The sequence below is a fragment of the Oncorhynchus gorbuscha genome, linkage group LG23, assembly GCF_021184085.1.
Source record: "Oncorhynchus gorbuscha isolate QuinsamMale2020 ecotype Even-year linkage group LG23, OgorEven_v1.0, whole genome shotgun sequence".
Taxonomy (NCBI): Eukaryota; Metazoa; Chordata; class Actinopteri; order Salmoniformes; family Salmonidae; genus Oncorhynchus; species Oncorhynchus gorbuscha.
Window position 1 is genome coordinate 32378931 of NC_060195.1, and position 144179 is coordinate 32523109.

At 43.4% G+C, this 144179-nt stretch overlaps 6 protein-coding genes, 1 long non-coding RNA gene, 1 other non-coding gene and 1 pseudogene across 13 annotated transcripts; 6 read left to right on the top strand and 3 right to left on the bottom strand.

Moving 5' to 3' along the window:
• The first annotated feature begins 3541 nt into the window (after positions 1 to 3541).
• LOC124011232 (mid1-interacting protein 1-like) lies at positions 3542 to 6078 on the top strand. 2 transcript variants are annotated; one of them, XM_046324381.1, is made up of 2 exons: positions 3542 to 3700; positions 4704 to 6078. In XM_046324381.1, exon 2 carries the CDS (start codon positions 4797 to 4799, stop codon positions 5289 to 5291), a length of 495 nt encoding a protein of 164 aa, XP_046180337.1. In that variant the 5' UTR covers positions 3542 to 3700; positions 4704 to 4796; the 3' UTR covers positions 5292 to 6078. The 2 variants fall into 2 exon arrangements, with proteins under 2 accessions (XP_046180337.1, XP_046180338.1); XM_046324382.1 differs by lacking the exon at positions 3542 to 3700 and adding an exon at positions 3795 to 4568.
• Positions 6079 to 30993: 24915 nt separating this feature from the next.
• On the bottom strand, positions 30994 to 47800 carry LOC124011245 (BCL-6 corepressor-like protein 1). The gene is given in 13 exon segments (XM_046324406.1): positions 30994 to 33089; positions 33300 to 33462; positions 33713 to 33790; positions 33913 to 34058; positions 34271 to 34437; positions 35698 to 35739; positions 35741 to 35968; positions 36238 to 36446; positions 36851 to 37333; positions 37438 to 37573; positions 37935 to 40487; positions 40615 to 40702; positions 47655 to 47800. Coding segments are annotated over 12 exon segments (4521 nt in total). The 5' UTR covers positions 40621 to 40702; positions 47655 to 47800; the 3' UTR covers positions 30994 to 32779.
• A 6872-nt stretch (positions 47801 to 54672) lies between these two features.
• trnav-uac lies at positions 54673 to 54745 on the top strand. Its single transcript has one exon. It is a non-coding gene; the product is annotated as a tRNA-Val (tRNA).
• A 3974-nt stretch (positions 54746 to 58719) lies between these two features.
• LOC124010542 lies at positions 58720 to 69967 on the top strand (annotated as a pseudogene). Its single transcript, XR_006834465.1, has 14 exons — positions 58720 to 58816; positions 60219 to 60296; positions 60810 to 60979; positions 61142 to 61278; positions 61469 to 61588; positions 61798 to 61920; positions 62130 to 62229; positions 62966 to 63025; positions 66066 to 66165; positions 67878 to 68374; positions 68580 to 68704; positions 68784 to 68858; positions 69169 to 69316; positions 69658 to 69967. The product of XR_006834465.1 is annotated as a cleavage stimulation factor subunit 2-like (transcript).
• Positions 69968 to 69972: 5 nt separating this feature from the next.
• Positions 69973 to 80422, bottom strand: LOC124010543 (cytochrome b-245 heavy chain-like). The gene is made up of 13 exons (XM_046323078.1): positions 80167 to 80422; positions 79754 to 79849; positions 79389 to 79499; positions 79035 to 79119; positions 77345 to 77490; positions 75006 to 75187; positions 74789 to 74915; positions 74582 to 74674; positions 74233 to 74474; positions 73848 to 74010; positions 73425 to 73571; positions 73192 to 73316; positions 69973 to 73019 (listed from the first exon to the last, which is right to left on the bottom strand). Exons 1-13 carry the CDS (start codon positions 80209 to 80211, stop codon positions 72893 to 72895), a joined length of 1689 nt encoding a protein of 562 aa, XP_046179034.1. The 5' UTR covers positions 80212 to 80422; the 3' UTR covers positions 69973 to 72892.
• Positions 80423 to 83005: 2583 nt separating this feature from the next.
• Positions 83006 to 92440, bottom strand: LOC124011065 (membrane transport protein XK-like). Its single transcript, XM_046324038.1, has 3 exons — positions 91333 to 92440; positions 84740 to 84999; positions 83006 to 84654 (listed from the first exon to the last, which is right to left on the bottom strand). Exons 1-3 carry the CDS (start codon positions 91680 to 91682, stop codon positions 83816 to 83818), a joined length of 1449 nt encoding a protein of 482 aa, XP_046179994.1. The 5' UTR covers positions 91683 to 92440; the 3' UTR covers positions 83006 to 83815.
• Positions 92441 to 109975: 17535 nt separating this feature from the next.
• LOC124011066 lies at positions 109976 to 111791 on the top strand. The gene is made up of 2 exons (XR_006834542.1): positions 109976 to 110996; positions 111184 to 111791. It is a non-coding gene; the product is annotated as an uncharacterized LOC124011066 (long non-coding RNA).
• Positions 111792 to 114285: 2494 nt separating this feature from the next.
• On the top strand, positions 114286 to 117090 carry LOC124011278 (novel acetylcholine receptor chaperone). The gene is made up of 2 exons (XM_046324487.1): positions 114286 to 114500; positions 115640 to 117090. The coding sequence occupies exons 1-2, from the start codon at positions 114381 to 114383 to the stop codon at positions 116000 to 116002; spliced, it is 483 nt and encodes a 160-aa protein (XP_046180443.1). The 5' UTR covers positions 114286 to 114380; the 3' UTR covers positions 116003 to 117090.
• Positions 117091 to 119535: 2445 nt separating this feature from the next.
• On the top strand, positions 119536 to 138190 carry LOC124011371 (centromere protein I-like). 4 transcript variants are annotated; one of them, XM_046324683.1, is made up of 20 exons: positions 119536 to 119829; positions 120116 to 120253; positions 120409 to 120527; positions 120684 to 120791; positions 120874 to 120922; positions 121025 to 121071; positions 121394 to 121483; positions 121682 to 121813; positions 122629 to 122766; positions 123980 to 124100; positions 124676 to 124770; positions 124991 to 125108; positions 125342 to 125406; positions 125698 to 125807; positions 126331 to 126466; positions 126719 to 126843; positions 134110 to 134158; positions 136414 to 136632; positions 137098 to 137139; positions 137323 to 138190. In XM_046324683.1, exons 1-20 carry the CDS (start codon positions 119661 to 119663, stop codon positions 137470 to 137472), a joined length of 2220 nt encoding a protein of 739 aa, XP_046180639.1. In that variant the 5' UTR covers positions 119536 to 119660; the 3' UTR covers positions 137473 to 138190. The 4 variants fall into 4 exon arrangements, with proteins under 4 accessions (XP_046180639.1, XP_046180640.1, XP_046180641.1 ...); XM_046324684.1 differs by having other exon boundaries at positions 136417 to 136632; XM_046324685.1 differs by having other exon boundaries at positions 120116 to 120247.
• Positions 138191 to 144179: the final 5989 nt, after the last annotated feature.

Below are 144179 nucleotides of genomic sequence, written 5' to 3' on the forward strand. Positions count from 1 at the left end.
TAAATGCTAGTAGAACTAAGTGCATGCTCTTCAACCGATTGCTGCCCGCACCTGCCCGCCCGACTAGCATCACTACTCTGGACGGTTCTGACCTAGAATATGTGGACAACTACAAATACCTAGGTGTCTGGTTAGACTGTAAACTCTCCTTCCAGGCTCACATTAAGCATCTCCAATCCAAAATTAAATCTAGAATCGGCTTCCTATTTTGCAACAAAGCCTCCTTCACTCATGCTGCCGAACATACCCTCGTAAAACTGATTATCCTATCCTCGACTTTGGCGATGTAATTGACAAAATAGCGGCAAGACTACCACGCTCGAGCGGGAGTTGCAAGATGGAAAATTGATTGCATCTTCTACTCAACAAACTGGATGTAGTCTATCACAGTGCCATCTGTTTTGTCACCAAAGCCCCATATACAACCCACCAATGTGACCTTTATGCTCTCGTTGGCGGGCCCTCACTACATATCCGTCGCCAAACCCACTGGCTCCAGGTCATCTATAAGTCTTTGCTAGGTAAAGCCCTGCCTTATCTCAGCTCACTGGTCACCATAGCAACACCCACCAGTAGCACGCGCTCCAGCAGGTATATTGCACTGGTCATCCCCAAAGCCAACACTTCCTTTGGCCACCTTTCCTTCCAGTTCTCTGCTGCCAATGACTGGAATGAATAGCAAAAATCACTGAAGCTGGAGTCTTATATCTCCCTCTCTAACGTTAAGCATCAGCTGCTTACCAAACAATGTACACAGCCAATCTGTAAATAGCACATCCAACTACCTCATCCCCATATTATTACTTACCCTCTCGATCTTTTGCACCCCAGTATCTCTAATTGCACATCATCTTCTGCACATATCTATCACTCCAGTATTAATGTTAAATTGTAATTATTTCGCCTCTATGGCCTATTTATTGCCTGTGTTGTTGTTTTTGTCGCACTGCTTTGCTTAATATTGCCAGGTCGCAGTTGTAAATGAGAACTTGTTCTCAACTGGCCTACCTGGTAAAATCAAGGTGAAACAAAAATAAATAATAAATAAACGTAAGCTGCAATGAATGAGTATAGCAAAGTATTAGTGACTTGTCTTTTTTAATTTCAAGGAATATTTCACTTTCTCTGGTCATAGGAGTAACATCATGAATTGGTGCATGAAACAGAAATAATGCAGTGCAACTTGAGTTTCGCCATCAATTGGAAGACTGTGTCCCCTTTTTTATTAGGGCAGGGATGGAGGATGAAGGGACACTGAGGCGGGTGAGAGGCAGCCTCACCACTGCTACCTCCCTCCCCTCAGACTGTCCATCAGATGCAGGCCATCAGTCCTGTAAAAAGAAAAGACGCAAATGATTATGCTCACTTAGCTGTGTCTCACAAGTAATACAACAAATGATATATTACCGTGTGATCATATAACTACTAAATATAATTTCAAAATGTTCTGAGTCATTTAAAAAAAAATCTGAGCGGTAGATTTAGTCTTGCATTTTGACTCAGAATGTGATCTTGACTCAAAAGGTTGGTGACCACTGTATTATACCATTTCTGATATACTGCCTCTACTGCCATTCATTCCAATTAGACTGGTTTGGATTCCTCCCTGACCAATATGGCTGCCATTTTGACCCCATTTCAAAATGTTAAGTGTTCATGCCATATCCCCTATAATAATTTTATAGAAAAATAATAATTAATTGAAAAAGCAATGGATCTAACATATTTGTATAGGATGTCTGGTATTTTTTTATATTTTTAAATTGTATATATATTTTTTATTATTGGAGAAAAATCAGTATACGTAAGAAGTATACAAACAGACAATGATAACATATGCTAGGGGGTACAACAAATGACAGATTATACAAAGACCTTAAAAGATGCACACATATTGATTGTTTTAACAGCTTTCTTATTAGAAGAATGTATAATGGTCTTAATGCACTGATCGAATTCCTTATCGAAAACACAGAAGCGTGGTTTTTTATTAGTCAGTTTACATATATGAAATTTTGCCATTAGCACAACTAGATTTACAAGGTAAAATTGTTTTTCTTTTTTTCTTTATCTTTATTATGGTTAAGGAAACCGAGCAGCACATTCGACCAATAAAAAACAAAAGTCATCAAAAATATCAACAATTATAAAACTGTGAATATCTCTCCATAATTATTTTACATGTAGACAATGCCAAAATAAATGTGAAACTGTTTATGGATGCTCAACACAAAAAGTACAATCAATGTTAATGTATTTTTCTAGTTTCTTCAGGTAATGATTCACAGGGTAATACTTATGGATCATTTTGAAAGAGACTTCTTTGACCTTCTTAACAAGCAACTATTTGTGTGGTAATAACCAGACTTTTTCCCAACAGATATTAGTGACCAATGTATTCCAGTAATTTGTGACTTAAGGAATGGATACAATATCCCTTTGAAATAAAGCGCATATAGACCTGTTGTTCTGAGGGAGCAAGAAGAAACACAGTTTCCCTATTGGAGAGTCAACTGGATTAAGTGAGGGTAGGTCAAGAAGGTGAGGTCTGGCTACACCTCTAAATAACATGAGAGTTCAGATGGAATAGCATCAGACTATGGCGAACTCTCTAGGTGTGACAGGGATATTGTAAAGATAAAAATTCCTCATAATTGAGTAACAATCCTTCTGCATTAAAAGTTTGACTCACCAGTAGGATATGATTATTGAACCAGTAATTTAAAAATAAAGACTTGTTTCTATATAAAATGTCCTTATTGTTCCAAATGAAATACATATGCGGGGGAAAGTTATGTTTATATATTAACGACCACGCTAAGAATACTTGTCTGTGTAAAGCAGATCATTTTCCAGGAATCTTATCAATGTTATAGTTACAAAGTAACATAAAATTGAGGCCACCAAAACGGGAGAAGATATAACGAGGGATGAAATTCCAAATTGAAGTAGGATTCTTTAAAAATATTTAGCCCAATTTATCTTAAAAGTATTATTCAAAGTAGGAAAAATCGAAAAAAAAACGTTTTTTAAATGGAGTCCACCATATTCATATGAGTTCATAACGACAGATTTCCTAATATAAAGTGTACGATTTTTCCAGATGAAGTTGAAAAGCACCTGGTCAACCACTTTACCTATTTTGTTGTCAAGATATAGGGACTGGGCTGCATAAGTAAGTCTGGAGATGCCTTCAGCTTTAGAAAGCAATACTCGACCTTTCAAGGATAAATCCCTCTGCAACCAATGGTTCAACTTCTGTTTTTTTTCAATAATAGGTATAAAAATTTAAAGAGCATCTTTCCTGTTGATCCTTAGATAAAGTAATCCCAAACTAGGATGTCTATGGTAACAACATTACTGGGCGCCTGTTGCTGACGACAGTTGCAGTTTACTTTACGCCTGCTACGTCAGGTTAGTTGCAAACATGCTCAGGAAATAATATGTGGTGTCTGATTGGTTTTCTTCACAGCCAATCACCTAAAGTTAACGCCCCGTTTCCTCAATACTATCCTATTGCACCATTGATGTGAAGGGGAAAATATCGTGTTTTTTTCTAGCCGGCGCCCCACACTATAAAGGCCCTAGTCTGTCAGCGCTACAACCGAGGAAGTTTATACCTTTCTTCCAGGCTGGTGGAGCCTGAGCAAGTACTGGAATTGTCATTTTCCAACGTACCATCAAGAAAACATTTGCTCAGGTCCGTATTTTGGTTTTAGACAGACTGTTTATTTCACTTTTTTGCAAAATGGATGCTAGACAAGCGTTTACAGGAAGTGCTATATGATGCTTTGCTGGTTAGTTACATTGCAGGAACAAAGTGCTTTCGATAGCGTAGGCCACCTTGCTTCGTTTTTAGTGCTGACTAGAGCCATCTCTAAATATATATCTAGTGCAGACGTTATATTCTGTATCTTTAGCAGCCTACGCCATAGCCTACTCTGGGATGCGGTAGTCAGGTTAAAGCTATTTATGAAGTGTCTCTTCATTCTGTTCTTTCCGCCGTTAACCCATGTCTTCTAGTTATCTCCTGTTCGACCAGCTGAAATGATCCTGCGCCGTGCATTTAAGTGCGTTCTCGGTAGGCGGATGCCTGCCTGTTTAATCGTGTTTTCTGACCGAAGGCCTTTTTGTTTTAGCTCTAGGACGCAATTTGCCAAGACACTGATACATCTGGATTAATGCCGCAAATGTTTTTGGAAAATCCTCTCGGAACCTCTACGAGCCAGAATGTCGAATAAAATGTATTATAACTCTTTACCGGTTGGTCCTTTTGCATGGAGTAATGTGAGACTGTATCCACAGGAAAGTAAAATTGGGCTACATCAACTTTACAAAGCGCTGGTAGTGCGTTCAGACTTATCACCTAAAGCCTGTGCAGTACTGAAGCACAAGCTCTGCAAGTATGCATTCTTCTCGTGCATATATTCCATCTTGTGCGTAGTCTTCGGGTGACAAATCTGTACGCACTACGTTTAACGGTGCTTTGAGAAGTCGACGTAATTCTACTTTCCTGTGGCCATCGTCACATTCCTACCCTTCAAAAGGACCGACCACACGGACAACCGGTAAAGTAAAAATATTTATATTTGGCCTTCGTGAGTAAACTTTACTGATCAAACTAATTTCTGCAATTTAACGTCGGGTTTTCATGCTAGGATGCAACTTTCTTTACCTTTTTCTCATGGTTTCTATTCCCATAGTGGCATTTGGCTCCTCAGTTGGCCTTAACATCAAGAAACACTGCCTTACTCCACCTGTTAACTGCAAACCCAAGTCTACCCTAAACCTCTGCAATGATGGAAATTAGCAGTGACCCAGCCAGCAACAAGAACTCCCTCATCAATGTGATGCACCGCTTCATTGCCGCAACCAACAACATGGATGAAACTATCATGGTGCCCAGCCTGTTGAGGGATGTGCCCCTGGAGGAACAGGAGAGCCAGCAGGTTGAGGTGGTGGAGAACAACAATGAGCTGTCCTACCCTAACAAGCAGAGGGACATGTATGAGCACTACCTCCTCCTCAAGTCCATAAAGAATGACATGGAGTGGGGCCTGCTGAAGAGGGAGATGAGCGGCGGGGCCAGCTTCCTGGAAATGGCAGTCAAGCAAGAGGAGCAGCAGTCGATAACCAGGGGGCTCCCTGTCGACGAGAGCTCAGATCTGGAGGGCCAGTTCCACTACCACCTCAGGGGACTGTTTGGCGTCCTGTCAAAACTCACAGTGCAAGCAGACCACCTCACCAACCGCTACAAGAGGGAAATTGGAGGTGCTAACTTCATGAGATAGGGTCACATCTGCCTGAACCTGGTCTGCGTGACTCAAACCGTGGTGTCATGGAAGACCTCTTGCCCCTAGTGCAACAGGGTGGTGGACTGACCAGAGCAACTACCTTATGATTTCTTTGACTCCTGTCTTGAGTAGTAACAATCCACCCCCACTCTGTCACTTGCTTCCCAAACCTCCACTAATCATAAATGTATACCAATCTGACACTTGCATATGTTCCTGACTGTGTAAGGTCATATCTGATTCTGTATACAGTTGACTGTAAGTTCATCAGGTTGACATTTTATGATTATTGGCTGTTAGAATTTTCTGATATTGTATTTGGAGTCTAGTTGACACATGGATCTGGTAGATGTACAAACTTCCCATAGTCTTCATTTCAAATCCAAACATTAATTTGGATTCACATGTATGTCAGTGGAACTGGATGTCTTTAACTGTCTCGCAAGGTTTGACTAGGAGTATTTGGAATGCTGGTTGTTCTGTCCCTCCTTAAAATTTAAACTACACTTGTCTGTGCTTGTTTAAGCGCCTTTATTTAAAATATGAAAATGTTTAGTCATCGTATTGCTCATGAAATGTGGCGTGCCTTGAATTTTTATAACTCAAAGTCCTGCTCAGATGCCCCCTACTGTTTGGTACACATTGTTTGAATGGCAACCTACTTTTCTTTGTCAAACTTCTGTAACACCACTTAATTGTCATGTATTGTCCTTGGATATTTCAATTTTTATATTGGCAGAAATGCAGTAGAACTAAAAAAATAAATAAACTTCACCTGTTCAAATTTGTGTCACAATAGCTTTAAACCTTGGTGTGTTGATTAATTGCCAAGGGTCTGTGTATACCATTTTCATATCAGCCAAGGTTTATCTATATAGGTTTTAATGCGTGATCTCACTTGAACTTTCTGTTACATATTCCTGGTAGGAATGTGAGGGTGACGTGCTCCAACATAACATGAGCACTGATTTGTCAGCGCAGTACAATTGCATGATGCACTTCAAATCCACTACAGGGTCCTTGTGGGTGTAAAGTAGGATTGGGCAAGTCTTGGAATTGACTTAACAGTATGAAAGTGGTAAGAGCCCTGGCACTTGCCCTAGAAAATACCTTTGGTTAAAAAAAAAAAAACTTGACAGTTGGCATAAAGTGTCAATCTTTTAGTAATATTTAGCTGGGGAAAATGTACAATTTGAGTTTGTAGTTTAATCCCTTAGTGATTTCTGATGCAACATTTCTGCTGAAGTGGACCAGGTTAAGGACATTGAGCTTTATAATGGATTTAGTGCTTTTGTATGCCATTGAGTCAAAGGTACGACCGCTTTAATGAGTTCATGAACTTTGGTATACACTAAAATGCCGACAGTATGTGGACACCAGCTTGTTGAACATCATTCCAAAATCATGGGCATTAATATAGTTTTGCTATAACAGCTGCCACTTCTGGGAAGGCTTTCCACTAGATGTAGGAACATTTCTGCAGGGAGTTTCTTCCATTTAGCCACAAGCGCAGTAGTGAGGTTGGCACTGATGTTGTGAGATTAGACCTAGCTTGAAATCAGCATTCCAAATGTGTTCGATGGGGTTGAGGTCAGGGCTCTACATGCCAGTCAAGTTCTTTCACACTGATCTCAAACCTTTTCTGTATGGCCCTCTCTTTGTGCACAGGGCTGTGTCATGCTGAAACCGAAGGACCTTCCCCAAACTGTTGCCGCAAAGTTGGAAGCACATTGTCTAGAATGTCATTGTAGTGTTAAGATTTCCCTTCACTGGAACTAAAGTGCCTAGCCCGAACTGTTAATCCACCAAACCGTCGCTCCTAGATGTTTCCACTTCTTAGTAACAGCACTTACAGTTGACTAGGTAAGAAATTGGACGGTGCCACGTTGAAGATAACTGACCTCTTCAGTAAGGCCAGTCTACTGCCAATGTTTGTCTATGGAGATTGGATGGCTGTGTGCTTGATTTTATACACCTATCAGCAACAGGTGTGGCTGAAACAGCAGAATCCACTAATTTGACAGGGTGTTCACACACTTTAAAAAAATATAGTGTATGTTTTTGTTCCACAGTTAAATTAATAGCTGAATGTTTAACAAGTAGGCTACCTCATAAGCCACTATTCAGCAATTGTTCAACCTGCACATCACATTGTGGGCATCTAGGTTGATTGAGCAGAGAGATCTGAATAATAAGTAGCTTGCAGCTATAAAGAAATAAATTAGCATGGAATTTACCATAAATCCACGATAACCTTTTTGGCTGTTTTATCATTCAGGACACCATTCTCCAAGCTCTAAATCAATAGCAATTACTTTCAGAATTTTCTTAAGAAAATATGGGTCAGTAAAGTAATTAACACTAAGCCATTAATTGCAATTATTTATAAAATCAACAGATAAGATCTGAATCTATGCATGACATGCATATCAAACACAAATTATAGCGTCCTCAAATGGCCATCTCCCATTCCCACCAGTCATCACTCTCAACCCCTCCCCTTAGCAACAGCTCCACCAACAGCAGCCAATAGGCTAACAAAGCTTTTTTCTCTCTCTTTCAAAGGCACAGCAGGGATTAAAACATGGCAGAGTGGAGGACTGAGAGGGACAGGGGTGGGGAGAGAGCACTGTTCCAAGGGCAGCTCTGACCCAACACCAAGCACTTGGGGATGCCTACGAGAGCACAGTTGTATAAGGCTGGGTCCCTGAGTCGTCTTTGTAGATGCTCTCAATGTAAGCCAATAAATATCCAAACAACAAAATCGCTGTAGCAAAATTGGTCAATCTTTCAACCCACTCAAGTGAACTGGGTTAACCACTAATTGTGAGACAGCTGGTCAGACTCTTGATATGAGTGGAAATTGGATTTCTACACATTACGCCCCACAACTGTTGGCTATCAGAGAGGATACGTTGTCTGTGGGCGGGAGACACAGTTTAGCACCATTTATTTATATAATCAATGGACTGATCACTCATGTAGAGATTATTTTGACCTTTATCTGTGGAGCGTGACTGGATTAATCCATTGACCTTTATCTGTGGAGCGTGACTGGATTAATCCATTGACCTTTATCTGTGGCGCGTGACTGGATTAATCCATTGATCTAAACAAAATGGGGTTAGTTTCTTATTCAGTCAATTCAGGAAGAGAACTGAAATTCAATTAATTAATTGAAAAGGATTTTTAATAGCATAAATATGTGAATACATTTTCCTAAATGGAATGAGGCCCATGTAGTCACGTTGTTACGCACTGATCGTTTGGACCACCTACAATGGCTTGCGAAAGTATTCACCCCCTTGGCATTTTCCCTATTTTGTTGCCTTCAAACCTGGAATTAGAATGGATATTTGGGGGGTTTGTATCATTTGATTTACAAAACATCCTCAGCACTTTGAAGATGCAAAATATTCTTCATTGTGAAACAGACAAGAAACAAAGTCAATACTTTGTAGAGGCACCTTTTAGTATCTTGTGGTATGTCTCTATAAGCTTGGCACATCTAGCCACTGGGATTTTTGCCCATTCTTCCAGAAAAAACTGCTCCAGCTCCTTCAAGTTGGATGGGATCCGCTGGTGTACAGCAATCTTTAAGTCATACCACAGATTCTCAATTGGATTGAGGTCTGGGCTTTAACTAGGCCGTTCCAAGACATTTAAATGTTTCCCCTTAAACCACTCAAGGGTTGCTTTTGCAGTATGCTTAGGGTCATTGTCCTGCTGGAAGGTGAACCTACATCCCAGTCTCAAATCTCTGGAAGACTGGAAGAGGTTTCCCTCAAGAATTTCCCTGTATTTAACACGATCCATCATTCCTTCAATTATGACCAGTTTCCCAGTCCCTGCTGATGGTATTCTCAGGGTGATGAGTTTACCCAGACATAGCGTTTTCCTTGATTGCCAAAACGCTCAATTTTATTCTCGTCTGACCAGAGTACCTTCTTCCATATGTTTGGGGATTCTCCCACATGCCTTTTGATGAACACCAAATGTGTTTGCTGATTTTGTTCTTAAAGCAGTGGCTTTTTTTCTGGCCACTCTTCCGTAAAGCCCAGCTCTGTGGAGTGTACGGCTTAAAGTGGTCCTATGGACAGATACTCCAATCTCCGCTGTGGAGCTACGCAGCTCGTTCAGGGTTATCTTTGGTCTCTTGTTACCTCTGATTAATGCCCTCCTTGCCTGGTCTGTGAGTTTTGGTGGGAGGCCCTTTCTTGGCAGGTTTGTTGTGGTGCCATATTCTTTCCATTCTTTAATAAGGGATTTAATGGTGCTCAGTGGCATGTTCAAAGTTTCAGATATTTTTTTATAACCCAACCCTGATCTCCACAACTTTGTCCCTGACCTGTTTGGAGAGCTCATTGGTCTTCATGGTGCCGCTTGCTTAGCGGTGTTGCAGACTCTGTGGCCTTTCAGAACAGGTGTGTATATATACTGAGATCATGTGACACTTAGATTGCACACAGGTGGACTTTTATTTAACAAATGATGTGACTTTTGAAGGTAGCTGGTTGCACCAGATCTTATTTAGGGGCTTCATAGCAAAGGGGGGTGAATATATATGCACGGACCACTTTTCTTTTTTCTTCACCAATTTGGACTATTTTGTGTATGACGATTACATGAAATCCAAATAAAAATCTATTTAAATTACAGGTTGTAATGCAACAAAATAGGAAAAACAACAAAGGGGGTGAATTCTTTTGCAAGGGACTGTAAATGTCTTCAGAAACTATACAGTGAAGGGGTGCAATCACACTCATTACCTCTGAGATTTGTGTAGGCTTCCCATGGACTGGTTATGATACATTTCACCATGTTCTGTCAACAATTATGAACCGAGAGTCGAGTAAAAAAAATTAAAAAACTGCAATATTTCTATATTTGGCCAGTGAGTGTCCAACAAATGCAGTGACTGTTGAATCCAGTGACTGTCCAAATCCAACCAGGAGATTCATCATGATAGTGTCAGCTACGAGTTAGGTATTTTTAGTAACAAAGCCATCTATCTATAAGTAACCCCAAGAAAATTGGCTAGATGTCCTTGATACTCTAACCTTGATACTGGTGTCGAGGTTATGTAGATGAGTGATTCTCAAACTCTTTCTCTCTCTCTGTAAAGGAGAATGGACACAGTGACCAAGGGGGAATTGGATGGGTGTGCGACTTCGGCGGACACATGATAGTGTCAGGGTGTCTGTGTTGCAAGAACCCCTGAATCTCTATGACTGGTGAATCTGCTGCCCATGCCGTGGGCCAGCGTGCGACGGCGTGATCACTGAGATGAGACTTGGCAGGGAGCGGTTCAGTTGACTGGCCCATCTCAGCCAGCTGCCCCGGCCGTGCCTCCTTTGCCCTTCTGGCAGTCGCTGACGACGGTTGCTCAACTGTTTCAGCTGGCACGGGCTAGACATTTAAAAGCAAGATAGCACTTATTTCTCAATGCCAGAAATGCATATACAGTGCCTTTGGAAAGTGTTCAGACCTCTTGACTTTTTCCACATTTTGTTATGTTACAGCTTTTTTCCAAAAATGTATTAAATCGTTTTTCCCTCATCAATTTACACACAATACCCCATAATGACAAAGCAAGAACAGGTTTTTAGAAATGTTCGATCATTTATAAAATAAAAAATAAAAAAATGAAATATTATATTTACATAAGTATTCAGACCCTTTACTCAGTACTTTGTTGAAGCACCTTTGGCAGAGACTACATCCTCGAGTCTACTTGGGTATGACGCTACAAGCTTTGTACACCTATATTTGGGGAGTTTCTCCCATTATTTTCTGCAGATCCTCTCAAGCTCTGTCAGGTTGGATGGGGAGCGTTGCTACTACATTTACATTACATTTAAGTCATTTAGCAGATGCTCTTATCCAGAGCGACTTACAAATTGGTGCATTCACCTTATGACATCCAGTGGAACAGTCACTTTACAATAGTGCATCTAAATCTTAAAGGGGGGTGAGAGGGATTACTTATCCTATCCTAGGTATTCCTTAAAGAGGTGGGGTTTCAGGTGTCTCCGGAAGGTGGTGATTGACTCCGCTGTCCTGGCGTCGTGAGGGAGTTTGTTCCACCATTGGACGACCAATCAAACGACAGAACTATCTGAAGCGGGCCCCAAAAACGGGGCGTAACGGGCCAGAGCAGCGAACAGTTTTGACTGGGCTGAGCGGGAACTGTACTTCCTCAGTGGTAGGGAGGCGAGCAGGCCAGAGGTGGATAAACGCAGTGCCCTTGTTTGGGTGTAGGGCCTGATCAGAGCCTGGAGGTACTGAGGTGCCGTTCCCCTCACAGCTCCGTAGGCAAGCACCATGGTCTTGTAGCGGATGCGAGCTTCAACTGGAAGCCAGTGGAGAGAGCGGAGGAGCGGGGTGACATGAGAGAACTTGGGAAGGTTGAACACCAGACGGGCTGCGGCGTTCTGGATGAGTTGTAGGGGTTTAATGGCACAGGCAGGGAGCCCAGCCAACAGCGAGTTGCAGTAATCCAGACGGGAGATGACAAGTGCCTGGATTAGGACCTGTGCCGCTTCCTGTGTGAGGCAGGGTCGTACTCTGCGGATGTTGTAGAGCATGAACCTACAGGAACGGGCCACCGCCTTGATGTTAGTTGAGAACGACAGGATGTTGTCCAGGATCACGCCAAGGTTCTTAGCGCTCTGTGAGGAGGACACAATGGAGTTGTCAACCGTGATGGCGAGATCATGGAACGGGCAGTCCTTCCCCGGGAGGAAGAGCAGCTCCGTCTTGCCGAGGTTCAGCTTGAGGTGGTGATCCATCATCCACACTGATATGTCTGCCAGACATGCAGAGATGCGATTCGCCACCTGGTCATCAGAAGGGGGAAAGGAGAAGGTGAATTGTGTGTCGTCTGCATAGCAATGATAGGAGAGACCATGTGAGGTTATGACAGAGCCAAGTGACTTGGTGTATAGCGAGAATAGGAGAGGGCCTAGAACAGAGCCCTGGGGGACACCAGTGGTGAGAGCGCATGGTGAGGAGACAGATTCTCGCCACACCACCTGGTAGGAGCGACCTGTCAGGTAGGACGCAATCCAAGCGTGGGCCGCGCCGGAGATGCCCAACTCGGAGAGGGTGGAGAGGAGAATCTGATGGTTCACAGTATCGAAGGCAGCCGATAGGTCTAGAAGGATGAGAGCAGAGGAGAGAGAGTTAGCTTTAGCAGTGCGGAGCGCCTCCGTGATACAGAGGAGAGCAGTCTCAGTTGAATGACTAGTCTTGAAACCTGACTGATTTGGATCAAGAAGGTCATTCTGAGAGAGATAGCAGGAGAGCTGGCCAAGGACGGCACGTTCAAGAGTTTTGGAGAGAAAAGAAAGAAGGGATACTGGTCTGTAGTTGTTGACATCGGAGGGATCGAGTGTAGGTTTTTTCAGAAGGGGTGCAACTCTCGCTCTCTTGAAGACGGAAGGGACGTAGCCAGCGGTCAGGGATGAGTTGATGAGCGAGGTGAGGTAAGGGAGAAGGTCTCCGGAAATGGTCTGGAGAAGAGAGGAGGGGATAGGGTCAAGCGGGCAGGTTGTTGGGCGGCCGGCCGTCACAAGACGCGAGATTTCATCTGGAGAGAGAGGGGAGAAAGAGGTCAGAGCACAGGGTAGGGCAGTGTGAGCAGAACCAGCGGTGTCATTTGACTTAACAAACGAGGATCGGATGTCGTCGACCTTCTTTTCAAAATGGTTGACGAAGTCATCTGCAGAGAGGGAGGAGGGGGGGGAGGATTCAGGAGGGAGGAGAAGGTGGCAAAGAGCTTCCTAGGGTTAGAGGCAGATGCTTGGAATTTAGAGTGGTAGAAAGTGGCTTTAGCAGCAGAGACAGAGGAGGAAAATGTAGAGAGGAGGGAGTGAAAGGATGCCAGGTCCGCAGGGAGGCGAGTTTTCCTCCATTTCCGCTCGGCTGCCCGGAGCCCTGTTCTGTGAGCTCGCAATGAGTCGTCGAGCCACGGAGCGGGAGGGGAGGACCGAGCCGGCCTGGAGGATAGGGGGCATAGAGAGTCAAAGGATGCAGAGAGGGAGGAGAGGAGGGTTGAGGAGGCAGAATCAGGAGATAGGTTGGAGAAGGTTTGAGCAGAGGGAAGAGATGATAGGATGGAAGAGGAGAGAGTAGCGGGGGAGAGAGAGCGAAGGTTGGGACGGCGCGATACCATCTGAGTAGGGGCAGTGTGGGAGGTGTTGGATGAGTGCGAGAGGGAAAAGGATACAAGGTAGTGGTCGGAGACTTGGAGGGGAGTTGCAATGAGGTTAGTGGAAGAACAGCATCTCGTAAAGATGAGGTCGAGCGTATTGCCTGCCTTGTGAGTAGGGGGGGAAGGTGAGAGGGTGAGGTCAAAAGAGGAGAGGAGTGGAAAGAAGGAGGCAGAGAGGAATGAGTCAAAGGTAGACGTGGGGAGGTTAAAGTCGCCCAGAACTGTGAGAGGTGAGCCGTCCTCAGGAAAGGAGCTTATCAAGGCATCAAGCTCATTGATGAACTCTCTGAGGGAACCTGGAGGGCGATAAATGATAAGGATGTTAAGCTTGAAAGGGCTGGTAACTGTGACAGCATGGAATTCAAAGGAGGCGATAGACAGATGGGTAAGGGGAGAAAGAGAGAATGACCACTTGGGAGAGATGAGGATCCCGGTGCCACCACCCCGCTGACCAGAAGCTCTCGGGGTGTGCGAGAACACGTGGGCGGACGAAGAGAGAGCAGTAGGAGTAGCAGTGTTGTCTGTGGTGATCCATGTATCCGTCAGTGCCAAGAAGTCGAGGAACTGGAGGGAGGCATAGGCTGAGATGAACTCTGCCTTGTTGGCCGCAGATCGGCAGTTCCAGAGGCTACCGGAGACCTGGAACTCCACGTGGGTCGTGCGCGCTGGGACCACCAGATTAGGGTGGCCGCGGCCACGCGGTGTGGAGCGTTTGTATGGTCTGTGCAGAGAGGAGAGAACAGGGATAGACAGACACATAGTTGACAGGCTACAGAAGAGGCTACGCTAATGCAAAGGAGATTGGAATGACAAGTGGACTACACGTCTCGAATGTTCAGAAAGTTAAGCTTACGTAGCAAGAATCTTATTGACTAAAATGATTAAAATGATACAGTACTGCTGAAGTAGGCTAGCTGGCAGTGGCTGCGTTGTTGACTTTGTAGGCTAGCTGGCAGTGGCTGCGTTGTTGACATTACACTAATCAAGTCGTTCCGTTGAGTGTAATAGTTTCGACAGTGCTGCTATTCGGGGGCTAGCTGGCTAGCTAGCAGTGTTGATTACGTTACGTTGCGTTAAAAGAACGACAATAGCTGGCTAGCTAACCTAGAAAATCGCTCTAGACTACACAATTATCTTTGATACAAAGACGGCTATGTAGCTAGCTATGTAGCTAGCTACGATCAAGCAAATCAAACCGTTGTACTGTAATGAAATGAAATGAAAATGTGATACTACCTGTGAATGCGACCGGGTTGTTGAGTTCTATTCAGAAGACGTTGGCTAGCTGTTGGCTAGCTAGCAGAGTCTCCTACGTTAAGGACGACAAATAGCTGGCTAGCTAACCTCTGTAAATTAAGATAATCACTCTAAGTCTACACACTCTAAACTACACAATTATCTCTGGAGAGACCTACTATTTTCAGGTCTCTCCAGAGATGTTCAATTATGTTTTGTCCGGGCTCTGGCTGGGCCACTCAAGGACATTCAGAGACTTGTACCACCCCAATAGGTCCACAGACGATGCAATCACCATCACACTGCACACTGCCCTATCACACTTGGACAAGAGTAATACCTATGTCAGAATGCTGACTACAGCTCAGCATTCAACACCATAGTACCCTCCAAGCTCATCATTAAGCTTAAGGGCCTGGGTCTCAACCCCGCCCTTTGCAATTGGGTCCTGGACTTCCTGATTGGCCGCCCCCAGGTGGTGAAGGTAGGAAACAAACATCTCCACTTCACTGATCCTCAACACTGGGTCCCTACAAGGGTGCGTGCTCAACCGCCTCCTGTGCTCCCTTTTCACCCATGACTGCGTGGCCATGTACACCTCCAACTCAATCAGAAAGTTTGCAGACGACACAACAGTAGTAGGCTTGATTACCAACAATGACAAGACAGCCAATAGGGAGGAGGTGAGGGCACTCGGAGTGTGGTGTCAGGAAAACAACCTCTCACTCAACGTCAACAAAACTAAGGAGATGATTGTGGACTTCAGGAAACAGCAGAGGGAACACCCCCCTATCCACATCGATGGAACAGTAGTGGAGAGGGTAGCTAGTTTTAAGTTCCTCTGCGTACACATCACTGACAGACTGAAATGGTCCACCCACACAGACAGTGTGATGAAGAAAGGGCAAGAGTGCCTCTTCAACCTCAGGATGCTGAAGAAATTTGGCTTGCCACATAAAACCCTCACAAACTCTTACATATGCACAATTGAGAGCATCCTGTCCGGCTGCATCACCACCAGGTACGGCAACTGCCCCGCCCATAACCGCAGGGCTCTCCAGAGGGTGCTGCGGTCTGCACAACTCATCAACGGGAGCAAACTACCTGCCCTCCACGACACCTACAGCACCCAATGTCACAGGACGGCCAAAAAGATCATCAAGGACAACAACCACCCAAGCCACTGCCTGTTCACCCCACTACCATCCAGAAATCGAGGTCAGTACAGGTGCATCAAAGCTGGGACAGAGAGACTGAATCATAGCTTCCATCTCAAGGACATTTATGATTTGATTTACACAACATGCCTACCATCCCTAACAATAAAACATTCCCGACAAGATAGAACTGCCAAAGGGGGTGGAGTTGCAATCTACTGCAGAGATAGCCTGCAGAGTTTTGTCTTACTATCCAGGTCTGTACCCAAACAATTTGAGCTTCTACTTTTAAAAATCCACCTTTCCAGGTACAAGTCTCTCACCGTTGTCGCTTGCTATAGACCACCTCAGCCCCCAGCTGTGCCCTGGACACCATATTTGAATTGATTGCCCCCCATCTATCTTCAGAGCTCGTGCTGCTAGGTGACCTAAACTGGGACATGGTTAACACCCCAGCCATCCTACAATCTAAGCTTGATGCCCTCAATCTAACACAAATTATCAATGAACCTACAAGGTACAACCCCAAATCCCCAAACACGGGCAACCTCATAGATATCATCCTAACCAACTTTCCCTCCAAATACACCTCTGCTGTTTTCAACCAATATCTCAGCGATCACTGCCTCATTGCCTGCATCCGTAATGGGTCTGCAGTCAAACAACCACCCCTCATCACTGTCAAATGCTCCCTAAAACACTTCAGCGAGCAGGCCTTTCTAATCAACCTGGCCTGGGTATCCTGGAAGGACATTGACCTCATCCCGTCAGTAGAGGATGCCTGGTTATTCTTTAAAAGTGCCTTCCTCACCATCTTAAATATGGATGCCCCATTCAATTTTTTTTTAACCAGGAACAGATATTGCCCTTGGTTCACTCCAGACCTGACTGCCCTTGACCAGCACAAAAACATCCTGTGGCGTACTGCATTAGCATCGAATATCCCCCGTGATATGCAACTTTTCAGGGAAGTTAGGAACCAATATACACAGGCCGTTAGGAAAGCTAAGGCGAGCTTTTTCAAACAGAAATAGTTCTGGGACACCAAAGTCCATGGAGAATAAGAGCACCTCCTCCCAGATGCCCGCTGCACTGAGGGTAGAAAACATTGTCACCACCGATTAAATCCACTGTAATTGAGCATTTCAAAAAGCATTTTTCTACGGCTGGCCATGTTTTCCACCTGGCTACCCCTACCCCAGTCAACTGCCCTGCACCCCCCACAGCAACTCGCCCAAGCCTCCACCATTTCTCCTTCACCCGAATCCAGATAGCTGATGTTCTGAAAGAGCTGCAAAATCTGGACCCCTACATATCAGCCGGGCTAGACAATCTGGACCCTCTCTTTCTTAAATTATCTGCCGAAATTGTTGCAACCCCTATTACTAGCCTGTTCAACCTCTCTTTCGTATCGTCCAGCATCACTACTCTGGACTGTTCTGACTTAGAATATGTGGACAACTACAAATACCTAGGTGTCTGGCTTGACTGTAAACTCTCCTTCCAGACTCACATTAAGCATCTCCAATCCAAAATTAAATCTAGAACCGGCTTCCTATTTCGCAAACAAAGCATCCTTCACTCATGCTGCCAAACATACCCTTGTAAAACTGACCATCCTGCCGATCCTCGACTTCAGCGATGTCATCTACAAAATAGCCTCCAACACTCTACTCAACAAACTGGATGCAGTCAATCACAGTGCCACCCGTTTTGTCACCAAAGCCCCATATACTACCCAACACTGCGACCTGTATACTCTTGTTGGCTGGCCCTCGCTTCATACTCGTCGCCAAACTCACTGGCTCCAGGTCATCTATAAGTCTCTGCTAGGTAAAGCCCCGCCTTATCTCAGCTCGCTGGTCACCAAAGCAGCACCCACCCGTAGCACGCACTCCAGAAGGTATATCTCACTGGTCACCCCCAAAGCCAATTCCTCCTTTGGCCGCCTTTCCTTCCAGTTTTCTGCTGTCAATGACAGGAACGAACTGCAAAAATCACTGAAGCTGGAGACTCATATCTCCCTCACTAGCTTTAAGCACCAGCTGTCAGAGCAGCTCACAGATCACTGCACTGGTACATATCCCATCTGTAAATAGCCCATCCAACTACCACATCCCCATACTGTATTTATGGGCGGCAGGGTAGCCTAGTGGTTAGAGCGTTGGACTAGTAACCGAAAGGTTGCAAGTTCAAATCTGTCATTCTGCCCCTGAACAGGCAGTTAACCCACTGTTCCTAGGCCGTCATTGAAAATAAGAATTTGTTCTTAACTGACTTGCCTAGTAAAATAAAGGTAAAATAAAAAAATTAATTAAAAAATGTATCTTGCTCCTTTGCACCCCAGTATCTCTACTTGCACATTCATCTTCTGCACATCTATCACTCCAGTGCTTAATTGGTATATTGTATATACCAATTAAAGTGTATACAATACCTAGGTATTTGTAGTTGTCCACATATTCTATATTCTGTATATTGTAACGCCTTCGCCACCATGGCCTTTACCTAACTTATCTTACCTTACCTCATTTGCACACACTGTATATAGACTTTTTCTACTGTATTGTTGACTATGTTTGTTCCATGTGTAACTCTGTGTTGTTGTATGTGTCGAACTGCTTTGCTTTATCTTGGCAAGGTCGCAGTTGCAAATGAGATCTTGTTCTCAACTAGCCTACCTGGTTATATAAAGGTGGAATAAAATAAATAAACTTTGAAGATGCAAAATATTTTTATTGTGGAACAAACAAGAAAAAAGACAAGCAAACTGAACTTGAGTGTGCATAACTATTCACCCCCCCCCCAAAGTCAATACAATACAGCAATTACAGCTGCAAGACTCTTGGGGTGTGTCTCTATAAGCTTGGCACATCTAGTTACTGGGAGTTTTGCCCATTCTTCAAGGCAAATCTTCTCTAACTCATTCAAGTTGGATGGGTTCCGCTGGTGTACAGCAATCTTTAAGTCATACCACAGATTCTCAATTGGATTCAGGTCTGGGCTTTGACTAGGCCATTCCAAGACATTTAAATGTTTCCCCTTAAACCACTCAAGTGTTGCTTTTGCAGTATGCTTAAGGGTCAGTGTCCTGCTGGAAGGTGAACCTCCGTCCAAGTCTCAAATCTCTGGAAGACTGAAACAGTTTTCCCTCAAGAATTTCCCTGTATTTAGTGCCATCCATCATTCCTTCAATTATGACCAGTTTCCCAGTCCCTGCCAATGAAAAACATCCCCACAGCATGATGCTGCCACCACCATGCTTCACTGTGGGGATGTTGTTCTCGGGGTGATGAGAGTTGTTGGGTTTGCTTCAGACATAGCATTTTCCTTGATGGCCAAAAAGCTCAATTCTAGTATCATCTGACCAGAGTACTTTCTTCCATTGGGGATTTGGTGGGCGGCCCTTTCTTGGCAGGTTTGTTGTGGTGACATGTTCTTTACATTTTTTAGAAATGGATTTAATGGTGCTCTGTGGGATGTTCAAAGTTTCGGATATTTTTTTATAATCCAACCCTGATCTGTACTTCTCCACAACTTTGTCCCTGGCCTGTTTGGAGAGCTCCTTGGTTTTCATGGTGCCGCTTGCTTGGTGGTGCCCCTTGCTTAGTGGTGTTGCAGACTCTGGGGCCTGTCAGAACAGGTAAATAAATACTGAGATCATGTGACCGATCATGTGGCACTTAGATTGCACACAGGTGGACTTTATTTAACTAATTATGTGACTTCTGAAGGTAATTGGTTGCACCAGATCTTATTTCGGGGCTTCATAGCAAACGGGGTGAATACATACGCATGAATCACTTTTCCCTTTTTATTTTATTTTTGAAACAAGTCATTTTTTTGTATGTCCATTACATGAAATCCAAATAAAATCAATTTAAATTACAGGTTGTAATTCAACAAAATAGGAAAAATGCCAAGGGGGATGAATTATTTTGCAAGGCACTCTATGGGCTTAAAATAAGAAGACACCTGCACCATTCCAGATATAGAGTTGAAATGTATTCAGTTTTGAGTTTGCATCCCAATATTACACTTTATATACATCACAGAAGACTAAAAAAAACATTTGGCATACAGTAGAAACACATGATCATGTTTATTAATAATGAAATTATGAAAAATATTAACAATGTTCCAGCCATGAGGCCCCTTGTTCATTTGACTGAAGGAAAGGGCTACACACTATTATTGCACACAGAGTCCATGAAAGTTATTATGTGACTTGTTAAGCAAATGTTTACTCCTAAACTTATTTAGGCTTGCCATAACAAAGGGATTGAATACTTATTGAATGAAGACATGATTTGATTTGAAAGCTTTTCATTTTTAATTAATAAAACAAAATGTCTAAAAACATAATTCCACTTTGACATTATGGTTTATTTTGTGTAGAAGAGTGACAACAAAAATCTCAATGTAAGACATTTTAAATTCAGGCTGTAACACAACAAAATGTGGAAAAAGCTAAGGGGTGTGAATACTTTCTGAAGGCACTGTATATATCTGTTGGGGTCCATTATCTTCTTCCTGGACTTTAACCACACGGCCACACAGACAGGTCTCTCAGATAACTATCTTTACGAGGTAGAATAGATGAATGCATGGCCAAATCAAATGGATGACCTGATCTGGATTGGTTTTGAAGGTCAGATTTTACACCAAGAGGCTGTTACTGAGTTGCAAAGCAGTCATGTCTATCTTTAACTGATTGGCATGGCCACCACACCTCTGGCCTGTTTCTGGTTTTATCTGCTGCTTGCTCAGGTAGGTCCCCGCCTTGCTATGGCAACAGTGCTGCTCCAAGAGTACACACCTGCATACTGAAAGTGTTTGCTTGAAACGTACAGGCACGTCTTAATGGAACTTTGAAGTTCACAGGGAGCAAAGAAACAAATCAGGTCTTTGGAGTACATTGGTCAACCAGGAAGTAAACAGGTCATTCTACTTGTAAGTCATGTTTAGTGTTCCTGTGTACTGTAATGTACACAGGCAGACTGTCTACTCTTAGTGTTGCTGGTTATAGAGTCAGTGACACAACAGCCATGGCTTAGCCTTACAATACTCTGTCTTGTACTGCACAGTCTTATGAGAACCAGCATGCTCTATCAAGTCATTACTAACATTCCTGGCAATGGGAATATCTCGTAAAGGAAAATTCCACCCAAAAACAATATTTTGGTATTTGTTACATTAGTCCATTGTTGACATCATCCCAAATGTAAATGTCAAAATGCATAATACTGGGATGATTTCTGTATTTTGAAAGTTGCATATCTTGATTGCTGACAAGCAGAACATTTTGGGACTATGTCAACAATGGACTAATGAAACAAATACCAAAATAAAGTTTTTGAGTGGACTTTTCCTTTAAATGGTGAATAGAGGAACAAGTTAGCACAAAATAAAGCCGGGAAAATTGCAGGGCGTTTCCCTCCCTTACAAGAGTGGATAGTTTTTCAGAAAGTCCATTCTACAAGTTATTCCTCTGGATGATATCTTTATCCATAAAAAGAGCCTGTCGTTGAGCAATGCACAAGGGAGAACAATAACCATAAAATGACTTTTTCCTGTTCATGCATTTCAAGCCTTTATGCTCGAAATTGACTGGTAATTGTATTGACTATCAGCTTATGTTCATCAATTTAGCTAACTATGCATGTTGGTTGGTGATACAAAATAAATTCTGTATAATAATGTTAACTCATGAATTGCTCAGAGATCTCATCTACTGTTATGCGTTCCTCAGTGATAAATATTTTTGTGTGGCATATTTCTCTTTTAAAGCAGCCCAGCTAAGGTGTGCTTCCTGATTTGATTTATTTCATTCATGCTTGCTGTCGACAAGACTGAGTTACATTTAGACAAAACTCAAGAAACTACATTCAAATACTTCCTTCAGCAAGTCAAGCAGCAGAAAACTGTCTCCACCAGTAAAAAGGTGGAGAAAGCTGTATTTGCTCATTTGATTCAGATTGGTTCTAAATCTTTTGTTCTGGCAGCTTGGGAGGCAGCTGTGGAGTCGGGAAAACTATGTTCTCCATTTGGGCAGATGCTTTCACACTGAGCTCCTTCAGTGCCCAGACATGCCCTCAAATCCCCTCCCTACTCTCCCTCTGCCTTGATAGGAGCTGGGCTGGGCTGTTGTTTTATTTATTTTAGCAAAAAACTGTGTTGGTTAAGGGCTTGTAAGTAAGCATTTCACGGGAAGGTCTACACCTGCTGTATTTGATTTGAGTAGGTGAGTAGGAGCTTGGCCTCTCCCCTGCCTTGGACAGACTGAGCATGATCAGTATGCCTGCTGGAGTGTTGGAGATTATATAACAGATGAGTGGGCGTGGAGCCCAGCTGGCTATGCTAGCGGCCAGTGTCTGACACAGAGTGTCTCTCACAACACACTGGCAGCCCACTCAGCCCTGCTCACACTGACGGCCCACTCAGCCCTGCTCACACTGACGGCCCACTCAGCCCTGCTCACACTGACGGCCCACTCAGCCCTGCTCACACTGACGGCCCACTCAGCCCTGCTCACACTGACGGCCCACTCAGCCCTGCTCACACTGACGGCCCACTCAGCCCTGCTCACACTGACGGCCCACTCAGCCCTGCTCACACTGACGGCCCACTCAGCCCTGCTCACACTGACGGCCCACTCAGCCCTGCTCACACTGACGGCCCACTCAGCCCTGCGTACACTGACGGCTCACTCAGCCCTGCTCACACTGACGGCCCACTCAGCCCTGCTCACACTGACGGCTCACTCAGCCCTGCTCACACTGACGGCCCACTCAGCCCTGCTCACACTGACGGCCCACTCAGCCCTGCTCACACTGACGGCCCACTCAGCCCTGCACACACTGACGGCCCACTCAGCCCTGCTCACACTGACGGCCCACTCAGCCCTGCTCACACTGGCGGCCCACTCAGCCCTGCTCACACTGACGGCCCACTCAGCCCTGCACACACACTGACGGCTCACTCAGCCCTGCTCACACTGACGGCCCACTCAGCCCTGCTCACACTGACGGCCCACTCAGCCCTGTTCACACTGACGGCCCACTCAGCCCTGCTCACACTGACGGCCTACTCAACACTGACGGCCCACTCAGCCCTGCACACACACTGACGGCTCACTCAGTCCTGCTCACACTGACGGCCCACTCAGCCCTGCTCACACTGACGGCCCACTCAGCCCTGCTCACACTGACGGCTCACTCAGCCCTGCTCACACTGACGGCCCACTCAGCCCTGCTCACACTGACGGCCCACTCAGCCCTGCTCACACTGACGGCCCACTCAGCCCTGCACACACTGACGGCCCACTCAGCCCTGCTCACACTGACGGCTCACTCAGCCCTGCTCACACTGACGGCCCACTCAGCCCTGCTCACACTGACGGCTCACAGCCCTGCTCACACTGACGCCCACTCAGCCCTGCTCACACTGACGGCCCACTCAGCCCTGCACACACTGACGGCCCACTCAGCCCTGCTCACACTGACGGCCCACTCAGCCCTGCTCACACTGACGGCCCACTCAGCCCTGCTGCTCTATCAGCTTCATCTAATTAGATCATTAAAATATCCATGTTCTCACTGGTATTGTGTACCTACGTTCATCCTATGTCAATTCTGTACTGCATGTGAGGTAAATATACCAGACTACAGTAGATACACATGGAATGTATTCTGTTGTTTAAACTCAGTATTTATTGGAATTTCCCAGGGTTATCTTTGCCCATCACATATATCATTAGCACAAATGTCTTTGTTTTCTACTAGGAATGTCACGATCGCCGTAAGGAACGGACGAAAATGCAGCATGGTATGTGTTCATGATGAAGTTTTTAATTAAAGAAAGCACTGAATACAAACTATACAAAACAATAAACGAATGTGAAGCTATAATGAGACCTCTGCTGACACAAGCAACTAACATAGACAATCACCCACAAACAAACAGTAAAACCCAGGCTACCTAAGTATGATTCTCAATCAGAGACAACTAATGACACCTGCCTCTGATTGAGAACCATACTAGGCCGAAACATAGAAATCCCAAAATCATAGAAAAACAAACATAGACTGCCCACCCCAACTCACACCCTGACCATACTAAATAAGGATAAAAAACAAAGGAAATAAAGGTCAGAACGTGACAAGGAATCAGCTTACAGTACTTGTCAGGTAAGTGTTAAGGATCAGTTTCTCTGGCCTCTCAACCCCCATGTAGATGAGGCTTGTTCTCAGTGACAGAACCCGGGGATGCACAGACAGATTCATTGGCTGAGGTCTCCACAGGTCAGTGCTTGCATCCATTCCTGGCGAAGCAAATTTAATTTAATCTGTTCTGCAAAACAAGGACAACACAATAGCAATGTGTGTGCTCTGTGCAAGTCAGTGACTCCACCATGAACTCTCCAAGACCTGAATTCTCACCGCAGCCTCACATTTCCCCTTGTAAGATAATCCAAATAGGTTATCAAGGGAAGAGTTGTATTCTAGTCCTTATAGGAAACACAATCAGGTCATTTTAAAGATTTAAACCACCATGAATAGGCTAGCTATTAGAGAATAGAATGCTATAAGTAGCAGGTGAGATTTTAAACAAATGCGGGTATTTGCTCCATCAATACGTGAATTAAATACAGTTCTAAAGTTCAACAGTGTATCTGTGATCCATGACCTGCTGGTGGTGTGTTGTAAAAATGTCTAGACTGTAGACAGCCGACTGTGCACGTGGCAATTGCCTATCTGAATGCAATAGTCTGTCCAAGGCCGGTCAATTACAGTATGAAATCTGATGTGGAAATATATGTGACAGGCCGTTACTCTCCCTCCTGAGTCTCCTGATATATTTAGCCCTCCAGAACTTAGCGTATGTGTCCGTTAAGTCATAGATACTGTTGCAGCAGATTAACTAGCTAGCATTGGAGGTCAGAGTATTAATACCTGCAATGATGAGCAACAGTGTCCCCTGTGCATTGCTCAGTATAATTGTGTAGTACAGATGTAGGATCGTAATTTGATTACTCTTTTGTTGCTGAGAATTTCCCTGCAAAACAGGAAATGCAAACTTGTAGCGTATTTGAGGTTTAAAAAGGCTTCTAAAGACTTTGCCCTAACTAAACATGTACCAACCCTTACAAAAAAAGTCCATTAATTAAAATCCACATAATAATGACAAATTCCAGTTGCTCTAGGATTATTTCTCTGCTGTAGCAAACTGGCTCAAATTCAAGATCCTATATCTGTAGTGGATACTCTGTAATATTAAATATTTCTGAAACAATGAGGGTGATAGAGAAGATGCTTTTTTATGCTTCCATATGGCCTATACCTGTATGGAAGTTCAAAACAACCCCTTCATACAAACTCTTAGATGAAATGGCAAAAGATTAAAGTGATGTTACAGAGGTTTTGTATCATTTTTGCCAGGGGTTTTGAAAGTAGCCCTCACAAGCCAAAACAGGTCCCTGAAATTGTTCACAATTGTGTACAACATCATCCATTTTATATGATATGTTACATCCTGCAAAATGGTTATGTAACAAATTTGTAAGTGCTTAATGAGGTAGTTCACCGAAATTACAAAATTACACCTTGGCTTCGTGATTTCTAATGCAATTGCGTATTACTGTCTTATTCCTATGTATTACATGATGAATTATTCCAATTAAAAATATACTTAAAGAGATTGAACAGGATCTTAAATGGGTAGTTCACCTAAATTGCAAAATGGCATATGATTACCTTTTAAGGAGTCTATCTATGTGCAAGGTATGACAGCAATCCATGCTTTGGTTTTATTTCTCTGCCACTGTTTCCAAATGCTAATGTTTTATAATTTGTGGCACAAATCCCATTCAAATTATGGGACAGATATTAGCATTTCTTGCGCATCCTGTCTAAATCATCTGAAAGTATATAAAGTTGTTTGTGAAACTAAACCTAAGCATGGTTTGCTATCATATGTTGTCCATAGACTGTTTTACAAGGTAATAATATGTCATTTTGCAATTTAGGTGAACTACCCATTTAAGATCCTGTTCAATCTCTTTAAGTATATTTTTAATTGGAATAATTCATCATGTAATACATAAGAATAAGACAGCAATACGCAATTGCATTAGAAATCACGAGTCAAGGTGTCATTTTGACGATAAATATAACTTTCACTCATATTCTCGTTTGCTAGTTTTTAACTTTCACATTCATGTTCTCAATTGCAGACTGGTGGAGTAAAATGAATGTCTGAAAACCAAAGAGAACTGTACAGTATCTTAATTAAAGTGTCTGCTCTGACATATTTAAGATTCTGGGCAACATGGAGTGGTTCTCAGCAGAGTGATATGGTAAGTCGTTTTGAATAGGAAACGGGTGAAAAGGGAGTATCTAGGCTGAGTTCTGGAGACAAGCCAAGTGAACGGGACTTCCCCTTTGTGGCTTTCAAAGAAGGCTGTTGCATAACCCAATGCTTGGTGAAAAAAACGAAAGACAACCTCCTTGAACCTTGAGAAAGGAGGCTAAAGGGAGGGGTGGTTTGGGTAGAGGAACATTTGGGGGAAAAATATTTTCTTCTAGTGTGAAAAACCATGCAAATGTTTCTGAAGGAATGGACAACAGGGCGCAGTTGCAAAGACTCCTAACATTATAATATTGTTCGCAGAGGTAACTAGAGTGATTGTGTATGTTTTAAATGTAGTTAATACATAACTAATTTGTTGATCGCCACAACAATTGGAAAAAGAACATGGGACCAGAGCCCTAACTTTCCTACCAGCAATGACTTTGCTGATAACTTCTTTATTGAGGAAAAATATCCTTACTATGACTGTGATGTGTGGTTGTCTCACCTTGCTATTTTAAGATGAATGCTCCAACTGTAAGTCGCTCTGGATGAGAATGTCTGCTAAGTGACTAAACTGTCAAATGTAATGTAAAGGTGTTATTTTGATGAATTTGTGATATTGTCAACTTTTTTCTTAGTTGGAATCTCAGTTTAATTCTGAGTTTGAATAAAAGTAGAAATTAAACAATTGCATTGATGTAACAGTCCGTTGTCTGCCTCCCCCTAAAAGCTTGACTAATGTATCCCATCATCTTCTGTAGAAAAGCTATTTATTCTGCATGTCCTTTTGGGTCAACAAGGTCCGCATACAGGAACAATGCAGAAACACTGTGCCCTCTGCACTCTCAGCTCTTCCTCTTTACCATGTTACTCAGTCAGTTGGTCTTTGAGAGACTTGCCTTTTTTAAAAACCAATCAAAATCCACAGCCTTAAAACAGCTGGCCAATGAATGCAGCAGCATCCCAGGGGCTCGGTGAATGGGTGGTTCTCAAATCTGAATTCATCTAGGTGTATGTCATGAGGCTCAATTTACAGGACTATAAGCAGCCGAGCCTTCCAAGCTTGTCAAAACATTCAAATGTTATTTTTTGACATCCAAATGACATATTTTTAATAATAATTTCCACAGTATGGATTGTGTAAATATTTACAGTATGATTGTACAGAAAACCCCTTCAAAGAGGTTTTGAGCAGCTAAAACAAATATCACACATCATTGCATGTGCGCCAAGAAGCCTAGACTAGGGTTCACTCTAATATCTGGAAGGAACTTACTTTCTGGAAGGAATTGACTGATTCTGGCTCTGCCAGACTGTGAGTGCCTAAAAATGCTGAACTGTAGTAACCTTGGGGGTTGCAAAGAGTAGGTAATGTACAATGGGGCCCACAAGGGCTCACTCTTTTGGTATGTCCGTGTGTCATGTTTCAGCCATGGTTGTTGCTAAATCTGTGTTGAACATGTACATGCATGATATGTAGGCCTAGGCTTTCAATTCTGTTCCATATTATTGTGATTGGTGTGTCTTGTAATTTATTTTATATCTTGTAAATATTATTTTATGTCTTCATGAAATATGCTATCGTGGCTTAATTGTAAGTCAATATTTTCTGTATTACATACTTGGAAACCTAAAAGGGATGACATCCAGGAGGCTGTCAGGCGTCTGGAAATGCACGCTTGGAGACTGTGAGATGAACACGTGACATGACATGAAACTATTAACGGGCAGCTTTAGCCTTAACCTGCTACTAGAAAGCTTCCAAGCAAACGATGCAAACATGATATATATATTTAACTATTTACTTTCTGAAAAAATTAAGACAGATCAGGTGAAGGCACACATTCAATTTATAGAAACACTGTCTCAATTGGCTATCCTATACTTATATTTCTGAGATCCCCCATTCTGCTCCACCAGGGTTCTAACTAAATAATGTAAGAGCGCTGCGCTTACTTGTGGACTGGCTGCGCAACTGCGTCACTTTATTTATATTAATAAAAGGCTATTTTTTGCAGTGTATTCAGCAGCACCACCTTGTTAAAAAATACACCAATGACAGTTAAATTCAGCCTATGGGACAGCCCCAGTGCGATCATTCTATACTGAACAAAAATATAAATGCAACATGCAATAATTTAAACAATTTTACTGAGTTATAGTTCATATAAGGAAATCAGTCAATTGAAATAAATTCATTAGGCCTTAATCTATTGGCCTAAATGGGCAAGTGCACAGCCATGGTTGGGGCTGGGAGGGCATAGGCCCACCCACTTGGGAGTCAGGGCCAGCCAATCAAAATGAGTCTTTCCCTACAAAAGGGCTTTATTAGAGACAGAAATACTCCTGTTTCATCAGCTGTCCGGGTGACTGGCCTCAAATGATCGCGCAGGTGAATAAGCCGGATGTGGAGGTCCTTGGCTGGCGTGGATACACGTGGTCTGCGGTTGTGAGGCTGGTTGGACGTACTGCCAAATTCTCTAAAAAACTGTTGGAGGCGGTTTATGATAGAGAAATTAACATTCAATTCTCTGGCAACAGCTCTGGTGGACATTTCTGCAGACAGCATGCCAATTGCACGCTCCCTTAAAACTTGAGACATCTGTGGCATTGTGTTGTGTGACAAAACTGCACATTTTAGAGTGGCATTTTATTGTCCCCAGCACAAGGTGCACCTGTGTAAGGATCATTCTGTTTAATCAGCTTCTTGATATGCCACACCTGTCAGGTGGATGGATTATCTTGGCAAAGGAGAAATGCTAACTAACAGGGATGTACAGTGCATTCGGAAAGTATTCAGACCCCTTGACTTTTTCCACATTTTGTTACGTTACAGCCTTATTCTAAAATTGATTAAATTGTTTCCCCCCCTCATCAATCTACACACAATACCTCATAATGACAAAGTGAGAAACAGGTTTTTAGATTTTTTTGCAAATGTATAAAATGTATTAAAAAACACTGAAATATCACAATAACATAAGTATTTAGACCCTTTACTCAGTACTTTGTTGAAGCACCTTTGGAAGCAATTACAGCACAAAGTCTTGGGTATGACGCTGCAAGCTTGGCACACCTGTATTTGGGGAGTTTCTCCCATTCTTCTCTGCAGATCCTCTCAAGCTCTGTCAGGTTGGATGGGGAGCATCGCTGCACAGCTATTTTCAAGTCTCTCCAGAGATGTTTCGATTGGGTTCAAGTCCAGGCTCTGGCTGGGCCACTCAAGGACATTCAGCAACTGGTCCCAAAGCCACTCCTGCTTTGTCTTGGCTGTGTGTTTAGAGTTGTCCTGTTGAAAGGTGAACCTTCACCCCAGTCTGAGGTCCTGAGCGTTCTGGAGCAGGGTTTCATCAAGGATCTCTCTGTACTTTGCTCTGTTCATCTTTCCCTCTGACTCGTATCCCAGTCCCTGCCACTGAAAAACATCCCTACCACATGATGCTGCCACCACCATGCTTCACCATAGGAATAGTGCCAGGTTTCCTTCAGACATGATGCTTGGCATTCAGGCCAAAGAGTTCAATCTTGGTTTCATCAGAAAAATAATCTTGCTTGAGAGTCCATTAGATGCCTTTTGGCAAACTCCAAGCGGGCTGTCATGTGCCTTTTACTGAGGAGTGGCTTCCGTCTTGCCACTCTACCAAACCTGGTAAGGATCGGACACTTTTTTCAATTTTCGCCTAAAATGACATACCCAAATCTAACTGCCTGTAGCTCAAGACCTGAAGCAAGCATATGCATATTCTTGACACCATTTGAAAGGAAACACTTTCAAGTTTGTGGAAATGTGAAACTAATGTAGGACAATATACACATTAGATCTGGTGAAAGATAATACAAAGAAACATCTCAAGGATGATCAATGGAAACAGGATGAACCTAAGCTCAATTTCGAGTCTCATAGGGAATGGTCCAAATACTTATGTAATTATGTTTTTTCTGTGCTAGAGCACGATGAGCCAAGTAAAGCCCCTATGGCCAAACCCTCCTCTAACCCTGAAGATGCTGGGCCAATTGTGTGCTGCCCTATGAGACTCTGGGACTGTAGTAATGCCTCAAGCACTGCAATCCAATGCCTTAGACCACTGCACCACTCGGGTAGCAATGTTATGCAGAATTTGTGGGGAAATGTGTATTGAGCAAATATCATCATCAGCAGCAGAAAATACAATTATTTTCAATTGTGAAAAACAAATCCCAGTTAAATAAAAGTAGTGGGGCTACACCACGCGAGCAAGACGGCAGGGAATTGACGCACATAGGCTTCTACACTTTGCACCCCTCCGGCTTTACAACTTTATGGCACAAGACTGGGTCACTGGTTCCTTCTTGTGGACATCCCATCCTTATCACAGCACCATGTTTGGGTTTGACTCATGCTGTGTACCTTTGAATCTCATATGAAGATGGATATTTCCTTGAAAGTGCAAATTCTGCATGACATTTCAGATTAGGTAATCTCTGTTTAGGCTGTAAAGGTTTTATAGGTTATAGGTCATCATGGGTATTATATGACTAATGATAAGATTGGATAGACTACATACATACCTGACACTGATGATCTCTTCAAAAGGTTGATTTATCACCAGTCTGAGTATTAAGATCAGCTAACATCTGTCTGCCTTCAGCCTTACATAATAAGAAAAAGGTAACCGTTTTCTTAAAAAGAGCACAGAGCAACTGACTGTAAATACAATATGCTTTCTGATGAGCCAAATGAATACCCCACAAACAATACTTCACAATCATGCTTTATTCTGGTTGATTTAAAAATAAAATAAAAATTGAATAGAAGGTTAACCTGTTTTAACAGCACTCACACAAGCAGCACATTGTCCTCTTCTCCAGACTAGATGTATTCCACTTTCTTCATTTTAGGAAATGAAACTATACTTTTTCTTTACATTTCTGTCACTTCATCTTAATTAAATATAATTTATTGGTTTTAACTTCAAACAAAAACTTCATTGATTGTCAACACAAATTCTAGCTTAGCACCAGTACAATAAAACTGTACTTTTGCTTGTTACAATACTGTTTGCAATAAGGGGAGAAAAAGAAACATCTCAGGAAGGATAAAGGGATCCTGAATTGTACATTTCAAATGAAGCACCAACCATACAAAGCAATTTTTCATCAATTGTTTGTCAGATACACAAGAGGTCAAATATATTAATGACTATTAAATGAAGCACAAACAACAGTGTAAATAAAACACACGCCACATAGCACGACGGAGTCCGCCCATAGCCTCCACGAGGAGGGATTAGCAAGGCGCAGTAAAACAATACCTATCCTATCCCTCCTGTGAGTCAGTCTTATGCAGCAAAGTGAAGGGTGGCAGTCAGAACAGAGGACGCTGGCCTCCCCAGACGCTATGTGGCACTTCTATTCCCACTCCCATCATCTGGTAAGCAGGAGGAGGGAAGAACACTACTGTTGAGATCTGTAAACAAGTATTCATTCTCAAGTTCAACTAAATCAATCCATGATCTGAGGGTAAGAAGCCTACAGGTAGATGCTTGGTGAAATCATGTGCACTGCAAAATGAAAGACAAAAAGAAAAGTAACACAAATCGAATGGCCATCTACTTAGCAAACTTGAGAGTGCTGTGTGGTTGAAATGCATTACTGTGGTTCTATGGTTCTGTTAGCTGGGCAGATTGTGTGTCTGTGTGTGTGGGTCCGTGGTCTCTTCTCTGTGGGTCTCTGGGTCTCCCATTTGAACCATCTGGCCCTGGGGCCTTCCTGCCACTGTTAGCTGGCCCGGCTGTAAGCCTTTTAGCTGCACACAAGAGTTCACCGAGATAAAAGCCTTGGATTATCTCCCACCCAAAAATATTATCTTTCCTTCAGGAACAAACAAACTGAACAAAACCACAAAAATAAAATCCTAAACATAATCCATCCCTTGCCACACGAATACATTAATACCAAATGTGATCACTCTGATGGCAAGATATACATATAGTACCATATACATACAGAATCATAAAAAAGATTGTTCCAGAATATTTCTTGGGTCCTGAAAAATACCTACAGATTGGAACCTGAAATCTGCTCTCCAGCACCGAGCACCCACACCCATCCTCAAGGTGGTGCTGCCTTGACCCCCATTTCTCCTCAATGTGGAAGTCCCAGGTCATTAGTGAGGTGTGTTCTTCCCAGTGGTGTGGACCATTGGAGGCTGCTGAGGGGAGGACGGCTCATAATAATGGTCGGTAACGGAGCAAATGGAATGGCATTAAACACATGTAAACCATGTGTTTGATGCATTTGATACCATTCCACAAATTCCACTCCAGCCTTTATCACGAGCACATAGTCCCCAAATTAAAGGTGCCACCAGCCTCCTGTGGCGTAGACATTGTTTGGTATTATCATACCACAACCACCATTACAACGGCTGCAGCCTCCCAACATTGTTAATTTTAATCTGCTGCTTGCGGGAGGTTAGGGTGAGACTGAGGACGTGTAAGAGAACAGTTGGGATGTGTGAGGGGCTGTGAGAGAGCAGGGGGGGGCTACCGACTGCAGGGCGTGGCTGTATCCATCCTGTCCCCTTCCTCCTCCCCCTCGTCCTCCTGTAGGATGTGAATGGAGGAACCCAGCAGTCCCTGGAGCTCCGGGACACAGCGGACCAGCTCCACCGGCCCCTCTCCCTCTTCCTGAGGCTGTGCAGAGGCTGTGCTCACCTGGCTGACAGACACCTGCCTACACATCTCTGTTCGCGCCAGGCTCACCACTTCCAAGTGCGGGTACCGCGCCCGGAATATCCGGGAAGACATCTTCAGCCGCTTCAGGATGTCCGTCAACAGGAACCAATTGCAAAAGCTGTCAGGGACAAACGTAGGGTTGGTATTAGAACTAACTGAGCCTATCCAACAAGCTGATAGCTGAAGAGCGGTTTGAAGGATTTCAAAAGGTGCTTCGGGGTTTAAATTAGTAAGGAACAAAAAGCACTGGATTATGGGTGGAAAAGCTGGGACTGTGTGTGTGAATGATTGTGTTGACAGGTGATTTTCTGCTCTGGTGTTGACTCACCCCTGGGTTAATGACACTTGGACATGGTAACAGGGTAAGAGGGGCTCGGAAGAGAACTCAAACATGAGACAGTCCCTATCAGAGTCTCTCTCCTTCCTTCCCTCGTCCTCCTCCTCCACCCGCTGAGAGAGCAGGAAGTCCCAGCATGCCTCCTGGCCATTCTCTGAAAATGTAGTGACGTGAGCTCAGGACGGCCAGGAGAACTTGATTCACCTTTGTTCTAAGGACAATAAGCCTCTTGTTTCACCATGGGCTTAAGGCTCCCCCTAGTGGACTGTCCTGTTCATACCAACCACACTACGTATTCTAATCACAGCATATACAAGTCATAGCACAGATAAGAGTGGATACATAGCAGTGGATGCAGAGGTCAATTGTGAGGAAAAGAAACCAATCAAACTAAGGCTTTTTACCAAACACAGAGCTGCTGTAGAAGTCCCATGGCAGACTGGGGTCCTGGTCACTTCTCCCCTCCAGGTCTGTGAAGAATTCTGAAACAAAGCAGATCCAGGGTCAGATTAAAACTCCACCAAGCACTCCTCTGTGATGTTCAGAAAAGGACATACTGATGTGTGTCACAGGGGTCACAAGTGATGATGACAGGTTAGAGTACCTTTGAGGAAGGTCTTCATGCTGGGGCTCTGGGCCAGTTTGACCGCTGTCTGTCCGGAGTAGGTAGCCAGGGTGGGGTCAGCCCCATGGTTCAGCAGCATCCACAGCTCAGGTAGGTTATCACTGGCTACTGCGTCATGGATGGGCCTGAAAATATACAATAACACGTGTTACTTTTCTCGTTTCATCAACATACACATCAACAGCATTACAACGGATCTCATATAAGCCAAGCGTGAATGTCCAGAATGAAAGTCCTTTATTGCAGGCATAACCATTCAGCTCAGGAGTGTATGGCATACAATATGCTCTCCAAGTCCGAGCCCTTATTAAGTGTTCAGAAGTCATTAGACGCCCACCGTGTTCCGTCCTGGGCGCTGCAATTGACGTCGGCCCCGTGTTTCAGCAGCACCTGGACGATGTGGCTCCAGCCTCGAGAGCAGGCCTCGTGGAGAGCCGTGTAACCTGCGTTGTCACGCCGATTGACCTCCCGCACATCTTTTTCCAGACAGTAGAGCACCACGTCCTGCAGGAGGGACAACAGGGGTATAACACCACAATATATAATTCAATATATATATATATATATTACATATAAATAACACTTGTCATTTCCTGCTAGCACTGACTGATCCATTTTTTGTTGTTGATTGATTTGATTATTATATTGTCCTGTATCTTCAGGATGCCCAGCACACTTGGACTTATAAGACACTCTATTTGCTGTGGCAAAAATAAATAAATAAAGTCTATTTATGTTCACGTACACTACATGGCCAAAGGTATGTGGACACCTGCTGGTCGAACATCTCATTCTAAAATCATGGGCGTTAATATGGAATTGGTCCCCACTTTGCAGCTTTAACAGCCTCCACTCTTCTGGGAATGCTTTCCATTAGATGTTGGAACATTGCTGAGGGGACTTGTTTCCATTCAGCCACAGAGCATTAATGAGGTCGGGCACTGATGTTGGGCGATTATGCCTGGCTTGCAGTCGGCGTTACAATTCATCCCAAAGGTGTTCGATGGGGTTGAGGTCGTGGCTCTGTGCAGACCAGTCAAGTTCTTCCACACCAATCTTGACAAACGATTTCTGTATGGACCTGGCTTTGTGCACGGGAGCACTGTCATGCTGAAACAGGAAAAGGCCTTCCCAAAATTGTTGCCACAATGTTGGAAGCACAGAATCGTCTAGAATGTCATTGTATGCTGTAGTGTTAATATTTCCCTATACTGTAAATAAAGGGCCTAGCCCAAACCATGAAAAACAGCCCCATAAAAAACAGCCCCAGTTCCTCCACCAAACTTACAGTTGGCACTATGCATTCGGGCAGGTAGCGTTATACTGGCATCTGCCAAACCCAGATTCGTCCGTCGGACTGCCAGATGGTGAAGCGTGATTTATCACTCCAGAGAACGCGTTTCCACTGTTGGCGAGCTTTACACCACTCCAGCCGTGTGGCTGAAATAGCCACATCTACTAATTTGATGGGGTGTCCACAATCTTTTGGCCATGTAGTGTACAACATACTGATTTTGCTGATAACTATTTAATTGAAAATGTCTTTACTATGATGACCGTGATATATAGTATAACTAGCTATCTTAAGATGAGTACACTAACTAACTGTAAGTCGCTCTAGATGAGAGCGCCTGCTAAATTGTTCAAATGTAAATGTAATGTGTGATAAACTGAAACAACATTGGGTACACCAGAGTAATGGTAGGGTGAAAAGCGCTGAGCATGAATGCAGGCAGGTGATTGGGTGGAGCAGTAGAGCAGTACCAGGTAGCCCAATCGGGCAGCTCTTTGTAGCAGAGTCTCCCCCGGCGTTCTTGTTGACAATGAGCCGGCGAACCTCTGGAGGAACAGGTCTGCTAGGGGGAGACTCTGGTACCCCTCCCCTCCCTGAGGTCCCCTTCTTACTGGCTGGAGGGGAGGACGAGCACTTAGGGGTAGCCTGGAGGCCTGCTGGTTTCTTAGCGTCGGGGCTGTCGTCATCCATTGCCACAGAGGCAGGGCGCTTTCCCAAGCTGCAACGTTTGGTCTTGAGCTGCTTAAAAAAAAAACATTTTGCAGGGTAATGAGAAAGTAATGTGTGACGGAGAGTCACAGCAAGGACGAATGGCCTCACACTCTGCGCTGGAGAGAATCAGCACAAAAAAATGTAATATGTTGTAGTGGCGATTTGCACCACAAGGGGGAACCATGAGCTAAGCCTTTAGGCTCATCACAGCACACTAAATCTCACAACAAGGATCTGTTTGGCAGGAAACACAAGTCCAGACCTATGGCCTCTGCGATGGATGCCGCTGAACTTCCTACCTTCTTGGGCTCATCTGTGTCACTCAAGTGCTTGCTCTTGAACTTCCTCTTCCCAGAGGGTTTGTCGCTGGGCTCTGGGGAGGCCTCTCTCTCCGGGCGCCGCACCGACCCTGAACGGGTGAACGAGGGCCTCCTGGGATCAGGCTCTGGGCTGGTGCCACGGCAGGTCAGAGTGGCACTGAGGCGTGGGTACATGGCAGCCGTCAAATCTACAGAAATACAGCACATATTTACTCAATGGTTCTACGCAGTGTATTGGATGTTATTTAAACATGTTGTGTACCGACAGACTAATATGAAGCTACAAGACAAGAAAACAATGAGACCAGAACCAAAGCCCCATCACATTAAACATGCCTTCCATCTCTCCTGAAGTGTGCCATGCTAAATAAACGGTGGGTTAACAGCACTTTAAGGATATATGGATGTTTTAACGTAATAAGCTGCAAATAGTGGGAAGCTACTGAATACGAAACCAGTTACACTGTATACAGTTCTATTCAGTCATTCAACTCGTACCAACTTTGTCTTATGTAAGGCCCACTGTGATATTAACCACATCCAGACAAACCTGCAGCTGCTTCTATTTGTTCCATTTCCAGGTGAACAGTACCTGATTCAGATTGAGTGCCCTGCCTGGTGGTGACAGATCTCTCCTCCCCCTGTCCGTCTCCATCCTTGTCCTTCCCCGTGATGTACTCCCCATTCTGGTATTTCCTGTTCCGGCAGCGGGACCGTTTCTTGTGTTTGAGGGCGTCTCCCTCAGTGCTGGGGGCGGGTCTGGCCTTGCCCTGGGCTGCCTTCTCAGGCAGGGGGTTGGTGCGCGGTCTGCCCCTGGGCCGGCGGGCAGGCTGGAGTAGAGGGGCTGTAGGGGAGTGGGGGAGATTTGGGGGAGGTGGAGGAGCAAAGCCCCAGTCGTCCAGCCAAGCCTCATCACCCCTCCGTCGGGCCCTCCTCAGCCTGGGGGTGGAGCTCTCTGAGTACGCTGGCTCCTTATTGGGTCTTCCAGGGCTGCTGAAGGAGACTGGGGTCTCAGAGCACTGGGGACTGGGGAGAGGACTGCACCCATTACCTGTGAAACCTACTTCAAAACCTACTGCAAAACAACGTGGGCAGAGGAATCAAAATAAAGGATTTGTGATTAGATCTTTGGCTGATGTAGTACGTGAAGTTCTAATCTATCAGAAGAGACAGAAATACCTGGTTTGTTGTGAGCACTCTGCTTGTTATCAGTGGTGCTGCTCTTCTCCCTGCTAGTGTTCTCTCCCTCCTCCCTGTGAGGGGATGGTTCAGCCAGCGACAGACTGTGCTCCAGTACAGGTGCACATGGCTTCTTCTGTGGCAACACACAAGGGACAGAGTGAGAGCACTAAATGGGCCATTCAGGCAATTGATCGTAAAGCTTTGATGGTAACGGAGAGCATATGGACTGTATAAGCACTGAATTGCCTTTGTATTTCAATCAGTATACTTGAATCATAATACAGACAGGTAAGTTGATGGGTAGTTGATATTTCACATATTTTTTTCAATTCTGCTTCATTATAAATGCGGACAAGTGTGTTAAGTGTGTGAATGTAATACCCGTCTTTCTTTGTTCAACCAACAAAACAGAATAATGTCATTGTACAACACATAATCAAAACAACATGCCTTGATGGAATTGTAAATATTACAAAAGCAGAATAACAACTTGCCTTTTTGGGACGTGGTTCTTTCTTAACTGGAGTGGTCTCTTGGCCTGGCTTTTTCTTCACTGGCACTACAGCCTTCTTTGAAGGGTCCAGTGATGACTTCTCCTTTGCCGGCTTCCTTGGACTAGGGGGCTTCTTCTGTTTGGTGAAGGCAGCTTTTGGTTTGGTGGGAGACTCCTCTTTAGTTCCATTGGTCTTCTTCTCCACCCCGGCTAACCCTGCACACTGGCCAGTGAGGATGGATAGGGCAATCCCCTCCAATTTAGCACGGGGATCAAGACCAGCAGGGGCCATATTCTCTTCCTTCACCGTTCCTCCCTCCAACTCCTGGGCTAATTTGCTGTCCATCCTGTTTCTGTTAGCTGAACCACTACTTCCAAAGACCTGTATCTCTTTTCCACCTGCCTGCTCCCCCAGTTTAACATGTTTCTCCGAGCTCTTTTCTCTGCACTCAGAGACACCCGTTTTCTCAAGTTTGTTCATAACTTGTGTGGAATACCCTTTAGAGGAAAGTGTCTCTTTGTTCTCCACAGATCTGATAGGTGGACATCCAAAAGCAGCAGTCTGACGGAACGATGTGACCTGGCCCATTGTGTGGGAGCTCACCACAGCCTTTCTGGATGCCATAGGCGATAGATGGCAGTATCCCTCGCCAGTCAATGCAGTGTTCTCTAGAGCTTTTTGCTTCACTATGGACTCAAGGTTGGACAGCGGGGACATTCTGGACAGGCTTTGATGGGCACTCTGAAATTTGGGACCTTCTGAACCTGTGGCCCCCTTGACTTTGGGAGTCCCTTGAATGATCTTTCTCTGAACAGAAGCACCTTGGTAAGGAAGAAGTGGCGGTTGCTGCCATAATGGCTTGACGACAGTGAGGGAGTATGGGATTGCTGCTTGGACACTTGCAGATTTCTGATAAGAGTGTGAGTTGGTAGAGCCGGGCAGAGCGGTGGAGAAAGCCCCCTTAAAGGGACAGTTTTCTGTTACAGCTGGGCTGGTACTGTTAGGGTGCTTGATACCATGAACGTGCTGGTTGCTCTTCGTCATGAACAAGGCCTTCTTTCCCCTTGTGGCCAGGTGTTCCCCTTGGTCAATGATAGAGATAGTCTCTTGTCTAGCGAAAGTCTGGAACTCGTCCTCAAAGGACCCTTTCCCATCTTTGCTACGTAGGGTGGAAGCAAGTATGGGGCTGGCCACACCTACATAGGTTCCTGGGAGGTTATTAACAGGGCCTTGAGAGCAACCTTTGACCCAGGATGATTTGGGTTCCAAACCCTGGTGATTTAGGGGCCTGCTGCTCTGCTTCTGATAAGCCCCATTTCTGTGGGTGTCGGGTAGGATTGGGTCTGGCCTCTTTGGATGGAGGGCAACTTTCTGACATGCCTCGTTATGGAGATGCTCTGTGGTGGCAACTGTGTTTGGAGGGTCTTTGACCGCTTTTGGCCTCTTCGACTTGGCGGACAGGTCGAGGGGCACGTCCCTTGCTTCAGTCGGGCAAGTGACCGCATGGTCCTTAGCAGCAGACGAAGCCTTCAGTTTTAGAAAGCCTACAGATGTCTTGTCTGCACTGCGGTGCGAAAGGCCTTTCTCCACATGGTTCAGCAGCCTGCCCTGAGTGGTGATGCTGGCCAGAGAAGGGCCACAGCAGATGGCAGCGGTGGGAGACAATGTGAAGCGGGTTGATGGGGCAGAGTCTAATGCTGGGAGAGTGATAGTGGGAGAGGCCACCACTGAGGCGATGGAGGATTTCTGCTCCCCTCCAGCTTTGGAGCTCTTGCTACTGGACGTCGACTTACATTTGAGTTTGTGTGTTGCGGTGGGTGTTTTCTTTTCAAGCGCTGGACTTCGACCCACTGAGAAGTGATATGGATAGGTCCGCAGCAGTGGTGCCACGCCAGCAGCTGCGCTTTGTGGTTGACTCCCCTTCTGAAACTGGCTGCCTGTGGCTTCTCGCAATGCTGTGATCTGACCCAACGCAGGTGGAAGAGTGATTTTGCAGAGTGGGGATGAAAAGTTAGTGGAGGGAAGAAAAGCAACAGGCTGGCCTGGTTTAAATAGTGTTGAGCACTGAAAACCAGCTGGAAGACCAATCACTGGCTGGGTCTGAGTATGTGGTTTCTTATTGGACATCACACTGCTGTGACTTGGGTTAACTAGGTCCTCAGGGCTGTTCTTTGTACCACACGGCCACTGATGTGTGAGAACGACCCCAGCACCATCAGCCTTGGGTTTAGGGACCTCTGATCTCTTCTTGTCGGCTCTCTTGTCAGAGCTAATAAGGGGAGGGCCTGACGTTGGAGCATTGTTGTGTTCTTGCGGGGGATGGACAACTGGGCAATGGTTGAAGTTGCTAGGGTCTGAACAGACGTTGATCTGCGTTTTACAGACTGTTGCTGTGGTGGTCTTATTTGACTGACTGAGGGGCACATCTCCTCTGAGCTCAGGGGGCAGCGTCTGAGGGGGATTCCCCACCATGCTCGCAGACACTTTAATGGGAGCACCGATCTCTCGGCTCACCGTGCCTCCATCCCCTACATTCATTGGAGTGGGATCCACCTAGATAACAAGAAAGGTACATAAAGCCCATGTTCACTGCTCATGCATATATCTCTCAGGTAAAGCACAATAGCGTAATCTGTGAAGCGTACAGCTCACTCAGTCAGTGATCAGGCACAACAATTACCTGCATATGCGTTTCCTTAACACAACATTTCTTAGGTGTAGTTGACCTCAGGTCTGCAGCAAGGTCTTCCTCTGTATAGGATGCTATGCTGTTGAATGAGCATATTTTCATTAACATAAAACAAAGCTGTAACTGCATTAGATTATAAAAAACAATGTCAAACATTCTGGAAAAGAGACAATTGTACAGATATTGAATTAATTTTCATCATGGTAACATTGGCTACTACAACCGAAACTGGTCAAAATGGCTGATTATTTTTAGCTCATGAGTCTTGTTATAGGAGAGGTTAGAAAAATATTAGTAACTTGTAGTGTTGTGAAACCGTTTAGCCAGCCTACTGCTAACACTACCAAATATTCATAAAAGTAGTACACATTTATGTTAAGGTGGCACATTTACATTTAACGATTTTCGGGGGATTTGTTGAGAAAGTGCTTGATTGTTTTCTATGTGTAAAGGCTTGCACATGCATCACACTAAATGTGGATGTAGCGTTCGTCTGCCGATCATTCCGCACATTTAGGGACCACCCGCTGTAGACGTCTGACTGCCGACACTGAACACACTCGATTCGCAAATTACATTCAGAGGTGCTAAGTACTCTCAGCCAGCAAACACTATTGGTGTGTCTCAGCCCAAAGAGAAGCTTGATGACGAGAGATGGCACTGTCCTCAGTGTCACACTCCAGGAAGGCTTGGATGTTGAAGTAAAAATATACGTTATATATTACTTTACTTTTTTTTACTCTTTGGTATGTTATTCTTATAAAGAAAAATGCAATATTGGTACAAGGCATATTTGCCAATTTCTTTCACTTCCTCTATATTTATATTTTGTAGTTCAGCTATGAGTAGGCCTATTTGCACGGACATAAAGAACATTGGTGTTGATGGTTTGCCCTCGACTCGGGCCGGGATGATACCAGTATCATAAAACTCGTTAGTATTGAGGAAACAAAACAACGAAGCAGATTTTTACTTCTTTAGGAGAACAGCCCTAATGTTGGAAACAAACATCATTATGTTGTCATCCAGAGTGACATGTATTTATTTTCCAAGCTACCGCACACAATATTTGACATAAAGTGGTTTTTATTTTTTTTAATTCCATGGAAAAAATATTGCGATACTGGTATCGTCACAACCCTACTCTTAGCCAAGGGAATTTGGCACATATTGCTTTAAAGATGGAAACCATATTTTATGACATCTCTCACAGTTCTCCTTAGTGTTGAACGAATGGACTCGGTCAGTGCTGACCAAGTCATGCATGCTGCAGCACAGTGGACTGTCTGAGACCACAGAGAGAAGAAGAAACATGGGCAGCAGGTGGCGGTAGCATTCTGAAATCCCTAATCCCTATACCAAACTCATTCAAGCGGCCTCAACCCTCAACCCATTTCCAGCTCATTTAAGAAATCAATCCAAGAGTCAATGGGAAGAGTACCTGAGGAATAACGTCATATAGTGTCATTCAAATTCTTAACTACAGATACTCTATTATCAAGAATGAATCCTACAGTTGATACATCTCAAAGCAAGGGAGAGTAAAGAAGACTCAAAATGCAAGTCTAGCTTCTGTATCCCTGCCATGATGCCCACATTCCAAAGTAAAGAGAGCAGTTAGCAATGACATCTCATCAGATAGGCCAGGAGACTATAACAAGGGCCATAGACATCAAAACTATGAAATAACACATATGGAATCATGTAGTAACCAAAAAAGTGTTAAACAAATCTAAATATATTTTAGATTTTAAATTCTTCAAAGTAGCCACCCTTTGCTTTGATGACAGCTTTGCACACTATTGGCATTCTCTCAACCAACTTCACCTGGAATGCTTTTCCAACAGTCTTGAAGGACTGGGCACTTGTTGGCTGTTTTTCCTTCACTCTGCAGTCCAACTCATACCAAACCATCTCAATTGGGTTGAGGTCGGGTGATTGTGGAGGCAGGTCATCTGATGCAGCACTCCATCACTCTCCTTCTTGGTCAAAAAGCTCTTACACAGCCTGGAGGGGTGTTGGGTCACTGTCCTGTTGAAAAACAAATGATAGCCCCACTAAGAGCAAACCAGATGGGATGGCGTTACGTTGCAGAATGCTGTGGCAGCCATGCCAGTTGAGTGCGCCTTGAATTCTAAATAAATCACTGAGTGTCACTAGCAAAGCACCCCAACGCCATCACACCTCTTCCTCCATGCTTCACGGTGGGAACCACATATGTAGAGATAATCCGTTCACCTACTCTGCGTCTCAGAAAGACACGGCAGTTGGAAACAAAAATCTTACATTTGGACTCATCAGACCAAAGGACAGATTTCCACCGGTCTAATGTCCATTGCTCATGTTTCTTGGCCCAAGCAAGTCTCTTCTTCTTATTGATGTCCTTTAGTAGTGGTTTCTTTGCAGCAAATCGACCATGAAGGCATGATTCATGCAGTCTCCCCTGAACAGTTGATGTTCAGATGTGTCTGTTACTTGAACTACATTAAGCATTTATTTGGGCTGCAATTTCAGAGGCTGGTGACTCTAATTAACTTATCCTTTGCAGGAGAGGTAACTCTGGATCTTCCTTTTCCTGTGGTGGTCCTCATGAGAGTCAGTTTCACCATTGCGCTTGATGGTTTTTGCGTCTGCACTTGAAGAAACATTCAAAGCTCTTGAAGTTTTCCATATTGACTGACCTTCATGTCTTAAAGTAATGGTGGACTGTCGTTTCACTTTGCTTATTTGAGCTGTTCTTGCCATAATATGGACTTGGTATTTTACCAAATAGGGCTCTCTTCCGTATACCACCCCTACCTTGTCACAACACAACTGATTTGCCTAAAACGCATTACGAAGGAAATAAATTCCACAAATTAACACCTGTTAATTGAAATGCATTCCAGGTGAATACATCATGAAGCTGGAGAATGACAAGAGTATGCAAAGCTGTCATCAAGGCAAAGGATGGCTACTTTGAAGAATCTCTCATCTAAAATATATTTTGATTTGTTTAACACTTTTTTGGTTACTACATGATTCCATATGTGTTATTTCATAGTGTTGATGTCTTCACTATTATCCTACAATGTAGAAAATAGTACAAATAAAGAAAAACCCTTGAATGAGTTGGTGTCCAAACTTTTGACTGGTACTGTAAGTATTCCCACCCGAGTCAATACTTTGTATACTGAACAAAAATATTTACTCAACATGCAACAATTTCAACGATTTTACTGAGGTACAGTTCATATAAGGAAATCAGTCAATTGAAAAAAATTAATTAGCCCATAATCTATGGATTTCACGAGACTGGGAATACAGATATGCATCTATTGGTCACAGATACCAGATACCATGAATCAGAAAACCAGTCAGTATCTGGTGTAACCACCATTTGTCTCATGCAGCTCGATACATCTCCTTCACATAGAGTTGATCAGGCTGTTGATTTTGGCCTGTGGAATATTGTCCTACTCCTCTTCAATGGCTGTGCGAAGTTGCTGGATATCCAGAGCATCCCAAACATGGTATATAGGTGACATGTCTGGCGAGTATGCAGGTCATGTAAGAACTGGGACATTTTCAGCCTCCAGGAATTGTGTACAGATCCTTGCAACATGGGGCTGTGCATTATCATGCTGAAACATGAGTTGATGGCAGAGGATGAATGGCACGACAATGGCCCTCAGAATCTCGTCACGGTATCTCTGTGCATTAAAATGGTCATCAATAAAATGCAAATGTGTTGTGCCCATACCATAACCCCACCATGGGGCACTCTATTCACAACGTTGACATCAGCAAACTGCTCATCCACACAAGCCATACATGTAGTCTGCATTTGTAAGGCCGGTTGGACGTGCTGCCAAATTCTCAACAATTACGGAGGTGGCTTATGGTAGAGAAATGAACATTCAATTCTCTGGCAACAGCTCTGGTGGACATTCCTGCAGTCAGCATGCCAATAGCACGCTCGCTCAAAACTTGAGACGTCTGTGGCATTGTGTTGTGTGACAAAACTACAAAAGATGCTTTTTGCACATTTTGGAAAATGTCAGGGATCTTTTATTTCAGCTCATGAAACATGGGACCAACACTTTGCATGTTGTGTTCATATTTTTGTTCAGTTTACATACACTGAGTGTACAAAAGATTAAGAAACACTTGCTCTTTCCATGACATAGACTGACCAGGTCAAACTAGGATCCCTTATTGAGGTCACTAGTTAAATCCACTTCAAATCAGTGTAGACGAAGGGCAGGAGACAGGTTAACGAATGATTTTCAAGCATTGAGACATGGACTGTGTATGTGTGCCATTCAAAGGGTGAACGGCAAGACAAAAGATTGAAGTGCCTTTGATTGGGGTATGGTAGCAGGTGCCAGGCGCACCAGTTTGAATGTGTCAAGAACTGCAACGCTACTAGGTTTTTCATGCTCAACAGTTTCCTGTGTGTATCAAGAATGGTCCACCACCCAAAGGACATCCAGCCAACTTGACCCAACTGTGGGAAGCATTGGAGTCAACATGGACAACCATCCCTGTGGAACGCTTGATAACTTGTAGAGTCCATGCCCTGATGAATTGAGGCTGTTCTGAGGGCAAAAGAGAGGGTGCAACTAAATATTACAAATGTGTTTTTAATGTTTTGCATACTCAGTGTATATTTTGTACCCAATAAAGAAAATATATTACGGGTCAACATGTAAATATTTCTCCCAGGTTTGATCAAAGCTCATAATTATTGATCTGACTGACTTTTAATTTCACCTGCCTCTTTGCAATCATGTACAGATTTTCTTGTGAAGACTTACAGAAAACGTTTGACCTCTGTCATTGCCAACAAAGGTTATATAACAAAGTATTGAGATAAACTTTTGTTATTGACCAAATACTTATTTTCCACCATAATTTGCAAATTAATTCATTAAAAATCCTACAATGTGATTTTCTGGATTTTTTTTCTCATTTTGTCTGTCATAGTTGAAGTGTACCTATGATGAAAATTACAGGCCTCTCATCTTTTTAAGTGGGAGAACTTGCACAATTAGTGGCTGACTAAATACTGTATGTGTGCAATTATGCAAATTACACCACCATTTTTTACCACTACATAACTGATATTAATACAGAAGCATAAATAATATTCTAACAATTCATGTGAATGTGATAAAATTATAACCTGTGTGCTCCATTGATGTCTGTTTGTTCGGACATCAATGAACAGTAATGCCCACCCCAACCCCTCCTTCTGGACCGCCCTAAAACTCAAACCCTGGATGTAAGTATCATATGCACCCACAATCATATGAATCTTGTACTATTCCTAAATAATGGCACCTTAATGAATATATCTGACAGAAAGCAACACTTCAAATGCTTTCAGACATCCAGTCAACATACCCTGCGAGGAAAGGTGAGCCACCCCACCCGACAATTAAATGAGACGACTACAAATGGGTCCGTTTATAACTATCCACCAGCAAATATGAGAGCAATGCATCGAGGTGTAAAGATCACTGTAGTTGCCGAAACATACCCGTAACGTAAAACGTGAGTGACAGCCGAGGTAGGCTATGTCTCTCCGCTGAAGTCGGCAAACATGGGCTGGATATAGCTGCAAGTACATAACTGAATATGAGAGGCTTCTGCATTCATTATCGCATAACATCATGTTGCTACTTGCTAATACTGCTACTTTGTCTTTGTGCTACTGTTAAATCGTCTCATCTGCTGAGTATCCAACTGGAATGCTATGGATGTATTTGAAAAACATATATTTTGTCAGTCATGCCGGCAAAACAAAGTCACATCTGTCCCAACTATAATGAGGTGGCTATGCCAGAGTCAATCGGCTACGTCTAAAAGAGAAGTAAAATAATCTCCCTCGGACTCCAGACTAGTTACTTGCTCCCGGTCAATGGACTGCACAGCCCTCGTGCACAAAAGAGACGCATCCGTGTGTCAAATCTATATGCTTTTGGTGATGCAGAAAATACAGTCGACGAGCGGGGTCGTTTTATTCCACCTAGTTCAACTAATCGAGAAATTGGTTCAATCTCTATAAAAACAACATATTCACGCAAAAACTCCGGGCATCCCACTCGCCCAAAGAGATGGAGATCATAAAAGGAAAGGCCAACACTATTGCCTCTCAGGTGATCAGTCAAAACATATACACATGATCAAAATGGAACCAAATGTATCCTTGATTTTTGAAGCGAGAATTATGCGATAGAAACCAGCATAATAGGCTACAAAGCATGCATTTCCAATATCTACAACGAAACCACTGACTCGATAATGTATTTTGCCTTACCAAATACTTACATCGTTCATCCGCACTTGCACGATACCCTACTTGCACAATGTGGACAACTACCGTCACATAATCTTGCCAACATCAATCAATCGATAGCCAAATATCACGGAACAAACATTCCAAACTACAATGACCATATTATTTAATCAATCCATAGACCACGAGGTACAGTGTCCATGACGTATTTTACTGATAAATAACATAATTGAAGAAACGAGGTAAAGATATAATGTTGGACTGTGTTGAATAGGCTGAAATTGATTGTATGAGGGATACATTGCACTTTAGCTGACTGTTTCCTTTACTCATTTTCTGACGAAAAGTATTTCAGAACTAACAGAGGGTAGGGCAACAATCTACACAGAACTTGTAGATGGATACTGTAATGTGCACCATACACAATAAGGAAAACCAAATGTAAGTCAGGTTCAAAATACCACGAAAAAATGTCAGATCGCTGCGCAGCAAAGTCTCCGCGAAGCCTGTATTGGTCTGCATTACACAGTGCTATGCATGTTTAGACAGGCTACTGTATTTATCTCCGGCCGTGCGACACAAAATGTTGATTTGACTGTCTTTCATCGGCCCTTACCGAACCGCTTCTGTGTTCAAAGACATGCATGAGTCCGACCCGAACCGAGTCGTCTCGTCCCCGATACTGAATAATTCGAAGGGTACTTAGCAAGCAAGATAACGATGTCAAATGGCACAAACAATTACAAACCCGTTCGTCCAGGGTGTAAATGAACAGTATATATCGCGGCTCCGGCGAGAATCAAGTCTTTCGTTCTTGTCGGTTGCTGTTCACTAATCTCGACGGTTTTCGGTTCTGAAAGTCCGGGGGGTTTTGTCAAGACAGTCCGTACCGTATCTCGGTCTACGGTCTGGTGGGAGAGAAGGGGCAGAAGGTGGACTTGATAGTCTGGGATTTGTAGTGTTTGGCTACCCACGCGCAAACTATACAAATTCTGTGGTGGGAGGAGTACAGACTGCAAGTACCAGCATGCAACGAAGTACTCCAGCCGCTCAAGGGGAAAGGGGGATCGCAGCGGTGCGCTAAACTGAAAAAGCTTACCGAAGTAACAAAGTGAAAATTGACATTTTCATCATAAAGACACCGATTTATAATGAATGAATGCAGGAATAACAACCATTCATAATCCAATGAATGGAAGTACCCCTGTGGATGGTTGCTTTATGGACTAAAGAGGGCCAACAAAAAAAAAGTGAGAGGTATTGGTTCAAAGGAATTAACACGAGGGGGCCGAGATCCTGTCGGGTGTGTGAAGGGGAAATACTCACATTTCACGGTTTAGTTATGTTATGGAGTCCCCATCATTATCATACTGTAGCCTTTATGGATTTGATGTATGGTCAAAGAATATAGCCTTGTTGTAGGCGGCAGAAATCTATTTGGACAGACTTTCATATAAAGCATAAAACATTACATTTTGATGAGAAGAATTAGGAACAATATGACCACACTATATTATCACCCCTCGAGGCCCAGTTGTACACGCCCTGCTTACACTACTTAACAATGCACATTGCCCCTCACTGCCTCTCCTTTGACAACCAGGCCTCCAATCAACTTGTACTTCAAACATCCAAACACTGACCTTGATCAATGCCCTGAATTACAACCCCCTTCCTCACCTATTCCAGACATCCACCTGAAATTTCAACCCCTCCCCAATCATAATCCTAAATGACTGATATCCAGAAATGCACAATTTCCCCATCTCACACCCCACATCTGTCTCCCCTTCCCCGATATGACTTGGTACTGTTTCCTGTATGTTTATTTACCTGGTCTCTCCCCCATTCTCTTTACATTGGCCTTTGCTGTCCTCCCAGACTCAACTCCTCCACTTGTTTAATGCCACTGTCCCTTCCTTCTGAAATTCATTCATACAGTCACAGCACAGCCTATAGTCCCTCTTTGCCCCATCTTGCATGGTTATTCATTTCTTCATCACTGTGCTGATAGCTTTATCTGTTAGACAAACATTCTGAGATTCAAATATATTTCTGAGGATGAATGGTTCGAATAAATTCACACTGTGCTTCATGACTGAAACAGGGAAAATTCCAAATTTACACTGTGTGTACAAAACATTAACAACAACTGCTCTTTCCATGACATAAACTGACCAGGTGAATCCAGGTGAAAACTATGATCCCTTATTGATGTCCCCTGTTAAATCCACTTCAATCGGTGTAGATGAAGGGGAGGAAACAGGTTAAATTAGGAATTTTAAGCTTTGAGAAAATTGAGACATGGATTGTGTATGTGTGCCATTCAAAGGGTGAATGGGCAAGACAACATATTTAGGTGCCTTTGAACAGGGCATGGTAATAGGTGCCATTCGCACAGGTTTGTTTGTCAAGAACTGCAACGCTGCTGGGATTTTCATGCTCAACAGTTTGCCGCGTGTATCAAGAATGGTCCACCAACCAAAGGACATCCAGCCAACTTGACACAACTGTGGGAACCATTCGAGTCACCTTGGGCCAGCATCCCTGTGGAATGCTTTCGACACCTTGTTGATTCCATGCCCAATGTATTGAGGCTGTTCTGAGGAATGTGTTCTTAATGTTTTGTACACTCAGTGTATACTCTTTCTTGACATTGCTCAAGAGTACTCAAATAACACAAGGGTGATTTCCTTTAGAGGTGCATCACATTTTATAATTTCAGTCTCTGATCAGTTTCATCATTTGAAACACAAGACAATCTGACCCTTCATAAACGTGCAATAGGCCTACATTTACCCTGCTATAGGCTATTTCCTTCTGTTGGTCTCACTGATTTCTAGACAGCCATGGACATCAATTTCTAGGTTGTAGGCCATGCAAGACGGTGTCATTCTAGAAATATACTACAGAAGGTGAGATGAATCACTGGTTTTTGCTTTTTTAAATGTGCATGTGTTGAGTGATTCTACCTTTATCTTTATCTATAATTTTGGCACTGTGTCCCGCATGAAGGCCTTTTAACTGAGAATTATCATGACGATCAATATATCTGCATAAAATAAGACTGAGACATGCTTGATGTTTTAGAAGTGTATCAGCCAAGAGATTATTATTTCAACACGTAAAGTGACCTTACACGTTTCTATGACAAAATATTATGTTAATAAGCACTCAACTCATATAAGCCTTTACAGGTGGTAATTAACAATGAACAACACATATATGAAGTAAACTAAAAGTTTTGGAGCATTGATTAATTGTTTTCGTAGAGTTGTAAAGAATGCCGAGGTAAAATAGGTGTGAATGATCAAGGTTCAACCAATATAACACTGATTGCAAGTCTCAACGAGTGTCAGGTTATCTGGATACATCTTACCATTAATTTGAACAGGCACCTGTCCTAAAAAATACATTGGAATGTTTGGAGACTTGGGAGATTTAATAAGGCTGAGAACCTATAAGTTGAATTACCTTGCAAGGTCAAAATGGTTAGAGACAGGTCTCGAAGCATGGGTTGTTTTGCTTAATGCAGAATAAACATAATAGCCTACCCCAAAACATTCAGCAGCCCACTCGCTCTTACAGTTGATATCTAGAGAAAAGCCTTTGGCACATGGCTTATAACAATTTCGTCTATCTAGAATCAGGCCGGCGCGGGACTCTTACCTGCATCATAGCTTATGCAGGTAAAAACGAAGTAACCATCTGGAATAGAATATCACCGATTTATGAATATAATATAAATTCCGTTATAGAAAATGTCTAAATATCAGGTAGTCTAAATGATGATGGAAGTAAACATTTATTTTGGTTGTTTAACAATGACCTATTTCTTCACTGTCTCCCGGCCGCAGCCGTTGCAGCACAGTGATGCACCCCCCATCGGACGGACACACGTTCGTCTTTCAACTATTTCGCAGGCTTCATCTCGGTGAAGATATCTTTCGGTGTGTAGGATAATTTGCCCATTTCCTCACACCGTTCACTCGCGAACAGCAGTGAGTGCTGCATGTCCGCGGTCAGCCTAATATTGACATATAGCCAAATCAAAATAGGACAAATATACACGTCACACCGCCCGAGCTACATAATAACACGCCTGATTTTGAATGTGCCTTCCTATAAGCGGAACCAGGTTGTCGACAGTGTTCACATTGCATTGTGTCGGAGCGGGGGTTACCCAGAGACCTCAACGACAGAGCGAAAGCAATCCCGGTAGTGACCGGCTGCTCGGGGCTTCTCCAGTTATCGACGAGTTTTAGTCCCTGCCACTACCAGCGGACGTTTGAAGCTATAGGCTCAAACAACTTAAATACAGTGGATTACAGTATTCCAGTGTAAATCTGACTGGTGATCAAAACAATCACACTTAAAACAGCAAGTTCACAGTAAATGAAGCCACAGTGTTTTGTTGAAGGCCTTGTGAAAATGACCGTCGTTCCCTTTCAAAACGGGGCTTCGGCTACTTTGAGTACATTTGGTCGATTTGTGGAATATTCTAACGCCTTATCCAAACAACCTAGGCCAGGGATACTGCCCCTATAGAGGAGGCCTAATGCATGTCCTGTCACGTCTGAGTTCGCGGTTGCCATTACCTGGTATAATGTTTACGACGATTATGGAGTAAATCATCCTAGCCTATACCATGGAGGCAGAGAACAAGTTGGAGACGATGCTCTGAGTTGGCAGGTTGAGGATGCCACTGAGGTGTTAACTCATGGCAGATGGACAATAATATTATAATAAAATACAGTGTGAAACTATAATTCACTTTATATTATTCAAGGGATGTAGTAGCCTTAGCTAAATATAATATGGATCACTGCCTACTGAGACAGTATTTCACCCCAAGAAACATGTGACATGTTTATCATGACACTTGAAGACGTCTTTACATTACCAATTGCACACCTTGAATACCTTTAGACAGGTTTGTTATGGTCTGTACATCTATTTACAAACTTTACTGTACACAATTACTGACAGCAAAGTTTGGGAGAGTTGACTGTTGCCCTCCATGGCGTAGTACCCTGCCCCCCTTAATGCCCCCTGCTCGCCAGTACGCCTTTGTTATTAATCGCATGGTATCGCACCGCCTTACCTTGCGCTCCAAACTGCCCTCGCAAAGCTTGCCAATAGAGCCTTTCACACCGCGACAAGTGATTGCTTGAGACTTGGTGACTTCTGTAGGTGTCACTAATATGAATTTTTGGTAGAATAATTCCGGAGTGAAATTTTGACTTCTCCTCGCGATCTTCCCTCATCGCCCGTTTTCAGAACGCAGCAGCTGGAGATGAAAATCGCGCACACTGGGTCCTAGCGCCGACAGAGGCCTAGAGGTGCATAACAGGTGGTGACCGTGGTCGAGCCTTTTATTATATCATTGTAAACTCCTTTTCAAAACATTCACATCTTTGGAATCGTTCTTTTCCAATAATGAATAGGTCTACCACTACAGCCGAACTCTGGTGGCCAAAGTGCTGTTTTGGTCGCATGCTTCCAAGTGTGTGTTTTTTGAACCATCACTAGATAGCTGACAGAGTGGTAGTCAAATTACAAATACGACAATCGTACTTGTAATATGATGTCATATCATATTATCATATTCCTATATAATATTTGGCTACTGGATATTTCTTCCTGAAAATGATATGTACATTAGGAAAGTTACTAAACTATAACAATACAATAATTGTTCCACTAATGTGGGATTTTCTTCTCCAATTAAAAGCATAACACATGACCATCCTGATGATGACGTAAAATATATTTGGTGTAAAAGCATAGGCCTATTCCGTTATCATAAGTGTTTGTACATGGCTATATACTGGTACTCCCTGTATATAGCCATGTTATTTTCAACTTCCTATATATAGCCATGTTATTTTCAACTTCCTATGTATAGCCATGTTATTTTCTACTCCCTATATATAGCCATGTTATTTTCAACTTCCTACCATGTTATTTTCCCCTATATATAGCCATGTTATTTTCTACTCCCCATGTTATTTTCAACTATAGCCATGTTATTTTCAACGTCCTATATATAGCCATACTCCTTCCTGTATATAGCCATGTTATTTTCAACTTCCTATGTATAGCCATGTTATTTTCTACTCCCTATATATAGCCATGTTATTTTCTACTCCCTGTATATAGCCATGTTATTTTCTACTCCCTATATATAGCCATGTTATTTTCAACGTCCTATATATAGCCATGTTATTTTCTACTCCCTGTATATAGCCATGTTATTTTCTACTCCCTATATATAGCCATGTTATTTTCTACTCCCTGTATATAGCCATGTTATTTTCTACTCCCTATATATAGCCATGTTATTTTCTACTCCCTATATATAGCCATGTTATTTTCTACTCCCTGTATATAGCCATTTTATTTTCTACTCCCTATATATAGCCATGTTATTTTCTACTCCCTGTATATAGCCATGTTATTTTCTACTCCCTATATATAGCCATGTTATTTTCTACTCCCAGCCATTACTCGTTATTTTTATTCGTTATTCACTGTGCCACTATTTCCATATATTTAAAAAAAAAAAAAATCTTATCTTTAACTGCATTGTTGGAAAAAAAAAAAATCTTATCTTTAACTGCATTGTTGGAAAATTATCCGTAAGTAAGCATTTTACTCTTAGTCTACACCTGTTGTCTACGAAGCAATTGATAAATAACATTTGTTTTGGAGTGTCCATTTTCTTCATTTTTTGGCAAGTTAATATTGCTATTTCCTATATGTCAGCAGTCGAGTGCCCTCGATGTTGCTGTCATGTTTACACTAATTGGCGATTGCATAAAATTGCGATATTACAATGTGCTGCGAAGAGAGGACAGACACTTCGTGAAGTTACTTTGGATTAGAGACCTTACACTCGCTGCAAGTGACTAGAGCGGCAATCGAAGAAGCCAGTCAAGTAGAATGTAGGTAGACAACCAGTTTTACCTCCCGGTAAACGCGAGCCCTTTCGCTAGCCTGTGTTGTGGTCACGAGGGTGTCGCACTGCTTTCCTCCACTTGTACAAAACAGGCGACGGAAATGGATAACAGTTTTTCGTACCGTACCAGCACGAGTTGGTCCGACGAACCTGTTGTATAGAGAGCCTGTCAAATGTTCTCCAATTTATACAAACGTTATTATAGGTACATTCACAGTAAAATAAATAACCAAGTGCCTCAAATTATTTCTACAGATCCATATCACAACCAATGCATTCCAGACATTCCGGAAACATGATGTCAGTTGAGTCCGTTAAAAGTTTCGGTTTTGCACAACATTGTAAACGAAAAAACTATGGATCCGCCTCAAAGAGAGATACATCGGTGCGGATTAACTGTGGTTTATTATGGGTCAGCATTTTAACGTTCATGCATTGGTTACATTTGGTCATTTTTAGATCGAGTTCACATTTGGTGACTAGTATCCCTTTCTATGCCGCAGGTGGAGCTGGATAAAAGCAGAAATGTAGCTATAATACTAACATGACACAACTCAGCAGTAAACCAAATATCTTGCCATTGCAAATGCAGTTGCACACACGACTGCACTCCCCGCCATTATAGACCATTATAAAACTGAAATTCCACGCTTGTCTTAAATGAATATATAAACATCACGTAATATGTCTAACAGTTAAATACAGATAGTATAGATCAAACGATATTCATCGTAATGAGAAACATTAAAAACGGGCAAGACGTCTTCGTCTATAATACCTTTGCATTTGACCAATGAATTCAGTTGGTTCCATAGTGTAGTGGTTATCACGTCTGCTTTACACGCAGAAGGTCCTGGGTTCGAGCCCCAGTGGAACCACAAGTTTTTGATGACCCAAAAAAACATTCAATGCTCTATACTGATACAATTTTTGACTGATAGCTTTTTTGCCAACTGAATGTAATACACTCATCACAAACCAATATCTAAGATCTATTATCTAATGACAATTTAAAACATACTTTCAAAAAATTCTCAGATGTTTACAGATTTATTTGTCAGTCACTAATGTCTACATATCAGTTACCAACCCCCTACTATGTAATACATTACATGACCAAAGGTATGTGGACACCTGCTCATCAAACATCTAATTTCAAAATCATGGGCATAATGGAGTTGGTCCCCACTTTTCTGCTCGAACAGCTTCCACTCTTCTGGGAATGCTTTCCACTAGATGTTGCAACATTGCTGCGGGGACTCACTTTCATTCAGCCACAAGAGTATCAGTGAGGTCGGGCACTGATGTTGGGCGATTAGGCCTGGTTCACAGTCTGCGTCCCGGGCTCTGTGGTCAGGGTCAGGGTCAGGGCTCTGTGCATACCAGTCAAGTTCTTCCACACCAATCTTGACAAACCATTTATGTATGGACCACGCTTTAAACATTGTCATGTTTAAATAGGAAAGGGCCTTGCACAAACTGTTTCCACAAAGAGTTGGAAGCACATAATCGTCTAGAATGTCATTGTATACTGTAGCGTTAAGATTTCCCTTCACTGGAACTAAGAGGCCTAGCTCAAACCATCAAAAACAGCCACAGTCAATTATTCCTCCTCCACCAAACTTTACAGTTGACACTATGCATTGGGGAAGGTAGTGTTCTCCTGGCATCTGCCAAATCCAGATTCGTCCGTCGGACTGCCAGATGGTGAAGTGTGATCCATCACCCCAGAGAATGTGTTTCCACTGCTCCAGAGTCCAATGGCGGCGAGCTTTACACCACTCCAGCAGACGCTTGGCATCTGCTCGGCCATGGGAACTCATTTGATGAAGCACCCGACAAACAGTTATTGTGTTAACGTTGCTTACAGGGGCAGTTTGGATCCTGTAGTGAGTGTTGCAACCGAGGACAGATGATTTTTATGCACTATCTGCTTCAGCACTCGGTGGTCCCGTTCTGTGAGCTTGTGTGGCCTACCACTTTGTGGCTGAGCCGTTGTTGCTCCTAGACGTTTCCACTTCACAATAACAGCACTTATAGTTGACCGGGGCAGCTCTAGCAGGGCAGGAAACAGAAGGAAACAGAGATTTGGCGAAAAAAGATCAGGGTGCAATGTGAGGATCAGGCGACGAGTGGCTAATCTGCCTTTGCCTTCTGTCCTGCTAGCTAACGTACAATCGCTGGAAAATAAATGGGATGAACTAAAAGCACTGATATACTACCAACGGGACATTGAAAACTGTAATATCTTATGTTTCACTGAGTTGTGGCTGAATGACAAACATTAAGAACATACAGCTGACGGGTTATACACTCTATCGGCAAGATATAATTGCAGCCTCTGGTAAGACATGGGGCAGGGTCCTATGGATATATGTAAACAACAGCTGGTGCACGATATCTAAGGAAGACTCAAGGTTTTGCTCGCCTGAGGTAGAGTACCTCATGATAAGCTGTAGACCACACTATCTACCTAGAGAGTTTTCAACTGTATTTTTCGTAGCTGTCTTACATACCACCGTAGACCGATGCTGGCACTAAAACCTCACTCAATGAGCTGTATACCACCATAAGCAAAGAGGAAAACGCTCATCCAAAGGCGGCGCGCCTAGTGGCCGGGGACTTTAATGCAGGGAAACCTCATTTCTAGCAGCATGTTAAATGTGCAACCAGAGGGAAAACAATTCTAGACCACCTTTACTCCACACACAGACGTGTACAAAGCTCTCCCTCGCCCTCCATTTGGCAAATCTGACCATAATTCTATCCTCCCGATTCCTGCTTACAAGCAAAAATTAAAGTAGGAAGCACCAATGACTCGGTCTATAAAAAGTGGTCAGAGATGAAGCAGATGCTAAACTACAAGACTGTTTTGTTAGCACAGACTGGAAAATGTTCCAGGATTCTTCCGATGGCATTGAGGGGTACACCACATCAGTCACTGGCTTTATCAATAAGTGCATCGAGGACATCGTCCCCACAGTGACTGTACGTACATACCCCAACCAGAAGCCATGGATTACAGGCAACAACACCATAATGCCCTCAAATCTCATCAATAGGCTAAGGACCCTGGGACTAAACACCTCCCTCTGCAACTGGATCCTGGACTTCTTGAAGGGCTGCCCACAGGTGGTAAGGGTAGGTAACAACACATTCGCCACGCCGATCCTCAACACGTGGGCCCCTCATGGGGTGCGTGCTCAGTTCAATCCTGTACGCCCTGTTCACTTATGACTGCACGGCCAGGCACGACTCCAACACCATCATTAAGTTTGCTGATGACACAACAGTGGTAGGCCTGATCACTGACAACGATGGGACAGCATATAGGGAGGCGGTCAGAGACCTGACCGTGTGGTGCCAGGACAACAACCTTTGTTGTTATTTACTGCTGCTCTTGAATGACTTGTTATTCTTATCCCTTACCCTTTTTTTAAAGGTATTTTCTTAAAACTGCATTGTTGGATAAGGGTTTGTAAAGTAAGCATTTCAGCGCATGTGACAAATACAATTTGATCTTGTTAGTTAGCACCCCCTACTGTTAAATCGGTTCTTTACAGGGTCCCAGGGCTTTCCAAGAGGTGAGTGAGGTTGAAAGTCAATATATATATAAAAATATTAAAATAAATAAAAAGAGTTCTTAACAGGGCGTTTTTTTTAACCCTCGCAGGTGTCGTATACAACACTTTCTCAGGGCTGTCTTGTAATACAGATTTGAGACCCCACTTCTAGCTGATGCAGGATGATATACTTGCCAATTTTGCTAACCACAATGCACATTCTAACTTTCTCAAAGACTTTCTCCCCTCCGCCCTAATACATGTCATTCCATAATTAGTATAGCACATGACTAAAGACGGACTTCACATTCAATCGTTGAATTTGATAAATCCTGCAGGTAGTGACCAATTCTCCATTGTCAGGCATTTCATAAACTAAGCTCAACCCAAGTTAACATGTTTGCCCCTTTACAAAATTAAACAATGACTGAAACTAGCTTGCACACTGCTAATAACATATTTGCCACTGTCTGATACAGTAAAGTTACTGTTAGTGTGATACTGACAGCTAGTGGTAGTCTGGCACTGTACTAGCCAGTCCACGTGGAGGAACCATCTAATAATTCAAAAGGTAAACTAATCTAGCTAGCTTGTTTGCAAAATTGGAATAGATACATATTGCTAGGTGTAGAATAGTTGACACAAGTGTTGAATTTAAATTATCACTTCAAGCTCCTTGTCTCTACTAGGAAGTTAGTTAATTACGTTACCCCAAAGATTAGAATAACTTTCATCTGTGATTGGACTGTAACAGTGTAAATTAACGTTAACAAGTTAGCTTGTCAGGACTAAGCTAGATACCATATGCCTACACATATCATTCGTTTCAACTTTAGCTACTTACCAAATAATAACATCTATACATTCTGTGTTCGCACACTTGACTTGTTTAGCTAGCTACATAAACACTTGCATGAAGCAGTTCATAAAAAAATATTCGACACCAGAGGTCTGAACTAAATCTTTCGTGCGCATGCAAAACGTTACGCACTGCAACAAACGACGCCCCCTAGTGGACAAAGAGACCTCGGTGTTTTCCCCGCCAAATGTGAAGTCATGTATGCAAATGTAAGCGTAAGATATTTGCGTTTATACAGTACGTTTATTGAAATAGTTTATTTTATGTGGACAACATTGGAAACCTTTAGCTCATTTCATTCATTATATCAATGACTCCTCATTGCAAGGAGAAATGAAGGATGCGTTTGAAAATAGGTATTCAAACGAAGCCCACTCATAAAACGGATGGTGTTACACTTTAAAGTGTAGAATTTCCTTTTGCTACACCGTTATCATTCCCGAAAATGGCGACTTTAGCAGCTGCTGCTGTTGTTGCTGCCGCTGGCAGAGATCCCGCTGTTGACCGTTCATTGCGCTCTGTCTTTGGTACGTTTATTTATAGAGTAATACTAGTTGTTTCAAAGGTGTATATATGCCGGAGAATAAGTTTGTACTTATATGACCGCTAGTCCAGCGAGCTGGCTAGTTCGCAAAACGCGCTAATGTAGCGTTAGCTAGCTTCCTTTAGCCAACGCGTTTTCACTGAAATGTTTCCAAGATCTGTATCAACATTATTTTTATAGTATGCCTCACGTTAGCTAAACTATTAACCTCTGTCAGTATCACGAAACCTAAGCCAGAATCAGGGTTGACGGGAGACGTTGACATATGGCGATTCCTCTAAACCCATAATCTAGTTCACAACTGTGGTTTACTATACATGTAAGGTAATCAGTCAATTGAAATGAATTCATTAGGCCCCAATCTCAGGATTGCACATGACTGGGCAGGGGCATAGCCATGAGTGGGCCTGGGAGGGCATAGGTCCACCAACTGGGGAGCCAGTCCCAGCCAATCAGACTGAGTTTTTCTCCACAAGGGCTTTATTACAGACAAAAATACTCCTCAGTTTATTCAGCTGTCCTGGTGGCTGGTCTCAGACAATACCGCAGGTGAAGAAGCTGGATGTGGAGGTCCTGGGCTGGCATGGTCACACGCGTGGTCTGTGGTTTTTAGTCCGGGTGGATATACTGCCAAATTCTCTACATTGACATTGGAGATGGCTTGTGGTAGAGAAATTAACATTAACTTCTGTGGCACAGCTCTGGTGGATATTCCTGCATTGCACACTCCCTCAACTTGACACATCTCTGGCGTTGTGACAAAACTGCACATTTTAGTGGCTTTTCATTGACTCCTGCATAATGTGCACCTGTGTAATGACCATGCTGTTTAATCATCTTCTTGTTATGACACACCTGTCAGGTGGATGGCTTAAGTTGGCAAATGAGAAATGTTCACAAACAGGGATGTAAACAAATTTGAGCAAAATAAGCTTTTTGTGCATATGGAACATTTTTTTCAGAGATTTTATTTCAGCTCATTAAACATAGCACCAACACTTTCTTGTTTATTTTTGTTCAGTATAGTTAGTTTGCTAACACAGGTTTACACTTAGCTAGCTATGTGTATAGCTAGTTAGTTATATATCTTGCTAATAGTGTCATAATAGTCTTGGTCATAATTGTATCACATAGCTAGCAGTGTTGTCTGCAGCAGGTGCTTAGCTAGCTAGCTAATTTGCTGTTTCACAGACAAAAGTAATGGGAACTAACAGGTCTGGCGCTTCCAAAATCGTTAACTAGCCAAAGTCCTGCGATCCAGGCTGTGTATGCAATTTTTTTCAGTTAACATATATTGTTATCTATGTACCAAGGATTCTTGTATTCTATAAGTTTCTCCACAACTCAGTCAAATTGCTGACTGGAACTCTTACTCAATTTCCCAGTGGGAAACATTCCATATGAGGCACAGAGGAGCAACTGAAAGACATTTTTTCAGAAGTCGGTCTCGTTGTCAGCTTTCGGTAAGTGAGTAGTCTTAAAGTGTCACTCTGTCTCATTTTTACCCCATTAAACACCAGATTTAGCCTCCAAAATATATTTACCAGCTTTCTGGTTGACCTATTTCTGATAAACTTCCCATCACCGAAGGAGAATCTATAACCTGGAAGGCCTTACCAGTCGGTATGGGTTGTATAATGTGTACGGTAAAATAAAAGTTGAGATCAGCATTTTATGAAGTGGGCGCTCACAAGTCCTAGTTCTCCGTAGTAGGTGCCAGGCGAGATTAATGCGATATCTCAGATTTTTGTGAACTGTGGAAATGTTGGATATAAATGCTTATTTTCCCACATTTTGTAACCTGTATCAATCAGCTGGTAAGGCATTCCGGATGGTAATTTGCCTTCTGTGACAGGAAAAGTTTATCGGAAGTAGGTAAACCAAAGAGCTGGTAAATGTTTTTGGGGATACAGGGCATGAGCCCAGGTCTCTATGATACCTGTGAAAATGGTTTGTAAGCCAAAACTTTCTTCTAGGTTGGTGTATGATAGGGAGACAGGCAAGCCGAAGGGATATGGCTTCTGTGAGTATCAGGACCAGGAGACGGCCCTCAGTGCCATGCGGAACCTGAACGGAAGAGAGTTCAGCGGCCGGGCTCTCCGTGTTGACAATGCTGCTAGTGAGAAAAACAAAGAGGAGCTCAAGAGTAAGTATCCATGGTTGTGCCCTATTAACCACACTGCAGTGCACTATTAACCACAAAGAGAATTTCAAGAGCGGATGGGCCATGTTTTGCTGCTCAATTATTGATAGAGATGTTAGCTTTCAGCACGACTCTTAAGACATATCTTCTGTTGTCGTCCCCCAGGTTTGGGGACAGGAGCCCCCATTATTGAGTCTCCCTACGGGGACAACATCATGCCAGACGAGGCTCCAGAGTCTATTAGCAGAGCTGTGGCCAGTTTGCCCCCAGAGCAGATGTTTGAGCTCATGAAACAGATGAAGGTGAGTCTGTTCTCTCTATAGACTCTATGCACAGTGACTGCTGCTGTTTTCCCAGTATCCTTGTATTGAGATTGTATATAATCACATTATAGCAGGATAGTTAATGCTCAGATGATAATTTGTGGATAATCCAAAGACAAATTAATTGGAATACATTGGACTCACATTGTGGTGTAATTACCCCCTCCAGCTGTGTGTGCAAAACAGTCCCCAGGAGGCCAGGAACATGCTGTTGCAGAACCCCCAGCTGGCATTTGCTTTGCTGCAGGCCCAGGTTGTCATGAGGATTGTAGACCCTGAGATTGCCCTGGTGAGACTTGGTTATTCTGAAGTATTGTTTGACTTGGGTTAGGTAGAAGCACCAGTGTTGTGGATGTCTTACTGACTTTAGAGCATAGCTGGTCAGAGGCTTTTCTCTTTGAGCATGAAAACATTCAGAGCTGATATTGGTCGCACATGTTCTCGTCGAGAGAGGTGTCAACGTGTAACCTGAATGTTCCTTTGTTTGTTTGACCCCAGAAAATGCTTCACCGTCAAACCCCAGTGCAGCCATTGGTTCCCAACAGTCAAGCTGGGCCAGTGCCAGTGGCCAACCAGCCTATTCCCCCAGCCAATGCTCCAGTCTCCCAGTCACAGCCCATGGTGAATCCACTTTGCAGACACCTTCACACACTGGAATAGAATTTAGATCAACTTAGGTCATCTGGCTGTTTTCTACATCTATTAGATCAACCTACACAATCTCTAAAGCTAAATCTAGGATCCACATTTAATATTTATTTTTTGATAATTGTTACATGATGCATGTCTGCTGTCCCCTGTGCTAATGTCTGGTTGTGTTTGCTGGTCAGCCGGGCATGCACATGAACGGAGCTCCTCAGATGATGCAGCCCCCTCCCATGGGTGGGGGACCTGGGCCCATGCCAGGACAGGGACCAGTGGGACCACCAGGTAAGGAGACACACACACACAGCCTCTCTGTATCTGGAAGTCAAAGGAGCACCCCTGTTGTGCTTCCCTTTGCCATTTCACTCCAGGTGGGATACAGCCACGTATGAGAATTCCTCAGGGAGGTCCCGTTCTTATCAATAGGTGCAAAGGTAATCTAACATACCTGTGTCTACAATTCAGCTTTTTTTGGGGGGGGGAAATCACCATCCACCCACCCACCCATTCCTGGTCAGTGGTCCCAGTGCTTCAATTTAAATATTTTCTGATTTTAAGTCTCTTTATCACATTTTGCCCTCTGATTTTATTTTCATGTCTTCCTTTTCTCCATTGCTCTTTGTTGACACTAGGTGGCAGTGGGAACTAGTGGTTGAAGAGCTTCAGGACTGGGGTTAACTATGCTTATAGCATTGCCGTTAGAAGCATAACGTAATGGATCAGATATGATTGTCCAACTATGTAGATATCAATGAGACTTTTTAGGGGTTGGGGGGGTGTACTGGGGTATATTTCTTTCTGCAATATATTTGTTTGACATTTTCACCACTAAATGCACCTCATCCACTTCAGCCATCCATATCAGTTACAATTTAGTGCTGTTCTCTGTATGCTCTGAACTGTTGCTATGAAGTCTGGTCTTCTCTCTGTCAGTGTGACATGTGATGGTGTGCTCCTATGTGTTGCTGCTTTGCTCTCTGAGTTGTGTGTCTCCTGTTCTTTTCACTTAATGCTGGCTCAGGAAACCTCCAGCACTCACCCGTAGGATCATCTGGGCAGGCTGCTATCGAGCGACCTCAAGGTATCACCCTAACCCTAGGCTCCGGCCTGCCTCCCGAGACTCCAGCCAGGCCAACAGGGCTGTTATGATCTGGCTACAGCCTGACGACTGGGGCTGGAGCGCTCTTATGTCTTATATTTGCTATGTAAAACACAAGGAACTTTTGAGGGCAGAAGTTGCACGTCGAACTTGAGGAACATCTCATAAGAGCAGTAGTTGAGTAGGCGTCCTGTCAGAATAAATGCATTTAGGTCATCTATAAATGTTTTATTAATCTGACTGGTCATGCATAGGACTGTTGCGGTGACTGTAATTACCACCACAACGGCTGTCATGAAGGCAATCAAATTCCGCTTGACCGTTTAGTCACAGTGATTAGGCATCTCCAATCTCTGATGCTGCTGGACATTAGTAGCATACCAAACTTGCTAACTGGCTGGTACTCAGCACTCTTGTCTCTAATCACTCCGACGTCAATACAAATGTAATCGAAAATCTAATCAATCGCTTGATGAGCTCATGTGGCGCAACATTTCTATATGCTATGCAATTGCATGAGAAAACAGAGTGATGGCCTCTAGTAAAGAGAGGAGGATCCCTTCAGCTTTCTATAGGCTTTAATATATTTATTTCTCAACTTTTCTAATATTAAGCACATTGCTTATTTTCATGATTATGAACCACAGGAAAAGCATCCTCCATTTGCTATTTAAGTCCATTTTCCTCTGCCCCTGTTTTGATACAGGTGCATAATGGTCCATTCTAAAAAATATATTTAAAAAATATATATATATAATGTGTATATGTAAAGACAAGATTAAATCAAGATTAGTCTGAGGGGTGACAATATTAGCCTCACGTGTGAATTATATATTATCACCTATGAATGATGCCCATCATAAACAATGCCCCTAAAAAAAAAATGTTTTTTTTAAATAAATGTATAAAAAATTATTCCGAATCATAGTTGCACACCTCATGTAGCCTAAACCATGGGCCTTTGTTTGGTTAAGGTTTGTATCGCAACAAAAGTGGCCAGAAAACGTCTTAAAATTAAGCACTTTAGGCTTTACACCCCTTGTAAAGCGGATTAACTGGCATACATAAACAGCGCGTGAGTTTAAAGTTTGGGGAATATAATTTTCACCATTAAAAATGAACCTTTTTATAATAAAAACATTACATGCATAATTGCATTTGCGGTCACTTTTGATAATGGTATTTTCCTGCTAATGGAATATTCGCGTTTATAACCTACTACCATGTGCGTTTATGTGAAGAAATAGCCCAATAGTTTATCAACATTTTTAAGCTAAACGTTCTGATCTGTTGCGTCGCCCACATTGAGTAAAAAAGGTTTTTGGATGCTAGTGGTTGTATCAATTTGGGATCTATCGCATCCCACAACTGTCCCAGACTGTTTGGAATATTTATTTATTGCACAGAATAGGTCGATTTTTTTTTTTTTTTTATTATTGTTGTTTTTTTTGTATTATGTGAGATAGTAGATTGACATAGTCTAGTGCTTTTGCTGTTCGTTAGGCCTGCCGGTGTTGGCTGACAAAGGAAATGTGGACAGTTCTTCCAAAATCTTCTATATGCACCTCGGAATTGGATAAGGACGCGCTCATTTGCGTCCCTGATGTCTGTCATTTGTTGCCTGTGAGAAAGACCCGATCACGCGAAGGAGAGCGATGTGAGTGAGAGGTGATTCGGAACGCAGGGAGAAGGGGGGTGCATTAAGGCCACAAAGGGGATGCCGCAGCGAACTTCTAGGCGTTATCAAGTGCTTGTCAAGATTGTGAATGGGTGACTGATGTAGTTTGTACACCCTGCCCCCTAAAAACTAAGTGGAGCTCATGCCTTTCAAGCGACTTTTTCCAAATCCTCATGAGTCGCATCATGCAGCCTTACAATGTATAAAAAATCTTAAACGTATAGCGCAACTAAAGTTCCATGAATAACTTTAAATTAAGCATATATGAGTACCTATTTCTTTGTTAACCACTCAACACAGAATAGCACATCGCACTCCCTCAAATCGTTTTGGAGAAAATATCCTTTCTATTTTATTCAGCTTTGTTCAATTGTGTTCTTCATACTATAAAATAATGCCATGAAATTCTAAACAAATATTGTCTACTAAATGAACTAGTGTATGCCATAACCAGATCAGGGCCTAACATAAGGACAACTGAGTATGCTATTCTGTTCTTCTGAAATGGACTACATTTTCTTCATATCATGTTTCTTTAGACCTGTCTAAAAATCATGGGTTTATTGTGAAGGTGTAGGCTATATTACATGGATTTATTAGACTTTTTAAAATGTAGATGTTCCAAAGATCTGTATCGGTGGCTTGTAGGTTGTGTAGATGCTAAATATTATGTTAATTAACTCCCACAACCATAGTCATGCATACAATTACAGAAATATGGGTTTGCTTCAGGCTAACAATACCCATTGTTATAAAAACCTGTCATGTCATCGTTTGGGAGATGCGTTTGATGCAACCGCAAATTCTGACTGATTACAAGGGTGATTAATAACTTGAGTGATTGCTGTAGTTGCACAATGTTCCTAAGAAGGCCCGTATGAACAAATATACATTCCATTTGGAGGAATAGGATTAATGCATTTCTTCTAGCACGTATTTGTGTTGTAGACGTTGACCTGCTGTTTTTGTAATTGCATGAGGACACCCCCGTGGTCTGTCTTATGTCACTAACGCATCTTCTGTTGACGTGACCAGACGTACAAGTAGGCAAACCACTTGAATGCAGATCATTTTCAAAGATGTGCCGTGCTCCTTTTGTGCGAGACCTCCCTCTTTGGTAGAGTACTACCCTGTTCCGCTGTCCCTCGGTCCTCTCCCTGTCTGTGGTGTGATGATGAGCGGTGTCGCTGCTGTGGTTAGTGTGACCTGTAGTGTCTGTCTGTAGTGTGAACGATGGGGGGGATGTGATATGACCATAGAATGAAGCATTACGGTGTAGTGAGTGATGTCGTGTGGTGTCCTTCGTACATGTCTATGTTTGACTGATGTGTGTTCTCCCCTCAGGACCAGGTGGTATCCCTCCCAGAGGCCTGCTTGGCGATGGCCCCAACGACCCCAGAGGAGGAACCCTGCTCTCTGTCACAGGAGAGGTCATCGAACCCAGGTGAGGGAAGAGTAGGACTGTGGCATCCTTATGCTGGTCGTCCTTATGCTGGTCGTCCTTATGCTAGTCCATATCTGGCTATGCCATATGGCTGTAGGCTACACTAGTTCATTTAGCAGGAAAGATTTGCTTAGAATTCCAGTGGCATTTTATAGTAACAACAATAAAATTGAACATAGTGTGCACATGCGGCTATTCTGTGTTGTGATTAACAAAGAAACCGGTCCACCATCATGCTAAATGTATAGTTACTTATTTAACTTTAGTTGTGATGTTTCCTAATACATTATAAGGCTGCATGTTTCAACGAATGGTGATTTTGAAAAAAGTGTCATGAAAGGAAAGCACTTCGCACTGTTTCTTTTGAAGGCTGCACACACTACATCAGTCTCTCATTCACAATCTGACAAGCACTTGATAATATTCCCACGTAGTATTCTCAATTTTAATCTGGTCTTTACTTTAGCCAACTAATGTGTGGAATTATTTTAGATGTAGTGGCCAACCTCTAAAAAAAAAGTCTATAGCCTGCACTCAAATAGAGGATACCTGCAGTTACTTTTTCAATATGCCAGGTAGGCTACATTGTTTTGTCATTCTGAATGTAATAAATATAGCAGCATGAGAAAGCTGGGATCCACTTAGCAGCCTAATGTCCATTGCTCGTGTTTCTTGACCCAAGAAAGCCTCGTGAGAGCTAATTTCATCATAGCGCTTTATGGTTTTTGCGACTGCATTTTGAAGGAAACATTCAAAGTTCATGTCTTAAAGTGATGATGGACTGTCATTTATCTTTGCTTATTTGAGCTGTTCTTGCCATAATATGGACTTAGCCTTATTTGGTTAAAGACTATCTTCTGTATACCACCCCTACCTCGTCACAACACAACTGATTGGTAAATTCCACAAATTATCTTTTAAGAAGGCACCATGAAGTTTGTTGAGAGAATGTCAAGAGTGTTCAAAGCTGTCTTCAAGGCAAAGGGTGGCTATTTTAAGAATCTCAAGTATAAAATATATTTTGATTTGTTTAACACTTTCTTTTGTTACTACATGATTCCATATTTGGTGTTTCATAGTTTTGATGTATTCACTATTATTCTACAATGTAGACAATATAAAAAAATAAAGAAAAATCCTTGAATAAGTAGGTATGTCCAAATTTTGGACTGGTATTGTAAGTATTCACTCCCCTGAGTTAATACTTTGTATACTGAACAAAATTATTAACGCAACATGTAACAATTTCAATGATTTGACTGATTTACAGTTCATATAAGGAAATCAGTCAATTGACACTTTTGACTGGTACTGTATGTAGTAGGTCTAGCCTATAGAAAGCTGATGGATCCTCTTTTTAATAGAGGTCATCAAAACTCTGTTTTCTCACGCCATTGCAGAGCATAGCCTATAGAAATGTTTCACAACAGGAACACTTTATTCCATGCATCAACGAGCTGAGGTGCTGGCTCTCGCTGTGCAACAGGTTATTATTCTGAATGCCAGGGCTCTCGTGTTTTGATTTGATTTTCAATTTAATTTGTATTGAAGTCGGTGATTAGAGAGACAATAGAGCGCTGAGTACCGGCGGTAATATGGTCACCGTAACAGCCCTAGGGAAAAGCCTTAGACTCAGAAGCACCATTGTGTAGTTCGTCATTCAGCACCTCTCAATGTCTGAATTACTCTTATTCCGTTTTCTTTGTGTCCAGTCGAGGAGGAGGCTTCATCGGGGCCCCCCCACCACACCAGGGGCCCCCCATGCACATGAACCAGATGGCTGGAGGGCCTCCTCTGGACATGAGGCCGCCCCATGACATGAGAGGACCCCCCATGGGTGAACCCAGAGGCATGATGGGAGAGCCCCGGGAACCCCCCATGGGTGAACCCAGGGGCATGATGGGAGAGCCCCGGGGACCCCCCATGGGTGAACCCAGGGGCATGATGGGAGAGCCCCGGGGACCCCCCATGGGTGAACCCAGGGGCATGATGGGAGAGCCCCGGGGACCCCCCATGGGTGAATCCAGGGGCATGATGGGAGAGCCCCGGGGACCCCCCATGGGTGAACCCAGGGGCATGATGGGAGAGCCCCGGGGACCCCCCATGGGTGAACCCAGGGGCATGATGGGAGAGTCCCGGGGACCCCCCATGATGGAACAGCGGGGACCCCCCATGATGGAGCCCAGGGGACCCCCCATGGAGAACAGAGGTAACCAAATCACAGTATTATCAAGTCCAATTAACTTCTTCTTATTTTTTTCTCTCTCTCTCTTAGCAGACATTTTATAAGATGCATTTTTGCCATCATTTAGAACTATGTACAAAACAGGTTGACAAGCGCCTGTGCTTAGACTAGTTAGGTCTGATCAGCAATGAATGAGTAACCTGGTAAGGAATGGCTGTTTTTTCTCAAGGTCGGGACCCCCGAGCGGTGGACCCCCGTGGACCAGTGTCGGGCCAGAGGGTTCCCACTGCACAAGGAATGCAGGGCCCCTCCCCTCACTCCATGAATACTAATGCCCCTCCACCTGCCAGACCGGTACAGCCTACCTACAGCTAAGTCTTTACTACATTAGATGCTATGTCAATGAAAACTGCTCTAATAACTGTTTGTTCAGGGTCCTGGTGTACCACAGTCCGGAGGTAGCTTCAGCCCAGGGCAAAGCCAGGTGACCTCACAGGACCATGAGAAGGTGGGTGTGGCTTGTCACTGGTTCACAATGGCATCAAAATGCCTGGATAGATGGTAAAAGATAATGGCCGATTGTCTGCTGTCTAGAGAAACTGGACTATCAAGATTGACAAGGTCTGCACTACATTCTGTAGTTATTCCATGGGGGGGAAATCTGAACATTTTCACTGTAAACTAGTTTTAGCTGATAACTATTTTTATAGATTGGACTTTCCATCTCCATCATGCTTTTTGCGGTCTTTTGTTTTCACATTACTGTTATCTGATCTGAGAGCAGTGTGGTTCACCAGTCTGTCTATGACGTTCTTCAGGCCGCCTTGATCATGCAAGTGCTGCAGCTGACCCCAGAACAGATCGCCATGCTGCCCCCAGAACAGAGGCAGAGCATTCTCGTCCTCAAAGAGCAGATCCTGAAGACCACCGGGGCACCCTGAATACCCTCACACCCATAGGCTCAAGGTAACACACAGATGTAACGTTGCAGAACGTTCAGCTGGAACTGTATGATGTAGAACATATATGATAGACAGGGCATTGTGGCAGCGCTAGTCGTTGCATTTCTATCTGAACTATTCAGAACAATTTTACGTCACTGAATATACCATTGGGTTCTCAAGTGAGATAATTCCCCCTTTCCATGACGAGTGATGCGAGATTCCATTTTCCTTGATTAAGCGGTCTGTCTTCTCAGTGGAGATGTCAGCATGTTTTGCATTGTGGCTCAGTTATGGAACACCCTCTAATTAATCTACACATGATCTCCCTGGAGAATACTGACCCTTCCTGGTTGTGTTTTCAAGACTGTCACAGGACCCCGACACCCCTGCCCCCGTAACCTCGACGTTGGATTGATCAGAACACGTCACCTCACTTCAAACATTTTGGAGATTGTTTTGTATTATATGGTCTTTTTTTTAATGGAAGTTTAAAGTGTTAGTGATTTGAAGAATGTCTGTTATTCTTTTGAAGGGGAACATAGTCAGTTCAACTGAGAAAAGCGTTGCTGGATGTTACTTGATGCCCGACCCTTTTCATTTTGTGGCTGGACCCTGTTGCCTGTCTGGATATTTGTTCAATTAAATAAACACTTCAATAGAAACTGTTCACACATTTTTTTGCATTAAAGTATTTTATTCAGATAAGATGTTGGTATGTACAGAAGAGGATTAAAGTGTAATTGTAGACTACAAAGTGATCGATTTGCTTATAAAAGAAACAGTCTTCCCTGTTACAATGATGTAAGGGAAGTACACTTTATAAGAACATCATTCCTATCTAATCTAGAACACATTCCCTGGCTGACTGGCAATGCCTCACCTTCCTTTCCTTCCAGTCATGTCTTTTACAAGGAAATGGAGATATATTATTCTATAGGGCTTTAATGTAGGAGTATTGTTTCCTTCTCTGTGGCCACACCCCTTGAAAGCACAAAACAACGCTTAAGCATCTAAGGTGGGTGTATCAGTTATCTTGCCCAAGCTACCATTTCTGTAAAAGCAAATTAACAATTTTCGGTACATTGGCAGTGTACATTTTGTTACACCCCCATAAAGTAGTATAGAAATTGCCCCCAAGAAGAGTGACTTTGACTTCTCTGCTATCTAGAGAAATCTTATTTCCCTTATCAAAATCCAATGGTTGGCCTGGGCCACATGTATAAAGCCACTCCATCACAGGTAACCTACCAAACCACTCCCTACACTTAGTGAATATCTAACTCATCCATGTGTCATTTAATGGCAGTCTTTTTAACAAGATGAGCTATTCTGTACAAAGGTCTTCAATTAATAACAGTAAATGACTTCATACATCATGATTCATTGTGGGAAGCAAAGGAGCCAGCCAATCCCTGAGTAGTTCAGATATAACAAAGCTTCTGTCTCTGTGTGCAAGGCTTGTCGGTTTTCTGTGGAAGAGGTAGAATCCAAAAAGGTATTCAAGTGCCGAAACACAACCATATATTCACTGAGGCAGCCAGCTTTCAGTCCCAAGATTTATGCCCCCAACTTTTTGCAGACCTTTCTGAAAGGTATCAACTCCACCATGGCTTGTTGACCAAAGCCTGTAGGGAAAGGAAGGTTTTTTTTCTAACTGGCTAGCCAGTTCAAATAATTACTAGAACATATCTGACGTTTTGTGTTCAACTGTAGTCAACTTTTTATTAACCATAACAGGAAAATTTAACACATTACAAGGTAATTATTTACAAGTATGGCGAGCTTCTAACTTACTGTTTGTCAGTGGTGTGTAGTACTTTCAAGTATTTTTTATTTATTTAAGTAGTTTTTTTTAGGGCATCTTTACTATTTATATTTTTGACCAGTTTTACTTCACTACAATCCTAATGACAATTATGTACTTTTTACTCCATACATTTTCCCTGACACCCAAAAGTACGCGTTACATTTTGAATGCTTAGCAGGACAGGAAAATGGTCTAATTCACACACTTATCAAGAGAACATCCCTGGTCATCCTACTGCCTGTGATCTGGCGGACTCACTAAACACATGCTTCGTTTGTAAATGATGTCTGAGTATTGGAGCGTGGCCGTAGCTAGCCGTAAATTAAAATAAAAAAACAATGGTTTGCTTAATATAAGGAATTTTAAATGTATACTTTTTTATACTTAAGTATATTTTCACAATTACATTTACTTTTTATATTTAAGTATATTTAAAACCAAATACTTTGAAACTTTTACTCCAAACCCTTTTCTATTAATTAAGATATCTTTACTTTTACTCAAGTGTGACAATTGGGTACCTTTTCCACCACTGCTGATTGTGAATGTGAACAAATGAAAGCAGTGGACTGCAGTTTGTCCTATTGGATAAATTTAGAAATGGATCAATAGTAGTGGTGTCTTTTGTAGGCATTAACAGAGGCTGAGTCCACCATGGCTCGTTGGCCAACACCCGTGGGGAAATGTTTTGGGGGGGGATAAATGCTGAAAATAAGATCTGTGGTAAACACAGGCTTATGAGATCTTATACATTTTGTTCTATGAGATAACCTTCAACAGCAAACATACGTTTTTGTGAATTTTGAAGCATTTATGTAAAAACAAAAATTACGACAAAGCACATTAAGGCTGCAAGATGCATAAAGGTCATGTTAACTGACTGATAATATATCATAGAACAAAATGTATAAGATCTTCTAAGCCTGTGTTAACCTCAAACCTCATTTTTGGCATTTATCCCAAAACCCTATTCTTTCTCCATTAATTTTGCCCATAGGAATGACTGAATGAACCAGAAGTTTAACAAAGATTTTTTAAACTAACCCAAGATGGACCACAGCCTGTCATTTCCAATGGGAACATATTAGTCATAGTGAGTGGAACAAATTAGTCATAGTGGGCAGAACAAGGAAGGAGGTGGGCAGAGCCAAGCACGAGCTAGTGAGATCCTATTGGTGCGTTCTAACAAACATTTGCATATTTCCGTTAGGGAACGCCTACTCTGTGAAGTGCGTGTGTGCAATAACTCAATTCACCTTTGTCCTCCTTCTAAACAACACCATTTTTTACAACTTTGGCAAAGGGTAAAATCTACTAAACTTAGTCCACTCAGTTCGTAACAGATTATCTTTTTGGAACATAAAAATGTGTTGAGATCAAATGTTTCATCGATGTGAAAATGCAAGAGAATTTCGGACAAAATCCATCTCATTCCATCTTCTCCCACTGCTAGCCACTGGGCGTGGAAATGCCAAGCGGATGCTTACACTACAAACTGGCAAGCTCAATGCTGCCTGCTGCACCAGGTTATCATGACAATGGTCGCAACAACCTGGTCAAAGTTGAATGTCTCTTGCTCAGTTGCTGCCTAAGTAATTCCTATAATAAAATATGAATGTCGACAAGATACGTGGTAAAGATGGAGCTGAATCCTATGTGAAATAAATATTAGGATCGGTCATCGTCCATTGTGTTCAGATGAATGGTCTAAAAACAATCTCTGTTGCCAATATTTTGGAAAACCAAAGATCCAGCTTTTCGTCAAGAGGAGCAGATTAAACATTGTTTTGCTCAGAAGTTCTCCTTGTTGAAGTAGAATTTGGTCTTTCGGGGATCGACATCCGTGTATTTGACACATTTCTTTGATAAGACAGTAGCTAAGACTGCAGGGCCACACAAGAATGTGCCCACCACTGACCTGTGGACATTGTTAAGAGACCAAAAGATATAGTAATTTAGTCAATGTAGGGTACACACCAAGCTATATGTTTTAGAAGTAATACCACTGCTATTAACTACCAACTGCAATGTCCAAAAGTGATTTATAAGGGGAATACTGTCATGTCAAAATGTGTTATAAACAAACTTACGTCGGATTCTCTTTGCGTACTTGTTCAAACTCCTTATCCCAGTTGGGCCTGCCATAGTTTGTTTTCTGCTTCAAACCAGTGACCACATCTGTGTCCGCATCGGCATGAACCATCACATGGTTTGCCTGTGGGGAAGAAAGATAGTGAACAGACGCTACCACAACTATTGCATGTCTCACAGTGGAAATGGTCATACAGATTGTTGGTGGGTGTACGTATGCTGCCTCACATACATGGCTCTGATCCCATCCAGTGAGGTAGAGTTTGTAGGTGAGGAAGCTTCCCATGCCTCTTTCCTCCATCTCCCTCTCCAGCAGCTGCAGCAGATCTGCAAACCACTCAAAGGCATGCGTCTCTCTGCACAACCAATAGAAGTAGATCTGCAACCAGGAAGTAAATATGAGAATGTGATTTCAAACAAAGGCATGATATGCCATGCTGGTAATAGTCCATGAAAAATGAGCATGTTCACATAGATATAATCCAAGGTTTATGTGACCTTTTGCTTAAGAAACAAAAAAGCTTGGTGTCAGCCAACAGTCAGGTGCATCATGGAATCTTTCCACTTTGTAAATGTGCTAGACTGGTTAGCACCATTAAAGCTGTCTGGTTAGTCACTTCACTGGAAAGCCATAGAGTATCAATGTGTTCCCTACCTTTCTGGTGCGTAGCTTTGGGTTGGAGTCTTTGAATTTGTACCAGATGGACTTGAGGATGGAGGCAAAGGGGGTGACTCCAATGCCAGCGCCAACCAGCATGGCAACCTCGTAGTCAAACACATCCTCACTGGCCGTACCAAACGGTCCATCTACACCCATTCTGAGGGACAGGTCAAAGGTCAAGCAATGGCAAACAGGAAGGGAGGGCAACAAAATTTTACCAGCTAAGCCTAATTCCTATGGTTTCCAATTTAAAATCTGTGCATGTAACTTCAATTTATCACAGAAATCCTGCATTGCCTTATCCTTATCCACTGAGCTGAGGATCTTGCTGCTACAGTATAAGCCATTGTCTGCGTTTCTATAAAGAGGAGTAAATTACTTGGGTCCCTCAGCCCCCTCAGGAAGCTGCTCCACAATGCTGATGAGTTTCTGGGTCCAGTCGCCCACGGAGCGGATGTGCACACTGAAGAAGTCCTCCTCGGGTGCCGAGGTCATGGTGAAGGGGTGCCACTCCAGCTGGGAGATGGCTGGGCAGTTGAGGAAGACATACTGACCCACGTCCATCTTGAAACCGTTCTTCACCAGCTGCAGCTCCAACACTTTGGATGGTCGAATGACTATCTAAGAGAGGAGAGTTGTAGAGACAGATGTTGATTATCTTTTAATGGAATGGAAAACACAATTATTGTCAATTACAAAGAAAAGTCACTTGTTACTGCAGTGCACACCTTTCTGTATTTGACGGTCTGCATGTAGCGGATGAAGCGCAGCAAGCGCTCGCACACATAGAGGATCATGGGACCGATCACCCACATCCAGGTCTGTAGGGACAAGGGAACACAGGATATACAGTTTCTGAGACAATTCTCTTACCATGAGGCCTGGGATTCACAGAAGTTATTTTTGGTTGTAGGTGTCATTGAGGAATCTCTTACCTGTGGGAACCCCCCTGCAAACTGGGGAACGGGACACTCCTGAATCTTCCCCCAGTCACTTATTCGATCTTTACAGAAGGTGGCATTATGTGGTGGATTGGTGGTGGTCTGACTTCGCACGATGAGTCTGTAGACAAAAGACAAGGCCATTTACTCTTGATCCAAAACAAATATTTCTACATGAAATTAATGGGAGCTGGGACTGAGAGAACCGTACCCGGCTCCATGGATGACCAGCCCAGCGAAGAAGACGATGAAAAGGTGGTGTGTGAACCAGAAGACCTCGAAGTAGCTGCGCCTGATGACCTCCATGGATGAGGTGATTATGAGGATGAGTGACAGCGTGATGATTACGCCTGTGATCCCCGCGACGCTGGTGAACACCAGGAGAGTCGGCGTCTGAGAAAGAAGGAGCCAATCAGAATACATTCAAGTCAGATGACCTCTATGCCTATATAAGACACCTAAAATTACTCTGTGCCAGGAGTTTCTTCTGATGACCAGACCTGACTAGGATAACCTCTGTACCTTAGTTATAATAACATACAAAGCATTATAATACAGTACCACCTCAGCTGTAGAGAGAGAAATTTGTGGAGTGGTTGAAAAATGGGTTTAATGACTCCAACCTAAGTGTGTGTAAACTTCCGACTTCAACTGTATATATATATATATATATATATATATATATATACACACACACACACACATACAGTTGAAGTCGGAATAAAACTATAGTTTTGGTAAGTCGGTTAGGACATCTACTTTGTGCAATCACAAATCCAGTCGGTCAGAAGTTTACATACACTAAGTTAACTATGCCTTTAAACAGCTTGGAAGATTCCAGAAAATTATGTCATGGCTTTAGAAGCTTCTGATAGGCTAATTGACATCATTTGAGTCAATCGGAGGTGTACCTGTGGATGTATTTCAAGGCCTACCTTCAAACTCAGTGCCTCTTTGCTTGACATCATGGGAAAATCAAAAGAAATCAGCCAAGACCTCAGAAAAAATTGTAGACCTCCACAAGTCTAGTTTATCCTTGGGAGCAATTTCCAAACGCCTGAAGGTACCACATTCATCTGTACAAACAATAGTACTCAAGTATAAACACCATGGGACCACGCAGCCGTCATACCATTCAGGAAGGAGACGCGTTCTGTCTCCTAGAGATGAATGTATTTTGGTTAGAAAAGTGCAAATCAATCCCAGAACATCAGCAAAGGACCCTGTGAAAATGCTGGAGGAAACGGGGTCAAAAGTATCCACAGTAAAACGAGTCCTATATCGACTTAACCTGAAAGGACACTCAGCAAGGAAGAAGCCACTGCTCTAAAACTGCCATAAAAAAATCCATACTATAGTTTGCAACTGAACATGGAGACAAAGATAATACTTTTTGGAGAAATGTCCTCTGGTCTGATGAAACAAAACTAGGACTGTTTGGCCATAATGACCATCGTTATGTTTGGAGGAAAAAGGGAGAGGCTTGCAAGCTGAAGAACCCCATCCCAAACGTGATGCACGGGGGTGGCAGCTTCATGTTGTGGGGGTGCTTTGCTGCAGGAGGGACTGGTGCACTTCACATAATAGATGGCAGTATGAGGAAGGAAAATTATGTGGATATATTGAAGCAACATCTCAAGACATCAGTCAGGAAGTTAAAGCTTGGTCGCAAATGGTTCTTCCAAATGGACAATAACACCAAGCAAACTTCCAAAGTTGTGGCAAAATGGCTTAAGGACAACAAAGTCAAGGTATTGGAGTGGCCATCACAAAGCCCTGACCTCAATCCTGTAGAAAATTTGTGGGCAAACCTGAAAAATGATGTGCAAGCAAGGAGGCCTGAAAACCTGACTCGGTTACACCAGCTCTGGCAGGAGGAATGGGCCAAAATTCACCCAACTTATTGTGGGAAGCTTGTGGAAGGCTACCCAAAACGTTTGACCCAAGTTAAACAATTTAAAGGCAATGCTACCAAATGCTAATTGAGTGTATGTAAACTTCTGACCCACTGGGAATGTGATGAAAGAAATAAAAGCTGAAATAAATCATTCTCTCTACTATTATTCTGACACTTCATATTCCACAAGTGGTGATCCTAACTGACCTAAAACAGGGATGTTTTACTAGAATTAAATGTCAGGAATTGTGAAAAACTGAGTTTAAATGTATTTGGCTAAGGTGTATGTAAACCTCTGACTTCAACTGTGTGTGAGTGTGTATATATATATATATATTTATATATATATATATATACTGTATATATATATATATACTGTATATATATTTTATTCCAATGGCCAATAGCTGCTAGGGTAAAATCTATGGTGGAAAGCTATTTAGGGGGCTGTCAATGTTTTGACCTCTAGCTGAACCAATCCTCCCATAACAAAGTGTAAACTGATATTTTAAACTGTAGTACTGTGTGTTTTAATTGTTTGAAACTTTATGTACTGCTTTTTTGACCAGGTCTCTTGCAAAGGACATTTTTAATCTCAATGAGACTAACCTAGTACAATAGAAATCAAATTAAATAAAAATTGTAATCCGTACAGTGGTTGTAGAACGGATTGGGTTCAGGAAGGTGGTGTTTCCTGAGTCATCCAGGTTGGAAAGGGCCATGCTGAGGTCATCATACTTCCCAAGCCTGCTATTATAGTACCACTCCACATTCAGAAAATGGGCAATGGTGTGAACAGCTGCACCAAAATGAGGAAAAGAAACAGCAACATTTCCATTAGGACATATTTGTTCAACAGGATAATTCCACATCCAAATTTGACATCCATTTAGGGCAATGAAGGTTAATTAGTTGGTCTCAGCAATGTTCCAACATCTAGTGGAAAGCCTTCCCAGAAGAGTGGAGAATGTTATAGCAGCAAAGGGGGGACCAACTCCATATTAATGCCCATGATTGTGTAATGAGATGTTCGATGAGCAGGTGTCCACATACTTTTGGTCATGTAGTTTATCTTGAATAGTACATCTCAAGATACTGGAGGAATAATGTTCCCATGTTCAGTCAAAAGTGTCACATACATCGCTGTGAAAAAGTATGTCCCCCCTTTCTCATGTTCTCTACTTTTATACGTTTGTGATACTGAATGTTATCAGATCTTTAACCAAAACCTGGTACTAGATTAAGGGAACCTGAGGGAACCGATAACACAACAATTACTTACTTATTTCATTTATTTCATAAACAAAGTTATGCAACACCCAGTTTCCCCCTTACACACATCCAGGTCCTGAGACAGAAAAGCATCCCCAAACCATCACACTACCACCACCATGCTTGACCGTTGGTGGAATGCAGTATATGGTTTTCGCCAGGCATAATGGGACCCCTGCCTCAGGATCTGGACGACTTGCCTTAATAGAAGGATCCATGAATTCTGCTCTGTATCAGATAATTCTACAGGAGAATGTCAGGCCATTCGTCTGTGAGCTGAAGCTAAAGGGCAGCTGGGTCATGCAGCAAGACAATGATTCAAAATACACAAGTCTACAAGAAAATGGTTAAAAAGCAACAACAAAATATATGTTTTGGAATGGCCTAGTCAAAGTCCAGAACTAATCCCAATTGAGATGTTGTGGCAGGACTTGCTTGAAATGTCACTGAGTTAAAGCAGTTCTGCATGCAAGAGTGGGACAACATTCCTCCACAGCGATATGAGAGACTGATCAACAACTACATTTGGTCGCAGTCATTGCAGCTAAAGGTGGCGCAACCAATTATTGAGTGTAAGGTGGCAATTACTTTTCACATAGAGGCATTGAGTGTTGCATAACTTTGTTAATTAAATAAATAAAATAAGTATATATTTTTTGTTATATGTAAACTCAAGTACCCTTTATTTAATACTAGGTTTTCTAAAGGCTGGGTTGTTTCCTTTGTCCTTCTTGAAACAGACTTTGTGAGGGCTCTAGTCTCTCCGAGGTCAGGACTTTCCCATATAACACAATACACCCTAAGTCAATATTTAGCTTCAGTATCCCTTTATCTAGCATAAGTCAACGGGTGAAAAAGACAAAGATAGATGTATTATTGCATATGCCTTCCCCACAATGAGAAAGTGTCATATTTTGTGGTGACTAAATAAAACGGGTAACAATTTCACATAAATCTTGCATGTTTCTTAAGTACTGTTGACTAAAATTGAGTAGAGTATTTATCTCTGCAAAAGGCTTCAGGTTAGGGCTTTTCAGCTGCTTATCTGACCAGCAAGCAAGTGTTCCATACCTGTCATCAGCCCAATCATGTAGGCCACCAGCTTGTGGAAACTGATATTTTTGTCCAGCTGTTTTCTCATAGTTCGCCCACAGCACTAAAACAGCAACACAAGAACGTTCAAGAAAAATCATAATGAAGATGACAATCAAAGTTAATTAAAGGCCATGAACCTTTATCATCTATTAGAACAACAATTCAACTATACAAGTCTGTTCCATTATAGGTGTCATCAGACCATATGACTACGCAGTCATTTACAGAACACAGGGAATTACAGCCACAATATTATCCGATGACAAATTAGACACTTGCACAATAAACGTCCCCACCCTTGGCCCAGCCCTTGGCACTAGAAAGTCTTACCATGAAGGAGCCTCGAATGAGAGACAGCAGGTTACGACACACGGGCAGCAGAATCAGCAGGCAGTTGAAGTTGAGGACGGCTGCAGGGGCTCTGGCCCAGGCCAATGCAGACTGAAAGCCCAAAGACACCCATGTCAACCTGTGTAATGTGTTATCCTATACATACTATCTTTGACATCTGTCCTATCATTAGGAATGGTGTACGCTACAGGTAGACCTCAAGTAAAACTGCAATTATATAGAATTTAAAAACTCAACGGACATCGGAAAATTGCATACTTGTCCTATTTAAGTCAAATGCATGGATAATTGAGCACATACTATGTTTATACTACCTAAGGCCTAAATAATATGGTAAGACTCACCCCTAAAATGTGGCGCGTGTAGAAAAACTGATCCCCCAAGTCGTAGAAGAAATAGAACCAGAGGAACAGGAATATATTGATGGCCATCCAGACCACCTGTAAATCCAGCCAGGAGGAGGTCATTACCCAAACAGCAGGATCGTGACTATTGTATGTTACTTAATTGTATTTATTTATTTATTTGTTTTTATTACTCTAAAAATAACATATATTTTAGGGTTTCAGTAAGGCTAACCCTAGTTATATTATTTTGTGCATTTGGAGAGTTATTGCGCATCTGGGTCATCACTTAAATGGGCTTTGTCTGGCAGTCCAGATAACAGCCCAAATTGTTTTTATCTCATTCATTTACATTATAGAATAACTGTAGCCTACACTGTCGAAGATGATTAAGGTAATAATCATGTTCTTACCAGTATGAAGGATGACAGTCCATGGTTAATTATCCAGTTGCCCATTTTGAAGGACTTTCGCCATCCACTAGTGACGCTACTGGTCTTTACATCGTTACCTGTTGTTTTTATGTAGCGTATGTTCACACCCCGCCTATTTAAAGTCAGTCACTAGTCCAAGTCATGACATGAGGAAAAGTACAGTCCATAAAATTACATTACTCAATGAGTAAAGTAATCCTTTGTGTTTGTTGAAAGCGAAATGTCAGCATGTCATTCCTCGGGTCTGTGGAATGAGGAAGAATTGTATTTTTTTGACTGAATGTTGCAGGCTCTTGGGCTCCAAGAAGAGGGCGGTTTTTTGGACAATTGAGAAAGAGCCAGTCCGCCCGACTATATCCATCTTTGTCTGCATCCATAGGTCTCACGTTAACTTTCCCATGGCTCTATATGTTTTTTTGGAAAGCAATATCAAGGGTACTAGTACATTTTTTAAAGACAAAAATATGATTTATATTACATCATTTTAAAGTAAAGTAACAATGCAGTGGTTAAGGCACTATCTTCATATATTCTATAATATGGGCCTACTTTCGAAAACAGTGGCGTACCGCAGTTTCGCGGGCCCAGCCAGGTCTGGTTCATCCCAATTGTTTTAAGTGAAAGACGGACAATTTATGTCAGCCGGGCAAGTTGAGCCTGCTCTGTGGTTGTCCCATTAGGCAGGGGATTTTTTAAATAAGTGTTTTACCTGTTACACTGGGATAGCAACTTGTGGGTCAGGGTGAGCAGAGTACGAGCCATTTCATCCTGTTGTTCCCCCTGAGATACTGTACACTGGGCTGCCTGTGTAAACGCAGCCAAAGTGATAAATCAGTTGCTAAACGGTTTAATATGGGCTATGATGAAAATAGTTTTCTAATCAGGTCACAGTTTTAAAGTCCTGGAAAACACCTTGCCCTGAAGGGAGGATGTATACCCTGTAAAACTGCATAAACTGTGTACTTTTTCATATGAATTTATTTAAAAAACTAGACTAACAGGGGACTTTCCATTACACAGGCAACTGTGATTAGTCAATAGAACTAACAGGGCTGTGCTTGCTTTAAACAGGGTTGCATCATGTAGGCCCAGGAATGGGAATGGCCTGTGCCCAAAACCCTGAAGTTAATTTCAGTCTAGCCTGTCATTACCATTTGTCGATTTGATTTATTCGTCAATAATGTTGGATTTAAAAGGCCTAGGTATCCTAGCCAACCGAAGTTTGAATATAAACCACATGTTATCTTAACACAGATCAATTGGCTTAGGCTATAAACACAGTATGATTGATTTGCAGTTTTCAGTTTTAAAAGCCCATCTGCCATAAATTGTCCTTCTTTCTCTTAAACAATGGGGATGACCCAGAAAGACAAGTTCCAGGCTAGTTCTTCTGGAATTCCTTCCAGTTTTTCACCAACAAAACAAAAATCTTTCTCTCTCTCAGCTGGGCAACTTTAGAGCAGGCTCAACTTGTCCAACAGCTCAGTTCACTTGCACCAGGCAATAGTGCAACTCTTAAGGTCCCTGCTACATCTTGGTTCAGGAGTTTTGCCAAGGGACCTGTGGTGCCAGCCTTAATGAACACCTCAGAGCGTTGGGCCAATAAACGAAAGGTTGCTGGACCGAATCCCTGAACTGTCAAGGTATAAATCTGTATATTTCAGTTGAATGCATTCAGTTGTACAACTGACTAGGTATCCCCCTTTTCTTTCATGTTTACCTTCCTATCTATAAAGGTTTTTCGGAAAGCTATACCATAGGCTACTATTATAATAATTAACGACATAATATGATATATATATAACAGCATTTTTTATTCAACAAATTTACATTCAAGTAACAATGCAAAAGATAATGCACTTAAACATACTATTGAAACAGACCAAACAAAACAAAAACAGGGATTAAATGCACTTCAATGCTAGAGACATAAGGTACCAATAAGGCATCAAGTTCTTTATATTAAGTCCTCATTGAAAGTAAAAAGATATGTTCTGAATTGCATTTAAATTACAATATATTTACAAGGACAGTGTGATTACATAAGATCTATTGGCTCTTCAACCCACTTCAAAAGGATCACTGTGAGACTCAATTTGCCTTTTAACCACTGTGTTTGCAAAGGAAAAAAATGGGCAAACTGATACTACACTGAAAAAATATATAAACGCAACATGTAAAGTGTTGATCCCATGTTTCATGAGCTGAAATAAAAGATCCCAGAAATGTTCCATATTTCTCATAAAAGAAGTGCACAGATTTGTTTACATCCCTGTTAGTGAGCATTTATCCTTTGCCAAGATAATCCATCCACCTGACAGGTGTGGCATATCAAGAAGCTGATTAAACATCATGATCATAACACAGGTGCACCTTGTGCTGGAGACAAACAGCCTCTAAAGTGTGCAGTTGTCACAATGCAATGCCACAGATTTCTCAAGTTGAGGGAGTGTGCAATTGGCATGCTAACTGCGGGAATGTCTACCAAAGCCGTTGCCAGATAATTTAATGTTAATTTCTCTACCATAAGCCACACCCAATGCCATTTTAGAGAATTTGGCAGTACGTCCAACCGGCCTCACAACCACAGACCACGTGGAACCACGCCAGCCCAGGACCTCCACATCCGGCTTCTTCACCTGTTGGATCGTTTGAGACCAACCACCAGGACAGGTGACGAAACTGAGGAGTATTTCTGGTCTGTAATAAAGCCCTTTTGTGAAGAAAAACTCATTCTGATTGGCTGGGACTGGCTCCCAATGGGTGGGCCTATGCCCTCCCATGGCTCTGCCCCTGCCCAGTAATGTGAAATCCATAGATTAGAGTCTAATTCATTTAGTTAAATTGACTGATTTCCTTACATGAACTGTAACTCAGTAAAATCGTTGAAACTGTTGTGTTTACATTTCTGTTCAGTATAATACAAACCATTCATTACAGTGGGTGGAGTGGGGTATGAGGAAGGTAGCTCGGATTTCATCTAACCTTTTATTTCCCCAATCTTACATATGGGCGTGCAGATGAAAAAGAACCCTAATGCAACATCTGGAGTTTGTTCATTAAGTAAACCCCCGAGAACGTAAGCAGGGGAAGTCCCAGTTTAAAGGGCAAATCAGTCCTCTAGGGCCGGAGACACTTGGCATGCTTCCCACACACCTGGCCCCACTGTATCTGACCCTGTGCTGCTCTCTCAAGGCTGCCTTTGTGCATCACACTGGCATACCTTAACAGAGTACATTCTTTGGACTCCCTTGACCCACTGTCTCTCTACCTGTACAGTAGATATCCAGTACAAACGGTGCACTCGTCAGTAACCCATTTCCCATTCAACAACAGTGATGTAACATTGTCTATATCATGGCTTATCTTTTTAAGTCCAAGGCTCTGCGTGCACGTGTTATTCTAAAACGAGCAGCATCGATAAAATCATGGCACCAATTTGAAATGCGCTTAGCTAACCACTTGAGACCAACTTGTCCTCTGTGCACCGCAGTACAGAATGAGCTGCTCTGTCCATCTCCTAATCTGCACCACTCACAGTATAACAGTCCTGAGTGTACATAGCCATTAGTTCAGTAGCTGCACCAAGCAGTGGCCGCATATCATCAAATCACCATGTGGGGCCTTCTCAAGCCGCCTCCATGTCTTCAACGATTGCCGTCTCGTGCTCCCCCAGCTGGCTGGTGAGGTCAGGGGGTTGCAGGTCTGGCGGCTCCAGCGGCACCAGCACCATGGTGGCAGTGGTGGAATAGGAGTGGGGGTGCCCCTCCCCCGCTCTCCCCACACCCCTCCGATAGCAGCAGACGCAGGCCAGGCAGTCGTGCACGTTGTGCCTGAAGAGACGCCGGCACGGGTGGCAGAACTGGTAGAAGAGTAGCATGAAGAGCACGGCCAGGCTGTAGCAGATGAGCAGCTGGGCCACCAGCAACGGGGCGCACACGTACGAGTAGAAGTCTGACTTGTAGAAGTACCAGAGGGCGATGAGCACGCTGTTCTCCAGGAAGCGTCCGCCGTAGTAGGCGGCCAGGCGGCCCCAGTGCTGCTTCATCTCGATGAGGTCGCGGTGGCCCAGGTCTAGCTGCACGGCCGACCAGCAGAAGATGTTGATGCAGGCGTACAGGAAGGTGACCAGCGACAGCACCACCGTGGTGCCCAGCTTGCTGAAGTTCTTCTCCACGTTGTCGGGCAGCGAGGCGCGTCGAGCCCAAAACTCGGCCCAGGGCTGCAGGAAGAAGAAAAGCAGGTTGCCCAGGCCCACGAGGATCACCCAATAGGTGAGCGCGGAGCTGAACAACACCAGGGAGGTGACACGTGTGGCGATCTCCAGGCCCCGCCACAGGATCATGCAGAGGTAGGCGGCTGGGCGCAGCCGCACCTTGTAGTCGTCGTAGCGGATGTTGATGGCCAACACGCTGCACACCAGGGCTCCGTAGGTGATGGAGATGAGGCAGATGACCATCAAAGTCACTGGAATGAACACAGAGACAAAAGCACTCGTTAGACCCTCCAAAACAGCAGCATTCGCTATGAATGCCATCAAGAGGACTCTTACGTCTGATAGGGAGGAAGTACTTCTCCTGGATGTTGGCATACAGCTGCAGGGTGAGCTGGGGGGTGGATCCCAGGAAGGCCTGGATGACGGCGGTGCGTTTGAAGGCGTTACGGTGGGTGGCGAGCTTGCGCTCCGAGTGGCCGATCTCCCACTCCATGGGCGTGGCCTGGTCCTTCTTCAGCTTGATCTTCCTGGAGATGGTCACATACGGCTCCTCCTCTTTACCCGCTTTGAAGTAAACCACCAGAGCCTCAAAACACCTGAGGAGGAAAGGAGAGAATGGAATAATACCACAGCCACCAGAGGGCAGTACAGGCTGACAAAAAAAAAATAAGATTGGAAGTTTAAAAAACAATCACATAATTTGCATTATCATTCAATATTTTCATCAATAAATATTACATTTTGCTTCATATTTAAAATGTTTTAAAAAATGCAACAATGCTATATGGCTCCACCAGAGGGCTAAAAAATAAACTGAGTCTTTGACACTGCGTGTACAAAACATTAGGAACACCTGCTCTTTCCATGATAGACTGACCAGGTGAATCCAGGTGGAAGCTATGATCCCTTATTGATGTTACTTGTTAGAGCCACTTCTATTAGTGTAGATGAAGGGGAGGAGACCGGTTAAAGAAGGATGTTTAAGTCTTGAGACAATTAAGACATAGATTATGTATGTCAAGTGTGTGCATTCAGAGGGTGAACGGGCAAGACAAAATATTTAAAGTGCCTTTGAACAGGGTATGGGAAGCCTTAATAATATAATAATAATAATAAATGCCATTTAGCAGACGCTTTTATCCAAAGCGACTTACAGTCATGTGTGCATACATTCTACGTATGGGTGGTCCCGGTAATCGAACCCACTACCCTGGCGTTACAAGCGCCATGCTCTACCAACTGAGCTACAGAAGGACCACTCCCTTTGAGTCCACATGGGCCAGCATTCCTGTGGAACGCTTGCGACACCTTGTAGTCCATGCCCCAACAAATTGAGTCTGTTCTGAGGGCAGAAGGAGGAGTTGCGACTCAATATTAGGAAGGTGTTCCTAATGGTTTGTACACTCAGTGTATTCAGTACTGAAACCTAAGTAGTGTGCTCCCTTCCCCTTCACAGAGGTAAATGACAGAAAGAAGTTAACACCGCACACAAATAGCACCAACATAGTAGTAGTACCAGTGCAGTGGATAGCTGTATACAAGGCAATCCATAACTTCTAAGACAGGGATCATCAACTAGATTCAGCCGCGGGCTGTTTCTTTCTTGAGTGGATGGTCGGTGGGGCCGGAACATAATTACTAATACTTTGTAGACTGCAAATTGATTGTAAGAAGCCCAAACATATGTTTGACTAAAACATAACCACTACAAACTTCGCATGCGGTCACGGCGTGTGTCTATTATGCATGGGACTACTTCCTAAGAGATTTCTTAAATTAAAATCACTTTGAGCTCATTTCCTGTTTTTCTTTTTTTTTACAACAATGAAAATTCCACACAATATTTTAAATGTTTTGTTCAGAAAACTAGAGGCGCCAAATTAAACCATCTATCTACAAACCAAATTCGGTCTACGGTCCACCAGTTGGGGAACCCTGGTCTAAGGTATTCACACTCAACCAAGTAAATCACACAGTGTTTGTCTTGTCTTTCAGACCAAAACATCTACTTTGGACATGGGCTTAGAGGAGAGAACATAGACAGGCTAGCTACTAGTAGTCTCTTCCTGCTAGCTCAGCTGTGGGCTGCTACAGGACACCACATCCAGCCGTCAGCCATTTACAGACGGTGGCTGTTGTGGTGCTGGTGGAATCACGTTCGCTGTGACCTTACAGTGCACAACCAAACAAGAGCCTCTCGTCTGACTTCAATTCTCTCGGAACCGAGAGACATTTGGGAGGAGCACAAGCCACCCCTCATCTCTCCAGTGGTACTACTGGTAGCCTATGCAAAAAAAACTGCTGGAGAGTTTTATGACTGGTCTACAGATGGGAGGCGGTAGCAGTCACAAGACTATGATTTTCTAATTGATTTCCAGGGAAGCTTGGCATTATAATGCAGCTAAGAATGCATGCTGGAGTCAGACCAGCCAGCCAGAAATGCAGGTTCTGAATGACTAAGAAACAATGTATTGCACTTAGAGGAAAAAGCACAGCTGTGGAAAAGGTTGGTTGACAGAATCAATATGCCTGATGTCCACAGCAGCATCTAAATGGTACCATCAGGCGAAGCAGAAAGTGACTACTGCCGGGTAATTACTCCCTGGCCATAAAAATCACTTTGCTCTCTGCTTAGGCTACCAGTACTTGTAAAGAGTACAAAGTACACACATGCAATAAGGAACTACCTTAAATCTGTAGTAGCTTCATCCATTTTTGGATTTACAAATTAATGATATGTAGCCTACCCAGAGATTCTTGAATATAATGCCTCATGAGCTTAGTTCAACTGTCATAACCCATCAGAACCCAAAATATAAGCCTGTTTTACTCCAATGTAAATAAACATTGTTTAGCTTTATAAATTTATATCATGGATGGTCAAGTCCTGGCATCCATAGCTCTGTCTATGAATTTGAGTGGTTACATTTCTCCAGCCTCATTCCTCAGCTTTTTAGCAAAACAGTGGCGGTGAGATTGCTTTTTATTGTTTCAACTGCTGATTGCCACTTTAAGACATGGCTGCTGTTCAAGCAACCGTTGCCGTGGTCTTTCATCAAAAAAGCCACAAGGGTAGTTTCATCATCAGGAAATCCTCTCGGCATGCTCCTTGAGAGACAGTAGAGACTCTCACCACGTTCTGGTTAACAACTGTGATTTGGCATAACACCTACAAGATGCATTGGGGCTAAGGACATACAGACACCAACCTTTCTTCGTTGTCTGTAAACATCGTTTCAGTGCTGCATGCTGGGAAAGGGAGATTGCTATCAACTAAGTATGTAGCTACTTCTGCCTCAGGGGAGGAATATATTCTCTCAGAGACAAGCTGTGACAAGGTCCACTCATGCAGGGAACCAAACTGACACTACAGGGATTCCCAGATGGCCATGTTTCACAACATCTTGTCAACAGATTATCTAAGATATAGATTGCCAGACACATTCATATAGTGAAACTGTACTTTGTGTAAAGTTTACAGATATGCGAGTAACAAGACAAACACTACCCTGTGAGGTAGAGTCCTTGCCTATTACAAGGTAAAGCAAGCCATGCAGCCAGCAGCATTTCAACCCTTGGTCGGTGTTGCTAAGAAACCTGCCATATCGAAATGTGTCAACACCGATAATGATCTGTGATTTTATCATCCACCAAACTCCACAGGAAGTGCACAGCTGATAAGAAAATAAAAGTGTTATTGTCACACACACTAGAGAGGTTCAGTGAAATGTGCTGTTTTTACAGGGTCAGCCATAGTACTACCCCGCCCCTGGAGAAAATTATGGGTTAAGTGCCTTGCTCAAGGGCACAGAGATTATTTTCACCTTGTCGGCTCAGGTATTCAAACTAGCGACCTTTCGGTTACTGACGCAACACTAACCACTAGGCTACCTGCCGCCCCAAGATCAGCGCAAAGCTCAGATGGGACAGTGGGAGTAACTAACTAATGCACAGCTGTTTCTCTAGTGCAGGGGTCTCCAACAGGTCGATTGCGAGTTACCAGTACCTTGCAGCCCACCTAGGAGTAGCTCGCCAAACAATTAGGAAGTATATGCAATTCTCACGTTCTACCGCAAACTGACAAACAAATCTCCCAAGTAGGCTATTAGACACCGCAAGCAGACAGAAGAATGTGCCTATTTGAAAACTATATATTTTTTAAAGTGTAGCTCGCAAGATACTTTTTTTAAAAGTAGCTCTCATACCACAAAAGGTTGGAGACCCCTGATCTAGTGCCTCTCTGTTTGACACAGTTAACCATCCACTTAGAAATAAAATAGAGTCTGAGGCAGGGAGTTAATGATATGAAGCTTCCTGCCCAAGGGAACTACATCTCCAGACAAGCCAACCTCCAGAGTATAATTATCAAACTGTAGCACAACAACCCTGAAACCAAACCTTGATCTGGTTCTACTGGAAACTGAAGGGCTGCTTCTCACTGGTTAGCACCGTGAGGGAGTGGGGGAGCAGGGCTGTTAACAGTGTGCCAATGTCATGTGCTGGCTTGGCAAATGCCTGCTAGTCAGTTACTTGATTTGTCATAAAGCTGTGGTGCTCAAGTACTATTTGAGGAGGTCCGGTCACAAATTTCCTAGGTATTAAAGGTCCGGATGGATAATGTAATTTATCGACATAGCAACAAACTTAGTAACCTCAAACTGTTCACACCCCTTTAGCTGGAAGAGAGAAAATGTTGCAGTTTTAAAGCTAATTTTCTGCAATTCAATGCATTCTTCCATGTCTTATGTGTGTTTATATGATACCATGGGTTGAAGCACAACCAAGTTTTTAAAAATTACAAAATCTTCCTTATCAATTTTTTCTTCTTTTTTCGGGGCCCACCGCCCTTATTGACCCCATTCTGGATCCGGTCCACCAGTTGAGTATGGGGGCCATAAAGGGTGCAGCCAGTACAGCCAAAGAGATCATGATAAAAATTACCTTTGAATTGACAAGATATGCGCTGTAAAAGTAAGGTATTCTGGGATGTATTCTAATCTTAGGATATATAAAATCTCTAAAACATTTAAAAATGTAAAAAACATTGATAGTGTGTTTTCATGCAGTAAATCTGCTACTCTAGAGGAATCTGGAGGAATATGACACAGGTCACTGCTTCCACATCCCAGTCAGAGGCTCCACTAGAAATTTGAATACTTGACACAGTGGTTTCTTCCACACATGGCTGATAGTCACACTTCACTAAATGGATCACATTCACCTCACAGATTCAAGGCAGTTCCTTGACGTGGAAAATATTCAATGCAGAACGACAATAATGATTTACGGGAAACACTATTATTCTACTTTTCTGGGTCTTTTGTTATCTGTAATGTTATCCATGGTACACCATATGGAATGGTAAGCCACGCAGAGCTAAAGACAACATGCCAAAGGCCTACTTCTTGCAGTGTTAAAGGGCCACACCCTCAGCTATCTACAAGGCCTACGTTGTAGAGCTGGGACGATAAACCGACAATTATCAACACCGACCACTTATCGCAGACATTTTGCTGATGTCATTTATTGTAGAGAAACATGACATTTGAAATTAAATACGTTTGCTAATATGGGTGATTGTTAATGTGACAATTTATGGCTACAACCATCAAACTACTAGTAGTTTAAAAGATTAATACTATATTTGCACATTAATGTTATATACTTATCGTTAACACATCAATTCATAGTGCTATGGATTTTTGCCCATATCGTCCAGCTCTACTACAATGGATCAAAAATGAGTAAATTCCAAGAGTCAAATCCAAGGTACGGTTGACAAACCAAAGCTCACCAACAGTGTCACTCAAGATATGCCCCGTTTCTAAACAGCTACCAAAGACTCCCCTTGAACTTTATTTTGCAAGTGACAAATGGCTCACGGTTTGTTCAACAGGTTTAGCTCAGAGTGATTTGTATTTAAAGAATGAAGTGAGGGGACTTTCAGCGTTTGAGCAGCATTGGAAGCCTTCAAAGGGTGAGCATTTCACACCAAAACAAAAGGAGAGACAAGGTTCTCTAATTTCAGCCAATTAGATATGTAAAACAAATTAAATAATGTGTCTCATCAAAACTAAGACATACATGTCTGTATGCAAATGGCATTGACCTCAAATGGGGACCCACTCCTTACAACTTGTCACTACTTTGCACTGACAGCTCAAAACACCCAATTAGAAGTGGGTTGACACCAAGAAGCAGCTGTATCTACAGTAGACTACACGACTGGCATGTCTGACAAAGGTGTAAATGAGAGGGTCCATCTGAACATTTACCCACTTCACATCTGGTCAAACAGGTTTGAACACACGGCCTAATTTATAGGATAACTACTGAGTAAACATTGTAGAGCGTTTCCAAGTATGCCTGCAGTACTGTAGCGGGAAAGAAAGTAGTTTTGTGAGGGCTCATGAGTGCAGTTGTTGCAAATACTGCATCCAAATTAAGTATTTTTTTACTGCCTTAATTTTGCAGTACACTGCAGTTGTTAATTACTGCATCCAAAACACCACAGTCAACTGCAGTTACTGCACTGTCAAAACTGAAATATTTTTTGTAAAGCGGGGGTATAGTGTTCTACACTATGTCAGGCAGTAGAACGCTCATATATAAACCATTTTACACATTACCCTCTCTCCTTCGAGAAGCATCTTCCCGCACAGTCCCACCTGACAACAGGTAGGCTTCCCCAACACCCCGCCCGAGACCACCAAATTGGAATGATCTCACCAATGTAGCCGGAGAGAGAACAGCTGATTTGGGGGCAAGATTCTACTGTGCAGAGGTGAGCGCTCTACTGCCTTGTACCACGAACGCCTGGGCGGCAGTAGACAACTCACATTACAGTACATACAGCACTATGCTTCAAGTCCTCCTAGTTGCGGTCCGAAGCTACTCAGCACTGTGATAACTTGTGGTACTATACCTACCTAATAAGTGGGCCCAGGAGTAGTAGATGCAAGAAGAGGATGAGGGGGCGGTCTCTTCCTAAGTCTCTATGAATGAATGTCAGCGCCAACTGAGTCAATACAGCGGGCACCAACATGAAGGCGATGGTTGACCCCATCCAGATGTCGTCATCGCTCTTGTGGTAAACGTTGCAAAGCACCGCTGCGCAGACAAACTCTGCACAATACAACAATGTGGCCAACACCACGCTGAAAGGGGGCTGAATGTTACTGTGGTTGACAACCAACATGACTCCATTTTCAGAGGCGGATTCATGGTGGGATTGCTCGACGTCAGAGATATTTTCGACGTGGTCGCCCTCCTCTGCCATGGCCCTCTCACTGAACAAAAACAACGTCAGATTATTGAGAACTGTAGGGCGGATGGATGGCTCCGTTTTAGGCAGGAAAGTAGGCTATGGATTGCAGTGTCACATTGTGTCCTTATTCAGACATAATGTATCAATTTCTTCAAACAAATCAGGTCAGTTTTATCATTCATGAACATATAAAGTTTGTCAAACAACGACTACAATTTTTTTCCTCGTTAAATGTTTGCTTCGGTAGGTCCTGTGCTTTCGTCAAATTTCAATACACAACAATAACTCGTTACAGTTCAGCATGACGCACTCTCTTGTGCTTATTTTCATTCCGTTTACAGACAGTTTCGACACCATGGCCACTTTAAAATAAAAACAGCATCGTATCTCTCCGGTAGCCTTCCAAGTCAAGACCGGGTGGTTGTACGTGTAAACACCAGTCATTGTCAAAGATTTGCATTGCGCTCGAAACTTTCTTTGCCAAAGACATGCATGCAGCTGATGTCCGCCTGCAAATGTTGTGCTCAGTGCCCCCCATTTACCCCCAAAGCGACGTCAAATGTTGTATCCTTATCAACACCGAAACAATCCATCCACTGTAGTGTCCCATTGCAAATTTGAATGTTTTCCTTAGCTCCGCTAATAATCAAGAAAGCAAAGCATGTGTCTGAACAGGTCTCCTATTTTTTCTATTTTTGTTTTCTTTCTATGGAAGTGTTTGTAAGGTAGGGGCAGTGCTGCCGCTCACAGCCCCTGGGTCCTAAGCCCGGTTGGCTCCTTCTTCTATGACATAATGGAGGTCCCCAAACAATCGTGTAACTGTATGCCGCCACCTACTGTGCTGGAATGTACGATCAATCATGATCTGCCCAATTCTGCACAACCAAAATTATTTTAAAAAGTTTTAGAACACCAACTCATTCAAGGGTTTTTATTTTCTTTATTTAGACTATTTTCTACATTGTATAAAAATAGTGAAGACATCAAAACTATGAAATAACACATATGGAATCATGTAATAACCAAAAAAGTGTTAAACAAATACAAATATGTTATATTTCAGATTCTTCAAATAGACACACTTTGCCTTGATGACAGCTGTGCACACTCTTGGCATTCTCTCAACCAGCTTCATGAGGTAGTCACCTGGAATGCATTTCAATTAACAGGTGTGCCTTCTTAAAAGTTCATTTGTGGAATTTCTTTCCTTCCTAATGTTTTGGAGCCAATCAGTTGTATTGTGACAAGGTAGGGGTGGTATACAGAAGATAGCCCTATTTGGTAAAATACCAAGTCCATATTATGGAAAGAACAGCTCAAATAGGCAAAGAGAAACAACAGTCCATCATTACTTTAAGACATGAAGGTCATTCAATCCAGAACATTTCAAGAATGGAAAGTTTCTTCAAGTGCAGTTGCAAAAACCATCAAGCGCTATGATGAATCTGGCTCTCATGAGGAACGCCACAGGAAAGGAAGACCCAGAGTTACCTCTGCTGCAGAAGATAAGTTCATTAGAGTTAACTGCACCTCCGATTGCAGCCCAAATAAATGCTTCACATAGTTCAAGTAACAGACACATCTCAACATCAACAGTTCAGAGGAGACTGCATGAATCAGGCCTTCATGGTCGAATTACTGCAAAGAAACCACTACTAAAGGACACCAAGAAGAAGAAGAGACTTGCTTGGGCCAAGAAATATGAGAAATGTGTTCTTTAGTCTGGAGTCCAAATTCAAGATTTATGGTTCCAACTGCCGTGTCTTTGTGAGATGCGGTGTGGGTGAAAGGATGTGTATTTCCCACCGTAAAGCATGGAGGAGGAGGTGTTATGGTGTGTGGGTGCTTTTCTGGTGACATTGTTTGTGATTGATTTAGAATTCAATGCACACTTAACCAGCATGGCCATCACGGCATTTTGCAGCGATACGCCATCCCATCTGGTTTGGGCCTCCAGGCTGTGTAAGGGCTATTATATATAGAAAGAGCATGATGAGTGCTGCATTAGAAGACATGGCCTCCACAATCCCCCGACCTCAACCAATTGATAGGGTTTGGGATGAGTCGGACCGCAGAGTGGAAAAGCATTCCAGGTGATGCTGGTTGAGAGAATGCCAAGCGTGTGCAAAGCTGTCATCAAGGCAAAGGGTGGCTACTTTGAAGAATCTAAAATATAAAACATATTTTGATTTGTTTAACACTTTTTTGTTATTACATGACTCCATATGTGGTATTTCATAGTTGTGATGCCTTCACTAATATTCTACAATGCAGAACATAGTATAAATAAAGAAACCCCCTTGAATGAGTAGGTGTTCTAAAACTTTTGACCAGTAGCATATATAATAATAATAATTCAAAACCAAAGAAATCCCTAACTTCTACCCCCCCTCCTCCGCAACCCCATTAAACTTTATCTATATGATACTGAAACACTCCACCCTTAGGATTGTTCAGCATATAAACAACCATTTCAACAGTAACATCTGTTACCCCTAATATCTATTTTGCCGTCTCCACAATAACCTTCAACCTGGCATTTTGATATTGATAACCTTACCAATAGAAGCTATTAAATCAACTTTATTCATTATTAAAGTGTCCTTTGAATCCGCACATTCATGAGCACAACATTTCTGAACAGGCCTCAAAACCCTGCCAGGACCATGAGAAGCATCAGCCCTGACAGTAGGTCCACTTACTACAGGTACATCCATGTAATCTCCATCAGTCCCCACTGTAGTTCTAGCAATCTGTTTCACGGCCTCTTCATATTATATGACACATCATGACTGATCCTATATCTCTGACCTTCTCTAGCCTCTCTCTGTACCTGGCATCCACCAAATGCTGCACTGTGTTCTCCCCCACATGTACAGCACTTAACCTTCACATCGCTTCTACATTCACAGTAATCATGTTCCCATCCACACTTGGTACATCTGTTATTTCCTTTACACTGAGCAACTACAAGTACACGTCCCATTCTCTGACATTTAAAACATTGCAGTGGATATGGGACGAATTCTCTCACATTGAAACTAAGGAATTCTATCTGTACTTTTCCCAGCAAGACTTTCTCCTACCTCAGCATCACTGATAAGCTTTCACTTCTTTGACCCTCTTACCTACTGATAAACCCTTTGGCCTCAATCACTCTGCCTCCCATCACATTTCCTTTAATATCATCTGTGGACATACACTACAGTTCAAAAGTTTGGGGTCACATAGAAATGTAATTGTTTTTGAAAGAAAAGCAACTTTTTTGTCCATTAAAATAACATCAAATTGATCAGAAATACAGTGTAGACATTGTTAATGTTGTAAATGACTATTGCAGCTGGAAACTGCTGATTTTGAACATAATATCTACATACAGAGGCCCATTATCAGCAACCATCACTTCTGTGTTCCAATGACACGTTGTGTTAGATAATCCAAGTTCATAATTTTAAAAGGCTAATTGATCATTAGAAAACCTGTTTGCAATTATGTTAGCACAGCTGAAAACTGTTGTCCTGATTAAAGAAGCAATAAAACTGGCCTTCTTCAGACTTGTTGAGTATTTGGAAAATCAGCATTTGTTGGTTCGATTACAGGCTCAAAATGGCCAGAAACAAATAACTTTCTTCTGAAACTCGCCAGTCGATTCTTGTTCTGAGAAATGAAGGCTATTCCATGCGAGAAAAGGCCAAGAAACTGAAGATCTTGTACAACGCTGTGTACTGCTCCCTTCACAGAACAGCGCAAACTGGCCCTAACCAGAATAGAAAGAGGAGTTCGAGGCCCTGGTGCACAATTGAGCAAGAGGACAAGTACATTAGAGTATATAGTTTGAGAAACAGACGACTCACAAGTCCTCAACTGACAGCTTCATTAAATAGTACTCGCAAAACACCAGTCTCAACGTCAACAGTGAAGAGGCCACTCCGGGATGCTGGCCTTCTAGGCAGAGTTCCTCTGTCCAGTGTCTGTGTTCTTTTGCCCATCTTAATCTTTTCTTTTTATTGGTCAGTCTGAGAAATGTATTTTTCTTTGCAACTCTGCCTAGAAGGCCAGCATCCCGGAGTTGCCTCTCACTGTCAAGGGGTCTGAATACTTTCCGAATGCAATGTACATGTCATGTAGTACAATAAACCTAGGAACTGGTTCAGTCATAGACTGTAAAAAAAGCTTTTTCATATGTGTCATGCAGTACTAGGCTGGCTGCTAACGTTAACTACAGTAATTGTCAGTGCACAATATTTGTTCAACAGTTGTGGAAGGACTGTTAGAAAATGGTTGCAGCTGTATGTAGCCTATGTCATCGAGAGTGCATTCTTATAGCCAATTTCCTTCACTATTTTCAATAAGAGTGTCATACTTTTCACTGTTTTGGATTATAGAAAACTCAGTGGCATTGAGAGGTTATCACAGGAAAGCGGGGCGAAAGGCAGCCTCGTGGTTAAAGCGATGGGCCAGTAATCGAGAGGTTTCTAGATCAAATCCCCAAGCTGACAAGGTAAAAATTTGTCCTTCTGCACCTGAACAAGGCAGTTAACCCACTGTTCCTAGGCTGTCATTGTAAATATGAATTTGTTCTTAACTGAATTGCCTAATTTAAAAAAAATAGCAAAGAGTAGAACTCTTGGGCAAATCATTTCAGAGGGTTGTTGAAGCAGGTGAGGCAACTACGAATCCTACACTACATGACCAAAAGTATGTAGACACCTGCTCATTGAACATCTCATTCCAAAATCTTTGGCATTAATAATCCTGTTGAGTGTAGGGGGCAGTATTTTGATGTTTGGATGAAAAACGTACCCAAATTAAACTGCTTATTTCTCAGGCCCAGAATCTAGAATATGCATATAATTGTCGGATTAGGACAGAAAACACTATAAAGTTTCCAAAACGGTGAAAATATTGTCTGTGAGTATAACAGAACTGATATTGCAGGCGAAAACCTGAGGAAAATCCAACCCGGAAGTGGCTGCTATTTTGAAAGCTCCATGTTCCATAGCCTGCCTTCGCTCCATTTAAAGGGGTATCAACCAGATTCCTTTTCCTATGGCTTCCCCATGGTGTCAACAGCGAGAAAGATCACATCGCGTAAGGGGATGGCTGGGTGCCAGCAGCGTTTTGCATGCGCAACAGCTTGGAGCAGACATTTTCTCTCTTCTATTGAAGAAGCTACAGTCCCGGTTGATATATTATCGATTATATATTGTAAAAACAATCTGAGGATTGATTATAAAAAACGCTTGACATGTTTCTATGAACATTACGGATACTATTTGGAAGTTTATTCGTCTGCGATGTCGTGACCGCTCGAGCCTGTGGATTTCTGAACACAACGCGCCAACCAAGTGGAGGTATTTTGGATATAAAAATAATCTTTATGGAACAAAAGCAACAGTTATTGTGTAACTGGGAGTCTCGTGAGTGCAAACATCCGAAGATCATCAAAGGTAATCAATTTAATTTATTGCTTTTCTGACTTTCGTGACCAATCTACTTGGCTGCTAGCTGTTTGTAATATTTTGTCTATTGAGAGAGATCACCGAAAATCTTTATTGAAGTCTGACACGCCAGGTGGATTAACAACAAGCTAGGCTGTGTTTTGCTATATTGCACTTGTGATTTCATGAAAATTAAATATTTTTAGTAATTTAATTTGAATTTGGCGCTCTGCAATTCAATGGATGTTGACGAAAATGATCCCGCTAATGGGATGGGTGTATCAAGAAGTTTTAAGATAGAGTTGGTCCCCTCTTTGCTGCTATAACTGTCATGCAGGTGAAAGAGGACCCAAAAGCGACTTAACAGAAACAGAGTTTATTTAAGTCCAAACAGGGAATAACAAAAATCCTCTAGTCTGTAGAGGGGAATAACTGGAGAAGCGGCCACAGACTGCAGGTCGCTTTTCGGGTAGGCGCAGGCCGTAGTTGACAGAGACACCTGCTCACACGCAGCATCTGATGAAGGCAAAAAAACACGACAGGACAGGGCGATACACAATCACAGCAAAAACACGACAGGACAGGGCGAAACGCAATCACAGCATGGTGAATACTAAACAAGGAACCGACGGGACAGGAACGGAACACAAAGGAATAAATAGGGACTCTAATCAGGGGAAAGGATCGGGAACAGGTGTGGGAAGACTAAATGATGATTAGGGGAATAGGAACAGCTGGGAGCAGGAACGGAACGATAGAGAGAAGAGAGAGCGAGAGAGTGAGAGAGGGAGGGGGAGAGAGAGGGATAGAAGGAGGGAAAGAACCAAATAAGACCAGCAGAGGGAAACGAATAGAATGGGGAGCACAGGGACAAGACATGATAATAAATGACAAACATGACAGTACCCCCACTCACCGAGCGCCTCCTGGCGCACTCGAGGAGGAATCCTGGCGGCAACGGAGGAAATCATCGATGAGTGAACGGTCCAGCACGTCCCGAGACGGAACCCAACTCCTCTCCTCAGGACCGTAACCCTCCCAATCCACTAAGTATTGGTGACCCCGTCCCGAGAACGCATGTCCATGATCTTATGTACCTTGTAAATAGGTGCGCTCTCGACAAGGACGGGAGGGGGAGGGAAGACGAACGGGGGTGCGAAGAAAGGGCTTAACACAGGAGACATGGAAGACAGGATGGACGCGACGAAGATGTCGCGGAAGAAGCAGTCGCACAGCGACAGGATTGACGACCTGGGAGACACGGAACGGACCAATGAACCGCGGAGTCAACTTACGAGAAGCTGTCGTAAGAGGAAGGTTGCGAGTGGAAAGCCACACTCTCTGGCCGCAACAATACCTTGGACTCTTAATCCTGCGTTTATTGGCGGCTCTCACCGTCTGTGCCCTGTAACGGCAAAGTGCAGACCTCACCCTCCTCCAGGTGCGCTCACAACGTTGGACAAACGCTGAGCGGAGGGAACGCTGGACTCGGCAAGCTGGGATGAGAACAGAGGAGGCTGGTAACCCAGACTACTCTGAAACGGAGATAACCCGGTAGCAGACGAAGGAAGCGAATTGTGAGCGTATTCTGCCCAGGGAGCTGTTCTGCCCAAGACGCAGGGTTTCTGAAAGAAAGGCTGCGTAGTATGCGACCAATCGTCTGATTGGCCCTCTCTGCTTGACCGTTAGACTGGGGATGAAACCCGGAAGAGAGACTGACGGACGCACCAATCAAACGACAGAACTCCCTCCAAAACTGTGACGTGAATTGCGGGCCTCTGTCTGAAACGGCGTCTAACGGGAGGCCATGAATTCTGAATACATTCTCAATAATGATTTGTGCCGTCTCCTTAGCGGAAGGAAGTTTAGCGAGGGAATGAAATGTGCCGCCTTAGAGAACCTATCGACAACCGTCAGAATCACAGTCTTCCCCGCAGACAAAGGCAGACCGGTAATGAAGTCTAAGGCAATGTGAGACCATGGTCGAGAAGGAATGGGGAGCGGTCTGAGACGACCGGCAGGAGGAGAGTTACCCGACTTAGTCTGCGCGCAGTCCGAACAAGCAGCCACGAAACGGCGCGTGTCACGCTCCTGAGTCGGCCACCAAAAGCGCTGGCGAATAGACGCAAGAGTGCCTCGAACACCGGGATGACCAGCTAACTTGGCAGAGTGAGCCCACTGAAGAACAGCCAGACGAGTGGAAACAGGAACGAAAAGGAGGTTACTAGGACAAGCGCGCGGCGACGCAGTGTGCGTGAGTGCTTGCTTAACCTGTCTTTCAATTCCCCAGACTGTTAACCCGACAACACGCCCATAAGGAAGAATCCCCTCGGGATCAGTAGAAGCCACAGAAGAACTAAACAGACGGGATAAGGCATCAGGCTTGGTGTTCTTGCTACCCGGACGGTAAGAAATCACAAACTCGAAACGAGCGAAAAACAACGCCCAACGAGCTTGACGGGCATTAAGTCGTTTGGCAGAACGGATGTACTCAAGGTTCTTATGGTCTGTCCAAACGACAAAAGGAACGGTCGCCCCTCCAACCACTGTCGCCATTCGCCTAGGGCTAAGCGGATGGCGAGCAGTTCACGGTTACCCACATCATAGTTGCGCTCAGATGGCGACAGGCGATGAGAAAAATAAGCGCAAGGATGAACCTTATCGTCAGACTGGAAGCGCTGGGATAGAATGGCTCCCACGCCTACCTCTGAAGCGTCAACCTCGACAATGAATTGTCTAGTGACGTCAGGAGTAACGAGGATAGGAGCGGACGTAAAACGTTCTTTTAGAAGATCAAAAGCTCCCTGGGCGGAACCGGACCACTTAAAACACGTCTTGACAGAAGTAAGAGCTGTGAGAGGGGCAGCAACTTGACCGAAATTACGAATGAAACGCCGATAGAAATTAGCGAAACCTAAAAAGCGCTGCAACTCGACACGTGACCTTGGAACGGGCCAATCACTGACAGCTTGGACCTTAGCGGAATCCATCTGAATGCCTTCAGCGGAAATAACGGAACCGAGAAAAGTAACGGAGGAGACATGAAAAGAGCACTTCTCAGCCTTTACGTAGAGACAATTCTCTAAAAGGCGCTGTAGAACACGTCGAACGTGCTGAACATGAATCTCGAGTGACGGAGAAAAAATCAGGATATCGTCAAGATAGACAAAAACAAAAATGTTCAGCATGTCTCTCAGAACATCATTAACTAATGCCTGAAAAACAGCTGGCGCATTGGCGAGACCGAACGGCAGAACCCGGTACTCAAAATGCCCTAACGGAGTGTTAAACGCCGTTTTCCACTCGTCCCCCTCTCTGATGCGCACGAGATGGTAAGCGTTACGAAGGTCCAACTTAGTAAAGCACCTGGCTCCCTGCAGAATCTCGAAGGCTGATGACATAAGGGGAAGCGGATAACGATTCTTAACCGTTATGTCATTCAGCCCTCGATAATCCACGCAGGGGCGCAGAGTACCGTCCTTCTTCTTAACAAAAAGAACCCCGCCCCGGCCGGAGAAGAAGAAGGCACTATGGTACCGGCGTCAAGAGACACAGACAATGACAAATAATCCTCGAGAGCCTTACGTTCGGGAGCCGACAGAGAGTATAGTCTACCTCGAGGAGGAGTGGTCCCCGGAAGGAGATCAATACTACAATCATACGACCGGTGAGGAGGAAGGGAGTTGGCTCGGGACCGACTGAAGACCGTGCGCAGATCATGATATTCCTCCGGCACTCCTGTCAAATCGCCAGGTTCCTCCTGAGAAGTAGGGACAGAAGAAACGGGAGGGATGGCAGACATTAAACACTTCACATGACAAGAAACGTTCCAGGATAGGATAGAATTACTAGACCAATTAATAGAAGGATTATGACATACTAGCCAGGGATGACCCAAAACAACAGGTGTAAACGGTGAACGGAAAATCAAAAAAGAAATAGTCTCACTGTGGTTACCAGATACTGTGAGGGTTAAAGGTAGTGTCTCAAATCTGATACTGGGAAGATGACTACCATCTAAGGCGAACATGGGCGTAGGCTTCTCTAACTCTCTGAAAGGAATGTCATGTTTCCGAACCCATGCTTCGTCCATGAAACAACCCTCAGCCCCAGAGTCTATCAAGGCACTACATGTAGCACCCGAACCGGTCCAGCGTAGGTGGACCGACAAAGTAGTACAGGACTTTGATGGAGAGACTTGAGTAGTTGCGCTCACCTGTAGCCCTCCGCTTACAGATGAGCTCTGGCTTTTACTGGACATGAATTAACAAAATGTCCAGCAACTCCGCAATAGAGGCACAGGCGGTTGGTGATCCTCCGTTCCCTCTCCTTATTCGAGATGCGAATCCCTCCCAGCTGCATGGGCTCAGTCTCAAAGCCAGAGGAGGGAGATGGTTGCGATGCGGAGCAGGGAAACACCGTTGATGCGAGCTCTCTTCCACGAGCCCGGTGACGAAGATCTACCCGTCGTTCTATGCGGATGGCGAGAGCAATCAAAGAGTCCACATCTGAAGGAACCTCCCGGGAGAGAATCTCATCCTTAACCACTGCGTGGAGTCCCTCCAGAAAACGAGCGAGCAGCGCCGGCTCGTTCCACTCACTAGAGGCAGCAAGAGTGCGAAACTCAATAGAATAATCCGTTATGGACCGTTCACCTTGGCATAAGGAAGCCAGGGCCCTAGAAGCCTCCCCACCAAAAACTGAACGGTCAAAAACCCGAATCATCTCCTCTTTAAAGTTCTGGAACTTGTTAGAGCAATCAGCCCTTGCCTCCCAGATAGCTGTGCCCCATTCTCGAGCCCGGCCAGTAAGGAGTGAAATGACGTAAGCAACCCGAGCTCTCTCTCTAGAGTATGTGTTGGGTTGGAGAGAGAACACAATCTCACACTGCGTGAGAAAGGAGCGGCACTCAGTGGGCTGCCCGGAGTAGCAAGGTGGGTTATTAACCCTAGGTTCTGGAGGCTCGGCAGGCCAGGAAGTAACAGGTGGCACGAGACGTAGACTCTGGAACTGTCCAGAGAGGTCGGAAACCTGAGCGGCCAGGTTCTCCACGGCATGGCGAGCAGCAGACAATTCCTGCTCGTGTCTGCCGAGCATGGCTCCTTGGATCTCGACGGCAGTGTAACGAGCGTCTGAAGTCGCTGGGTCCATTCCTTGGTCGGTTCCTTCTGTCATGCAGGTGAAAGAGGACCCAAAAGCGACTTAACAGAAACAGAGTTTATTTAAGTCCAAACAGGGAATAACAAAAATCCTCTAGTCTGTAGAGGGGAATAACTGGAGAAGCGGCCACAGACTGCAGGTCGCTTCGGGTAGGCGCAGGCCGTAGTTGACAGAGACACCTGCTCACACGCAGCATCTGATGAAGGCAAAAAAACACGACAGGACAGGGCGATACACAATCACAGCAAAAACACGACAGGACAGGGCGAAACGCAATCACAGCATGGTGAATACTAAACAAGGAACCGACGGGACAGGAACGGAACACAAAGGAATAAATAGGGACTCTAATCAGGGGAAAGGATCGGGAACAGGTGTGGGAAGACTAAATGATGATTAGGGGAATAGGAACAGCTGGGAGCAGGAACGGAACGATAGAGAGAAGAGAGAGCGAGAGAGTGAGAGAGGGAGGGGGAGAGAGAGGGATAGAAGGAGGGAAAGAACCAAATAAGACCAGCAGAGGGAAACGAATAGAATGGGGAGCACAGGGACAAGACATGATAATAAATGACAAACATGACAATAACAGCCTCCACTCTTCTGGGAAGGCTTTCCACTAGACGTTGGAACATTGCTGGCTTGCAGTCAGCATTCCAATTCATCCCAAAGGTGTTCGATGGGATTGAGGTCAGAGCTCTGTGCAGGCCAGTCAAGTTCTTCCACAACGTTCTCGACAAACCATTTCTGTATGGATCTCACTTTGTGCACGGGGGGAATTGTCATGCTGGAACAGGAAAGGGCCTTCCAAACTGTTGCCACAAAGTTGGAAGCACAGAATCGTCTAGAACATGGGTAGGCAACCCTGGTCCTGGAGTGATGCAGGCACTTCATATTTTGGATTTAACCAACCTGTAAGACCAGGTGTGTTGAATTTAGGCAATCACTGAACTGATCAATTAGCTCAGTTGTCAGTGCCTAGTTGGAACAAAATTCTGCAGCACCTGCGGCACTCCAGGGACAGGGTTACCTACCCCTGGTCTAGAATGTCATTGTTTGCTGTAGGGTTAAGATTTCCCTTCATTGGAACTAAGCCCGAACCATGAAAAACAGCCCGAGACCATGATCCCTCCTCTACCAAACTGTACAGTTGGCACTATGCATTGGGGCAGGTAGTGTTCTCCTACCATATGCCAAACCCAGATTTGTCCATCAGACTGCCACATGGTGAAGCGTGATTCATCACTCCAGGGAATGGGTTTACACTACAAACGAGTCCAATGGCGCCCCCCCGGGTGGCGCAGTGTACTGCAGCACCAGCTGTGCCACCAGAGACTCTGGGTTGGCGCCCAGGCTCTGTTTTAACCGGCCGCCATTGGGTCCGTGGGGCGACACACAATTGGCCTAACGTCGTCCGGGTTAGGGAGGGTTTGACCAGTAGGGATATCCTTGTCTCATCGCGCACCAGTGACTCCTATGGCGGACTGGGCACAGTGCGCGCTAACCAAGGTTGCCAGGTGCACAGTGTTTCCTCCGACACATTGGTGTGGCTGGCTTCCGGGTTGGATGCGCACTGTGTTAATAAGCAGTGCGGCTTGGTTGAGTTGTGTATCGGAGGACGCAACCTTCGTTTGACTTTCAACCTTCGTCTCTCCCGAGCCCTTACGGGAGTTGTAGTGATGAGACAAGATAGTAGCTACTAACAATTGGATACCACGAAATTGGGGAGAAAAAAGGGGTCAAATTCAAACAACAAAATAAAGTCCAATGGCGGCGAGCTTTACACCACCCCAGTCGGTGCTTGGCATTGCACATTGTGATCTTAGGCTTGTGTGCAGCTGCTTAGGCTTGTGTGCGGCTGCCCATTTCATGAATCTCCTGATGATCAGTTAATAATAATATATGCCATTTAGCAGACGCTTTTATCCAAAGCGACTTACAGTCATGTGTGCATACATTCTACGTATGGGTGGTCCCGGGAATCGAACCCACTACCCTGGCGCTTGTGCTGAGTTGTGCTGAGTTGTGCTGAGTTGCTTCCAGAGGCAGTTTGGAACTGACACACCTACAGTGCCTTGCGAAAGTATTCGGCCCCCTTGAACTTTGCGACCTTTTGCCACATTTCAGGCTTCAAACATAAATATATAAAACTGTATTTTTTTGTGAAGAATCAACAACAAGTGGGACACAATCATAAAGTGGAACGACATTTATTGGATATTTCAAACTTTTTTAACAAATCAAAAACTGAAAAATTGGGCGTGCAAAATTATTCAGCCCCTTTACTTTCAGTGCTGCAAACTCTCTCCAGAAGTTCAGTGAGGATCTCTGAATGATCCAATGTTGACCTAAATGACTAATGATGATAAATACAATCCACCTGTGTGTAATCAAGTCTCCGTATAAATACACCTGCACTGTGATAGTCTCAGAGGTCCGTTAAAAGCGCAGAGAGCATCATGAAGAACAAGGAACACACCAGGCAGGTCCGAGATACTGTTGTGAAGAAGTTTAAATGCGGATTTGGATACAAAAAGATTTCCCAAGCTTTAAACATCCCAAGGAGCACTGTGCAAGCGATAATATTGAAATGGAAGGAGTACCAGACCACTGCAAATCTACCAAGACCTGGCCGTCCCTCTAAACTTTCAGCTCATACAAGGAGAAGACTGATCAGAGATGCAGCCAAGAGTTCCATGATCACTCTGGATGAACTGCAGAGATCTACAGCTGAGTTGGGAGACTCTGTCCATAGGACAACAATCAGTCCTATATTGCACCCTATATTGCACTCTATATTGCAATATAATAATATATTATAATATTATATTATAATATAATAATTTCTTAAAGATATCCATAAAAAGTGTCGTTTAAAGTTTGCCACAAGCCCCATGGGAGACACACCAAACATGTGGAAGAAGGTGCTCTGGACAGATGAAACCAAAATTTAACTTTTTGGCAACAATGCAAAATGTTATGTTTGGCGTAAAAGCAACACAGCTCATCACCCTGAACACACCATCCCCACTGTCAAACATGGTGGTGGCAGCATCATGGTTTGGGCCTGCTTTACTTCAGCAGGGACAGGGAAGATGGTTAAAATTGATGGGAAGATGGATGGAGCCAAATACAGGACCATTCTGGAAGAAAACCTGATGGAGTCTGCAAAAGACATGAGACTGGGATGGAGATTTGTCTTCCAACAAGACAATGATCCAAAACATAAAGCAAAATCTACAATGGAATGGTTCAAAAATAAACATATCCAGGTGTTAGAATAGCCAAGTCAATGTCCAGACCTGAATCCAATCGAGAATCTGTGGAAAGAACTGAAAACTGCTGTTCACAAATGCTCTCCATCCAACCTCACTGAGCTCGAGCTGTTTTGCAAGGAGGAATGGGATAAAATGTCAGTCTCTCGATGTGCAAAACTGATAGAGACACCCCAAGCGACTTACAGCTGTAATCGCAGCAAAAGGTGGCGCTACAAAGTATTAACTTAAGGGGGCTGAATAATTTTGCACACCCAATTCTTCAGTTTTTGATTTGTTAAAAAAGTTTGAAATATCCAATAAATGTCGTTCCACTTCATGATTGTGTCCCACTTGTTGTTGATTCTTCACAAAAAAATACAGTTTTATATCTTTATGTTTGAAGCCTGAAATGTGGCAAAAGGTCGCAAAGTTCAAGGGGGCCGAATACTTTCGCAAGGCACTGTAGTGTTGCATTTGGTTTACATTTTAATTTGGAACTATGTTTTACTTCTTTTTTAAAGACAAACTGCTTCTTTTGGCTTTGCCTTTTGGTCAGTGCTAAAGTGGTGTCTTTAATTTAATGTTGACTTCAATCTGGCCAATCATTTGAAACTATCTCTAAACTTGGAATTAAGATATTGTGCTCAACAACAGAGAATGTAAAATGCAGACTGTTGTTGATAGATTTATCATCACAACTAATGTTATATAAACCATCTAATTTTTGTATTCGTATTATGACCCCAGTGCACTGTTTTCCATATGGAAGCCCAAACCCAGATTAAACATTCATGTTTTTTCCAGAGCGGCACAATAACAGCTCAAAGGCACAGTGATACCCATGATGAGTTAACCCAAAATATGAGCATCACTCCCCAGTGTAACCAGATGGGTCCCAGGCAGGCAGTGCTGCATTGTGAATGGGGCTTACAAAGTCTGCTGGAGGCCCTCCTGCTATTAATAATGAATGTGTGTGGCGAGACAGCGCTGTGGGTCAGTGGCTGGAGACTGTAGAGGTTGTTTACCATGTAGCAGGTCTGAGGCCCTGTCATTAGTGGCCCAGCAGGTTTTTATACCCAGAGAGGGTGTAAGATCATTTACTTTGCCCAAAATCTGTCCGTGTGAGATTAGCCCTTTTTTTGTATGGAGGTCTATGAGAGAGTGTCAAATTTTGTGAGGCTTATTTGATCGAATAGAAGTTTAGTAATGTTCAGGCTGTTACAAATGTACTGATATAAGTGGAGGTACGTGGCATTCCGGCAACTTTGAGAAAAACAACTTAGTTGTGCCTGTTGTTCATCTGCCCTCCCTATCTGCCCTCTCATTGGCTAGAATGACCTAATAACACTCTTAAGGGAACGTTCTCTAAAGTTGTGGGAACATTTAGTGTTAGCTGGGTCTAGCCAATCAGATCAGACGAAACAAACTCCCTATTCTGTCACTGAACAAAAAGCTGAAGACAGTTTTTAACCCGCAGACATTCAGCTATCAGGTCTCTCTGAGATATGTTTGGTAAGTGGAGGGAATGACTATATAAGGCACGGTGTACAGCTGTTGTGTCAAGCTTTTGCTGCTGCTTTTGCCTCTGCTGCAATGTGTGCACACGTGCCTAAGTGTGTGTACTGTGGTCAGAGCCTCAGAGGAGTCTAGTCAGCAGATGAAGCTCATGCCTGATTGGTTACAGGGGTAACGACTTAATGAGATGAAGCATGTACACAAAACACAGTTCCAGGATATGTTCTTCCTGTTATGCAAAACATTTCAAGTAAAACAAATCTATTGAGCAAAAAATAAATACGCCACAGAGTGAAAAATATTTGTCAGTCACATTTTACATTGACTGCCTAATACTGGGACTCACTGTTTATAAACATGTTATTTTATGTAATCTATAGTGTTGTGGTTAAAAAGGTGGGCGGTGAAAAAGCATGCCTTTTTATCATGAGTAGACAGACTGTGATTTGGCTGCACTGCAAAAGATTTCCTGCCCATGTCAGCTCATCTGTGAGAAAACCACACACAGACACATAATCACAGCCCCTTGGAGTGTGAACGGTTCCATTAGACATCAAGGCCATCTAGTGGCCATTGTGATGATGTATCAATTTGTAAATATGTTACAAGGCAGCAATAATATTGTAACAAAAAAATGTAACAGAGCTACATTTACCTCATATTGCATGTTTGATTCCCATGGAAAATGATTGTGATAAGCTACTGTCATTGTTAGATTACATGAAACATTATTGTGATAAACCTCTGTCACTGTTAGATTACATGAGACATTGTGTGCCCTACAGTACAGCGTGATGTCATTATGCGCTGTGTGTCTTCTGTGCCAATTTGAATGTAATATTCTATCTAGAATTTCATGTGGCTCCTGTTTCCGAGGCTTTCTCCTGAGAACACCAGTGGACATGTTCTGCTTGTGAACTGAGCTGCTACTCTGAGAACACTGCTGTGTGAATTGGATATTCTGTCATGGACTAGTGCAGCTTGGCATCATTTCTATGGTGGCCAGTGATTTAGGTTGTTGAACATTGTTTACATAACCATGTGTACAGTAGCTACAACCTTTTTACCACTGTTAACTGATAAAGCGCTCTCTGCCATCTTCAGATTCAACCATATCAATAGTTTTTATTGCAGTCAGTGACGTGTCTTATTGCACTTTTATGGACTAGTTGTATGAACTCAAAATGGCCTTTTATTGCTATGTTGCAATTTGTATAGAGAAAGGCAATCTTTTAAAAATGTTAAGTAAATAAAAGTGATTCACCTGAAACAGGATAAAAATGAATATTGAAAAGATCTACTGTAGGTGGAAGTCTGGATCTAGTTCAACCAAGCTTGAGGGAAGAAAGAGGGCCAGAATGTTCATTTCTCTGACTGACTTAGTGTGTGTGTATGCAGCTTCATGGAGACTGAGCAGATGCAGAAAGCTGAGACCTGCAGGAGTTGTTTAGCACACCCCAGGCAGACAGACGCTCACGCGCCTGCTTTCTGTGTCGAACCAGACTGTGGCAGACTACACACAGGTCTAAAGATGTCCGACAGCTGGTAGGCTACTGTGTCTGAATGCCAGCCAGGTCAGTCACATAGTTCCATGACATGTATTTAAGAGTCCATATGCATTTATATTGTGTATTGTAAAACAAACCCAATGGTGGAGACCATATGGGCTTACGGACATTTTATGGGGTATGAAAAGGGGAAAGGGAAAGGGGGAAACCTTGTCAGTTGTACAACTGAATGCCTTCAAATGAAATGTGTCTTCCACATTTATTCCAACCGCTCTGAATCAGAGAGGTGCAGGGGGCTGCCTTAATCGACATCCACGTCTTTGGCGCCCGGGGAACAGTGGGTTAAGTGCCTTGCTCAGGAGCAGAATGACAGATTTTTACATTGTCAGCTCGGGGATTCGATCCAGCAGATACACAGTATACAGGCAATTCACAGACCCAATGAATAGTGCTTCCTCAAAGGGATATGAATGCACTGCAGATACAGCCCATGTTCCTTAGTAACCAGGTACCAAAGCCCAGGTTATATAATCACACAGATGACACTAACTGTTGTCCAAAAGATTTCAAAGAGTAAAGACATTAGCAACTTTTTTTCTTCTGATTCTAGGTAAGTTTAGATGTACTTTTAGACAAACTGGGTGCAAAAATGTTGGTTTGTTAGTAGACTGTGGTGGCCATCTGTAAGTCAGACTTTTTTTAAAGATATGTATTTTATTGGATTTTCTCACACAAAAAAGTCACACATTCTTATAACAGGATTACAGTAGTAGTTGAACAGACAATTTCGTAAACAATGTCAAGTTGTTAGACAGCTGTGCATTGGTGTTGATATAAAAACATGTTCTATATCTAAACTGATGCTAATGAGATGTGTTTACACAGACAGCCCAACTCCAATCAGTCTGCTGTCCTTCAACACCCATGATCTAAATGGCCCTGGAGTCTTCTGGAGTTTATTGACCCGGGTCACCTGACAGTGACCTTGGCTAACTTGGCACCGGTCGTTATATAAGTCTATGGTTTGCACCTTGGCTCTGTATCACAACGAGTTCTTCTTTCAGGTGGGAACTAAGGAGAAGATGGTGGCTGCTGTGCTCACCTTGTTCTGTTTCACCACAATTGATGACCAACTTCTGCAGCTGGGACAACCAAGATGCAGCAACCCATCAGGCAAGAAAAACTCTCTCAAATGGATTAACTCGGTCTGCAATTACTTGCGATTGCAAATATATAATACTGTCACTTAAATTGCTCCAGGACTATATCTCACATTTTCACACAGGAAAGTCAATGCACTGGTGGTCGGTCTTGACAAAGCAGGAAAAACATCCACAGTCAGTGAATTAAATACACACCAATAGAAATATAACACGGTAATCTGGGTTGTCTGACATAAATTGTTCTGTCTCTATCTGCAGTGCCCCCAATGGATGAGGGGTTAGACTTGTGGGTGTGTCCGGATGGAGCTGAGAGTGGAGAACTTTCTGGTCACCCTGCTTGACATCGGTGGGGCCCTGGAGGTGCGGGGGTCCTGGGGGGATCTCTATGGGGAGCTCCATGGGTTCATCTTTGTGGTGGACTCCAGTGACCAGCAGAGTATTAAAGAGGTCCAGGAGTATCTGACAGACCTGCTGAAGCAGCATAAAGTGGTGGGAAAACCACAACTGTTGGAAGGACTACTTCTTATATCAAGTTTGAATTCATGGAAGTAGAATATTTGATCAATGCCAAAATAAAAGTTACAGCTGATTTTATAACTTTGTTATTCAAGGTTCTATGAGGTGTATAGAACCCATGAGGTGACAGACGATCTATATTACCTAAACCCATTAAAACCTCAGTGTGACCATTTACAGTGGGCAAGGATGGACAGCAGCGAAGCTGATTAGTGCTTTCAATGTCGTTTTTCCTTTTTTGAACCAACTGATGAAATGTTTTGCTCTGTTGTGTTGTAGGCTGGCCAGCAAGCAGGACAAGATGAACGCCCTGCTGGGGATTGAGATAATTGAGATCCTTTCTCTGGAGAGACTGGTGAACCAGAGCCGCTGTCTGTGCCACATTGTCTAGTCTAGTCCTTGTACACACAACTAGACAGAGAGACAGACTGCCAATCAGCTAGCCAGCCATCCAGCTAGCCAATCAGAGATACAGATTATGTTAATTATGTACAAGAGACCGATAGATACATAGACAGACACAAATCCATAGATTTGATTGTGTTGTGCTTTTCTGCTCAAGAAGCCCTGTTCAGTCTTCATGGACCAGCTGAGGTGGACAGACAGAAGACGCTGTGGGGTCTTTGCTGGCTGCTGCATGCCGTCAATCTGGATTACCCAGAACTCTGTTCTTTCATAATCAGGAACATCAGGGACAGGAGACCTCTGGCACCAGATGAGGGACAACCGTGGGAAGACGGAGAGGCTGCAGCAAGCCCAAAGATGAAAGGTAAGAGAGAGACTATAACTCTGTGCCTTCAGTTAGACTCCTAGAAAATCATCTGTCTTGGTCAATGTGTAGAGATTACATTGACAGAATATGTATCCATAAACTATTTCAAAGACATTGCTTAGCTACGTTAGCGAAAGCATTGTGGCATTGATATTTTTTAATGTAAAATGTTGTCTCTGTGTAGGATACGTGGCAGCAAAAAATAAACTTGATAAAGTACAACGCCTTCAAGAAAAGGACCAAAGGCCCAGACCCCCTTCCTACAACCCATTTGAGACATTGACAGTTTTAGTTGCAGATCCATTTGATCTTGATAAGATTCCTATAGTTTCAGTACAGTAAAGGTGTTATGTGTGAACTGATACACATTTTGTATTTTAGGATAATATGAAGAAAAAGAAGGGAGGCCTGCCCTGCCTGCAAACCCTCCACAACCTCATTCTATTACCTCATATCTTACATTTATGGATTACAACTGGAGTTTCCATCAGCTTTTGAAGGACAATTAAAAAAGACCTGACAGCACATTTTTCTTAGTAGCAACTGTGTAGGAATTACAAAGCCAATACACCTCTGAGAAATGTGTGTTTATTTTATGTTACCAAAATATGTTATATATGAGTGTCAATATTTATTTATTAGTGGTTATTTAATTATCTGTAGTAAAAGTAAACAATTGTTTACAAACATGATCAATGTACGGTCAAACTATTTCAATTCCTCGTAAATATAAAGAGTTGACCTGTTTATATTGCAATTTTGATGGAAAGTAAAACTTGATTTTATAAAGTTTCTTGGCCCCTTTGTTATGTTATATGTTATATGTTATTATAAGTTGCTCGCTTCGAGGCAAACAACATTGAGGCATGCATGAGAGCATCAGCTGTTCCCGACGACTGTGTGATCACGCTCTCTGAAGCTGACGTGAGTAAGACCTTTGAACAGGTCAACATACACAAGGCTGCGGGACCAGACGGATTACCAACACTTGTGCTCCAGGCATGTGCTGACCAACTGGCAGGTGTCTTCACTGACATTTTCAACATGTCCCTGATTGAGTCTGTAATACCAACATGTTTCAAGCAGACCACCATAGTCCCTGTGCCCAAGAACACAAAGGCAACCTGCCTAAATGACTACAGATCCGTAGCACTCACGTTCGTAGCCATGAAGTGCTTTGAAAGGATGGTAATGGCTCACATCAACACCATTATCCCAGAAACCCTAGACCCACTCCAATTTGCATACCACCCAAACAGATCCACAGTTGATGCAATCTCTATTGCACTCCACACTGCCCTTTCCCAACTGGACAAAAGGAACACTTATGTGAAAATGCTATTCATTGACTACAGCTCAGCGTTCAACACCATAGTACCCTCAAAGCTCATCACTAAGCTAAGGATTCTGGGACTAAACACCTCCCTCTGCAACTGGATCCTGGACTTCCTGACGGGCCGCCCCCAGATGGTGATGGGTAGGTAGCAAAACATCTGCCACGCTGATCCTCACACTGGAGCTCCCCAGGGGTGCGTGCTCAGTCCCCTCCTGTACTCCCTGTTACCCACGTCTGCATGGCCAGGCACGACTCCAACACCATCATGAAGTTTGCAGATGACACAACAGTGGTAGGCCTGATCACCGACAATGTCCAACGAGACAGCCTATAGGGAGGAGGTCAGAGACCCGGCCGGGTTGTGCCAGAATAACAACCTATCCCTCAACGTAACCAAGACTAAGGAGATGATTGTGGACGACAGGAAAAGGAGGACCGAGCACGCCCCCATTCTCATCAATGGGGCTGCAGTGGAGCAGGTTGAGAGCTTCAAGTTCCTTGGTGTCCGTATCAACAACAAACTAGAATGGTCCAAACACACCAAGACAGTTGTGAAGAGGGCACAACAAAGCCTATTCCCCCTCAGAAAACTAAAGATTTGGCATGGGTCCTGAGATCCTCAAAAGATTCTACAGCTGCAACATCGAGAGCATCCTGACCGGTTGCATCACTGCCTGGTACCGCAATTGCTCGGCCTCCGACCGCAAGGCACTTCAGAGGGTAGTGCGTACGGCCCAGTACATCACTGGGGCAAAGCTGCCTGCCATCCAGGACCTCCACACCAGGCGGTGTCAGAGGAAAGCCCTAAAAATAGTCAAAGACCCCAGCCACCCCAGTCATAGACTGTTCTCTCTACTACCACATGGCAGGCGGTACTGGAGTGCCAAGTGTAGGACAAAAAGGCTTCTCAACAGTTTTTACCCCCAAGCCATAAGACTCCTGAACAGGTAATCAAATGGCTACCCGGACTATTTGCATTGTGTCCCACCACCCGCCCAACTCCTCTTTTTACGCTGCTGCTCTATGTTTATCATATATGCATAGTAACTTTAACTATACATTCATGTACATACTGCCTCAATTGGGCCGAACAACCAGTGCTCCCACACATTGGCAAACCGGGCTATCTGCATTGTGTCCCACCCACCACCCTCCAACCCCTCTTTTACGCTACTGCTACTCTCTGTTCATCATATATGCATAGTCACTTTAACCATATCCACATGTACATACTACCTCGATCAGCCTGACTAACCGGTGTCTGTATGTAGCCTCGCTACTTTTATAGCCTCACTACTGTATATAGCCTGTCTTTTTACTGTTGTTTTATTTCTTTACTTACCTATTGTTTACCTAATACCTTTTTTTGCAATATTAGTTAGAGCCTGTAAGTAAACATTTCACCTATTGTATTCGGCGCATGTGACAAATAAACTTGGATTTGATTTATTTGACTGTTGAAAACATTACCCACAGAAAAGAAAGTTTGTGAAAGGAAAATAGCATTATGAGAGATTACAACACCGTGTCAATTTGAGGAAATAACAAGTACAAAATTGAACTGTACAATGGGCAAGCTTCATTCAAAGTTTACCATATGCCTTGAAGTATTCTCACTGTGCTTGTTCACTTTGAAGATGATAATGCTTCATTGCTTGACCCGGACTGCTCCCTGCAGTCCATACAGTATTAGGACAAGCTCCAAACTATTAGCCATACAGGTATGTTCCCATGTTTCCTATTTCACTACTAGGCTATTAGTATTATTTATGCATGCTAACCTTGATGTTACATTTTTGAGGATTTTTTTTATTCTTCTTGTTTGCCTATGATCAAATAATATTCAGATGACCTGATAATATTGCTTGGTATATGGGCCCCATAAATGGGCATTTGGACCCTGTGTACATTTTTGTCGCTTTTCCAGAAGCCCATCCCCCCTAGCATCTTCACAGGAACGAATAGTCAGTGTTTCAGTGAATACACTGAATAGCGGCCGCGGAGAAACTAGCTTGGTGGCGAGAACGGGACATACAATACCGAAGATGGCTTCACCGAGGACGATAACCATTGTGGCCCTCTCTTTCGCTCTTGGTCTTTTTTTCGTCTTCATGGGCACCATAAAGCTCACACCAAGATTAAGCAAAGATGCTTATAGTGAGATGGTAAGTAAAACCTTTAGCAACCATAAACTGCAGCTGGAAGCGAAAGCCATTGTTCTGCCAATACGGACGCATTCAGGCTCTAATAATGTGCTGTGCGCTGCTGACCCACATTTGTAAAAGATCATGAAATAAAATAGCCTATAATATCTAACTGATAAATACGATTTGATTGTATGTATTGTTTCAATCGTGGGAATGAATTTACCCAAGCAAGCAATTAAATGATGGAGCCTGCTGCATTATTATAGCCTATAATACATTCTTTATTGAAGTATACTGATATAAATATATTACGTTTGTCTATTTTTCTATGAAATATTTAATTAAATTAAATATTACCTTTAGGCACAATTAAAATCGAAAGAATAGGCTACAGTTTATTCGGCTACAAATACATAGGCCTGTTTATTTGAAATAGCGACTAGGCATATAACAGTAGGCCTACACGTTTGTCCAGTACTAGGCCTATTTTATGGAAAATTATCTGTTATTATTAGCCTATTATTTATTTTTTTAACTGTTTGAAGGTACATTTTTGCTATAGGCAATGGCGGCGCGATCGAGCAAATTCTGAGGTGCACCTGCCTGTTTTGTGTGGATATTGACTTTGCTTATTAGGCTACCAACGATGTTAATGCTCATCTGTGCTCTCTGCTCCTCATCCATGTATGTTCTACTCAAAATTCTTATTCCATGGCGAATAGGCCTAATAATTACATTTCAACGTTTTGGTTGATTTAGTATTTTAAGGAATATCAAAGACTGGTTTTGGTGGTGTTACTGCAGTAGGCCCACATCAGGCCCAAGCTCTTCCTTATTCCACATTTTCCATCCGACAGGAAAAAGGCATTTCGGTGATGGTTGTATATACTACTTACAATTATAACTCTTAAAACTGTATAGGTCGACTATTTTGATAAAATCAACAACAAAAACGTATGTGTCAGTGTCATGATTATAGACAAACTGGTAGGCCTAGACATGTCCCTATTGGCTCTGAATGTATTGTCTCATGAGGAACTGAAACTTCCTTAGAACAAATCTGAGAAATGATATACTGTAGTCTATAGTGCGCCACTAATAATAAATGAAATGACCTCTTTTGCATCTATGAAAATGAATGTTCTCTCTCTTTTCAGAAACGGGCATACAAGAGCTATGCCAAGGCCTTGCCAGGTCTAAAGAAGATGGGCATCAGCTCGGTGCTGCTCCGAAAGATCATTGGCTCACTGGAGGTGGGCTGTGGTGTGGTTCTGACATTGGTGCCAGGGAGACCCAAGGATGTGGCTAACTTCCTGCTCTTGCTGGTCATGCTGGCGGTCCTCTTCTTCCATCAGTTAGTAGGAGACCCCCTGAAACGATATGCCCATGCTCTGGTCTTTGGTATTCTGCTCACCTGCCGACTGCTCATTGCCCGCCAGAGTGAGGACCGACCTGAGCGGGAGGAGAGCAGGGAAGAACATATCAATGCCCAGGAAAATAACAAAGTCAAGCAGTCCTAATCAGGTCCAACCATCCAGTCTGGGCAGAGTGACAGCAAAATGGAACCTTGTGCATTTCTTTGGATTGGAGCAATTCAGATTCAAAAGAAACACAGTCGCCACAAGGAGTGATATATCCACCCAGTCAACCACCCACCTGTCCCCTCTCCCACCCTTTTGGCTGACTGGTTATTGGTTTCACCTGCTTTCCCCTTGTCCTGTATCCCAACCTTGACAGTGGACAATCATACTTGTGGCAACTGTAATCAGCTCAACTCTTTTGAAAAAATATAGGACCTTTGTCTCACCAGCCAATTGGTCCTTTTTCTCATTCCCTCCCATTTTTATTTAGCATCTATCAAAACATAAGATGCAGCATGCCTATGTTTTTAGTTCGTTTTTGGCACAAATACCAATTTGAGGGACTTTGTTGGCTTTGAGAATGGTGATGTTTTCCACTATTGAAGATTGGTACTTTTGTATTGATTTTAATTTTAGGTAGGAAGATAATGATATCTCTTGAATTCAATTGTTATTTTACAGTAATTAAGCATGGTTCATAATTAAATGGCTTAAAACAAACTCATAGCTTATCAGCACTGTTCAGAGATATATTGTAGTTGAACATTGACTCACATTTATTTAAATACATTATACAGTATCACATATTTCCATTGGTATTAGTAAAATAAGAATCATTTTTTGTGAATTCGTATTAGTTTCGTCCAAGCTTTTTCCTGATGATTAGATTTTCTTGTAACTACTCTTAGGCATGACAATGTACCCCTTTTCCCGAAAGAAAAACCAAACTGTCCAATGGCAAGTCGTTCACTCATCTCAAATTGATTAATCACTTTGTTGGACCCAACACTGTTGTTCAAGAACTCATGTGGAGGAGAGACCTATGGGAAGGCATTTTTCTAGCAATTATGTTGAAACATAAATCTATGGTTGCTAGCCTAGTGCTCTCTATGTCTCTGGACCACAATCAATAGTCCAGCTGCTTTGTCAAATGACATATCCAATAAAGGACTTGATCTTTGTCTCGTAATAAAGGACTTTGTCTCTCTTCACATCCAATGACAATAAAGGCTTATGTTTATCTGTGAGTCTATTTTTCTCTGGGATTTTTAACACTATTCTGTTGAATTACTATGTTATAAAAGTATTCCTATGAGTATAACCATTACCACTGGGCTATTCTTGTAATAGAAATGTATTTGATTAAAACAAGAAGCTCCCGCGCTGAGGTCTGTTCAACGCTGGTCCGACCAATCTGATTCCACACTCCAAGACTGCTTCCATCATGCATTCGCATGAAACTGAAAGCCCGAACCACCGCTTTTAATCAGGACAAGGTGACCTGAAACATGACCGAATACAAACAGTGTAACTATTCCCTCCGCAAGGCAATCAAACAAGCTAAGCGTCAGTATAGAGACAAAGTAGAATCTCAATTCAACGGCTCAGACACGAGGTATGTGGCAGGGTCTACAGTCAATCATGGATTACAAAAAGAAAACGAGCCCAGTCACGGACCAGGATGTCTTGCTCCCAGGCAGACTAAATAACTTTTTTGCACGCTTTGAGGACAATACAGTGCCAATGACACGGCCCGCAACTAAAACATGCGGACTCTCCTTCACTGCAGCCGACGTGAGGAAAACATTTAAACGTGTCAACCCTCGCAAGGCTGCATCCCCAGCCGCGCCCTCAGAGCATGCGCAGACCAGCTGGCTGTTTACGGACATATTCAATCAATCCCTATCCCAGTCTGTTGTCCCCACATGCTTCAAGAGGGCCACCATTGTTCCTGTTCCCAAGAAAGCTAAGGTAACTGAGCTAAACGACTACCGCCCCGTAGCACTCACTTCCGTCATCATGAAGTGCTTTGAGAGACGAGTCAAGGACCATATCACCTCCACCCTACCTGACACCTTAGACCCACTCCAATTTGCTTACCGCCCAAATAGGTCCACAGACGATGCAATCTCAACCACACTGCACACTGCCCTAACCCATCTGGACAAGAGGAATACCTATGTGAGAATGCTGTTCATCGACTACAGCTCGGTATTTAACACCATAGTGCCCTCCAAACTCGTCATCAAGCTCGAGACCCTGGGTCTCGACCCCGCCCTGTGCAACTGGGTATTGGACTTCCTGACGGGCCGCCCCCAGGTGGTGAGGGTAGGTAATAACACCTCCACCCCGCTGATCCTCAACACCGGGGCCCCACAAGGGTGTGTTCTGAGCCCTCTCATGTACTCCCTGTTCACCCACGGCTGCGTGGCCATGCACTCCTCCAACTCAATCATCAAGTTTGCGGACGACACTACAGTGGTAGGCTTGATTACCAACAACGACGAGACGGCCTACAGGGTGGAGGTGAGGGCCCTCAGAGTGTGGTGTCAGCAGAGGGAACACCCCCCTATCCACATTGAAGGGACAGTAGTGGAGAGGGTAGTAAGTTTTAAGTTCCTCGGCATACACATCACAGACAAACTGAATTGGTCCACCCACACAGACAGCATCGTGAAGAAGGCGCAGCAGCGCCTCTTCAACCTCAGGAGGCTGAAGAAATTTGGCTTGTCACCAAAAGCACTCATAAACTTTTAGATGAACAATCGAGAGCATCCTGTCGGGCTGTATCACCGCCTGGTACGGCAACTGCTCCGCCCACAACCGTAAGGCTCTCCAGAGGGTAGTGAGGTCTGCACAACGCATCACCGCGGGCAAACTACCTGCCCTCCAGGACACCTATACCACCCGATGTCACAGGAAGGCCATAAAGATCATCAAGGACAACAACCACCCAAGCCACTGCCTGTTCACCCCGCTATCATCCAGAAGGCGAGGTCAGTACAGGTGCATCAAAGCTGGGACCGAGAGACTGAAAAACAGCTTCTATCTCAAGGCCATCAGACTGTTAAACAGCCACCACTAACATTGAGTGGCTGCTGCCAACACACTGACTCAACTCCAGCCACTTTAATAATGGGAATTGATGGGAAATTATGTAAAATATATCACTAGCCACTTTAAACAATGCTACCTAATATAATGTTTACATACCCTACATTATTAATCTCATATGTATATGTATATACTGTACTCTATATCATCTACTACTGTATCTTGCCTATGCCGCTCTGTACCATCACTCACTCATATATCTTTATGTACATATTCTTATCCCCTTACACTTGTCTATAAGGTTGTAGTTTTGGAATTGTTAGCTAGATTACTTGTTGGTTATTACTGCATTGTCGGAACTAGAAGCACAAGCATTTCGCTACACTCGCATTAACATCTGCTAACCATGTGTATGTGACAAATAACATTTGATTTGATTTGATTATGTATCTTTTTATTCAGTTAAAATGAGCAGTTATTCACAAAACACAGTGTGTAGAAAGGAGAATGAATGCTTGGATTGCAATTCAGTTAATTGCAAAATGAGAGTACCTGAACTAGGCTCCTTGAGATGAATGAGCCTTCACACAGTTTATATGTAGTCCTGCTGAGGCTGTTGCACTACAATGCCCGGTGAACTACGCAAGACACTCGCGGAAGTGCGCATGCGCAGAACAAACGGTCGCGCGCAAGATTTCAGTTTTGTTTGAATGAGTTCGTGCCTGAGGAAAACACAATACACATTTATTTTAGATATGTAGCAATGGCAAAAGCTGCGAACCTGTCGAGGTCAGATTTGGACTCATCATCTGGAAGCGATTTGTCCGTTTCTAGCCGAACTTCAAACAGAAGTTTGCGAGTTGTGGAGAAAGAAAGAAGAAGGAACGAGGCTGGGGATCCATTTCTGCTTGCGCTGAAGTACTTCTCAGAAGGTAACGTTAGCTAGCTAGGAAGCTGTTAGCATAGAGCTACTAATGCTTGCAGAAGTGAAATTTAGCGATTATTTTGGCTACTTTTTAAACTCCAACGTGAACTAATTGACAGTAATGGCAGCCCAGGTTATTTTCTGTCGACATATGCAAACTTTCAAGGCCGCTCAGTTTTCTTATTTTGGAAACACCTTTTTACTGTAACTTATTTTGCTACCTAGCGAGTTAACGTTAACTACAGCATCCACCAGTGTCTGGTTTCACAGTGAGTTGTCTGTTTGTTTCCTAGTGGAGGCGGGTACCCCACGCATAGGAAACGATGTGCTGGAGAGGAACCTGGTGCAGGTGGAGAGAGTGGGGCTCAGTCGAGGACTTCCTCCTGAGGCGATCTCTGTCATGCTGGACTACGCAATGAGCCTCCGTACGGGTACAACAACAACCAACTCTCACACTTAATGGAAACTGCCGCCATTTGCTTAGAGTCTTAGACAGACTGACCGGAAATACCAATTTACACTATGACAAATTAATTTGACCATACATAACATTTCAGCTTTCCTCTCTATGTATTCCCCTGAACAGGGGGTATGATTTGTGTTCGGGTCCTGAAGTTTCTGATCCCCGCCACCGTGGTGCCACATGAGGCTGTTGTTCAAGCAGTGGCGTGGTTATGTGTCAGCAAGCTAGCCATCAGCACGCAGGTAAAGAGCTCCTTTGTCAAAGGTCTTTGCAAGTCACACACTCTCACAGATTGGAAGGTTGACACTGGAGACCGGACGTAACATAATAATACTGTTATCAGAATTGCTCTGTCCTCCCTCCAACTGAATGAAACGTGTGTTATGGGTGTTTTCCAGGTTCTTTTCCTTCGGTGGCTGCTGACTGTTTTCGACATGATCGACTCCAAGGACAATCTTCGAGCCATCTATGGCTTCATCTTCCACTTTGTGACAGAGGAGAATTTGGTATGTGCAGGAATCATATTCCCCCTTGCTCTAATGGGATTGCATTGCTATTTAAGTCATGATGGTTTGTTTTGTGTTTCAGTCTCCTTACATCTGCCATTTGCTATACCTTTTGACAAGGAGGGAGAGTGGTAAGTGGCATTTTGTTACTCAATGAACCTTTATGTTACGGTACACGTTGTTTCTGCAAAACAACATTGCTCTTACCCATTTTTGTTTTTTCCCTGTCATAGTTCGGCCATTTAGAGTCAGAAAACTGTTGGACCTCCAAACAAAAATGGTAAACAAATACAGTATTGTCCTGTTTAAGTGTTTTTGGTCAATGCTTGTAATATTTTAATTCAATACAAGTGAATGCATTGTAAACATATAATCATTGTATTAGCATTATGAAATACTTGGTGATAAATGGCACGAGGAGAATACTTACATATTGTTTGATGCTTTCTCTACATACTTCCCATAAATAGTTTATCCTCTGTACTATTATCTGTAGTTACACTCTGTGAATGATTGTTATAGCCAACAAACTAAGAGTGGAGTCCCCACTGTGAGCATGTTGCACTGAGTTCCATTATTTTCCTCTCGTCTACGGTCCCCAGGGCAGGCAGCCGTTCTTGTTGCACTTGCTGTCGTTGTACAAAGTGTTTTGCCCTGAACTGGTGACGCTTGCTCTTCCATCACAAATGAGGGTTAGTATGATCGATCACTCCTAGTGACTTTTGTCTATTGCACAAATCCACACATTGTTGTTCACCAAACATCAGTGGTTGGGGTCTATTTCGTCCATATCAAATCCGTAAGTAAACTCTAATTCCAATCCAATTGTCTTAATTGAAACCCTGACAAACATACTTCATGTCGCGTGTATGTTTTCTGCTGTCGTTCAGAGTGGGTTTAAGATTCACAACTCCACGTGGAAGGCAGCGCTCAGTGCTGTCCAGAAGAGGAACAACGGCCAAGTGTCGTCTGACATCAGCCTGACCCTAGGAGTGAAACACAAGACCAACTCCAGGAAGAGGGTATGGAGATCAGATGAGCTGTGGCATAACAGGAAGACCAATGATCTTGAACGGTGTCTCTTTTTTTTAGGGTCTTAGTGCTAATTTATATAATTTAGAAGAATATTGCTGTTTGCTAAATTCTAATTATTGTGGGGTCAGTCACTATTGCATTCAAAGTCTACTGAGTATACAAAACATTAAGAACACTTTCCATGACAGACTTACCAGCTGAAAGATATGATCCTTTATTGATGTCACTTGAAAAATCTACTTCAATCAGTGTTAATGAAGGGGAGGAGACAGGTTAAAGAAGGATTTGTAAAGCCTTGAGACAATTGAGACATTGTTTGTGTATGTGTGCCGTTCATAGGGCGAATGGGCAAGACAAATTATTTGTCTTTAAACACTGTATGGTAGTAGGTGCCTGATGCACCGGTTTGACTGTGTCAAGAACTGCAACGCTGCTGGGTTTTTCAGTTTCAACCGTTTCCCGTGTGTATCAAAAATGATCCACCACCTGAATCACAACCAGCTAACTTGACACAACTGCAGGAGACATTGGAGCCAGCATCCCTGTGGAATGCTTTCCACACCTTGTAGAGTCCATGCCCTCATGAATTGAGGCTGTTCTGAAGGGAAAAGGGGGTGCAACTTAATATTAGGAAGGCTTTTCTAATGTTTGGTATACTTGGTGTATGTTAGACTAAACATTATATTCACGTTTGTCCAATATAGATCAAGCCCTTCTTGTTTTGTTTCTGTAGCTAATGAACTGCTTACAAATCAATAATCAAATATCGTACTGATATCCCAATCACTGATCCATCTGTCAGAAATACCATCACCTGGAGGTGCCATCGCTGAGCTCATCTGTCCAGAGAAACTCCCCCTCTTCCGGCAGCAGGAAGGTCTTCCCCCTGGAGCAACTCAACACTTTCCCACAGCTGCTGGCCAACCTCCACCGCATAGAGGTAACCCTCTCCTCCCCTCTCTCTCACACCTCTCTCTGTCTCTCTCAGCGGTCTGATTAGTCACACAGCTGTATAGCCTAGATACTTTGATTTGAAACAGATGGAAGGTGTGGATTTAAGCAGGATGGAAAATAAAATAAAAATTTGTAGGTGCCCAGCACTGCCCATTTCACTTTAGTGTCATTCTGCAGCCACATGGGGGTGCTATGTCACCGCCACAGTTTTGTTGGATAACAGAAGAGACCAAGGGCTCAACCTCGTCTGCCACTCAATTTGACTGCTGGCAGTGTCGTGTTTATTACCCTGAGCCATAAAACCGATTCATGAGCTCTCTCCATGTCGTTTGTTTTTTAAATTTGTCATGGCTCTGTTTAGACTTCATCAGGGTGTGTTTGTCCCAAACGACTCATTAATTAACCGGCCAACAGAGATGTATAACTTGGAGCCACATTGAAAAAGTTATAAAGCGTCAACAATTACAAAAGTACTGCACACAAATACTGTTTGCTTGGTAGGTCCATTGACCTGCTCAATCCAGATACACACACATTTCTTTAAAAGGTTTAAGGACACTTACGCTACATAAATTCCCCGTACACAGCCAACGTTTGCAACAAGCTATTCTGCCAGCACTTTCTACTTTTTATGGCTGTGGGTGGACAGGACAGATCCGTTGGTACTGTCCATCATGCAGCTCAAACAAATCAGAGGAACGATGCGTTTTCTCCTTATAAATATGGGAAGACTCGGCCATGTCCTTTCAGAATCTGTCTCTCTTTATTTGTTAAGTTCCCATATTGCCAGGGAGCTATTCACACAACATACAAACAGGCCAGTCCATGTGGGGAAATGTCTGAATGCTGCCTGCCACAGACATGGCCATGATTACTGTATTATGAGTATAAGTAGATGTGACAGATTTAGTCCAGTCACTCAGTGACAGATTGATTGCTCACTCATTGAAAACAAGGACACGGGCAACAGATTCTCTCCTTCAATAGGGGCTGCGAATATCTTGACATGAAGCTATTTAGAACATAATGCTGAAGCTATTTAGAACATGATGCTGGCTTGGTGTTAATGGCCCCTCACTTTGTATGCTGAATTGTATTTGTTTGTGTGTGGTGTGGGTGTCTTTAAAGCGTGAGTGGGTGGTGTGGTATGATGTGTGTACTGCAAATGTGTGTCTAATAATCATGTCTCCCTTCCACAGCTCCCATCCCAGATGGGTTCTCTGCTGGGCTCCAGTCTGGCCCTCTGTTACCTGGACTACGTACAGGATGACTCCGCCTTCCTCCGACTCAACTTCTGGCTGGGCCACGCCCTCCATGAGGGTACAATCACTAACCAACCACTACGTCTTCCTCTGTTGTCTCTGTCGCTGCAGAAATGTGTCGGCAGGTAGCCTAGAGATTAGTGTTGAGCCAGTAACCGAAGGTTGGTCGTTTGAATCCCCGAGCCGACTAGGTGAAAAAATCTGTCGATCTTAACACTAATTGGTCCAGAGTCGTTGTCCAATAATGGCTGATCCTTGGCTGTGACCCCACTCTCTGAGGGTGTCTCAGGGGGAGTAGGATATGCAACAAAACAAAAAGCACTGGAGTTGCACGGTATACCCGAAACGTAGGTACTTTTTCGATAATGGAACATGAAATTGGTTCAGTAGTAGAATTTTTGTTACAGGGTACTTCTGTCAAATGCGTCTACTGATTGAACCCTCATCCATTCCCAGTAGGCGTTGCAATGCAACGCTCTGTAGAAAAGCTTTTATGAAAATAAAAAGGTTGGGTGTCAAGATTGTACAAATCCACAATGTGATTCTGTCATCACCACTTGTTTTTTGTTCTCTTCTTTCCCCTGACCTTTTCAACATTTAAAATATTTTATTTTCCTCTATTTGGGGTTTCAGAGTTTCTGTTCTGCAGTGGGGACAGGGGCTCTGGGAGTTCGTCCGAGGCCCTGCACCTCCTTAACAGGTTGCTCTCCACGCAGCATTTCCTCCAGGTGAGCCCCCCTCCAGGCTCCTCTCACCCTGTCACCCCCAGTTCCTGTCCCCGCCTCTCCCTTTTATGCCAGATTTGGATCTGTCAGAGCGTGTTAAACTCTTCTCTGCTCCCACTCTCTTCCCCCTCGCTGCTCGTTAATAAATGATGCCACAGTCAAACGCTCATTTGAGATGCGTATGTTTTGTCTCTCTCTCTTCATCCCTCCCCTCTCCCCTCAGGAGGGCTTCTCCAGCACCGAGGGCTTCCTCTACAAGTTCCTGAATGTTTGGGACGGTTCACTCCTCCGCCCCCAGATTCTGGGCCTGCTGAGTGACATCCCCGTGGTCCCCAGTTCCTGTGAGTAGGCCCTGTTTGCTTGGCTGCCTTGCTCTCCACTCTCTCTCCCCTAATTAAACTGCTGAACTGTAACCGCGGGAAGACTCGTGACAATGCAATCCCCAGCACATGGCAGGCTGGCAGCATATACCAGGGAGCCTGGGAAAAGTAGTCAGGTGGTTGAATTAAACGTAGTCATGTGGTCGAATTAAATGGTTTGTGCAAATGGCCTTGCTCTCCTGCATCTCTCTCAGGTATCAACCAGCTTCTGTTTGAGCCTCTCGTTCAGCTGTTCTTCACCTCCACGCTGTTCTTCAAGGTAATTGTTAACAGAATGCCTCCAGATCCCACTTTTCAATTAATTATAAGAAGCTTGCATCATACCATTATATCCATTTCCAGTTATCAGCTCCTTTTTAATCCTGGGTTGTATTCATTTGGCACCAAATGGAAGAAAACTTATTGAAACAGGAAGGAACTACTTGTTCAGTGAGAACCATTTTGTTTTCTGATGAGACGTTTTACACCGTTTTTCTACAGTGTTCCCTGTTGTCGTTGTAAATGTATTTTTTCCCCACTTTAAATAAGCACCACCCCTCTGTCTCTCCAGTGCAGTGTGATTGACTGTCTGAACAACATGCTGTTGAAGTGGTTGACCTGGCACTCTGTGTACGCCCTGGAGGACGGCCTGGACATCAGTCTCCACAGCCACACACCCATGTGAGTCTCACTGTCCGTCACACACTTCCAACACCAAAGCCCTGTAACTTCCTTTAGTTAAAGACACATTTTACTGTCTTCCTCGCCGGTATTCTAACTCTTCACAAACGGCCAATCCCTGTCAATACATGTTTATTCCCTTCCCATTTCAAACTTCACCTCTGCAGAGAAACTCAATGAAAAGCGGTGCTGAAATCAATGTCTGAGGTGTGTGATGGTCAGCCTCCTCGGTTTCTCCTCAGCGCTGTCCTCTGGAACGCAGCAATGTAATGAACTGCAGTGTGTCTGTGTGTCTCCGCCTGGCCTCATTGCTGCACACTCAGCGCTGATTTGGTTATTGTCTTTTATTGCATTAACCGGGGTGGGCGGGGCTGCTGAAGGAGAAATTAATATGATCCAAGGACAAAGCCCCCCGTTTGAGCTTCACACTAGTCCCATGCATCATTACCATTCACCCTTTTCCTTGTTATTAAGGCCTTTGTCTTATGTTCAGTTATGTGACCATTCTTCAACTCCTCCCCAGGAACATGAGTCTGTCTGGCTTTATGGACTCTGTTGTGGAGCTGGTGCGTTTCGTGGGCCGCCTGGCCGCCGTGGGGCTGCAGCTAGAAGGCTGCCACTCCCTGCTCCTCAGCTTCATTTTGGACTTCTACGAGACGGTAATCAAACCAGATGCAGCCAGTACATTTTGTTGAATACATAAAGGGGGGAAAAAGTCTGTCGATCCCTTATAGTGATCCCACCCATGCAGGACTGTTAGAACCCTGTAAGTGGTTGATCACTGTAATAATATTCACTTTAACCAGAGTGCACTAGATCAGTAGTTCCATATTCATGGTCCGTTTAGAAAAGGAGACAACCATGTTCGTTGTGGAGGTGATGACGTGTGTGCCCCTGTGCGTGCCATTCAGGTGTGTGACATGTTCCTGAAGTACGGGCTCCCCCTGGTGGTCATGCCCCCCGTGGGCGTGTTCTACCCAGCCCTGTTTGCCACCGACCCTGTCAGCGTGGACCGCCTCTGCTACATCATGTACAGGTGAGGAGGAGTGGTGACGTCAACGCCAGTATTATCATGTCAACACCGGGCCTGTTGGAAGTCAACACGTCACGTCAGAGTGTCATCTTTTCACAGTGCGGTCACTGCGTTGTCGTGTGCAAATCATCTGCGTGTATATATTTGATGACGCAGGTGAATGGTACTCTCTCTTGGTACAACTCACCTGCCAGAACATTAAATTTATGATTCATGATAATGAAGGGTCAAGGGAGCAGAATTGCGCTAAGATCCATTTTCCCCCCAAAAATTTCAGGCATATGAAGAGTGCAAACGGCATGCATTACTCAGCACGACTGTCTTGTCGCACAAATACACAAAGCATACATCTATAGCAGGGGTCCTCTTGTACTCGTTAAAGCATACATCTATAGCAGGGGCCCTCTAGTAAATCAAATCCAAATCAAATGTATTTGTCACATACACATGGTTAGCAGATGTTAATGCGAGTGTAGCGAAATTCTTGTGCTTCTAGTTCTGACAATGCAATAGTAACCAATGAGTAATCTAACAATTCCAAAACTACTACCTTATACGCACAAGGGTAAAGGGATAAATAATATGTACATAAAGATATATGAGTGAGTGATGGTACAGAACGGCATAGGCAAGATGCAGTAGATGGTATCGAGTACAGTATATACATATGAGATGTAATGTAGGGTATGTAAACATATTAAGTAGCATTGTTTAAAGTGGCTAGTGATATATTTTCCATCAATTCCCATTATTAAAGTGGCTGGAGTTGAGTCAGTGTGTTGGCAGCAGCCACTTCAATGTTAGTGGTGGCTGTTTGACAGTCTGATGGCCTTGAGATAGAAGCTGTTTTTCAGTCTCTCGGGCCATGCTTTGATGCACCTGTACTGACCTCGCCTTCTGGATGATAGCGGGGTGAACAGGCAGTGGCTCGGTTGGTTGTCCTTGATGATCTTTATGGCCTTCCTGTGACATCGCGTGTCCTGGAGGGCAGGTAGTTTGCTCCCGGTTATGCGTTGTGCACACCTCACTACCCTCTGGAGAGCCTTACGGTTGTGGGCGGAGCAGTTGCCGTACCAGGCGGTGATACAGCCCGACAGGATGCTCTCGGTTGTGCATCTATAGAAGTTTGTGAGTGCTTTTGGTGACAAGCTGAATTTCTTCAGCCTCCTGAGGTTGAAGAGGCGCTGCTGTGCATTCTTCACGACGCTGTCTGTGTGGGTGGACCAATTCAGTTTGTCTGTGATGTGTACGCCAAGGAACTTAACTTACTACCCTCTCCACTACTGTCCCATCGATGTGGATAGGGGGGTGCTCCCTCTGCTGACACCACACTCCAAGGGCCCTCACCTCCTCCCTGTAGGCCGTCTCGTCGTTGTTGGTAATCAAGCCTACCACTGTAGTGTCGTCCGCAAACTTGATGATTGAGTTGGAGGCGTGCATGGCCACGCAGCTGTGGGTGAACAGGGAGTACATGAGAGGGCTCAGAACACACCCTTGTGGGGCCCCGGTGTTGAGGATCAGCGGGGTGGAGGTGTTGTTACCTACCCTCACCACCTGGGGGCGGCCCGTCAGGAAGTCCAATACCCAGTTGCACAGGGCGGGGTCGAGACCCAGGGTCTCGAGCTTGATGACGAGTTTGGAGGGTACTATGGTGTTATGCTGAGCTGTAGTCGATGAACAGCATTCTCACATAGGTATTCCTCTTGTCCAGATGGGTTAGGGTAGTGTGCTGTGTGGTTGCGATTGCATCGTCTGTGGACCTATTTGGGCGGTAAGCAAATTGGAGTGGGTCTAGGGTGTCAGGTAGGGTGGAGGTGATATGGTCCTTGACTTGTCTCTCAAAGCACTTCATGATGACTGAAGTGGTAGTCGTTTAGCTAAGGTAACTGAGCTAAACGACTACTGCCCCTTGGGAACAGGGACAATGGTGGCCCCCTTGAAGCATGTGGGAACAGCAGACTGGGATAAGGATTGATTGAATATGTCCGTAAACACACCAGTCAGCTGGTCTGCGCATGCTCTGGGGATGCCGTCTGGGTCTGCAGCCTTGCGAGGTTTAACACGTTTAAATATTTTACTCAAAACGACTGCAATGAAGGAGAGTCCGCAGGTTTTGGTTGTGGGCCGTGTCAGTGGCACTGTATTGTCCTCAAAGCGGGCAAAAAAGTTATTTTGTCTGTCTGGGAGCAAGAAATCTTGGTCTGCGACGGGGCTGGTTTTCTTGTACTAGTTAAAGCATGCATCTACCAGGGGTCCTCTAGTTCTAGTTAAAGCATACATCTATAGCGGGGGTCCTCTAGTACTAGTTAAAGCATACATCTGTAGCGGGGGTCCTCTAGTACTAGTTAAAGCATACATCTGTAGCGGGGGTCCTCTAGTACTAGTTAAAGCATACATCTGTAGCGGGGGTCCTCTAGTACTAGTTAAAGCATACATCTGTAGCGGGGGTCCTCTAGTACTAGTTAAAGCATACATCTGTAGCAGGGGTCCTCTAGTACTAGTTAAAGCATACATCTGTAGCAGGGGTCCTCTAGTACTAGTTAAAGCGACCGTCGCGACGTTACCTGAACGCCCATCTGCGGCCTGCTAACCGTTAGCGGTCTTATTTTTAAAAATTATTATTATGTTTCTTCTTGGGCCTCTATAACTATATCTATTGATTTGATTTTTGTTGTTGTGTGATTTGGACTAATCCCTTCTACCACACGGAACCCCACTAATCTACTGACGGAACGCAAGAGGTGGCCAACAACAGACCTCCATCCTATGCTAGCTTGCTACCGATGTCCTGGCTAGCTGTCTAAATCGCCGTGACCCCCAAACCAACCACTCCACTCACTGGACTCTTTTGATCACTCGACTAAGGATGCCTCTCCTTAATGTCAATATGTCTTGTCCATTGCTGTTCTGGTTAGTGTTTGTTTATTGGCTTATTTCACTGTAGAGCCTCTAGTCCTGCTCACTATACCTTATCCAATTTATTAGTTCCACCACCCACACATGCAATGACATCTCCTGGTTTCAATGTTTCTAGAGACAATATCTCTCTCTTCATCACTCAATACCTAGGTTTACCTCCACTGTATTCACATCCAACCATACCTTTGTCTGTACATTATACCTTGATGCTATTTTATCGCCCCCAGAAACCTCCTTTTACTCTCTGTTCCAGACGTTCTAGACGCCCAATTCTTATTGCTTTTAGCCGTACCCTTATTCTTCTCCTCCTATGTTCCTCTGGCGATGTAGAGGTGAATCCAGGCCCTGCAGTGCCTAGCTCCACTCCTATTCCCCAGGCGCTCTCTTTTGATGACTTCTGTAACCGTAATAACCTTGGTTTCATGCATGTTAACATTAGAAGCCTCCTCCCTAAGTTTGTTCTATTCACTGCTTTAGCACACTCTGCCAACCCGGATGTTCTAGCTGTGTCTGAATCCTGGCTTAGGAAGACCACCAAAAATTCTGAAATTTTAATTCCAAATTACAACATTTTCGGACAAGATAGAACTGCCAAAGGGGGCGGTGTTGCAATCTACTGCAAAGATAGCCTGCAGAGTTCTGTCCTACTATCCAGGTCTGTACCCAAACAATTTGAACTTCTACTTTTAAAAATCCACCTCTCTAAAACAAGTCTCTCACCGTTGCCGCCTGCTATAGACCACCCTCTGCCCCCACCTGTGCTCTGGACACCATATGTGAATTGATTGCCCCCCATCTATCTTCAGAGCTCGTGCTGCTAGGCGACCTAAACTGGAACATGCTTAACACCCCAGCCATCCTACAATCTAAACTTGATGTCCTCAATCTCACTCAAATTATCAATGAACCTACCAGGTACCCCCCCAAAGCCTTAAACACGGGCACCCTCATAGATATCATCCTAACCAACTTCCCCTCTAAATACACCTCTGCTGTCTTCAACCAAGATCTCAGCGATCACTGCCTCATTGCCTGCATCCGTAATGGGTCAGCGGTCAAACGACCTCCACTCATCACTGTAAAACACTCCCTGAAACACTTCAGCAAGCAGGCCTTTCTAATCGACCTGGCCGGGGTATCCTGGAAGGATATTGATCTCATCCCGTCAGTAGAGGATGCCTGGATATTTTTTTTAAATGCCTTCCTAACCATCTTAAATAAACATGCCCCATTCAAGAAATTTAGAACCAGGAACAGATATAGCCCTTGGTTCTCCCCAGACCTGACTGCCCTTAACCAACACAAAAACATCCTATGGCGTTCTGCATTAGCATCGAACAGCCCCCGTGATATGCAGCTGTTCAGGGAAGCTAGAAACCGTTATACACAGGCAGTTAGAAAAGCCAAGGCTAGCTTTTTCAAGCAGAAATTTGCTTCCTGCAACACTAACTCAAAAAAGTTCTGGGACACTGTAAAGTCCATGGAGAATAAGAACACCTCCTCCCAGCTGCCCACTGCACTGAAGATAGGAAACACTGTCACCGCTGATAAATCCAACATAATTGAGAATTTCAATAAGCATTTTTCTACGGCTGGCCATGCTTTCCACCTGGCTACTCCTATCCCGGTCAACAGCACTGCACCCCCAACAGCAACTCGCCCAAGCCTTCCCCATTTCTCCTTCTCCCAAATCCATTCAGCTGATGTTCTGAAAAATCTGGACCCCTACAAATCAGCCGGGCTAGACAATCTGGACCCTTTCTTTCTAAAATTATCTGCCGAAATTGTTGCCACCCCTATTACTAGCCCGTTCAACCTCTCTTTCGTGTCGTTTGAGATTCCCAAAGATTGGAAAGCAGCTGCGATCATCCCCCTCTTCAAAGGGGGGGGACACTCTTGACCCAAACTGCTACAGACCTATATCTATCCTACCATGCCTTTCTAAGGTCTTCGAAAGCCAAGTCAACAAACAGATTACCGACCATTTCGAATCTCACCATACCTTCTCTGCAATGCAATCTGGTTTCAGAGTTGGTCATGGGTGCACCTCAGCCACGCTCAAGGTCCTAAACGATATCTTAACCGCCATCGATAAGAAACATTACTGTGCAGCCGTATTCATTGATCTGGCCAAGGCTTTCGACTCTTGTCAACCACCACATCCTCATCGGCAGACTCGACAGCCTTGGTTTCACAAATGATTGCCTCGCCTGGTTCACCAACTACTTCTCTGATAGAGTTCAGTGTGTCAAATCGGAGGGTCTGCTGTCCGGACCTCTGGCAGTCTCTATGGGGGTGCCACAGGGTTCAATTCTTGGACCGACTCTCTTCTCTGTATACATCAATGAGGTCGCTCTTGCTGCTGGTGAGTCCCTGATCCACCTCTACGCAGACGACACCATTCTGTATACTTCCTGCCCTTCTTTGGACACTGTGTTAACAACCCTCCAGGCAAGCTTCAATGCCATACAACTCTCCTTCCGTGGCCTCCAATTGCTCTTAAATACAAGTAAAACTAAATGCATGCTCTTCAACCGATCGCTACCTGCACCTACCTGCCTGTCCAACATCACTACTCTGGACGGCTCTGACTTAGAATACGTGGACAACTACAAATACTTAGGTGTCTGGTTAGACTGTAAACTCTCCTTCCAGACCCATATCAAACATCTCCAATCCAAAGTTAAATCTAGAATTGGCTTCCTATTTCGCAACAAAGCATCCTTCACTCATGCTGCCAAACATACCCTTGTAAAACTGACCATCCTACCAATCCTCGACTTTGGCGATGTCATTTACAAAATAGCCCCCAATACCCTACTCAACAAATTGGATGCAGTCTATCACAGTGCAATCCGTTTTGTCACCAAAGCCCCATATACTACCCACCATTGCGACCTGTATGCTCTCGTTGGCTGGCTCTCGTTGGCTGGCCCTCGCTTCATACTCGTCGCCAAACCCACTGGCTCCATGTCATCTACAAGACCCTGCTAGGTAAAGTCCCCCCTTATCTCAGCTCGCTGGTCACCATAGCATCTCCCACCTGTAGCACACGCTCCAGCAGGTATATCTCTCTAGTCACCCCCAAAACCAATTCTTTCTTTGGCCGCCTCTCCTTCCAGTTCTCTGCTGCCAATGACTGGAACGAACTACAAAAATCTCTGAAACTGGAAACACTTATCTCCCTCACTAGCTTTAAGCACCAACTGTCAGAGCATCTTACAGATTACAGCAGGGGTCCTCTAGTACTAGTTAAAGCATACATCTGTAGCAGGGGTCCTCTAGTACTAGTTAAAGCATACATCTGTAGCAGGGGTCCTCTAGTAGTAGTTAAAGCATACATCTGTAGCAGGGGTCCTCTAGTACTAGTTAAAGCATACATCTGTAGCAGGGGTCCTCTAGTAGTAGTTAAAGCATACATCTGTAGCAGGGGTCCTCTAGTAGTAGTTAAAGCATACATCTGTAGCAGGGGTCCTCTAGTACTAGTTAAAGCATACATCTGTAGCGGGGGTCCTCTAGTACTAGTTAAAGCATACATCTGTAGCAGGGGTCCTCTAGTAGTAGTTAAAGCATACATCTGTAGCAGGGGTCCTCTAGTACTAGTTAAAGCATACATCTGTAGCAGGGGTCCTCTAGTAGTAGTTAAAGCATACATCTGTAGCAGGGGTCCTCTAGTACTAGTTAAAGCATACATCTGTAGCAGGGGTCCTCTAGTAGTAGTTAAAGCATACATCTGTAGCAGGGGTCCTCTAGTACTAGTTAAAGCATACATCTGTAGCAGGGGTCCTCTAGTACTAGTTAAGAAGTTCCGGTCACACACATTTCCTAGGTCGCAAATATCCGGATGGATATTGTCATTCATTGGCGTAGTAACAGACTCCCACCTCACAACCCATGCAACCCCAAACTGTTCACACCCCTCTTGTTGGTGGAGAGTTTCAAAGCTAATTTCCCTCAATTCTACACATTTTGCATGTGGCAGGGAATTGTTTTTGCTGTTTTTTATTTTATTTTTTATTTAGCTCATTTCCTGCAATTCAACACATTTACGTCCGACTGGATCCATGGTCCATATTGACCCCCTTCTGGGTCCGGATCCGGACTTCTGTCCGCCAGTTGAGTATGGGGGAATCTATAGCATGTCAAAAGACCACTGCTTTTATTAAAACAGGCCAAACATCTGGTCTTAGCAACTGCTGCTACTATGGTGGTTGTTTTTAAGCTTGTTATTGTAAAATGTTCTGCTCGCAGTAAATGCCCTTTAGGACAGATGTTTACATAACATGGAAAGCAATGTGGTTGCTTTTCCACCCTTATACAGACCACTAAAGTTATTTCTCTTTTTTCCAGGTACAAGAAGAACCTGATCTCTGCTAAGTGTCAACAAAAGGAGACCAAGGTAATAGAAGCACTCCCTTTTTAAGATGTTTTCTGCTTTGCAAATCTAACAGTGTTTTTGCATAATCAAGCATTTCAAGGCTCCTCGTGAGGCCACTTCTACCCGTCCACATGATGAACGAAACTATTAGAATTAAGTGCTGATTAAAGAATTGCAATTTTGGTGGTTACTCGTTCAAACAAGAACAAAAACAATTCTAGTGTATGAAGGCAATTGAATTTGCAAGTAGGTACTGCCATTTGTATACAGTGCCTTCAGAAAGTATACACACCCCATGACTGAGATTTTGTATCACTGATCTACACACAATACCCCATAATGTGAAAGTGGAATTATGTTTTTAAATTAAAAATGAAAAGATGAAATGTCTTGAGTCAATAAGTATTCAACCCACATACAATTATTTGTAAGGTCCCTCTGTCGTGCAGTGAATTTCAATTTCAACCACAGACCAGTGAGGTTTTTCAATGCTTCTCAAAGAAGGGCACCTATAGACATGTTGGTTGTTTAGCAAAAAAAACGACACATGCGCAGCCATGTGGCAAAACAGATGAGGTTGGTTTAGATTGGAGACTAAATAAAGCTTCTACATTGTAAACCGTGTTTATTGAAAACATAAATACATTTGCACATAAGCACTAGTTGTCTCTCAAATACATCGTTACAGTTGTATGTTAGATACAACTTTTTGCCATATAAGCATTGTCATGAAATCTGTCAAAACACTTCAGAACAAGACACCAGTCACTACAAAGATACAGGCATCCTTTCTAACTCGGTGTCCAGAGAGAAAGGAAACCACTCCAGGGATTTCACCAAAGGCAATGGTGACTTTAAAACAGTTACATAGTTTAAAGGCTGTGATAGGAGAAAACTGAGGATCAACAACATTGTAGTTACTCCACAATACAAACCTAAATTACACAGTGAAAAGAAGGAAGCCTGTACATAATAAAATATTCCAAAACATCCATCGTTTTGCAAAAAAAGCACTTAAGTAAAACTGCAAAACATGTGGCAAAGACATTAACTTTTTGTCCTGAATACAAAGTGTTATGTTTGGGGAAAATCCAACACAGCACATCATTGAGGTACACACTGCATATTTTTAAGCATGGTGGTGGCTGCATCATGTTATGGGTATGCTTGGCAAGGACTAGGAACTTTTTTTTTATGAAAAAAAAATGGAATAGAGCCAAGTACGGGCAAAATCCTAGAGGAAAACCTGGTTCAGTTTGCTCTCCAACAGATGCTGGGAGACAAATTCACCTTTCAGCTGGACAATAACCCTGAAACATAATACCAAATATTAATGAGTTGTTTACCAAGATATTTTTAAAATTGTTTTTTAAATGTAACCTTTATTTAGCCAGGCAAGTCAGTTACAAACAAATTCCTATTTATAATGACTGCCTAACCCAGATGATGCTGGGTCAATTGTGCGCAGCCCTAAGAGACGCCCAATCACAGTCGGTTGTGATACAGCCTGGAAACGAACCAGGTCTGTAGTGACGCTTCTAGCACTGAGATGCAGTGCCTTAAACCGCTGCGCCACTCAGGAGCCCATATTGAGTGGCCTAGTTACAGTTTTGACTCAAATTAGCTTGAAAATCTATGGCAAGACTTAAATGGCTGTCTAGCAATGATAACTTGACAGAGCTTGAAGAATTTAAGAATAGTGTGCAGATGTTGCGCAATCCAGGTGTGCAAAGCTCTTAGAGACTTAGCCAGAAAGAGTCACAGCTCTAATCGTTGCCGAAGGTGGTTCTACAAAGTATTGACTCAGGGGTGTGAATATTTATGTCAATGAGAGAATTCTGTATTTCATTTTCAATAAATCTGCTAACATTTAAAAAAAAAAACATGTTTTCACTTTTTTGTTATGAGGTATTGTTTGTAGATGGGTCAGGGGGGAAAACGATTGAATCCGCGAATACAGGCTTTAACACAACAAAGTGGAATAAGTCAAGGGGTCTGAATACTTTCCGAAGGCACTCGGTACGAAACAATATACGTTTACCCCATATTTCCGACAGCGTCTTACCAAGAGAAATGGATCCGGTAAGCGGAATGCAAATTGGTTTTCGCGGGCAGACATTATCGATAATGGACCTGGGTTTTAACCACCCAACACACTATCCCTAGTGATATTCTATGAGAGAGCCTATTTATTTAGCATGTGTCATACACTGTTTTAAAGTGTTTAAACTACATCTTCATCGTTCTTTTATTTTTTTATCATCCCTCCATTGCAGCAGGCGTTTCACATCAGCAGGCAGACGTACCGGGAGTTTAACCACTACCTGTCCTTCATGGTGAGCTGCCTGTGGAACTCCAAGATGTTCCTTCCAGGCATGGCCATCGAGGTGGACCAGGAGCTCCTGTCTCTCAGCAAAGTGGCCAAGCCCTGGACCAGCTTTGACCTCATCCACCACCCTGCCTTCCTCGGCTACGCTCTCGACTTTCATCACAAGGTGAGTGAGAATTTTTTGTAACTTAGAAAATGTTGGCGATGAATTTACTCATTGCATTCTTTCAAGCATTATATAAAGTCCAGATCCGTGAAACTAATATTGTATATCATTTTCATAAATGTCCACTAAATGTTTGTGCTCAGTTTATATATGAAGTCTAATTTTCAAATTTCAAGAGAAACACCTGACGCACAAGGGAGCAGCCAGCCTCTCCAGTTGAATGAATACATTTTAAGGCTGGACAAGGAGATGAATGTGTTATTAATGTATCTTTTATACAAGATCCATTAATACAGAATCACATTTTATTATTCATGGGCGCTGCATGAGACTTGATTTTTCATCATGTTTAATTATCCAAGTACTTCTTTTTGGTCAGAATCACTGCAACATCCAGTACACTGTTCTACTGAGATTTACTGGGAGGGGGAAACTGTTGAATATTAATGCTTCTCTCTTTATCAGTGTTGGCCAGAGAGGAAGGAAATGGATCTCAATTCCATAAAGGTACCACAGTCTTACTCCTTATTTAGTTTTAATGTCTGTATGTACGTGCACTGATGTGCATTTTAAAGTGTGCCGTTTTGATTTTTAATTGACCTCGTGCTATTGATCAGCGAGCTATAGGCAGTACTGGATTGTCCTTTTTTAATGGATGGTCTGTAACTCTGTCCGTCTGTCTGTCTGTAGGCCGGGAAGCAGTGGGACTGGTACCTGGAGTTTCTCTTCTCTCAGGGCTTTCAGGGCCTCCAACAGTTTGTTCAGAGTAGCATCACCCGACGCTCTGTGGCTGGAACCAATGACCAGGGTCAGGGAGACAGGCAACCCACAAACAGTTAAACAACAGAGGACAAAACACCAGACTGAAACTTCTCCTTGTTGTAAAGGACGTATACATGTTTTATCTCTCGCCATCTTCTCCAAGGCAAGATTCACAAGAGACTAGACTATCTCTGTAAATAGACACTTTTAAAAATCTTGATGTGTTTTTATTATGTCTTGTCCCTATTTTAGTTCTGCTTGGTGCTCATGTGTTGTCTGTTCTCTTGTATAGCTTACGCATCTATCGATTTATTTCTGTGGAACTTGCACATGAATAAGAATAGGCTTTTATGATTTTCTTTTAGACTAAAGCATCCCCCCCGGTCTTTTACTAAATTACACCAATGCTCCTAAAAAGCAAACATTAAACATGTTGGAACATGCAAACTTAGTGAGAATTCTAATCTATTTTCTATTAAAAGCCATTGGTATAATTCATTATGGGGAAGTCATCAGTATCTTTTGCAGGTAATGGCTCTACCTTCTGGAAAACATTTTCTCTTAATTGAAGGATCCATCTGGATAGTTAATAGGCCCTTGGCTTTCCAGTTAACTTGGAACATGCTGGGTGTAGGGAAACGCATTGCATGCCAGACACACATTCCATTCTCACAGTGCCACCATAGACTTCCCCTCTGAGCATCACCATTACTGACAATTGGGTCCACAGGTCTGCTTTGTGTGCATTCTGTATGTGTAATGGCTGTACTCATGTCAATATGTCGAGTAAATTCTTCAGCCCATTGTTCCTTTTCAACGTAGTGGTGCGTGGGTCAGCTGATTGTGCGCCCACCTACAATTGCGAATAACCCAGCCGCAACCGCCTGACGACAGCCAATGTGAAAATTTGAGGCCCGCACCTGATTTAGATGTTTCTGCTCATTTCTGACATTTTGGTAGGCTATTTGTAAGTCAATATGTCTATAATTAGATAGGCTACATGCAGCTTCTCTTGTCATTAGCCTAAATGTTGCCCTAGAAAACTAAATAATCCCTTCTCACCCGTATGTCAATAAAAATGAATGCTTCAAACTATACTTGTGGGAGAAAAAAATATTCTGTGTGGCTGCACCCTTGCCCAGGCATTTGAAATCCATATATTAGTCCCTAAGGACTTTATTTAACTTGACTGATTTCCTTATATGAACTGTAACTCAGTGAAATTGTTTTGTTTGATTTTTTTATTCGGTATAGTTGACATCGGTAAAGTTCTGTCATCTTGGCTTCTTTCGCGGAGCAAAGACGCTTAGGGACCGGGGATCAAATGCAATATTTTAAAAAACAGGAAATATTTTCTGTGCAAAAGGTCCAAATGACATCAGTTTGACTGGTTGTAAGGAAATAGAAATCTGTGAAAACGACCCAAAATGTTTTTGAATGGATTTCATTTCAGCTTGGATAGTATTTCAACCAAATAAAATATCCATCAGCTTTTATGATGCTGGTAAAGACAGCACCTCCAGACATGTGCATTCTCTCAATAAATCATTTTCCTTCACCCCTATTCACAAAGTCAAAACTTTGCCTACATTTTGTGTATAATTTTACTGCAAGAAATGCTTAATTCTGGACGAGTTAATATTACGACTGAGGGGTTATAGACTACATCAAGTCAGTGTCCAGATTTCAGTTTCCTTGTCCATCTGAACAGTTGCCTAGGTTACACTAGGCCTCTTTGAAGTCCCCATCTGTTGGATTTGTGTAGCACCTCAATCACACTGCTATCATCCTCTTTTACCACTTCACCAAATCTTTCCCAAACATGGCTTTTCTCTTATTGAATTAAACTCCAACATGGTCCTTTTTGCCTCAAACCTGAACTTTTCCTGCCCATTCCCAAAAGCATTTTGCACTCATGCAGTTAGGCAATAGGCTTACGCACTTAGCATGCAATAATGAAAGAAAAACGTCAGTGTAGTCTGTAGATATATATTGCACAATAATTATACAGTTATTTTTTCACAGGTATTTTCAGGTACTTTATTCAACCACACCAACTGAAAGATTATGGTAATCTGTGTGGGTAACTGGACAGGTAGGATGACTGACAATTGTTTTATTTATTTCACCTTTATTTAATCAGTTAGGCAAGTTGAGAACAAGTTCTCATTTACAATTGCGACCTGGCCAAGATCAAGCAAAGCAGTTCGACACATACAACAACACAGAGCTACACATGGAGTAAAACAAACATACAGTCAATAATACAGTAGAAAAATAAGTCTATTCAATGTGAGCAAATGAGGTCAGATAAGGGAGGTAAAGGCAAAAAAAAATAGTGAAGGTGAACAGGTGGTCACGGGTCAGGTGACAAAGGAATTGATGAGACTTGAGGCAGGAATTCCTTTAACCACAAAGGGGTATATTAACTGGGTAGTTTGTGCTGCATAACAAGGAAACAGAACAACATGTATTCCATTCAAGGGGCTTTATTGGCATGCTAAATGTGTTAACATTGCCAAAGCAAGTGAGGTAGATAATATACAAAAGTGAAACAAAAATGAACAGTAAACATTACACATACAGAAGTTTCAAAACAAAGACATTAAATGTCATATGTACTGTAAATATTCAAATTCATAATCAAAAGTCAAATCATTCTCATTAACAATCATGTAATTCAGCAATTCAGTTCAAAAATAATTCAACAGGAATCGCCATTTAGGCTCATAACTATTCATCATAACCATGAGAAGAATAATACAAATCAATAATTTAATCAATCTATAATCAATTTGATATCAGAATTGATCAATTCAGCAAATAAGAATGTTTCCGATTTCATCTTTCCAGGTTTGTCTTCATATATACATGTAATTTCGTTACATTTCAACCATATGTCAATGGGATAATTGGCCTGTGATGATCTATAGAGCCGTGATCTTTGTCCATTGACATATCACAATAGGTTTGAAGCGTGTGCTGCAAGCTGCGCTCCGCGGTAATAACTAAATAACTGATGACTCGTACTCAATCGCAACAGATAGTTCAGATGAAAGGTAATTTATTTGGTGGATTTACATTGATTCATGTACGCACAGAATATCAAATCAAATGTATTTATATAGCCCTTCGTACATCAGCTGATATCTCAAAGTGCTGTACAGAAACCCAGCCTAAAACCCCAAACAGCAAGCAATGCAGGTGTAGAAGCACGGTGGCTAGGAAAAACTCCCTAGAAAGGCCAAAACCTAGGAAGAAACCTAGAGAGGAACCAGGCTATGTGGGGTGGCCAGTCCTCTTCTGGCTGTGCCGGGTGGAGATTATAACAGAACATGGCCAAGATGTTCAAATGTTCATAAATGACCAGCATGGTCGAATAATAACAAGGCAGAACAGTTGAAAAGTTGAAACTGGAGCAGCAGCATGGCCAGGTGGACTGGGGACAGCAAGGAGTCATCATGTCAGGTAGTCCTGGGGCATGGTCCTAGGGCTCAGGTCAGTTGAAACTGGAGCAGCAGCATGGCCAGGTGGACTGGGGACAGCAAGGAGTCATCATGTCAGGTAGTCCTGGGGCATGGTCCTAGGGCTCAGGTCCTCCGAGAGAGAGAAAGAAAGGAGAGAATTAGAGAACGCACACTTAGATTCACACAGGACTCCGAATAGGACAGGAGAAGTACTCCAGATATAACAAACTGACCCTAGCCCCCGACACAAACTACTGCAGCATAAATACTGGAGGCTGAGACAGGAGGGGACAGGAGACACTGTGGCCCCATCCGAGGACACCCCCGGACAGGGCCAAACAGGAAGGATATAACCCCACCCACTTTGCCAAAGCACAGCCCCCACACCACTAGAGGGATATCTTCAACCACCAACTTACCATCCTGAGACAAGGCTGAGTATAGCCCACAAAGATCTCCGCCACAGCACAGCCCAAGGGGGGGGGGGGTGCCAACCCAGATAGGATGACCACAACAGTGAATCAACCCACTCAGGTGACGCACCCCCTGCAGGGACGGCATGAGAGAGCCCCAGTAAGCCAGTGACTCAGCCCCTGTAATAGGGTTAGAGGCAGAGAATCCCAGTGGAAAGAGGGGAACCGGCCAGGCAGAGACAGCAAGGGCGGTTCGTTGCTCCAGAGCCTTTCCGTTCACCTTCCCACTCCTGGGCCAGACTACACTCAATCATATGACCCACTGAAGAGATGAGTCTTCAGTAAAGACTTAAAGGTTGAGACCGAGTTTGCGTCTCTGACATGGGTAGGCAGACCGTTCCATAAAAATGGAGCTCTATAGGAGAAAGCCCTGCCTCCAGCTGTTTGCTTAGAAATTCTAGGGACAATTAGGAGGCCTGCGTTATGTGACCGTAGCGTACGTGTAGGTATGTACTGCAGGACCAAATCAGAGAGATAGGTAGGAGCAAGCCCATGTAATGCTTTGTAGGTTAGCAGTAAAACCTTAAAAATCAGCCCTTGCTTTGACAGGAAGCCAGTGTAGAGAGGCTAGCACTGGAGTAATATGATCAAATTTTTTTGGTTCTATTCAGGATTTTAGCAGCCGTATTTAGCACTAACTGTAGTTTATTTAGTGCTTTATCTGGGTAGCCGGAAACTAGAGCATTGCAGTAGTCTAACCTAGAAGTGACAAAAGCATGGATTAATTTTTCTGCATCATTTTTGGACAGAAAGTTTCTGATTTTTGCAATATTACGTAGATGGAAAAAAGCTGTCCTCGAAATGGTCTTGATATGTTCTTCAAAAGAGAGATCAGGGTCCAGAATAACGCCGAGGTCCTTCACAGTTTTATTTGAGACGACTGTACAACCATTAAGATTAATTGTCAGATTCAACAGAAGATCTCTTTGTTTCTTGGGACCTAGAACAAGCATCTCTGTTTTGTCCGAGTTTAATAGTAGAAAGTTTGCAGCCATCCACTTCCTTATGTCTGAAACACATGCTTCTAGCGAGGGCAATTTTGGGGCTTCACCATGTTTCATTGAAATGTACAGGTGTGTGTCATCCGCATAGCAGTGAAAGTTAACATTATGTTTTCGAATAACATCCCCAAGAGGTAAAATGTATAGTGGAAACAATAGTGGTCCTAAAACGGAACCTTGAGGAACACCGAAATTTACAGTTGATTTGTCAGAGGACAAACCATTCACAGAGACAAACTGATATCTTTCCGACAGATAAGATCTAAACCAGGCCAGAACATGTCCGTGTAGACCAATTTGGGTTTCCAATCTCTCAAAAGAATGTGGTGATCGATGGTATCAAAAGCAGCACTAAGGTCTAGGAGCACGAGGACAGATGCAGAGCCTCGGTCCGATGCCATTAAAATGTCATTTACCACCTTCACAAGTGCCGTCTCAGTGCTATGATGGGGTCTAAAACCAGACTGAAGCATTTCGTATACATTGTTTGTCTTCAGGAAAGCAGTGAGTTGCTGCGCAACAGCCTTCTCTAAAATTTTTGAGAAGAATGGAAGATTCGATATAGGCCGATAGTTTTTTATATTTTATGGGTCAAGGTTTGGCTTTTTCAAGAGAGGCTTTATTACTGCCACTTTTAGTGAGTTTGGTACACATCCAGTGGATAGAGAGCCGTTTATTATGTTCAACTTAGGAGGGCCAAGCATAGGAAGCAGCTCTTTCAGTAGTTTAGTTGGAATAGGGTCCAGTATGCAGCTTGAAGGTTTAGAGGCCATGATTATTTCCATCATTGTGTCAAGAGATATAGTACTAAAACACTTCAGCGTCTCTCTTGATCCTAGGTCCTGGCAGAGTTGTGCAGACTCAGGACAACTGAGGTTTGGAGGAATACGCAGGTGTAAAGAGGAGTCCGTAATTTGCTTTCTAATAATCATAATCTTTTCCTCAAAGAAGTTCATGAATTTATCACTGCTAAAGTGAAAGTCATCCTCTCTTGGGGAATGCTGCTTTTTAGTTAGCTTTGCGACAGTATCAAAAAGGAATTTCGGATTGTTCTTATTTTCCTCAATTAAGTTAGAAAAATAGGATGATCGAGCAGCAGTAAGGGCTCTTCGGTACTGCACGGTACCGTCTTTCCAAGCTAGTCGGAAGACTTCCAGTTTGGTGTGGCGTCATTTCCGTTCCAATTTTCTGGAAGCTTGCTACAGAGCTTGGGTATTTTCTGTGTACCAGGGAGCTAGTTTCTTATGAGAAATGTTTTTAGTTTTTAGGGGTGCAACTGCATCTAGGGTATTGCGCAAGATTAAATTGAGATCCTCAGTTAGGTGGTTAACTGATTTTTGTTCTCTGGCGTCCTTGGGTAGGCAGAGGGAGTCTGGAAGGGCATCAAGGAATCTTTGTGTTGTCTGTGAATTTATAGCACGACTTTTGATGGTCCTTGGTTGGGGTCTGAGCAGATTATTTGTTGCAATTGCAAACGTAATAAAATGGTGGTCCGATAGTCCAGGATTATGAGGAAAAACATTAAGATCCACAACATTTATTCCATGGGACAAAACTAGGTCCAGCGTATGACTGTGACAGTGAGTGGGTCCAGAGACATGTTGGACAAAACCCACTGAGTCGATGATGGCTCCGAAAGCCTTTTGGAGTGAGTCTGTGGACTTTTCCATGTGAATATTAAAGTCATCAAAGATTAGAATATTATCTGCTATGACTACAAGGTCCGATAGAAATTCAGGGAACTCAGTGAGAAACGCTGTATATCCCAGGAGGCCTGTAAACAGTAGCTATAAAAAGTGATTGAGTAGGCTGCATAGATTTCATGACTAGAAGCTCAAAAGACG

What these genes read in the sequence shown, in the direction of transcription:
- LOC124011371 (XM_046324683.1), top strand. Translation starts at nt 119,661, where the DNA reads ATGGCAAAAGCTGCGAACCTGTCGAGGTCAGATTTGGACTCATCATCT. An exon ending in GCTGAAGTACTTCTCAGAAG is followed by an intron (nt 119,830 to 120,115) that starts GTAACGTTAGCT and finishes TTTGTTTCCTAG; the next exon opens with TGGAGGCGGGTACCCCACGC. An exon ending in CCACGCAGCATTTCCTCCAG is followed by an intron (nt 124,771 to 124,990) that starts GTGAGCCCCCCT and finishes CTCTCCCCTCAG; the next exon opens with GAGGGCTTCTCCAGCACCGA.
- LOC124010543 (XM_046323078.1), bottom strand. Translation starts at nt 80,211, where the DNA reads ATGGGCAACTGGATAATTAACCATGGACTGTCATCCTTCATACTG. An exon ending in GACTGTCATCCTTCATACTG is followed by an intron (nt 79,850 to 80,166) that starts GTAAGAACATGA and finishes CTGGATTTACAG; the next exon opens with GTGGTCTGGATGGCCATCAA. An exon ending in TTGCAGGGGGGTTCCCACAG is followed by an intron (nt 74,675 to 74,788) that starts GTAAGAGATTCC and finishes TTGTCCCTACAG; the next exon opens with ACCTGGATGTGGGTGATCGG.
- LOC124011065 (XM_046324038.1), bottom strand. Translation starts at nt 91,682, where the DNA reads ATGGCAGAGGAGGGCGACCACGTCGAAAATATCTCTGACGTCGAGCAA. An exon ending in CTCCTGGGCCCACTTATTAG is followed by an intron (nt 85,000 to 91,332) that starts GTAGGTATAGTA and finishes TTTCCTCCTCAG; the next exon opens with GTGTTTTGAGGCTCTGGTGG. An exon ending in GTACTTCCTCCCTATCAGAC is followed by an intron (nt 84,655 to 84,739) that starts GTAAGAGTCCTC and finishes TGTTCATTCCAG; the next exon opens with TGACTTTGATGGTCATCTGC.
- LOC124011278 (XM_046324487.1), top strand. Translation starts at nt 114,381, where the DNA reads ATGGCTTCACCGAGGACGATAACCATTGTGGCCCTCTCTTTCGCTCTT. An exon ending in AAGATGCTTATAGTGAGATG is followed by an intron (nt 114,501 to 115,639) that starts GTAAGTAAAACC and finishes CTCTCTTTTCAG; the next exon opens with AAACGGGCATACAAGAGCTA.
- LOC124011232 (XM_046324381.1), top strand. Translation starts at nt 4,797, where the DNA reads ATGATGGAAATTAGCAGTGACCCAGCCAGCAACAAGAACTCCCTCATC.